Source organism: Pelmatolapia mariae, linkage group LG2 (genome assembly GCF_036321145.2).
Source record: "Pelmatolapia mariae isolate MD_Pm_ZW linkage group LG2, Pm_UMD_F_2, whole genome shotgun sequence".
Taxonomy (NCBI): Eukaryota; Metazoa; Chordata; class Actinopteri; order Cichliformes; family Cichlidae; genus Pelmatolapia; species Pelmatolapia mariae.
In genome coordinates, this window is record NC_086228.1 from 22,397,021 (window position 1) to 22,504,048 (window position 107,028).

The window sequence follows — 107,028 nt, forward strand, 5'->3', positions numbered from 1 at the left end:
CGGCCTTGCACGTCTCCCCTTCTAGAAGATGCATGCGTAAATGAAGATGAATAAAGATGAATAAAGGTTTTGTGAAAATGACTACTGAGTCCGGTGCCGTCTCTGGATGCCTCGAGGAATAAAAAAAGAACCGGGGTGAAACTGATTTCACAACACCATCTATTCTCTTTTTTTGTGTTAACTTTTCTCTTCCATGATACAGCGGTTTGTGATTACCCTGCATATCAAACAAGTCTCCCGCTGAATGCTTTTTAAATAAGAACAACTGAGCAGCCTCCCACTGACAGAAGAAAACTTTAACAAAGTTATAATAAGACAACATGTTTTTTTATTTACCAGACACAATGATCATGTAAAAAGAAGTGGATAAATTGAATGAAATACATATATCACAGTGTTGATACCAAACAAAGTGGACATAAATAAGTGTTCCATCAATGGTATAGTACTGTATCTGTATACATAATGCAATGTAATAATCAGATCAGAGCATTCACGTCTGATCCCGCTTTGAAAACAGGAATAAATACAAGAGCTCGGCTTGGTCTCTCTGTGGTCTGCAGACTTTCAGCTAAACCTTAAACTTCATCCTCCCTTTGAACATCACGAGCTTCCCTTTTTTTCCCCTTCTCAAAAATCGAACATCATACATTCTTGCTTCTCGGTGACAATTAAATACACCAAACTATCTTTAAATACTTTCCACAAGAAAGCCCACTAAGTTCAGCTTTAATTGAGAAAAAAAAAAAAAAAAAAGGTCTCGGTTTACTGTAAATTTTAGCTTTTCTCTGAGTTTTCCAAACAAATACTCAGTAATTACACTTCTTTACACTACTACACACTTCACAGCATCCTCCAACAGAGACATGTCAGGGATTACCTGAGAGCAGGTAGAAAGAATTCCTCGAGAGCTGAAACGATTAGAGAATGAACGAGTTAATGAACCGACAAAATATTGGTTGAAAAGTTTTAATGCTTTTACCCCATCAAGTTTTTAAAGCTGCAAAGTCTGACAGTTAAATAAAAATGATGGCATGCCTGTCCTCAATTCACCCTAAACTTTATTCTCTACCCTTGATTTTAGAGTCTGATACGGTGCTAAAACTTCTACACAAGTATATTTCACAAACACAAACTCTGTCTTGCATACGGCACAATCACTAACTCTCACTATCAGCTAACATCAATTAATACAAAGGACCTGCTTGACTCCTTCTCTGATTGGTCTTTGCACAGATGCTGTACCCTCAGGCGATCATTGTGACCAAAGCAAAATAAAAGACACGTAGGGGGGTGAGGAAAAAAGTTTGAACGTGGGTTTTTTTTTAAAAAAAATTCTCTGCGATAATGAGCCTGACACAGTTGGTTGCAGCGAAAGCTGCACCGGCCGTGGGCGTACTGTACAAAAAAACTGTGCAAGTAAAAGGAGGAGAGGAGTAAGATATGAGACTTTTCTACAGAGGCAGAACACGGCAGGAAGAGAGAGGACTGGGAGGAAGATCAGGAGGAGCTCAAAGGCTGAATAATTAACTCTGGCTACACACTTCGTTCTTTCATCCTCACCCAGCAGCTGAGTTTTCAGCACATCTATCCCTGCTGAAGCAACCTGCAGTTAAAAGATGGCTTTGCTTAGTTGTTTATTTCTCACAAGCTCTTTTTCAGTGACCTAGGATATTTTTAAACGCAGCAACATAAACTCACCACAGGTCGCTGTGATCCTTTCAGTCAAATAGTGATTATTCCTTCTCAGATTTGGAAAATTCACAGTTTGTCAACAACATAAAGATTGTAGTGTTAAGTAGAAGATTCATGCTTTTTCCTTTATATCACCTCCACAGGATAGCACTGGATTAATGATTTGAAGGGCTCCTCTGTTGGTGAACCTCAGCTGCTACAGATGGATGCAACCGTTACATTAAGGCACTGGTACTACGAGTGTCTCTACGCTCAACAGGCCTTTTCTCTCATATGAGACTTTAAATGTGCGTGACTCAGTGTCATTTGTTTCAGAGCGCCGATGGCACACTACATCCTTGATTATATAAAAAAGAAAATAACTTAAAAAATGAAAGGACAGGCGTTGGTCTGGATGAGATCACTTTGTTAAGAAAAGATGCACATCAGTGACACCAGTACTTGAATGCAGCAGTATCAGAGTACAAGGTAGACTTTGCCTGGAAGGAGCCTTAAATGAATTTCTCAGCTAAGGATTCACACGTTCTCCTGCTGCCTGGACATCAGGAGCTCTGACTGAAATGTGAAACCCTTTATCACCACACTCTTCTCAAAGCTGCTTCTCCAGCCTTCTTGTGGTTTGCATAGGGCGTGTAATGTATGCACAACATAAACTGACTGTATGTATGAAGTTGTACACATGTCCAGAAGTGATAGCTTCTGTTTTTGCCAGAGACTTGCAAGGATATTTGAACTGGCCTCTTATAATAAATGTCATTACGCAGTTTTAAATATAAACATACTTGAGTACTGACAGTCAGAGGAAGCCCACGGGCGAACTGTGGGGCTGTCGAGAACTTAGGGAGTGTCTTTTCTGCGGCACCCCAGCAGCTTTTTTCCCCCTACGCGTTTTTTTTTTTCCATGCAGTGTTCAGGAGACGGGAAGCTGCTGACTTTCCATTTAATCACTTCTCCTGCAGGAGTGAATGTCAATCAAACTCCTCTGCAGCTACCAGTCAGAAAAAGCAGGGAAGAGGAGGAGCTGCAGCAAAATCTCCGCTCTTCTGAGGGATTGATGGGCAGGAGTCGGAGAATAACTGAGTCCTCCTCACAGTAGTCAGACATTGATTATTAATGCTTCAGTTCCTGACCAGGCAGGATGCTGGAGGAGCAGCCCCGATGAGAGCCGCCCTCTAATGCAACTAATGGGCCCTTTCCTTGGCGATGGATGTCTCTGCATCAGTCTCGGGTGAAGCCAGGGGTGGGACTTTCGTAGCTGCAGGGTGCTCCTCTTTCGGGGAGGCGCTCTTCTCTGCTGAGGCAGCAATGCTCGGCTTGGCATCATCAGGTGTGTGCTCGTTGGGGATGAGTGGAGCTGTGGTTTTCTGTAGGTAGAGGACAGTGGACATGGTCACTGAAAATGTGGGGTTTATAGCAGTGCCAATATTGCTGCAATCAGTGGTATATTCATACTTATTATGTCAATACTGTAATATTATTTTGAGTTAGAATAAAGTGAGACTTGCACTTGACTTGGTTGTGCAAAAGCCTCACTGCCACTGGTTTGACAGCCCAAAAAAAACAAAAAAAACACACCACTGCAAATAAAAGGAGCTGTTAGACTTGGGCGGCATACCGTTTTGATAGATTGAGCAATTTTGTACCAGCTATTAACTGGAATTGATGTGCAATTCTCTTCCCTAGAGGACAGCATGCTGAAAAGATGCAGTGACGACAAACTGATCTGAATCAGATGATTAACATAAAACAGGCGAAACTTTCTTTTGTTCCAGACTGGGTGGAGACAACGCAGTCGCTCCTTGTATATTAGAAATTCATATACTATTATCACATTTACATTTTCTATATTAGGAAGAGATGCAAAATTTAAAAAAAAAAAAAAAAAAGATAAAACACTCGGTGTGCTCTGAACTCATGGTTTGGACCCCACCCAACTCTGAATGCCGCTTCATTTTGATCTGAGCTGCACACCTGCAGGTTTTGTGCCTGCATCTTGCTCAACTGTGATGCTGTGACATAAAAAACACCCGCTAAAGCACTCAGAAGCCTTTGTGGTAAGACCGTGTACAATAGAGGTCGTTACTGCCATCACAACAGATTGTAATGAAGCAATAGCAGCAATACACTGAGTCATTCCATCAAAACATTGTCGGCTGACGCTCATTTCCAGTGGAAAAACGCCTAAAATCACCTCTCAAAGTTCAGCTCAGTGACGACAGAGTACTAAAAGGTCACGCGTTACTGATATTGTACTGACGTCCTTTGGCTCAGCTTTTATTTTTTTAAGACTGAAGTCAAATTCAAAGTTGAAAGTTGTGTTGTTTTATTTTATTGGTACTTCAGTAACAGCTTATTCTGGGCTGTGTGAGTACGTTTGAATCAACTTTGACTGACGGTGTCCAAACAACGATGGTCAGCAGATTCTGATTCACATGCTGATGGATCTTACTTGATGAACAAATGTGTCTCATCACATTTTTTGAACCCAGTTAAAACCAGTCTGATAATAAAATAAATGTAGAAATATCAGTGTAAAACAATAAAACCTGAAAAAGCTCACAGAGAAGATACCTACCCAATGCCATGAAGTAAACTCTTGGGTACTGCTGGATCATTTATTGGTTTACTTCAAGTGCAAGCTGTGGATTTCCTCTTTAGTACCATTTTTAAAACTATATAATTTATAAAAATCTCTTTGTGATTCTTCTTCTCCTTTGCTGGAACTAATTCCTTTATCAAAAACAATAACTTCAACAATCTTAACTTTGATTTTTGGTGTAATTTTGAATCCATCCCTCAAAGGGCTTGGTGATTTGGGTTTCCACTGACTGCTGTTACATTATTTTGCTCTCAACACAATGTATGCCAGTAAAGATTTTTCAACTTGAGTACTTCATCTAGATCTTTTTGAACACTGTGTATTTGTTTCGATGTCCATTTTGAGATCTCAGAACACATTTATTATATAGTATACATGATTTCATATGCAGCAAAACACACTAATCATCCAAGTGCATATTCAATTCAGGGTCACGGGGAGGCTGGAGCCCATCTCATCTGTCACAGAAAGGGTGACAGGACAACCTGGACAGGCTGCCAATCCACCACAGGGCTAGCACGGTGATGCAGACAACCAAATCATGTGTTTGGACTGTGCAAGAAAGCAGGAAAGCTTGGAGAGAACCCATATAGGCACAGGAAAGCTCCCAGCCAGCCGGTAGATGTTGTGAAGTGATAGCGTTAACCACTGTATCACCATGCCACTCTCAAAACACACCATTTAAAAGTAAGTCCACTTCCAAAAATGCAATTATTGTTTGTAGTACAACTAGAAAGTATTAAACCACCATGGATGGACACAGCGACAGTTACAGGATTTTTCACTTGGGCAACTTTAACATTTCCAAGACTTAAATACCTGCTCTGTATAGTGTTAGTTTAAGCAGGTGTACAGGACACCGGTTTAGCCAAATGGATAGAGCAGGCGACCCATACGCCATAATAGTGCTGGGCGATATGACGATATATATCGTGTGGACGATAGAAAAGTGTCTATCGTGCCATTTGTCTTCTATCGTTTCTATCGTTTCTAGCCCGAATTTTACAAATTATTACATAAAATATATCATTAACCCTTTACAACCGGTCGGAGCAGGCACACTCCGTTTTGCCTAACTACTTTTAAATCCCTGTAGAACTGTAACCACGTAAGGTAGCGCAATAATGGGTTTTTTTGCATATGAAACCGTAACAGTTGTACTTACATCTTATTCCATTAGCTTGCCCTAGGTCACGGTTTTCTTCCACATATAGCTTTGCAAAAATTGCATAAAAAGCACTTCCAGCAACAAAAACATAATATTCCAGACTTGCAGCAACAAAAACATAATATTCCAGACTTGCAGCAACAAAAACATAATATTCCAGAAACAGGCTTTGCCGATCCAATAAGCTGTTCATAACACTTCCTAGTTTGTATATAAGTCAGCGCGAACTCTCGCATGTCCGCCATTACCTGCCCGAAACCGGAAGTGACGTCATTTTCGCGGAAAATGTAGTTTTTTAAGCTTCAAAGCCTATGTTGGTGTTTTTAAAAGTCATGTTTGACTTTATGTTCTTCTGTATCGTTTCTGGGATGCTTAGAAGTCAAATTACACTGTTGTAAATAGTTTATTTTGATGCACATGCTGTGTTTTTGCAAATTTGCATTTATTTATTTTTATTTTTCCTGTAGTATATAAAAAATTGTGTGTCTCAAAAATAAAACTAAGAAGACACTCAAAATAAATAAATGTAAAGATAAGCTCTGGCGGACTTGGTTCTATGGTAGGTCTTAAAGGGTTAAATAGCCTGTGCAAATATATTAGTGTTGTCTTCTCACTATACATACTCTTAACAAGAGAAAATAAAGTATTAAAAAATGATATTTTTCGCAAAGAAACTCTGTCTTGTGGTTTTGCAACATGGTGCTGCTTTACGTGCACCCGGATTTGCGACATGCTTTACAGTAATTCAAAACAAAGACTGCACCCTCTCCACTCGCTGTTTAAAGACTGCATACTTTCCAGATGACCACAGGTCAGGTGGTATATCGTGATATATATCGTTATCGTGATATAAAATAATGCATATCGTGATAAATATTTTTTCCATATCGCCCAGCACTACGCCATAAGGTGAAAGCACCTCGAGGCCATTTGTTGTGCACCTTTCCCTGGTCTTTCTCATCCTCTCTCCACTGTCCGACATTATCAACAAAGCCTAAAAAGCCCACAAAATATATCTAAAAGTAAAAAGCAGATCTTGAAGTCAAGCTCAGCCTCAATCCCAGCTGATCACGTGATCTCAGTGAAAGCACATGTTAGCTAATAGTTCAGCTGATACCCGTCCACACATACAAACAACAAATCTTACACAGGCTACGCTGTTTAAGTGGCTTTCACCGGTCCTCAGCTGCTGTGCATGTGCAAGCCACTTTGTGACCCACTTGCACTTCATCTCCCCCTTCCATGCTGTATTTGGCTTAACCAGAGCCTTGTTTATTTTCACTAATACCTGTTCTATTCTGTGCAGGTCTTGCTGCTCCATTTTTGTACATAAAAGGGTGAGGAGGTCCCAGAACAGAGCTATAATACCCAATATAAATTACTGCAGATGGAAATAATCCTGGCTATAGTGGTCCTGTTCGCATTTAAAGTGGTGGAACAAACACAAGTGAATGCAAAGCGCCAGCATCTGTATGCTAAGAAGAGGCACAAAATGGCCCTTCTCTGACACTGACACACACACACACCTCCTTTCTTCTCTCAATTCTAAGTGGTTTCAACTCTGTTTTATATCTGCTCTATATTCATTATTCTGTGCTTTGCAGCCTCCATCCACTCATGAATCAGTGTGTCTGAATGAGGAGACTACAATGAGAAAGAGTGCATGTGTGTGTGTGTGTTTGTGGGCACTCACCGTAGTTTGTGGCACTGGGTTGCTGGAGGAAATGAGTGTATCCTCCTGCAGTAGTCCTCTTCTGTCCAAGACGCTGTAGGGTGAGACGAAGCAATCATTCACTTACTGCTCATTAGTCACCAAAACAAGGCAATGGCACCAAGCTCAGACAACAGTGCGGGAAACAGTCTTGCACTGACAAAATGACAAAAAATAAATAAAATGTGAGACTAAGATACAATAAGCAGTTACCTCGGGTATGTCGGGCCACACAGCACCTCACAGCAGTTTTTGAAGATGTTCTTGTGGCTGTAAGGGTTCTGGCCTCTGTTCTTTCCCGACCAGGATCCTTTAATCTATGCAAAACAAAATTCACCACAACATAAATCAGTGAAGAAGCAAACCCTCCCAAGCTATCAATCATTCGCGGTAGCACTCACTTTTCTTTCATGAAGATTTTCCCTGTGCTTATACCTTATTCAAAAGCATACTTCCATTTTTAGAAGTTATCCCCGCAGTGTTGGGTTTGACCTACTAAAATCTAGCTTGTCAGGAGTTAATGAATACTGATTTACTGGGAAATCTTGTGCTGATGGGTACAAACAGGCAGGGCAATGGAAGATTAGAACCACTTTATTCATTCATTAAAAAAAAAAAAAATCTGAGTTCATACTAAAGTTTTCTTCTGCAATAAAACCACTACAAAGCAGCTTTATTGTGGGTTAAGGGGTTAAAAACATTATTTTACATATGCATATATGCTATGCTATGCATATATAGCTTTTTTTAATACAAATACAAATCTGTGCATCATTTTATTGACACCGCCTATAATTTTTAGGATCTTTAGGAATATTTCCTGCAAAGACAGATTTTAAAACAAATTTCTTTTAAATACCTAAAAGTAGAAATCAAGGATAATGCTTTCATATATAGGAGAAACCTATATACCGAGTTTATAGTCTATTTATCTCCAAAATTAACATAATTTTCCATTAAATAAGACCTGAAACAAGCTATTGGAATTATAAAGTGTTTCCTGACATATTAAATCACCTTTTAATACATTAATACAGCTCATTTTTGGAACCATAGGAATCACCCCCTGCTGGCTGGTAAAAGACAGCAGGCTTAAGACACTTCTGCACTAGCTTCACTTTTCAGATATCTTTTTTCTTTAAACAGTAAATAATTCCATGTTTCTTTAAAATAAATTATTTTGGGGTTAAATAGTGTTAAAATCTCTGCAGTGATCAAGCGTGTCACTGCATTTAATAACAAAAAGTGCAAGGAGTGCAGATTAAAAGAAAATAAATTCTCGTGTGAATAAATCTGGCACAGTTACACAACGTCATAAAATAATAGAAAACAAATATCTCCATTGTAATGCATTGTCCTTCAACGTGGACAACAATTATTTGCAGCTTTTGCATTAGAGCCACATTAGATTAGATTTTTTTAAAAACAGGAAACGTAGATAAAGCAGGCTGAATACATCTGTGAGTGCATCTGTAATCGTTTTAAAGGCTCGTCTCTTTGTTCGCAGCATAGCATGCACTCCCTGACCCTCCAGCAGGACGGACAAAAAAGCTTTATTTTAGGTGTCATAGATGTAGGTCAGGAGCCTGCACACAAGGCGCCTCAGTTCTGCATGCCTCCGTGGGTCTGCATGTGTGACACACTTCATCGAGCATGTGTCGTCCTACAGGGAGACCGGAGCAACTATAACACTCAAGGTGCCTTCCTTCCCCTGTTCGCCTTCTCCTCCCTCTCTCCCTTCACTCCCCCTCCTCGTCTCTGCCACAGCAGTGTTTCTGGCGCCGTGCCCGGCCCCTGCAGGTATCGATGCATCTATTATTAGCCCAATCACAGATATTGAAACAGCTGGGCTGACAGCTATTGTTTCAACTCCTGAAGTAACGTTACACGTTTTAGGTGCACATTCCACTGCTTCATTACAGATTAAATGGGGAAAAAATGAGGCCAGCCATCCCACAGGAAAGAAGAAGGGGAATTATAAATTAATCATTACAACAAAGTATGAGTGCACTCTCTTGCTTTCAGCCATCTAGAACCTCCCACCATTATCGATGCTGCTGCTACTGCTGCTTCTCGTCAGAGCCTCTGCAGTTAGATCTGGGCTAACAAAGCCTCCATTAAAGAATACGTGCTGTTTAATGTCAGTATATTTACACAGACACAACGCAAATTACTCCCTTTGTGAATTCATCCACCTGCATGTCCACCGCTCATCATCTGCTTCGCATCAGCCTGACTCTGTGTTTCTGTGTGCGGTGACTAAATAACGACTCAGTGCTAATGTGGCCAACCAATCAATACTTTTTTCCTCCTCATTCAGCCGGAGAAGCTTTTTCTAAATGTAGTTGGCAAGCTGGGAGAAAGAGACCGGCGCGTCTGTTTTCGACTTATTTCAGCTTCATTTTGTCAGTGCTTTTATTAAGTACAGAAGCTTTTCGTGCATATTTTTAGATCATTACGCTCCATCAGCCTGCTGGTTGGCTGAGAGGAGTCCAACTGCAGACAATTTGTCGCATGGCTGAGAGTCTGAGCAGAATAAGCTGCTCCTGCTGGTGGTTTTCTGTCTCAGTGTTCCTGATTTAGATAAAAAAATAAAGTACTAACCTTTACAGAAAAATAACAAACAAGCTGGTGAATTCTGTGTGTACAATCTCTTAAATGAGAGTGAGTTAATATCTCATTTTTTTATGTCTCTGTTTTCTTTCTGTTGGTTGTCAAACACTTTATTTGCTTTTCTTTTGTTTACAATATACCAACCTTGTTTTAACGAGCTACAGTTTATCAGCCCTCTGTCCTTCAGCGCTGAACGAGGAGGAGCTGTTGTCAAGGTAACAGCTCTCTGGTCTTAGAAATTGTAGTGTTGGACCACGGTGATGCATGTTTATCTTTACAGCCACAGGAAGCCAATCTGCCCGATCACAATGTTGCTAAAACTGTGATTTATCCTAATTATGTATCCACCTGACCATTACCCTCAAGATATAAACCAAGACCTCAATAGAAAAACACATCTAACCCATCACTCTTAAAAATCCGAGCATTACTGTAATATGTGCGTTTATAAGGAGGGTTTTCTTCATCTCTATTATTGGTCAGTGGGGTTGGACTTTGTTCAACCCAGAAGCATTTCAGTGCTCCTAATGGGGCATTAAAGAACTGAGAATAAACGCCTCTCCATATTCCACTCGAGGGTTTCTGGCAGGTAACAAACAGCTTTAGCTGTATTATCACCTCCCTCTGAGCTGAAATAGTCGTACACGTTCCTCCAAAAATGAGAAGGCTGCAAAGAAACACACAGAGACGAGTAAATGTGTCTCTGTGTTAATCCAGATGCAGCTTGACCAGATGTGTTAAGCCACATGTGGATTTAATGAAATGTAAACGTAAACTGGTCTAAGCAGCGGTTCACTTGGACTAATGTAAGTCTATGAAACCCACTCGAACACTAAAACTGATGCTTAAAACACTGTGTAGGATCATCTTGGCAAATGCAGCCTACAGAGTAGGCAGCTGACTGAATTCTGCCAAATATCAATTTCTGTTGTTATGTGACAAAAAAAAAAGTTTGAAGAATCAGAGTATAGTTGCAGAAAACTTGGAAAAATAAAATAAATGAGGTAATTGTCTGTCAAAGTGTAACCAGAATAGACTGTACATAAAAGATGGACAAAGCTCAATCTGTATTCTTGTAATGACTTGCAGTGTGCTACTTCTTTGGTTCCAAAATAACTCAGCTGCAAAGATGTCTGCAGGATCGCCTCAGTAAACACTTTCCTAATGACTGTATGGCCTCAATAACCAACTTCAAGTGTGAATGGAGTTAGTGGTCCAGTAGAGGTAATGAGTGACAGGAGAATGGTGGCTAAACTGTCATCACACGTTAAACAACACCTCCCACCCCATTCAGGTCACTCTGACAGCAATGAGCAGCTCCTTCAGTGACAGTGTGAAGGTGAGATTTGGGAGGTATTTCCACCCAGGTGCTGTCAGACTCACTAAAGGTACACATGTGTCATACTCAGTATTTGCTGCTATTAACATGCAGCCCTGCACTATGAAACATTCAATTTTTGCTGCTACGAGGCATCTAAAATGTCAGTTGTATTATTGTATTATTATTAATGCATATATTTCTTCTGCTTTTTAGAGCGTACATTTTTCTTCTAGTTGTTTGTATATAGTATTTCTGTTGTTAGATTATGCTACACCTATTTATTCCTGCTCTGTCCACTCTACTGCTGTGAATTTCCCAGACTATCTCGTCTCATCTTACATGATGTTTACTTTGCAAATTATGGTCTCCATTTGAGTAAAAAAAGATGACAGAGCAAGAGATGCTTTAGCTGGGACCTGCCTTGTAATTGAAATGTCGAACCATATGAGCATGGAGAGTTCCCAATTTTCTCACTCTCAGTTGTTTTAGTCTTTTATGGATACAGGGGAACCAATGTTGTATGTGCGCTCATAAAGCAATTGCTGCCTAATTATTTCAGGAGTTCATCTGTCATTTTCCATCTTTATTTTTTATGAAAACAATAAATAATAATAAAGAATAAAGAATAGACTGAGATTGAGTTACAGAAGCCATGATACAGCACCTGTGCCTCACAGCTCGACTCAAACCAAAATGAACTGTAGACCTGAGCAGTTATTCAACAAAAAACAACAAGAAAAAAAAAAAGTACTTACATCCTCATTGGTGGTCTGGTTGAGAGAGATCAGGTAGGTATGGAAGCCAGTCAGTCCCACCACTGACCACAGGGTGAAGAAACACACCAGCACCTCCAGCACAGTGAGCTCCAGTTAAGAAAACAGTAACAGATGTTTCTGGCTGACTCGAGGTTACTGATTAAACCGCAGACAGCAGGTGATGGAAGAGTAGCAAAAAATTATGTAACATGATTAAAGGCAGTGAATGTCAGTGGAAGAACAAAGAGCAATGAAAGAAGCGTTTTACCTTCTAACTGTGCAAAAAGGAGAAAAAATAAGACTATTTAGAAATAACTTAATTAAAATTTAAATCCATGAACTGTGCAACGACTTTAAAGATTTTTTTTCCATTAAAATTTCTAATATTTCTGTAACATGGGTTCTTGACCACATAGAAAAGGCAGATAAACAGACATTTATCATTTCTTGCCTCTCATCAATGAATCTGCAGGTTTTAATGAGCTGTAGCTAGGTAACTAACAAGCCTAAGATTATCTCCGTGTGTGGCCTGATGCCACTGTCTCAGGATGATTTTAGAGTGTTTCCAGGTGAATTATTTTATAATGAGAATCTTGCAGAAGGGTCTGTGCAAAATATGAGCAAGTTGTAATTTTTTTCTTTTTATTTGTCACAGTTTAGCGGCTTATCTTCAATTGCAGGATGAGTTTTTGTCATTCAAGTAATGAGAGTTCTGTTAACTTTGTCCCTTAGCTATGCTAAGGTTGGGCAAAGATGTAGAGTTTTTAGTGTTCATGAAAATCCAGCAAACATATCACCCACACACTCAGTTTTAAAGGATATGTTCCAGGTGTTTCCTTCAAAGTGTTCAAAAAGCCACCATTCATTGAGCCTGTGGACAGGGAAACAGAAATTACAAGGTCATTATTGTTATTAAGGTAATAAACCCAGAGCTTATCATCCATATGAGGAAATACTCTTTCAGTTTGTCTGTCTCATCCTATGTTCAGTAAAAGAAGGAAGCAGGACGATGTGGTGTGGCTCCAGATTAGGCTCATGTGTTCTCTCTGATTGGCCAGTTGAATGACAGGATACTTACGCATGACCACGTGGACGATGTCAAAGGTGAAGATATAAATGGTGAGCAGGGAGAGTGACAGGGTGAACAGGTAGAAGTATCTGTAGTTTCTCTTGCCCACGCAGTTGCCCACCCATGGACAGTGGTGATCAAAACGGTCTAAAGGAAAGAAAGAAAAAAAAAAAGAACAAAAGGGGAACTATAAATATGTAAAATGTTCCAGAACCTGAAAAACAAGCTTTCTTGGAGAGTAGACAATTTTGGGAATCAAAAGAATGTTAAAAATACACAAATTTCAATAACAGTCTTTCAGTCAAAGGCTGCTTTATGCATCAGCTTCTGAATCTAAATATAGTGATCGCTTCCTCTTTGCTGCTGCCCCTCTGTCAGCTGGAGGAGAGCCATATGAAAGCAGGGCAGGGTCAAATGGACAATGAAAGTAAACATCTTACTTTACACTTTCCTCCGCAGCCGACACCGCTGCAATCCCCAGATGAAGTTTCACAACAATATCAAGTAAACACGGAGGCAAACAGACAGGATGTGAACCGGTTTGTAGATTCAAGTGGACCCGTGGATGATTGTTATATTTATGGAACACAATGCAAATGTTGACCCAAGATGACTATATTTGTATTCCAGCAGTTTTGGAAAAAAGTAGCCACTAAAGAGGTAGTACTTCAAGTTTAAAATTTATGTTCACATGTATATTAAATGTAAAGCAACGAGCTGGAAAGGAATGATAGGAGTGTATAAAACGCATATGAGTAGCATGACTCTCACTGAAATATCTTAACTCGTAATGGAGGGATAATCATGAAATTTAGTACAAACGCACAGAGGATGAAAGCTAATGTTTGCGGTGATCTCAAAACTTTCACTCTAGCACTTGGTCAGATTTTTTACCCACTAAAACCAAAAACCTCAGCTAATCTAAGATGGTAAATAGTCTATCTGTTACATTAGCACAAATCCTAAATCTCCCATTCCACCATATTCCAAAGGTGCTCTATTGGATTGATCTCAGGTGGCTGTGGAGGCCGTCTGAGTACAGTGAACCAAACTGTTTGATACGACATGAGCTTTGTGACAGGGTGAGTTAATTTGCTGGAAGCAGCCATCATAAGACAGATATGTTGTGGTCATAAAGGTAATCCAAAATTTGTTAGGTTATGGTGTTTAGGCCCAATGCGTGCCAAGAAAATATCCCCACACCATTACTCCATCACCAGCCTGAACTATTGATTGGCAGGATGGATCCATGCTTTCATGTTATTTAACCAAACTCTGACCATATCATCTAAATATCAAAGCAGAAAATGTGCCAATGGTTTTCCAGTCTTCTACTGCCCAGTTTTGGTTTGCCTGTGCAAATTGTTGCCTCAGTATCCTGTTCTTAGCTGACAGGAGTAGCACCCAGTGTGGTATCTGCTGCTGTAGCCCATCTGCTTCAAGGTTCAATGAGTTGTGTTTTCAGAGTTGTTCTTCTGCATACTTTGATTGTAATTATTAGTTATTTGAGTTACTGAGTTATTTGAGTTACTGCTGCCTTCGTCACTTATCCATAAGTCATTTATGCAAAGAGAACTGCTATATTTTCTAATTTTCTGACCTTAAATCGCCTTTATTCTTTGTTCTCATCTCAGTTTGAACCTCCGCAGCTCATTTTGACCATTTCCTCATGCATAAAAGCATTGTGGTGCTGCCACATGACAGGCTTATTTGATATTTATGTTAACAAGCAGTTGAACAGGTGTACCTAACAAACTAAACAAAGTGATATATAGATGCATCCCTACTGAAACCCAAAGACAATATAAGCAGACAGAAAAGTAGCTCAGGTAAAAGATAGATTTTAGCAGTTATTGGGATGCAAACAAAACAGCAAACAAGTGTAAAAAGACCATTTCATAAGGACAAACATCAGCTTCCATTTGTGCATATTGTGTTTACTTTGATTGCTCCAGATTTGTAGGTTGCATATGGAGTGCAGCAGCATAACAATCATCCACACTGTTCACTCCATAATAAATCTATAAGCACTTAAACTTGATTAAAAGTCTCACATATTCTTTTTCTTTTTGCAGCGCGAGTCACTGAATAAAATATGTGCAATTATTCAGAGGTCGGAAACCAGACCAACACCTTTACCCCAGACTTTATGTGCAGGACTACAAAACTGTGCATTTGCATCTTATAATAGTGGAGTGGCTGTTTTCTCTCTGAGACTTTCATCAGTATGAGCAAAGTTAAGGTGAGGAGGGAACAAAAACCTCTGCAGTAAAAGAGGGTCACAGGAATGCAGTTGTGTAATGCTAGCACTGGGAGTGTGTGTGTTTCTACAGCAGGTGGACACAGATGAACCAGTGTTCACAATGACTGAGCACTTATTTCCTCACTGAGCCTCCACTGTCTCCTCTCTCGTCGCCTGTGAGTCTACGCTCCCTTCAAACACATTCTTCATTCATCAGCTACCAAATCACTGCTAATCTGCAGGGCTGTGAGGTGACACAGCTACACACACACGCCACATCACAATGCACCACAAATTCACGGCCTTCAAAACTTAAAGGACATTCTAAAAAAAATAAAAATAAATCCCCTCACGAATGTTTTCGTTTTCTAAAACTTTTACACCCTGTCTGCTTCTGCATATATTTATAAAGCTAACATTTCTTTTTTCACCGTGACAAATGAATGCAGGAGGTAATTAAGGATGAGGCATCAGTAATCGCCATCATGTCAGCGAGCTATTTTTCTCCTTGCTCACCTTTCTATTTCTGCACGCCTGAAATAAACCCATCTCATCTTTCTCCTTTGTGAAGCCTTTCTGAGCAGCGTAACAAACGACGGCAGATCAGATGAGACTTCTTACCAACGCAGTTGTCGCAGATGCTGCAGTGGGACGCTCGAGGTGGTCGGAAGATCTTGCACGTGTAGCAGTACTTGAGCTTGACGATCTGATTATTGATCTGAACGTTGCGGATTCGGGGCGGGGGTCGCTGCCCTGCGGGGACGTTCCCATTGGCAGCCTCTGTGGAAGCGAACAGAAAAACATTAAATCAATCTGGATGGCATAATATAAACTACTCTAAGAGATGTTATTTAATCACAGTCAGCACAACACAGCAACAAATGAAATCCTCAGCCAGTGTTAAAGATATTAAACATGATTTCTGCATTGGATTGCATTGGACAGGAGCGCTAATGTGAGAATTAGTGACATAAATCACGACAGTTGAACCTTGAGGATGTCATTTACCAAGAACTGTCACTCAGTACAGTATAGGTGGGCTGTTTAACTGTCAATATTATTTATTTGCAACTATAAAGCACCATATCTTTCTCCATTTGGACAGCTTCCTATCACTGGAATGGCCATATTTCACAGTAATCTTATGTCTGCACAGCGGCTATCAATCAAATAAATGAATTCTGACATACTGTTTGTTTGTGACACTTTGGGTGTTTCTGATTATCTTTCACTCGGGGATCTGGAGATTATACGTGCAAGCCGATGATCACACAGTTGAATCACCCTGCAGAGTAACTGCGAGGAAGAAATCTACCATTAACATGCCGCAGTGGACAGGCGTGAATGTGGAGTTAATGGAAAAGAGAAAGCGTACTCATTTGACTTCCTGGGGATTCATTAAGATTTTTTTTTAAAAAGTGCTTTCTGTGGAAATGAAATTATCTGGGTTTGAGAAAGTGTTCAGAGATGCTAAGGGGAAAAAGCCTAAAATGCATACTTATCATTTGTATAGAGCCCTAAATGAAGATCTCTTAAGTAAAACAAAGCCGTTTATGCACAAATAAATCAGTGAAACGAGCACATTTTCAGGCTTCTATTAAAAACATCCCTGGGACATAAATTCATAGATTCTGACAGCAACAAATACTTGGCATTATGCATCCACAGAATGTGGGATTTAGTGGCTTTCAGGATAAAGTAGTGAAGAATAAATTTATGAGTCACCACTCACAGGGAATGATGCCACTCCCTTGGGTAGCAAAGCTCAATCTGCTCGTGGCATTATATATTCCGAGAAGATGCCTCTCCTCGTATTAGCTTTCCCCCTGGGGACTGCTGCTAACAGGCAGAAGGGACAGAGCATCGGGGCTGCAGAGGCTTCTTTAACATCCCTGCTTGCTTGCTCAACTGGCTTTTAGCACTCCCACACTTACAACAGCTATCCTAACACATAAAAACATACTGTTTAATATCTGAAGGTGTGGGCTAATGAAGTTGGTACCAAACTGTGTAATTTAAGCTGGCATAATGCGGTCATGTGACCTGCTTAAATAGTGTTTATGTCAATAATAGCTTCATATTTGAAGAAGGTTGCCGAGATGTCTTATGTGGAAAGGTACAAGGCTTTGGGAATGCTGTGAGAGGATACATACAAGGTCAAAGAAAACATAAAGCAAGTCTGCAGCAAAAGAGAGGATGTCCAGTGAGGTTATTTAAAGGTATAGATTTACCTTTTCGGAAGTACAGAAATTATTATTTTTTACCTCAGGTTAAAGAAAACTGATACTGCTGGCAGCATATTTGAAATGAAACTACCACAAACAGATGCTTAGTTTGTGGTACTATAAAAGAATGAAACACAGGGTAGCAACTATCAACAACTCGAACGCCACATTCCTGCACCTCGAAAGCTCACTAATGAACATTTTATAACTTGTCTATTCAATCTGAAATGTAAAAATCACAATTCTTCACTGAGAGAGAAAAAAGCTAATAAAAACCGAATATGAACCACCCAGTAAATCAGTTTGGTGTTTGTCACTCAAGACAAATTAAAGCAACGAAACATCACGAGAGGATCGATGTGGTATTGTTGCGTAAAGAAATGACTCAAATGAGTAATAGATCACTAAAATAGGCAGTGAATTTTCCATCCTTTGACTAATTGTTTCAGAGCTAACAGCACAAACATGCATGCGTTTCAGGTTCTCCATCAGCATCATCGAACGAGCAAGATGAGTCACGGTCATAATGACAGCAGCACTTGATGCCAGCTAACCCAATCCCAGTGAGCCGAGTGCCCTAGCCTTTTTTATAAGCCTCATCTGTCCTCAAAAGAGACCGGTCCACGCCCAAGCTTCGTACACAGCGCGAGGGAACACGCATGCTGGCTGAAGGATGCTGTGAATCTTTAACAGAGACAAAGAACATTGAGCAGCCACACGGGGAGGGAGGGAGGCAAAGAGAGAGCACTGGATACTAAACAAATATTGCAGCATGAAAATACAAAAAAAAAATTCATAAAGAACAAAGGGCAATTTCTCTTTTCTAAGAGTGTTGTATGTTTTGGATACTGTGAAAAACTGTATTTTAAACTAAGCTCTACATTTGTGGATGAGCACACCCAACTTTTAGCAATCTAAAGTATAACAAGAATAAATAAACCAGCAGATTGAGGCTTACTGCTTAGCTAACATATATAGTGAAATATATAAATACTTTTACTTTAACTACTTCCACCTAGTTTGCAATCCACACCTCTGGGTGTCCTTTAACACACATACACGCGCCGCTGTGTGCAACAACGATGTAAAAGCACCTGAGCTGCAATAACCACTAGACACGTCGCTGACTAAACATTTAAATGTATCTAGATAAGAGACTTGTGACTATGGCATTATCAGCACTGATACTGAATAGCTCTGCTTACAAGGGCAGGCGCTGGACAGCCACATGTGGCAAGGTGAGGTCACATGCTACTTTTTACTATTTATTACTTTGTTTTTTTTTTTAAATGATAAAAGCTTTACAATCACGTAGCCACTGCATTTTTTAATTTGTGTCAAAAGCCAAAGGTTTGAAAAGATACCAAAATACAGCTGTTCAATTGCTCACTAATGCAAAAATCTAATCGGTCAATCACACAGCAGGAATTCCAGTGCAGGTAGGTAGACCTGGTTACAAGGTCTAGGTTCAAACCAAGCACCAGAATGGGTAATTAAGATTTTTTTAAGTGACTTTGAAAGTGGCATGGTCGTTGATACCAGAGTGGGCGCTCTGAGTATTTCAGAAACTGCTGATGTTCCTGTACAAACATCTGTACAACAAAGAATGACCCCCTGAAAAAGAGAGCAGCAGTTTTTCGGGCATAAATACCACATTTATGTCAGAGGACAATGGCCAGACTCCTTCAAGGTGATAGTAAGGCAACAGTAACTCAAATAACCATAAACACGCAGAAGACCATTTGTCAACATGTTGATCCTTAAAGGCCCCAATCTGGTGCTAGCAACATATAACTAGCAAAGTGACTAGTGAGTGTATTTCATGCAAATAAGGCCTCTTCAAACATTCCCAAAAATATAATTAAATCTGCAACTACACCTACACTGGAACTAGCAACAAACATCCTTGTTAGTTTCTTAATTAGCAACAATACTGTTCACATGGAGTCGTGTTTGTGTTTACCTGCCAAATGTAGGTCAGGTACTTGCTCCTCTTTAGGCTCAGGCTTTAGTTTTCAGCTGTGCCTGAGGCTCTTTATTAGCTGCCATTGTTTGCTAGTGACAGGTATTGCTCAAGATAACTTACTTGTAATAGTACAAATAAACCCAATTACATAGCATGTGGTCTTGTCAGGCTGTTAAAGATTTGACAAAGCTGCAATTTAAACTGGTATTTAAAAGACATAAACGCTGCTCTATCTTCTTGATCTAGAGTGTTGACATTCTTCTGTAGATGTAAACACTGTTTCCTTTAACAGTTTCCTGTGTTTGTGTTTTTTCCCCTGAGCTCTTCTCAATTGTTAGAAGTGGGCAAAGCCATGTTGCAAACAATTTAGTCCAGATTGAGAAACATGTGGATGAGATAATGGTAATAATGGTGATATCGCTTTCAATCAAATGTGATCAAACAAAACTTTGACCGGGCTATTGCAACACCTTGATTTTTATTTCTTCTTCAGCCATTCACTTGTAGATTTGCCGCTCTGCTTGGGATCTTTGTCCTGATGAAGGCCCCACTTTCAGCCCAGCTTTAGCTGTCAGGCATCACATTTGACTCCAGAACAATAATAATAATAATAAATGTATACTTTATTAATCCTGTAGGAAATTGTTTAGTCCTCTGCATTTAACCCATTCACTCAGTGAAGGAGTACCAATCCAGCTTACCTCAGGGTAGCCGTTCGGTGGATTTCAACCCCCACCTTCCAATCATGGGGCAAACACTCTACCTAATGAGCTATCCCTGTCCCCATTAATGGCAGCGGTGGGATTTGAACCCACGCCTCCAGAGAGACTGGAGGCGTGGGTTCACGCCTGCCTAAATCCAGCGCCTTAGACCGCTCAGCCACGCTACCCACAAGTGCCCAGCCCACAAATAGTATGAGGTGCTGGTTTTGGTCTTTGGCAAACTTTGCACTGTGCATTATGGCCAAACATCTCTATATCGGTCTCCTTAAAGGACATATTTCTAGAGGTCTTGAGGTTTATGCAGATGCAAGCTAAAGTTGTGCTGCTGTGGTTTTAGTCAGAAGAAGCTAACTTTTGGCATCACTTCCAAACAAGCCATACTTCTTCAGTCTTTTTCTGATTGGGCTGTTATGAACTTTAATATCTAACTAAGGTGACTAAGGCCGGAGATGTAGCTCTTGGACTTTGTTTTGGATTTTTTTGTAGTTTCTCTTAGCATTGCACAGTCTGACCTTGGAGCGAATTTGCTGCAAAGTCCACTACTGGGAACATCGGCATTGTGTTAAAACACACACCTGAATTTTCCAGATCAGCAGACTTACAAATCTTGTGCTTTTACAGAGATACCCACACTTGCTGATGATCATTTAATCACCTGCAGTAAGGGTGTACTTAATTTTTCATAGGACAGCATAGAGTCCTGTGAAAACTTTTTTCACATGAAGTTATAAGGGAAGTAGTGGAGAGTGTCTGTCCGCAAATCCTGTAACTTACCAATTTCCATCTCAATGAATGTAGCCTCTTCCGGAAGGGCCCTCGGTAGCACCCCGGGGTCACTGAAGCTGGTCCTCAACAGCATGGCCATAACGAAAAGGAAGAGCAGGACAGCAAAAACTGGGATGGCGGGACAAAGATGAACAGCCAGGTACGGACATCTGCACAAGAAAAAAGAAATATCATCAACAAAAGCGTTTTTAAAATAATAAGCACACAACAGCTGCTTTCTTTTCTAAGTATTCGCATCTGCAAACTTGACATCATACAGGATTGGGGAAAAACATGTTTTTCTCACATTCTGTAAACAGAGATTAATTAATTAATTAAAGAAATCCTGTTTTACATTTCTCCATCATAGTAATACGTGATAACTACGGATAATCTTAAGAGAAATGGCAGAGCGCTCTCAGGAAAGCCATGAGCACAGAGGACACAACAAAACAACACCACACATATTTTTAACTGATGTTCAGAGCATAAGGTCACGAACCACAAGACCGAAGTCGTGGCCTTGAATAAATAACACCATGCCGCACTCCCTACACCTTCTGTACTAGTGGAGAAGCGTGGATCCATTTGCCAGGCCATTGAGATGAGAGCCAGCCGGGCTCCTCCAAAAGGGCCGGCTGCACAGTCTGATAACAGATGTGAGCTGCAATGCAAAGTGCTGCAACAGAAGAACGCAGCAGCAGCAAAAAGGCTTCCACATCCAGTTATTAATAGTTTAACTCTATGGCCTCATCGCTCTCCCTTGAGGCTGAAATCATATATTCATAATATAACTCTAATGTTGCACTACAGGATTTTAAGGGACTGAGCCACATCCTGAGGGACACTAACTTTAGTTCAGCATGCCACGCATAAAACTGCCCACACACAAAATCATCAGGCTACTTTTTATTTACACAGTATTCTCTTTTGTTCCATTAAACAGCATCTGCATACAGTGCATCTGGAAAATATCGCCACATTTTGTCATGTTACAGCCTCGCCTCAAAACTCTACATGCGATTCCCCATAAAGATAAAATGAACAAACAGTTTGCTTGAATTTAACGCAGATTTATTAAAAATAAAAAACAAAACTATAACATGTACATAAGTGTTCACAGCCTTTGCTGCTAATTTGGCAAAAATTATCACTTAGAGAGAACATCAGAAGCACCAAGTGAACTCGCTTTATGTTACAATAACATAAGAAATATATTTATCTCAAAAGTTAGGAAATTATTATTTTACAGCAGCCAAACCATAAAAAAAAAAAATCTTAAAACAATACACCATAATAAAAATATAAAACAAGCCAAACATTACACTAAATTAAACAGAAAATGTAAAAAAAGCCCACGATAAAGAAAAAAGTGGGGCTTAAAAATAAAATAAATTGTTGTGGTGTGAGGTGGTAAAGATTTTCCGTATCTGTCATTATGTCTCCTTATTTTTCTTGCTAAACCATTAAAAAAAAAAAAGTGCGAGGACTTTTCTATTGGTTACGACAGAACAGCAAGCTACTGTCTTTTGGTTTACTGCCCAGTCTTTTTCATCTAATATAAAATCCAGTGAATGGTTATGCAAAGTGGCTGAATCTAGCAACAAATTTGCTAAGGTAGCAACAAAGAAATGAGGTGCAGGATGATTGCAGTGACAACAGCGAGGAGGACAAACTAAAAACAAATATCAGAATCTACAAACTGAAACCCAAATACATATCAAGTACAACACAGAATATCCAAACAGTTGACATTTGGTTATAGCCATAAAAAAAAAAAATCTGCTCTCCTTTGCCTTTTTTTCATATCAACAACCATTTATTTGCATCATAAACTTGCCAAAACTCTATATATTGTAACAAAAACAAGTAGTCTATAACACATAAAAAATATGGAGGGTAAAACTCGTATTTTTTCATACTGTGGACGGTTGTTGACTTAGTTCAAGTTTTGCTGATTGGAGTTGCTCTTCTATAACGATCCAATGCGCTCTAAGCCAATAACAAAAATCTGTACATAGGGGCACCATTGCACATCTGTGATCTCATAATTAAACCTGAAGTAAGTGCAGTTATATAACAAAAAGGGGAAAAGAGAGAGAAATCAGCAGCCATTAAAAAATAAATTGCTTTTGTCTGTTTTATTTAATTTGTTTAACACAGATAACCTCATACAGGTGGCCGGGATGTCAGCTACTCATCTACTACAGTGTCACCCACAGTTTTGCTTCATCATCATGGTCGGTTTTCTCTTCTCACTATGCAGACATACAGCTAAAAGTGAACAAAGCGGACTTGTTTAATATCACCATGTACATGAACCCTGTCAGCATACCTGAGCTCTGACAAGACAAAAAAGCAAACACACACACAGACACACACACACCTGCTTGACTTGTCTGAGCAGTTTTCCGGCAGCGCATTTCAAACATTAATGGAAACAAGGAGCGGAGATCAAATCAATAGAAATTTCCACTGGCGCAGGCCTGCGAGGTGTGCTTCCCACAGCCGTTTGTGCAGAGGCCGCACAGAGCGGGATTCAGGCTGAGGGAATGCAATTCCCGTAACCGTAAACTGGAACATATTCAAGGAAGGCATTCTCTATCATTGCTTCCCATCAAGCCCCCCTATCTTTCCTGAATGTGACAATTTCCTGTGCTGTGCAGGGTGGAGCTGTCACGGCACCACTCTGGTGACTCCGTGTTCACCGATCACGACAGAAGCAGCAGGAAAAACTGGATCGTCTACGAGGGGATATCCGTCAACTGACACGCACATGTTGCTAACACACCTTCTTCCTTAACCAACTTACTTCATATTTATGAAATATCTGTTTACTATTTTAACAACATGTCTTTGTGAAGGTGTGAAAACAACCTGTGCGGAAGTTATTTTATGAACTTGAGAGGTGCTAGAAGGCAGATTTCCTTACCTTTGTACAGAGACAGGTGTGCCACAATATCTAAATTTTATGCAAAGCTAACCTTACCTACTGCTTTATATTTAGCTAAATAAACAGTAGTATAATTCATCTCATGTAATGCTCATCGAGAATAGATTACAATACCTTCTATTATACTGAAATGCTACAAATACATGAACTACCTTTAGAGATAATACATTTGTAATAGAGTGCCTTTTTTTTGTTTTGTTTTTTAACCAACCAGGAAGTTAGAAAACACCTCGGCCTTGATACACAATAGAATTTGTCTGTAAGCTTTTAGATTATTACAGAAAATAAGAAAATAATAATGAAAAAAAGGTCCTCAGCCAAGCTGGTCACCCCACTGTCTCGACTGAGAACCCAGGGTGATCACTCTTTTTCTGTCAGGTAACCCATTTTTCGTGATAATCATCCCGAGGAGATCAGATCACCAAGCTCACTTTTGTCTTTTAAATTCTTCTTAAAGACATATTTTTTCAAAGTAGGCTTTTTCTGTGCCTCCATCTGAAGTTTATTTCGATGTTGTCCACCTTAATTGTTTAATCGCCTTCTCCTAGTTATAATTTCAATCTATGTTCTATAAGCTTTTAATTACCTGTTGTTTTATTTTTAATTTTCTTTATTCCTCACTTTTTATCTCCTTGTGCTGCTAGTATTCTAAGCCAAATGTTGACTGACCTTTGCCTTCTCTTAAATGTTTTATTTGCTGTTTCTTATCTTATCTTGTGAAGCACTTTGTAACTTGTTTTTGAAAAAGTACTACATAAATAAAATGCATTGCCATTACAATCCAAACAGACTGTGTTCTCATAGTTCTTGGCAAAACTGTCTTCTAATTAATGAGTTGCACACTTATCTGTGTATTCTATGCTGCATAACAAAGGCAAAATGTGTAACCTGATTACATTTGTTAACCTCATCCCTTATATGCGTATTAACTCATTCCTGCATTCTTCCAATTTATTAAAAATAATAATAATAACAAAGGATTTTAAATTGTGCCACTGCCAATTATATGAAGGTATGAGATGCTAAAACCTCTTGTTTCTACAGCTTTTATTTTTTTCCACAAGTTGCAGCAGGTCATATTGGTTACTGATTGACCCAGAGGAGGCCTACATCACATTCAAAGGCTATTTTCACTGTAATCTTATTAACCATGGCACAAAAATATTATCACACTTGAGTTTACCCCTTGACTTAATAGGCAAATAAAGCCTTGCCGTATGGTCTTTGGATTATTTATTGGCCCCTACTTAAATCTTAAACAAATATCACAGAGTAGGCATTAGACCCCGAGTTTTACCGAAGTTACACCGAATAAACTTTGTTTAATAAAAGGGAACTCGTTTAGGGAAAAACCTGGTGGTCATAAAAGACAATAAAGGCATTAAAATAAAACAATTAAATCTCATTACACAGGAGACAGATAAACTACCTACTGCTGCTCCTACTGTCATGTCTGTGCCTGGTGCGGGTGGGCATTAGATGCTTTAAGGTGAGTCTTCTGCAGACATTTATTTCCTTTTTAACTCAGAATGACACAAGCTCAGAGATGAAAAGCTCCTAAAGTAGTTATATCACCAAATTAGAATCACTTCAGCGTCTCAGCCACACCGCCCCTGAACCCGGGATTACGACGCCACACATAGTGACTCATGACATTTTACCTTTGTCGAACATTTCAAACCCTTCCGTTATTAATACTTAACAGCTGTAAGCTGTTGCAGGCCTGCTTGAATCATACTCCAAATGAATTATGCACTTGCTGTGCAGGCAGCTCAACAGTGGGCCTCAGTAACAGCCTTCTGTCATACAAACATCTGTAGACTGTGCCTGGCTGTTTCTAGGGCACTGCTGAGGAAAAAAAACAATAGCTCTCAAACTCTGCTTGCCCTCTCTCCTTTTTAAGATACAAGCAGAAAACAAGTCGATATCAGAAAAGCTTTCGTGGATCCTTGTGCTTTTCCCACAACAATAAAACTGCTCATGTTATTCTCATAAATGCTCATAAATATTTAAAAAACCGAAAGCCTGACAAAATCCAAAAGCTCACTTAACATTTACTTCTTATCTAAGAATATTTCAAGAGTCATCCAAACTATGCAGATATCAGTACCTCATACATTAGTATGCAGTATCAAGCCGTGACTGAATTTCTTGCTTCAGGTAGACAAAAATGATACATGTCCTTGCTCTGATGTCATGGGAGCTTGTACCCCCTGAACCTGAAGCTCCAGACTACACTCACTACACTCTGATGCCAGGCTTAAATCAGTCGTCCTTGTTATGCAACATTTAAATACCAAACGAGAGAGATGAAACATTAGAGCCTGGGTCACGGAACGTTTAGTGGGATTAAAGTTAGGATCACAGATGTTGCGTCATATAATATTTAGCAAGTGAACTTGAGACTAAGGAGAAATTAGTTTATTCAGCAGTATCTCTGTCACATTTTTTGAAAGCAGTGCATCTATTTCAACCCCACCCCAAAATATATGCAAATATAATGTGGACTTTCCTTCCTTGCATGAAGCAGGCTCACAGGCTGTGAGCTATATATTTATAAAATCCACCCTCCACAGAGGAGCGGCTCTCCCCTTCTGACAGAGAAGCTTCCAGAGAACAAAGCCTTTAGATCATGGTTACTGTAAATGGAGCGCGTACTCTGAGTAGGGTATAAATCATGTTATTGCTCATTTGGCCTTGGCCGGATGCCGCTTTCTGATTGGTTAACAGGGAGACAGGGTGGAGTTAGATGCTGAGAGAGGCTCGGGGGGTTGACTACAAGGGCTCTTCTGACTGCAGCCACTCGCTCTGCAGGCTCATCCCTGTACACCTACTTCTCCTGCATTGCTCCCATTACCGCACACATACAGCACCAATACCCAGAAAAGAAGATCGTCATGCACATATGGTTTTCTGGCCTAGTGGCTAAGTGTCCTGTGGTGGACAGACAGATGACACACTGTCCTTATGTTCCAGTTTCTTGTTCCTTCCTCCAAAATCCATAGGTGGCAATCCGCATGCACATATGCACACACGTTGACAAAGAGCAGCAAATAGAAACCAAACCTGCAAACATCTATCTGCAAGTAAGCCTTCTGCAGATATGTACATGCTAAAGCCCTCTGTACACACACTGAATGCAATACCCAGTTTAATACATATGCAAAAAGGATCAGCACAAATCCAATAAGGTAAGGATGTAAAGACTTAAAATTCTGCCCAGCAAGGGAAAAGAAAACTAAAAAGGCTGGTCCCATTTCTTCAGTGACTAATTTGTTTACTTGTTCCTAATGCATCTTTCCATTTGTGTACTCAGCCACTGGTTTCCGCAATTTAGCACAAATTAAAACACGTTGGGGTCTCCCTGCACATGGTGCCGGTGGCTGATGATAAAAGTGAGATGTCTGCTCCTCTGGTCTTGGATATTAGCCAGCTCACGCCATGACACTGCCCTCCCTTGTTCTGCCATCAACGTCACGGTGCAGCACACTGCCCAACCTTAAGCTCACATGTGAGGAAGGAATTCTCCAAGATAAAGAAACAGCAAGACGTTGCCCTGACAGACAGCTTAGCTGATTATACTGACGCAGCGTCACACAATCGACTGCAATACAGTCTTTAATGTGTTGCAAGCCTTTATACAAAAATTACATTTTTGATCACTGGTTTGTTTTTAGTGTTTTAGAGCAGTGAAATTCAACAAATATTAGTTTTACAGATTAACTGATAATTTATTGGCTTCTGTTTTATACCTTTTTTTCCATTTTTAGCACAAAATGAGCCAGATAATCCTAACATCAGCATACTGATTTATACTCACAATGACAAACCTAACAGATATTTATCCACTAGCGTGCCTTAGTTTAGCAGCTTAACATGATGACATTTCAAAAGAGAGCAGCAGCTGTTACAAATGTGATCAGTTTTGCAATGATTTAGTCATAAATCAAATCACAGTGGTGGCTAGAACATCATCACGACATCATCCAGTGGGGAAACTTAACAGGCGTTTTCTGTGGGAGTGCTCAACGGTTCATGCCATTTGGTCTCCAACTATGAATGCAGATTATCTTAAAGCAGCTAGAAGAAAGTTGAGTCATCTTCAAAACATATCTTGAGACCTTGAAAGTGCAATTGAATGCACTTTTCTTTTCCTCTCCACATGGTCTCTCTGCATGTCTTACACATGACTCCTCAATACCTGCCACACCAGGAAACCTCCATCACCAAAACTCTTGTCTTTGCCAACAGATTCTAGATATTCATATGCAAATATCTGTTTATAGAGATTCAAGATTTGGGGATGGGGGATTACGATTGGTTTCTTTTGGGGAGCCTGAATGTCTGTGCTAAGTTTCATGATTATGCAATAGTTGTTATTTATTTATGGGTGACAAGCGATGGGAAGGGTTTTCAGTCGGGTTTTAAGATAAAATAAGTACTCTGAACAAGCAGTCTCAGACTCTTGAAAATGCAGAAAATGAACATAATCAACAGCAGATGCATTAATTATGAAAACAGCTGTTACTTACAGCTCTCGCACTAGCTGACAAATAATTCTACAATAGCAAAGAGCTCAGACTTGGTGTTTTAATGCTTCTATCACTAGTTAAATTGGCATTTTGTGAATGCATTATACCTCAGAGCCTTTCTGCTGATGGCTTTCACCCTGTCATAGCTTCAAATGTATCAAGTTGCCATGTAACTGAATTTAGCAATTACCCCCATGTTGCTTGGGCCCAACTTCAGTAGCTGTCCCACCCAGAAAGATAATTATATTGTGCTGTAATATGAACATAGCAAGTTAACGACCCTCTAGCTATCAGTTATCATAATGCCTCCTCCCAGCTCTGGATGCTCAGCGTGAGCAGTATCATCCTTTTCCCTCTGTGCTCTGAGCCGGACAACAGCTCCTTCTGTGCAGACTCAGAGGAAAGCAAGAGGCCATTAATGTGCAGGCAGACAGAGACGGGAAGGGCCTGGCACTATGCAAGAGCAGCTACTTCTCTTCTCCACTATGCTCCAAATCCATTTGGCCTGGTAGCCGCATACACACCCACAGTCAACGGAGGTTACTGTGTTACACAGCAGGATTTTGTGCCAAATCATTGTGTTCTGTGTGTCATTTAAAAACTACCAAGAAAGAAAAGAGGAAATAACAAGGACGTGGACAGAAAGTGTAAGCAGCACTGCTTTATGAGCCACATCCATGTTCTTCATTTTAAAGGCACTCCTCAGTACAGCATGAACTGATGAGATCTGGGTTCACGAGCAGCATCCGAGCAGGTCGACAGTGCTTGCCGGGATAATGAGTCCAATGGGTTGTGCAAGTAGTGGATTGGGACAGAACTGCTGAGACCAAAAAAAAAAAAAAAAAAAAAAAAAAAAAAAGGGGGGGGGGGGGGGGGGACGACAGCATTTCTGTCTTAAACCAGCCGCAAAGCTGAACGACTTGTGTCATTAAATATTGAACAACTCAGTATGTGGTCAGTCATAACCATCTTCTCTGTCAGGAAGAGAATTTAGATCAACAAGACACGAATATGAGGTTATCAAAGTGAAATTGTTGCCTGTTACAAAAGAAGACCATAAAAGGAGGTTACAGTTACTGCCCACCACTGAGCCCAGGATCACATTACCATTAAGTAGGTTTAAAAAGGTAACAAAAATCCAATACTCCCTTAAAGAAATCATTTTCAGATCAGCTACACACAACAGAGATCAGGATAAGAGTAAAAGCTTGATTTGCTGATTTAACCTAATCAAAGGTGAGGACTTTACGTTACTCTTTGTGATGCATTAGGATATTGAGCTAGTCAAGGATATGCCTTGAGTTCTGAGAAGGTGGATACTGCTTTCCAGATCAATCAATCTAAATAAATTGTTAATTGTTAATGCATTTCATGATCAAATAACCTATATTCTCAGAGCGGACACCGGATCTCTAACACGTAAATAAGCAGTGATGGATGTTTTTTTGATTGAAGCTAAAATATTTATTATATGAGTTTATACTGATTTTATGCACCTCTAAAGTTGACAAATGTTGGATAAGGCTATAAGACTCGATAATTTGGGAACTGGAAAAGGCATAAGAGGCCTAAAGGGAGTTAAAAACACTTTTTGGAGCAGCTGATAACTTTGCCACGGGGTATGACTTACTCGAAAGCGAAGAAGAGGGCGCAGGTCCCGGTGATGAGGAAGAGGGTCAGGTAGAAGACGCCCTTCTGCCGGGCCATCATCACCCGTCCGTCGCAGCAGAAAGTGTTTTTCCCCGGGAGCTTCTCCCATTTTCGCACCTTTCGTGTTATCATCACCGCCGACATGGTGTCCTCTTCTCAGATCAGCAGTGTGCGCTTCTTTGGGTCAATACAAGTATTTATACTGCAAAGGGATTCAGACAATACGCCGATGGCTCGGACGGGGATCTGCGCACATGTAGCCCTTTCCCAAAATACTATTTAGTCAAAAACAGTCCAGTTAATGAGTGATATTAAAGACTTGTGCGCTAAGTGGCGGCTGGGAAGCATTTTCTGACCATTCAAAGTGTCGCAGTCACATCATCGGCGTTTTCTAATCCATATTATTTCCCGTCTTTACTGCAGCATGTCATTCCCACAGTGAGCCTCCCTCTCCGCTCAAACAACCTCAATCCCTTCACGGTCCGGGCACCTCTGGAAATCAGGAGAAATTCATCCAAATGCGTGCAGCAGATGATTCCCACCAGAAACCTGAAAATCCAGCTTTTGAATCGGAAGAGCGGACCTTGACCGACTGACATTCATATCATCTCGATAAATCATAAACGGTTTTACGGGCGAGCAGCTGCTGGGTCTTCACAAATAGGCTGTTAGACTGTGACTGCACTGCTGGTTAAACAGCCTTCATTTAAAGAAAAAAAAATAAGAAAGAATCGCCAGTGTCCAGGAATATGTAAAGCTCTTGGATATGCCTTTCCCCCCTACAGCCTGCCAGCTCTCGGTTTTAGTCAATGGTAGCAGGAAACACGCCTAGATTGAAATGTCTAATCTTAAAGGGGCAGGACAGGTGAAAGAAAAAGGGAACAAAGGACACAGGAACAGGTCCTGTCTTGATCACATTAATATGCTAAATTGCTCGCCTATCGTATTGCCCAAGGGAGCAGAGCGTGAAGTGTTTTATTGGAGTTAATTGGTAATGGAAACCAGAGGGATTAATCCCCCACGAGAGCAGAGATAAACAATGCAGAGGTCTTTTTTTAATCTTCTTTATTCTGCATCATACATGACAGTTTGACAGGCTAAAACAAACCAATACATTTTGAAGATTTGACCACATGAATTGTTGCACTGTGTATGTCAGCTATATTATTAATACACTTGCATTTCTAACACCATGTGTGCACAATGGTGTGAAAAACTCTTTGTCCCCGCCCTCGTTTATTATTTTTGGCATATTTTTCACACTTACATGTTTCAAACTAATTGCAAAGCTTAAAATCGATGCGATATAGATATATATAAACCCTATATATATATAAACCGATATAGATATATATAAAAAGCATCTGATTTAAGGTCAGACCTTAACTAGGCCACTCCATAACCTTCATTTTTACTTATTTGTTTATTTATTTTAGTCATTCAGAGGTGGACTAGCTGTGTTTCAGATCATTTTTCTGATGCATAACCCAAGTGCGCTAAGCTTCAGGGCACAAACTGACGGCTTGACATTCTCCTTCATGATTTTCTGGTAGAGAGCAGAATTCACAGTTCCATCAAGTAAAACAAGTCGAACAGGTCCTGAAGCAGAAAAGCAGCCTCAGACGATAGACTGGCACTACCTCCACCATGTCTGACTTTTGTTATGATGCTCTTTTTATGAAATTCTGTGCTACCTTTATGTCAGATGTAACAGGATGTAAACCTTCAAGAAAGTTAAACTTTTGTCTTAATAGACCACCGTTTATTTTCCCAATAGTCTTGGGGATCGTCAAGATGTTTTTTGGCATATGTGAGGTGAGCCTATATGTTCTTTTTGGTAAGTAGTGTTTTTTTTTCCTTGGAGCTCTCCCATGGATGCAATTTTTTTGCTCCGTCTCTTCCTGATTGTTAAATCATTAACAGTTACAAGTTGTATCCATTTGTGGATTAAGGCTCTCGCTGTTGTTTGCTGGAGTCCGAAGCCTTATAAGAGGCTTTGTAACCCTTTCCAGACTGATTAATGTCAATGACCTCTCTTCCTTGATTCAAGATTCAAGTAGTTTATTTTCGTGTACACTGCAAAACACAAAAGGTTACGCAAAGTAATGAAATTCTTACTTTGCAGGTTCCCTTCACACAACTAAAAAGACTAAAAAGAAAGTAGTAACAAGTAAAACAGTGCTTTGTAGATCTTGCAGCTTATGTGTGGGTGTAATCAGAATTTAAAGTGCAAGTAGTTGCAACACTGTCACAGTGATAATATATACAGAGTATGCAACACTAAGGCATATATGTAGAGATACGCACAAAAATTGCAAATTTACAGGTTAATATAAATGTGCAAAATTGCAAATTTACAGTTATGGATAATTATAGTTTGATAGAGATTTGAAGTTTTGAATAGATGTTGTCGATTGTGCTCATAGTCAGTCAGGAGAAGGACAGCATTTTCATTAGGTGTGTATTTCTTCATAAGAATTAATAGTGTTTTATTTATATAACAAATTAATATTTATATAACAAATATATAACAATTTTAATATATATATATATATATATATATATATATATATATATATATATATATATATATATATATATATATACATATACATATATATACATATATTATAACGAATCATGAATGATAATTTAAGAGCAACTCCTATACATAAATCACATGTATTTCTTACTTCTTATTGGATCTTGATCATAATCGTATGGTTACATTAATAATAAACATTTCTTAATTGGGAAAAGTATTTAACTGAGTTATCACCATTGAGTTTGGTTATTGTTTTATTTGAAAGCTACACAGTTCATAACGATTTTGACGGATACGTAAGTCAGTTTTGTTTTATGTCTGACACTTTTACACTGGCCACACAAGGTACAGGTGGGGAACAAATAAACCTGTGCCACTACATCAAGCGGATTTGGTGGGTGTGTTACATTGTGGAAGGCATTTTCCTGCCACTCTATGTGACCTTTAGAGTGAAGAGTCAGTGCAAATGAATAGCTTGATTATTACTGAAAACGATGTGAATCATATGCTACAAACTTTGCAGTCCCCAAATCTCTGAGCCAACATGTGAGACAATGTCCACCAATGTTTTAAAATAATGGCTGATCAAGAATGGTCCATATCTCCAGTTGTCCAGGACAGTTGTGAATTTAATACCAGGATATGCATTCAAGCTGGCAAGCTGTTGATTTCCTTTAATTTGTTATATACAGCTGCATATCTCTATCTATCTATCTATCTATCTATCTATCTATCTATCTATCTATCTATCTATCTATCTATCTATATAGATATCTCTCTCTCTCTCTCTCTCTCTCTCTCTCTATATATATATATATATATATATATATATAATATTATATATCATATATTATATAGTATATATATTATATATTACAATGCTACAATATTGCCTCAGTTCACTCATGCTGCTATGATAACATCTCCAACACCTCATCAAACACAGAGATGATGGATGACGTGTCAGATGTAGCATTGACCCACCCGCCCTCTCAAGTTCAAATGCAGCCCCAGCTGCAGACAGCTTAAAGTCTGAATTTAAATTCAGATGATACTTTTCATTAGATCTGTCAAACAGGGCCGATCTTATTTTAAGGGGAACGCTCAGTGGTGGCATGACTGATCTAATGTCACACACACTAATAGACAGATAACGTAAGCTCGGAAGAAAAGGAAAATTGTCTGAGATAGGCATGCCAATAGTGCCTCCATCTTTTGGGCACTAACAAACACATACTCCAAAAGGCTATTAATACAACTCATATCAAATTGCAGTTGTTTTTGGGACTGCAGCCCTGCTAATAGAAGAAATTTGGAATTCCTGGCTATTAGACATCTCACAGGTGCATACTATAATATTCCTAAATTTGCAGTCAAATTTGTCCTTAAATTTGTTTAGCAAAAACTTAACTGCATTTAGGCGTGTAGACATGGTCCAGAAGACCTGCTGAAGTTCAAACCAAACATAAGAATGAGGAAGAAAGGTGGTTTAAGTGACTTTGAAGGTGGCATGGTTGTTGGTGCCAGATGGGTGATTTGAGTATTTCAGAAATTGAATTTTGCTGCAGAGCCGTCTCTAGGGTTTACAGAGAATGGTCCGAAAAAGAAAAAAATATCCTGTCAGTGGCAGTTCACTGGTTTATGCCAGAGGTCAGAGGAAAATGGCCAGACTGCTTCAAGCTAACAGAAAGGCAAGATTAACTCAAATAACCATTCAAATAAACACTTGTTACAATGAAGCTTTGCATAAGAGGATCTCCAAACACAAGATGTTGAACAGCGAAGCAGATGGTTACAGCAGCAGAAGACCAAACTGGGTACCACTCTGATCAGCTAGAATAGAAAAGTCAGGTGACATTTTGCAGGGACTTGCTAAAACTGGACAACAGAGCAATGGTAAAACGGTGCCTGGTCCTTCAAATGGCAGGATGAGGATTTGGCTTGAACAGCATGGAAACATAGATCCATCCTGCCTTGTATCAATCATTCAGTCTGGTAATGGTGGTGTGGGGGGACATTTTCTTGGCACACTTTGGACCCCTTAGTACCAAGTGAGCGTCATTTAAATGCTACGGCCTATCATGAATGTGCAGCCAACAAATCAACAGCAACTGTGTGACGCTATCATGTCAACATGAACTAAAATATCTGACAAATATTGCACCTTGGTGAATCTATGCCATGAAGGTTTGCAAAGGTCTGCAGGTACTAGTAAAGTGTACCTAATAAAGTGGCCTTTGATTACACGTGTCTACTGACGCTTCTGCTACAAAATAACTTGACTATATTACACAAATACAATATGAATAAAGGCACACTAAGAATAAACCCAAACAGTTGAATTTTTATATCTTATTATAGATATTATTTTTAGTTTGATTCTGGAGGATTTTTAGTCTGCTTTACTTTAAAGTTGCTTTACCTGCCGTAACCTACCCTCTGATTTCTCTTCCTTTTGTCTCCATCTATTGGGCTCAGTGAGCAACTTCTCCAAAACTGGCTATCACTTAATGGTTTTTGGCCTCGTTTAATTGAGCAAGAGTTGTAGTTTTCTAGCAGTAAAATAAATAGAGACAAAAACATTAAAAATGTGTTCGCCGGGTGCCGTTTTTGTTAATATATGTTTGGTTTATCAACCGCTTGTTTTCGGAGTTGTCCGTCCGGCATAACATTCCGACTGGAAACACGGGTTGTGTGTAGTAGGGAAGCTGCTACCCGGTTGTTGACGTGCATCTGGTCTTTGTTTGCATCGTAATCTGAACGTAAATAGAGCTGATTTGTTTGTTTACAGATGGACGGTGTGCCATGCCTTCGTGTGCCTCAGTGTCAGGCTCAGAAGCTGAGGTAATCCACGATTTGGTCATTGCTATTGACGGCAGCTAGCAATTAGCATTAGATCAAAAGGAGCTGATTGATTTGAACAAACAGCCTGTTTGAAATAACTTTGACATTATATTTCACATGCATTTTATTTCACAGGAGGTCACTACAGTCCAAAGGGGCTCTGGACCTGAGTTTGAGTTTAGTGAAAGACTCAGATGGGACAGTCCTCCTGCCCATTTTAGCATCCTGTTTGTCCCAGCTCGATCTTCAGTCTCTCAGGACCACTGTGGCTTCAGATGATGATTTTGAAGTAGTTTGGAGTAAGGTAATTATAGCTGAACGAATTATTATTAACAGCAAGCTTTACTGACACTGCACCTTAAAATGTAATAGGTGATTTTTTTTTTCAGTGAATATTTTCTTGTCTGTCCTGCTTTCACCACAGTCTGCTCTGCAGTCAAAAAAAGAGAAAGGAAGGGCGAGTGGTAGTAAACTGGAGAAAGTCCTCCAGGATCTGTTGGAGTCTCATGGTGAAAGATGGACAGAAGAGCTGAAGAGAGACCTCCCTCGCAGTTTCCAGCGACATGGAGACCTAGTCCTGCTGGGAGACACTTGTTTTGTTCTGCCATTATGGGAAAACATGGGTAGCTACTGATCTCAAACTGCGCCACGTTTTACTTTACCACTAAATGTACAGAATAATTCACGAGGAGGCTCACTGGCTACTTTTTTAACTCATTTAGATCAACAGCTTTGGAGCACAGTGGCCAGAGGACTGGGAGCAAAGCGCCTAGCAAAGATCAGGAGAATTTCAAGAGATGGATTTAGATCTCCTGAGGTGACGATGCTGCTAGGAGAGCACAGCTGGGTCAAACATGTAGACAATGGCATTAGGTAATAATCAGTCATAGATTTCAGCACTTGGGGACATGCTTATTAGACTAAAATGTGTGTGAAAATGTATGCTTCACGTTTGTTTCAGTTATGAGTTTGATGTTACAAAGTGCATGTTCTCGGCTGGAAACATAACAGAGAAGCTCCGGGTGGCTGGATTTGACTGCAGAGGGGAGACTGTAGTGGATTTATATGCAGGTAATAAAACTGGAAAATATATTATATGATTGCAATAAAAGGAATCTGTGGTAAATGTAACTTTTTGAAGGTTAAAAAGACCCATTTTAGTAGATATGAAATAAAGTTACTGACTGATGGCGTTTCCTTGAATTCTGAATCAAATCGAGGTGCAGCTGAGTTCACTGCTCATGTACTATTGCTCTTACAGCTGTGTGCTACCTAAAAACAACCGAGTTATGATGTATATTGTGGTTTAATTTTCACATTTGTGCCTTACTTCAGGTATTGGATACTTCACTCTCCCATATCTGGTGCATGCAAAGGCCAGTCACGTTCATGCTTGTGAGTGGAACCCCAACGCTGTCGAAGCTCTAAAGAAAAACCTCGAGGCAAACGGAGTGTCTGACCGCTGCACGATTCACCAAGGAGATAATCGCCAAGTAAAGTTCATCAATTCGTTATATCTTATGCCGCATGTGGTGTTTATATACAGTTTTAGATTGGTCCCTTGGGAAATGATTACTTCATCAGAGAAAGTCCACCTCTAATAAAAACTATATCTATTTTAACTATGAGATAGATTTCTCAGGACTGTGTGCCGCACGTACACCCTTACTTACCCTTAATTAAGAAGGCAAGTATCAGCCAGGCACTGCTAATTAAATCCTCTTGATTAAATGATCATCAGCAAGTGTGACCAGCAAGTTTCTTTTTCTTTTGAGTTTTTACCATTATTATAAAAATGTAATTGCCTTTTATTCCACTTTAAGAAAAAAAGATACGCTATACAGGTTTTTGTAATCACCTCTTTTTGTCTAACTTTTGTTTTTCCAGCTCCAGTTGTGTGGCGTCGCTGACCGAGTGAACCTGGGTCTCATACCGAGCTCTGAGGACGGCTGGTCTGTCGCCTGTCGACTGCTCAGGAGAGCAACAGGAGGCATTTTACACATACACCAGAACGTTACCTCGCCAGTACAGCACAGTACAGCCGGCGATGCCCCCCAGAAGGTTTCTGGGAAAAAAGCAGACAGAGAGGTGTGGCAGGCCTGGGCCGAAGACACAGCAAAGCACATTGCTTCTCTTTTAAAGGACTTCACTGGTACACAGTGGACAACAAACATCCAGCACATCGAGCACGTTAAGTCATATGCACCTCATGTTCACCATGTCGTGCTGGACTTGGAGTGCAGGCCTTCCTGAGAAAGTAACCATCACAAATACTAAACAGACACTGTGGTGTTAAACAAACAGAAGTTTCTAACCAAACCCTACACAAGCTGGTTTAATCATTTGTCAGGCTGTGACAAACCAACCGCAACCATTATTTATCCAGAGGCCTGCACTACAAAGCAGGATTAGTGGCTTAGCAACGTAACTTTGGGGTTAACCCTGGGTCTCCAGTCTTGCAAAGGTGGTTCAGTTCTTACTCTGGGTGCGTTGCCAGGGTAACTTATGCTGCTGACCTGACCTTGTGGAAAAGCCCATGGACTCATGGACGTGCACAGGTAGAAGGAAGGTCTAGTTTTTGTCTTTCCTCAGTGAGCACGATTAAGAAATGTAGATGCTCAGGACGAACTAGTCATGCTTTTTTTTTGTTTCTGTTAGCTGAAAGCAGTTCTAAAGCATTTTTTCTCATCCTTAATATTGTAATATAATCCTAGAACAGAGCACCAAAACCTTGTACTTGATAAGCTCACATAAGTTACAGGTTTAAATTGAATATGTTTGTGTAAGTTCTCAGTCATCCAGGACATGGTAGTCTTGAGTGCTTAGAAAGAAAACAACTGGGCGTCTTTAGGTTCGTCAATGCCTTTTGTCTTTCATCCAGGAAGCACCTTTATTTCTAAAACAACTGGTATAGAGTCCCAGCTATTTAACCCCTAGTTAGGGCTGTCCCCTAGGAGGTGGTCCTGAGAATCCTTGACCCACTATTAATCATGTGAAAAAAGACATGACTTACTGGGGCCAAAGACGCTGTCCCACTTAACTGTCATGTGAGCTACTGATGTCACCTCAGACAATTTGTGAGTGGGGGTTGAAGCATCTGGGAACGGATCTCAAGACTGCATTTTAGGTGGTTCTAGGTTTGTTGACAGTGGATGTAGATGCCTCCTTTAACACTGCAAACTTTAAAAGACTGTCCTTTTTCCTTTAGGTGCAGATGTGCTGAGTTCTGATGAGGCGGCTCTCATAAGTTGGGCCATGCATTTGTGTAGTGATGAAAATGTCTGGGCCCTAAGAAATCTATCTGCCTTCTTTTTATACACTCAAGACTTTAAATTGAATTTGTTTTTGTTTAAATTGTTCATAAATGTTTTTTTATTTACTTACATTAAGATTGCTATGAAAGAAAGAATAAGGTTAAAATCATCTTGCACACATCAAACAGTAGTTTGTTAATTTAACACAATATGCAGTTGTAGTCATGTGAGACTCGTGAATGTCCTGGAGCTTTAATATTGATTAATGTGTGAACTTACACATCTTGTAATACAGCACAGTCCTAATACAGCTGCTTTGCCTGCAGTGGCTGTATTGCTTTAAGCCTGTATTACAAGACGCATTTAACTTCTTCATATGTTTCTAATATTATACCTTGCTCATCTTAAAATATGCACTCTTCTGGCACGGACATCCAGAGGCATGTTTTTCTTTTCATGTGAACATGCTCGTAGCTGGATTGTGAGAAACACTGGGTCGACATGTTGAGTTTATAACCACCTTCGTAGGTTTGACTCATCTTGTGGCTAATGTATGGAGATGTGAACTTGCTTTGAACGTAGTACAGGCCTCAGGTTGCCTGCCTCACTTTTGTGCAAGGGACTTATGACCGGTGCTGGAAATTCCTCGTTCATGGGAATTAGTTGCAATCCCCAATCCCTTTCACGAGTGCACCAAAGTCACAGTGTTACCAGCGAGCAGCTAGACAGTCAGGCTGTGCCTTGCTCAAGAGCAGCTCATTGTTGTGTTGTACTATTTCTCAGGTGTGTTTGATTACTAGTACCGTTGAGGGTGGCCGCATTGGAAAGCAAATACACTATTATCACTGTTATTCTGCATTAGTCATAAATCTGGCATGATTGAAGATCCACAACCCTCCTTGTTGTTTTTTTTTGTTTGCTTTAAAGGGGGAATGTTTTACTACCGTGACCTATATGAATGACAGATTAAAGGAAAAGCCTGAATAAATGTCTGCAGAATGCAGTTTTGATACATTGAGAAGTTATGTGAATCATATGATTTGGCTTTTTGCAGGCACGTGGTCTGAATCCAGTTAAGTAGATACAAGAGATTTGAACCTTAATAAGGGAATATCTTCTGCATGCATGGATGGGTCCATCCTTCCTGGAGAAATCAATGCCCTGGAGCAATGAAGCTAATCTGGCTTGTGGTGCTCCAATGTGTTATTTATCCTCCTTTATCTGTCTGTTTCATCCTATTTCTCTTTATTTATGTATTTATATGTGTTAATAATATTGAAGCACCTGACACGTATCAAAGTCATGGTCTAGTTAGAATAGCAAGGTAGCATAGCTTGTTTTAAACCTATAGATTTATTAGGTTTGCCTTAGATTGAGGTCACTACCACCGCCCAGTTATCAAACAGACATGAAAACAAACAGAACATTACATGTACTGAAAAATGTATTAACCTAAATAATAGTTTGTGCAGGGATAAGTGGTAATAAATTCAAGTGACTCCTGTTCTTATAATCAAAAATGCGTTTACTAAGTAAACATTTTTTGGGCTTTTACAGTAAAATAAGACATGAAACAACAGGAAGGGGAGGGGTTTTTTCTTCCAAAAATGACTTTGAAAGTTTTTTGTTTTTTTGTTTTTATTTAAACGACATGTGTTTCAGGCTTAAAAGCTGCTGTCATTTTTTAAAACTCAGAAATCATTTGCTTTATGCTCTGCTCTCTTATGGCTGTGCCCTAACAACAAATAACAGCCCGCTATTAAAACTATGTGTAATTATCTGCTGTGCTTCTCTCTCTCTCTCGTTTGCGTATTGAATTTCGCACATTTACGTGCACATTTTTATGCCAAATGCAAGAAAACCGCATATGCATGCACTTTCTTTGTTCCAAGTTTCCAAGGATTAGAAGAAAAAAAAAAAACAGCTTGGGGGGAGAAAGGAAACCAAGATATGGGCGAGATTTTCCACACCCAGCCCTCCTCCGGTAAATAGAGCAAAGGAAAAGCACCTGTCATGGAAAATGTGGAGAGAGAGAGACGCGCTCCTGAGCGTCTCCTGCAAACTTTACTTATCTTCCGCCACAAAGTAAGCAGTTTCGGAGACTCGGGCACGGTTATGGTCTTAGCCACGAAGCACAGTGACTACAGCTGTGTGTACCTACACGGTGGTGTGATTGTGAGCGCGCGGTGAGCTCGCGTGCTGCTGGCCACACTTTTGCCTGTGTTTTCTCTCGGGAGTGACTTGCGAGTCGTATAGTGGCTGGTCTCCGTGGACTTCTACCAACAGGTGTGTTTATTTTTCCTTTAATGAGTCAGGTTCTTTTTTTATTTAGTAAGATTCGAAACAGTTGTAGCGATTTTCCAGACTGGTCTGTACAGCAGGAAAAAGGGAAGTCTCAGGCGGTTTTTTGATGTAACGTTAGCGTTAATTGGACTTTCAGATAAGGAGCAGTTAGTAGCTCATAGTCGAGTTCTTTTTAACTCTTCCAGTCTGTATTTAAATCTGTCAGCGTTGTTTATGGTTTTTAATGATTTTACCTCCTTTATGTTTACTATTGGTAAAGAATTACGTGCCTCACTAACTCAGAGTATTGACCGTTTCCTTGAAGCTTATTCTCTCACTAAGTTGCTCTGCAGGTATTCTTCAACCCCTCCTATCACAATAACAGGCTCCAGGCATTCAAACAATGAGGAAAAAGTTATCACGTTTTTCATGCGTGCTTAGAAACGGGAGCTTTCTCACAGCTTGCCTCACTCAGGGGTACATTTTGCTCCTGCCTAAATCACCCTGCAGGGAGTTTAAATGGAGCATAAAGTTTCAGATGGGGACATGACAGATGACAAGGCTGATGCTGGGTTTAAATTAATGTTTCAGCTCCTGAACTCCACCCTGCTCTCTGTATCCTTAGAGGGTGGGAACCATGCACCGTAGCCAAGTTCATGTTGTCTTTTGCTTTCACCCGGGCAGAGGCTTTCTGTGGGATTTTAAAATCCTCTCACATCCTGGTTCTTCTTTAGGTCATTTGTCATTTCAGCCAGAAACTTCCAGAGTCGTTCTCTTGATATAGAAAGTATTCCTGGTGGTTTTATCAGTATTCCCACCAGGCAAGCTTTGCTTTGCTGTTGATGTTGGCATGAGATTTAAATAATCCAATGAGGAATCTCCAGCTGAGTTATGCAGGATGGCATACTGGCAGCAGCAGCTTCCCTGTATGGAAGCCAACAGGAAGAAGGAAAGGTCACTCAGTCGTCTCCCAGTTATTTGATTAAAACCAAATAAACACAACTGTTTCTGTCTGGCTGTATTGTCGTCACAGGGAATCGAGTCACTAAGTTCATGTTTTCACTCAAGGGCTCTGGTGAGCTTGCATTACAGGAGATCATAGGAAAGCAGGTTGTCCTGTAGTAAAGTCAAGCATTAGTTGGAAGGTTTAATTAAAAAAACACTTTTTGCATAAACGCTCAACTCCTGATGTTCTTGCTTTGTCCTCAGTGACATCTCAATGTAAAACTGATTCGACTGAGCCAGTTCACCTGCACTAAGGGTTCTTGGATACAGACACCATGCCAGAGGCTGCTAACATGGTAAACCTGGGCTTCCTGTCTGAATCCGAGCGGGAGCTGATCCTGGAGGTGCTGCGACGAGATGAGAAGCTGAGACAGGCTGAGGACCAGCGTGTGCGGTGAGAAGAGGCTCCTTATTTTTCCACACCTGTCAGTTAGTCACTTGTTATTTAGTTGTTAGAAGTACCAAAATCAACTCATATCTGCCGCTTATTTTTTTTTTTTTACTGCACTTCTATTCTGTTTCAACTTTTTAGATAGTATTTTATTTATTTAGAAATTTGCCCAGTTGGCATTTGGTACTTGTAGGGACTTGATATTTATTGTCAGGGTTCAACTAAGCGCTGGATGATAGTAGCTTAATCCAGTTAAAGTAATACTGGCATGGTGGCTTTGTGGTTTTCATAGATAAAAGCCAAATTGGAACAAAAATAGGAGAACAAAAGATATAGATATTTTAATCAGATTTTCTTTTTTTTTTAAGAAAAAACAAAACAAAAACACTGTCAGTGTCACTGTTGTTAATGTGTCGGCTCTAGATACTTATTGCTGTCTCTTACAGTATTAGATGCAAAACTAATACAATAAAATAAAAATGGCATTCAAAAACTGTAATGTGTCAGTTGCAACTGGATTAAATTCCACAGATATTGCTTTAGTCACTTTCTGAATGAGCCTTTGTTTTCATCTATTTAATATTGTTTGGAAACCTTGCCCATAAGTCCCCCGTCTTGCATCATTATGAAGAAAATATGTAATGTACTTGCAATGTAGTGCTTTTCCACACTTACTGTCCACTCAGAGTGCTTAAAACTAAAATTATATTTGTAGAGAACTTCGCCAGTTAACCAAATGTGCGTGTCTTTGGACTCTGAAAGGAAGTCAAAGTACCTCGAGTAACCCATGCAGACATGGGGAGAACATACAAACTCCCTCAAAGTAGGGACCCTGTTACCATGAGGCAACAGTGCACTGTGCAGTGCTAGATAACATGGCAACTGTATAAAATTGACAGTCAAAAAAAAGTTAGAAGCTGAATAAGCTAAAGCTCTGGCAATACATACAGTATATGGACCACTTTATTATTATTTAACTGACATGTTTCAAGTAGTAGCCTTCATCTGGCCCATCATAAAACATATTATAGACAACATATTTTAAACAGTATAGGTGTGTGGTAGGGTTTAAAAAAATGCATGCATGTTCGGTTTGATGCAAGTGTTGCTGCAGTTTAAGTTCTTCTGTTAAAGAAAAAGAACTTAAAGCCTCACCTGACTGTGCACTTTGGAAGCAGGCGAAGTCGTGCCAGAAACCTCTGCAAAATTTCAGTGCAGGATTGTTAGACTGAGGACTCGGCTATAGAGAACTGAGGCCAATAATTTGACTGTATTGAGACACATTCAGTATTTTGCTATGATGTTTAATTTCTAGTGTTTATAATGTTCAGTCTTCATTGCTTAAGTTAATTCTGTAATTTAAGATTTTTAGGCATTTGTCCTGCTTTTGTAAATCTTTTCTGTTGTTGTACACTGTAAGTCGTAAACATGTGTGCAGGTGGGTCGGCATGTACAGATTAGAAATTTGTTCAAAACTGACAATTTACCAAATTGTCAGTTTTGCTTAATGCAGACGAATTGAATCCACCTGCCCTCTGAAGTTAACATATTTTGCTGAAGTGAAGGATTGCAGTAGTCTAATCTTGTTATCAGCAACAACTAATGGACTACACCTTGATAATGACCACAAGTTCTGAAATAAAATTAGACTTTAACATTTACAAAAAGTACATGTTTAAAAACTTCATGTACTGTTTGTTTGTTTTTAGGTTTGTTTGTTTGTTTTTTAAGAAATACAGCAAAATGTTTACTTTGCCATATGACTGTTTAAGTGAAAGTGACTATGTGGCATTTGTGTGGTGTGTTTGGCTCAGGAAGTTGAAGACAGAGCTGCAGGATGTTAAGAGGAAAGGGGCCAAACGTGCCAGCGAAAAATACAGTCAGCACAGCTGTGGCCGATGCCTGGAGCCTTTGAGCCGACTGACTGTTTTTTCCAGCCAGTGTAAGATGTGCAATCACATCATATGTCGCAACTGCCGGATGGTCCTGCCCGATGGATCCTGGCTGTGCAACGTGTGTTCCAAAGAATCGTAAGAAATGTTTTAAATTAAACAAATATTGTATCTTCAAAAAAACAGGGTGTGTGGGGTTAGGTTGATGTTTTATATTTGAGAGATTTCCATCAAAGCCCAAGTAAGATTCCCATTCGTGCTTCTGAATATTTAAATACTTAAGCAGCCATTTCTCAAAGCAAACTGCCTTGACAATTTTCAGCTGTAGATTTTCTTCCACATTTTGCACACTAACGAATATTTTTAGGACGATGTATAAGATTGGTTCAGAATAATTTAAGGTGCCCATTGTGGCTGAAAATAAATATTTCAAACCTTGTCCAAAATCCTTACCGACTTTGAGAGCAGTTTGTGTAGTTTTGAATGCAAATACTGACCAGAAAATTATAATAGTAATTTTTTCAATAACATATTAAAGCAATTAAAACTCTATTGTCATTTTTCTCTTCGGTGATTTGAAGGGTAAAAGATTTTTATTGACACTTTTATTTTTCCTGGTTAGGAATTGGCTTAACCAGGAAAAATTGGTTTAGCCAATTCTTAGGATTCAGCTTTAAAGTCTGCATTGCCTCAGAAATATGTGGCCTTTCAATTCATTTCTGCCCATTAATTAGCTCAGTTATGAATACAGGCTCACCATTGATGCAGGTTTGCAGTGGTTTACAAAGATGCTATAGGATTGGTCCTTCAGGTTTCCAGGTGAAACAGTGCCAGTCAGCTGTTTGTCTTCTTGGGTGTTCCTACATGTCAGGCACTTCTATGATACATGAATATTTTTGTGTAACTTGGATGAGTCAGCGGACAGCATCTGGGAGGTTTTGACTAGCCACTGGAAGAGCTGCTTTTGGTATTCATCCAAGTTCAACAGACACATGAATTGCTCTGTCACATGAAGTGACAGCGCATGAATTGCTTTTGAGACTAAATGATGAGTGCCCCCCAGCAGCCTAAACCTGTAACAGAATTACAAAATTATGATTCAGGTTCATCTGATCTGGCTCTAAATATGAGCTTTATCAAAAAGTTGTAAACTGATCTTAAAAGTAGAGAGGGTGTTTCCTGAAGATGAACTGAGATCTGGTTCCAAAGGAGAAGGGATTGGTACCTGAAGTAAGCCTGCAGTCTGAGTTGTTTATAGGGATAATATGATACTAAGAGGTCTTTAAGATGTGACGGGACCTGACAAAGGAGAAATATGATCTCTCCTTCTAGCTCCTGTTAGTGCTTGTTGTGGTGTTTTTGGACCAAAGGCTTTCTATGAGCTTTTAGAATAACCTGATAATAGGTAATTACAATAGTCCAACTCTGGAGTAACAGAGTAATGAGATATTATTATGTCATTTTGGCCGTACTGAACAGATGAAAGAAGGCAGTCCTAAAGCTTTGTTTTATGTCTGCGTTAAAGGACATCCCGACTCCAAACTTTCTCACAATATTATTGGTGCCATCCAGACCGAGTATCTGGTTTAACCCATTTGTTTTAGATTTTTACTTTATTTGTCAATACAGTAGTAATAAATAACCAAATATTTCTATGAAAAATCACTGTTGGTCTTGCAAACCACATCTGTTGATGATCAGCTATGCAGTGTGAAATGTATCTCACCACTCATCTCTTCCTCTCCTCGTTGTCTTGCAACATTTTTTGGCATTAACAGCAACATCAATGAAAACCCAGAACTTTTTGTTTTCAGGATAATCACTGTATACGTTATGTTCTGCACTCCCACATATTGGTCACATACTGCTCACAGCTTGTTGGATAACCATTAACAAATCTGTTAGTTAACTGATGAATATTTATATGGGATTCTAGTGATGTCAAGAAAAGGACGGGTGACTGGTTCTACGATCAGCGGGTCAACCGTTTCTCTACAACACCTGGGCATGACCTAGTGAGAGTATCCCTGAGAAAGAAGCAGCCATGTGAGTACAGTTAACAGGAAGTAGAACTGTTGAGCTAGTTATGTAAACATCAGCCGGCCTGCAGTCAGAGCAGTGACGTTCCAGTTCACTATTTTTTTTTTTTTCTTGTTTGTTTTTTGTTCTGTGTTTATAGCGAAGAAACGAGAGACAGCGGGTGAAGTCCTGTTGAGTAGTCCTGAAATAAATTCAGGTCCTCCTAAGTATCCCTCTCTGACAAAGCAGAAACTTCAGATGGTTGACAACAGGTGTGCTGTCACTCTTAACATCAGTTTTGTTTGGTTTTAAAAATGTTCATTAAACCACTTCTCAAACTCGCATTTTTGTTGACAGTAATTCAAGCAGTTATTCTGGATCCATCACTTCAAGGGCATCATTGGAATCAAAGGAGGAGGAAGAATTAAAGGTCCAATCAAACTCAAATCGCAGTGACACGGAGTCTGTAGAAAGTTCCAGTATAGCCAGCGTTAAAACTGAGACGGAGTCTGGCCATGTGACCCCTGAGCCTGAGCAACCAAGGTAAACCCAGGTGTAGCTGTTCAAACAGGTACCACCAACATTAAAGCAATTTTTGAGACAGGAATGGCAGCATTTAGCTCTCTTCTACATGGTGTTTAGCTCCTAATTGAGTAGAGTATTTAGTCTAACACCGTTAAGATCAAAGTGGGGTCTGATCATAAGAAAAGTTGAAAAACGCAGACTGTATTTTTAAACTAACAGATAATGATATTTATGTGACAGCGTTATGAGAAAGTAGATCAATTACAGCCATTTTAACCTACATTTGATTGTTATTAAGCCTGAAATGTATGTGTGCTAAAGAAAGAACTTATTACAATGTAAACATTCTCAAAAGTTCAGTGATGTTGCAGTATATTAAAGCAGCATATTTAATTTCCTATATTTACCTAGTTGTTAATCATTTCTAAGTTGTGTTGGTACTTAAAAAAATGAGAAACTATTGCAAAGTAAGGCCCTAGTATATCTAAACAAAGTTTCCATCATATCTGACCTTGGACTTCACACTTGTTCGTGTTACTGTCAGTATAATTATGTGTTGATTTGTGCTATATCCTTAGAAATGGGATCATGAACAGCATAATATCCCATCTAAATTAGGAAGCCCAGCTGGGGGCTTGTTTCTAATGCAGTTTCCAGTTTGTATGCTAAGTAGGGTCACAGGCCTCAAATATCCACCAAAGTAATTTTAATTAAAGTGCTCTCCCATTCTCGATTTCAGAACTGAGGTCACACAACTGAAATGAAACACAAATTTGAGGCTAATGGGACTTCTTTACAAAACTAAAAGTTTTTATTTGTATATTAGAACAAAAAAGGTCTATATTGTAGTTGTTAAATGTCTGTTTCTTTTGCCAACCAGAACGGAGAACAGCTTTGTTCGAACCAGCCCAGTAGGATCCAGTAATTCCAGTCTGACTGTCTCCATCAAAGCAGATACTGTCAGCAGTGAAACCACCAACGCAGAGATCAACACTGTAAGATAGTTTTCATTGTTTGAAATATTTTCACCTCCTTCTTCTCTGATCGCATCTTGTTTCTGGTCACTTTAGGCCCCAGAAGTAAAATCCTCCACTGTAAACCCAGAGCTGGATGTTGATAGACTCTTTAAGAAGAGCATCAAGCGAGGCACAAAACCTGCAGGTTTGTATTGTCTGTTAACATGTGCAGTGTTGTTCCCCGTAATCAAAAGAAAAATGTTTGTTTTTCTGTATTTATTATATGTATTTAATTGCTGGTGTGTTCATTAGAGTATGCATCAACACTGGACCTGCGTAATGAACGTGACACATCGGAGGCATCACTGGGCAAAAGGAGCAGATCTGTACCAGGCTTGGATATACAGGTGTGTGTGTGTGTGTGTGTGTGTGTGTGTGTGTGTGTGTGTGTGGCAGCTTAGATTTTATGTCACATTAAAGTTAATTACCAAGGATAGCATTGTTTCCATCAATGTAGCTATGTGAAAGAATCAGCAACCATTTTATTGCCTTTTTTAATCCCCAGTGCTACCTTTCCAGTTTCAGAGGATGTTTAAGTATGTCTAAGGATGATTTTTGACAGCAGAGGTGATGACAAGGGCAGAAGAAGTGACATTCTGGGCTGTTAGATTTGATCAAAAGTAGTTGTTCTCGTGGTGGATATCAACAGCATTCAAGCCAGATTAACTTTCACAAGGTTGAGTGGCAAAGGCAGGCGAGAGGTGGCATTCTGTTATTTTAAAAGAGCAATAACTGTGAACATTTTCAAAGACGGTCCCTCCAGATGAAATCTTGTCTGTCTGTTAAGTGATGGAGGCGGTTGTGTAATAACTTGCATAAAGGTGGTGGTTGGACATGAAACAGGAGGCTAACCCCTGGGCCTCTCACGTCTTCATTGCTAGCCACTCACTTTGTGAAGTGAGTGTAAATTGGAAAGCTAGAGAAACTGTTGGGCACGCCCTTCATCCATCATTGGAGATCTTTTTTGCTGGAAAAGTCTGCATTGTGTTAGCAAAATCCAGGTCAATCCATTTGGTGATGTTCAATAAGTTTTGATACGTTCTGCCCTTTAAATTAAAATGCCATTGGTTTGATCTGTAATTTGGTGGGTATTTGGTCAAATATCTTCACTGACCTTATGAAAGCAAATGAAAGATCCTGCAGCTAAACGGTTATTAAATCAACTTTTATTTTGCTGAAAACCTCAAATACCTTTTTGAAACTAGATGATTCTGCTGGGTCTCAAAGTCTGTGTGTGTATGATAAACTTGCTAAGTGTGTATTGTGGTGCCGCAGGAAGATGAAGAAGAGGAAGAAGATATCGACAGCTTGGTTAGCTTTCATAGAAGAACGATGAACTCAAATTCCTCCAGCCTGCGTGGCTCAAAGGTAAAGTAATGACAGCTCTCAGAACTCACATTAGGTCTCTCAAGTAGTTTTTGAAGTGCAGCTCATTACGTTTCTCATAACAGAGCTGATACTTACTTATCTGAACAAGGATCTTTAACCTCAGGAAATCCTCTAGCGCGTTAGGAAGTGCAAAACTGATAGTGCGAGTCCAGCAAAGTGTTTCTATAGTTACCAGAGCCTGAATAGAAGGCAAAGCGGTCACCAAGACGACTTTAATGCTATTAATATGGATTTACAAAACATCCTGATAATGCTTAACTCAATTTGTCCCTAACAATCTTTCTGTATCTTTGTAGAATTTTTCTCAATCTGTAGCTTCTTTGTTCCCTTGTTATTACTTTTTAAACTGAAGCACTGAGTCTGTTTCTCCACTTATTAACTAAAATTGAATATTTGTCATTAACTTGAAACAAATGCAGGCATTGTTAATGATCGTTTGTTATCATGCAGAGCACACTGGGCAGCATGATGAGCCTTTACAGTGAAGCTGGAGACTTTGACAGTGTGGAGGTGAAGGGAGATGTTGTGTTCTCTGTAAGTTACGACGAGAGCAGCCAGAGCCTCCAGGTCTTCATCAAGGAGTGCCATCAGCTGGCTTATGGCGATGCTGCACGGAGTGTCTGCAACCCGTAAGAACTACATCCAAAACTGCATCGTTTATGGAGCTCTAACAGGCAGAGTTTAAAATTAAAAGCAAAGTTTAGTCAAACTTTAACCTTCAGATTAAGCAGCACTGTTGATTGTGCCTAAAAACGACACATTTTTCTACTGCACACACACCCCTCAGTAATGTAAGCAAAGCTTTGATCAATGTCGATAAGAGGTTGCTGTGTTTACTGAGTGTCAGTAATCACATCCCAGAGCTGATTAGTTGAGCTTCACAGGAAATTGAGTGTCAACAGACATATTTTTTTCTCAGCATTTAGTCAGGAAATGCAACAGATGAGCAGTAATAATGACAGGGAGACTCATGATTTGACCTGCTTCTGTGTTTATGTTACAGCTATGTCAAATGTTATCTGCTCCCTGACAAATCTCGCCAGAGCAAAAAGAAAACCAGCACCAAGAGAAACACTATAAACCCAGTCTACAATGAAACTTTAAAGGTGATGATTTATCATTTTTCTCATGCCTAACTGGACTCCAACTGTTGATCTTACCCTGTTGACTTAAAGACGCTCCCTTATTAGCGACCTTGTGCCATGTCTGCTGCAAATAATGACCGCACCTACGGAGACCTTAAGGTTGATATTGACTTTGGAGATTAGAGTAGCTGTTGTCAAATATTGATTTTAGTCCCAGCCTTCAGTGTAGAGTCAGCTTAAGCAGAGTAGCAAACTGTTGACAGGGAAATTAACCAGAAAGATCCATTTCAACATCTTTTTTTGTTTGTAAAATACTCTCAATTTTTCATGTCATAGTTTGTGTTCCTGTCTACTTTTAAAAGACTGAAATGTCCACATTTGGAGGTTGAAGAAGTAGCAGTGGTGTGAATTATTTCACCACTCACACCTGAGATCATATTATTTAACCAGATTATAAAATATAATTTGAAACTATAAAGCTGTTTTAGAAGCAGATCAGGGTTTGGCTTAAAATGGGCATTTTGGGTCAATCAGTTATGGGTTAATACATATTCAGTATAAAAAATGGTTTGTTTTTTGTAAATATTGCACATTTCACTGAAAATGGGAGCGGCGAGTCACTGTGTGGGTTGTGGCATCCTGGTGAGCTGAGGAGGTTCAACTATGGGCTAAAAAGCTCCTCAAAGGCACACAGTGGAGAATTATCTATCAGGCTTTTGATCATCATGTCTCCTCTCTTCTTCTACCAGTACTCTATCAACCGCTCTCAGTTGTCCACTCGCTCCCTCTCGATATCAGTCTGGCATCATGGTCGCCTCAGCCGCAACGCCTTCCTGGGAGAGGTGGAGATCCCCTTGGACTGCAGAGACCTCGACTCCCCACAGGAGGAGCGCATGGCTCTCCTGGCAAAGGTAGAGTAGAGATTGTGTGCTCTTTGTTTAAGGAGTTTTCTTGTAGCTATGTTGAAACTCAACAAATGGCTTGTTTACCCATGAGGTCTGATGCAGAGTGTACATCTGCGTTGTGCTGAATAGGTGGAGTTTGCACACATTTTAAACTGCGTATTGGGGCATGCAATGATGCCCCACCCAGTTTAAGCACTGAGGGAAGCATAAATGACTACCTCGACCATATGAGTAATACAAACAAAGCTGGACCATTTTAGATGAAACGGTTAACAAATTAAAATATTGATTTTAATTGGTTTATCTGCAAAATGCCCACAGGTGATTGTTGATAGGATTCCTCTCTTAGTGACATTGTTACCTTTAAACCTCAATTACTTTAAAGTGAGGAGACCTCACAAAGGCAATGTCTCCCTTCTATTTGAAACATTTACTCCTTCCTCACCACTCATCATCACTTTTGGAGGTTACTGTTTTTATCCAGAGCCATGTAACATTTTATGAATTAACTAGAATTTGAATGAAGGGTCTCTAAGCAAAGGAGAGATGCACCAGGTAGCCCCTTCCTTTATCAGGCTGAAATAACAGCTTCCTTTTAGCCTCTGTACTAATTTATAATTCTATCAGTCCTGCTGTGAATGATGTCTCTTCCTTTATGAATTGCATCATACGGGTATTTACAACATGGACAATAAACTGCAGTTGTCTGGGTAAAGTCACATGATCTGTGAAAACCAGTAAAATCTAACTGCTGTGTTATCACAAGATCCAGTTTGAGCTGTTTACTGTAGAAATTACCTTTGGTTGCGCTGGAAGTTGCTGTCTGAGGTTTAATTATACAAAGTTCAGTAAAGAAATTTTAATAAAGCTCATGTAACTTTAATTTGATCTCTAAAATATTTATCATACCATGGGAGTCTTTTTGTAAGCAGCACTGTAAAACCAGGTGAGGGCTGATTTTAGATGAAGTGTCTTTTTTGCGCTTGTGCTCTATTGCCCTGCTTTTTGCTGGATTTATTTTTCTTTATTACTTAGAGATAAAGCCACAGTGAACAAGCTTTACACGTTGTCTGCATCCACACTAGCAGTCTTCCTGTGGACTGCTGCTTTTCATTGAGGGCATTTTAATACCTATAGTTTGTTAAATCTGGTCAGAATCCGTTGATGAGTTTGTAGCATTTCTGTGATTTGATTTGTTTTTACACAAAGAAAAAATCCAAGTGCACTCCAAGCAAAACAAAATGCGTCACTACAAACCATGTGAGAATAATCAGTCTGCTTATTGGCCTGATGTGTCTGGGGCAGAAGCATCAACAGTAAATGCAGAAAGGTGTTGTGTTCTGGACTATTAGAGAACATGAAAACTTTCTTTCACAGCTAGTTGCTAGCCCGTACCGACCCTTGCCACAGAATACAAAGCATAAATGGACTAAACGCTGCAGGTGGTAAAACGCCATGAAACTTATTGACCTGTAGATCAGTGCATTTGGATAAAAGCAGTGGCAGACCTGAGAATCTTGGTAACTACATACATGTGTCCTTGTGCAGGAGACCGGACAAAATGATGGCTTAGAGTATTTCTCCACAGAACCAAAGCAGCAAGAACAATAAAAAGCACATTACAGACCAGAGTGAGCAGCCCAAATGTCAATCAATTTAAATCGAAGTGACAGTATTGATTATCTGTGAAGAAAAGAGCCTGGCTGTTACAGATGTTGTCTCATATATTTACAGGTTTGAGTTTCCATGTTAGTACATTGGCATGTGTACAAATTTACTCTTTTTTTTTTTTCTTTCTTTTTTTAAACAGGCAGCCTCTGTTGTGCCACCTTCAGCTTTTGCTCAGTACAAAGGGGAATTGATTATCTCCTTGAAGTTTGTCACACCTAAAAAGAAAACAGCTGAGAAAACCAAAGGTAGAAACAGCCACTTTTTTATTTTTATTTTTATTTTTTTATATCTCTGGCTTTGCTTCAAATTTCTGAGATTGTCTGTTCTCCTGTTCAGACAAAAAAGCCAGGGTGGAGGAAGGAGGAGAGCTGCATGTCCTAATAAAGGAGGCAAAGAATTTGATGGCAATGAAGTCAGGAGGCACATCAGATAGCTTTGTGAAGGGGTTGGTGATCACCAGTCCAATTCTTAAACCAATTAAAAAAAATAAATAAATAAACGCACTCATGGTTTTTAAACAGGAATTTATATTTTTTTAATTAGTTTGGTGTTTGTGGCTTTGCAGCTACCTGTTCCCAACTAAGGCAAAGAACTCAAAGAGGAAGACTCCAGTTATGAAGAAGAACCTGAACCCCCACTACAATGAAACATTTGTGTACAAGGAGCTGACTCTGGAGCAGCTGAAGGAGATGTGTCTGGAGCTGACTGTGTGGGATAAAGAGTCCTTGCACAGCAATGAATTCCTGGGAGGTGTCCGCCTCAGCTCCGGAGAAGGTAAATGATAAAATCTATGAAGTCCTGGTGTCGTCTTTTTCACCTGGCTTTTAAAGCTCATGTGAGATGGACTGTTGGAGGGGGAGGGGGAGGGGGGGGGGGGGGCGAATAAACCAGATTATTATTTCTTTGTTGCTGCTTTGTCTCCAGCAAGTGGACTAAATCATTAAACTACAAAGATTTTTGAGGTCGGCAACCATTGTTACCCCTCACCTGTAAAAGGCTGATGGGGTATTGTCATCACCGCACCAGGCGGGCGCGCAACATGGACGCCCAAGTTTGTTAATGTGATAGTTTGAATCTGTTATTTCAACCTCCAAGTCAGAAGTTTTCTGAAAAATCTTGGAATGTGATAATTCGAGAAGAAAGTCGCCTAGGATTTTCAAATTTGTACCATAGGCACATCCATTGAGAGACTGGGTGGTAGCTATAGCAGCTGCCAGTATTTTTTAATTATTTGTATTTTTATATTTTTAAGCAGTTTCCTCTTCCTTTAGTATTACCTGTATTTGTTAGTTACATTTTGTGGGTGTCTTTTAAAGTTGCATGATTTCTTTGATACAAAAGTCCCTCCTGTGCTCCTGCTTCATTCCCTGCACTTCAACAAGGAAAAGCAAAGAGGAAAAACATCTCTGACTCTGGAATATATTTAAGTTTGAAGAACTTTTGAATGAAAAATGAACACAATGAATGTCATCTCCCATTTCATGCACTGAAAACTGCACATGCACAAAGGGATGTGAGTCAGTATTAAAAAAAAAAAAAAAAACCAATCATCTTACAAAACATGAAAACATAACCTGTTAAATGCAATTCATTTGTCAGATATTATTTATGGGCAATCGGACAGGAGTGACCACATGTTCCTTTATGTGGGCCTGCACAGCATTTTTATCTCTCGTCCCCCTCACCTATCATACTGAGATACAAATTTTGCTTCCAGTTTTCAGAAATCAACAATATAAAACAAATTGTACTAAGGTCTGGCTTTCATTGAAAGGCTACTTCCTCCTGCTGAGTAAAATGTTACCCTCTTTGTTCAAGCTACACCCAGCATTGGGAAATTTGACCACAATCACAAGCTATGCAGAACTTTCTGGAATATAATGGAAAAAAGATGTGCTGTTGATGGATGTATCCCCAGTAAAATCTAATGATTAAAAGACAAAACAACAGAAATAACAGTTTGAAGGTTATTGGGATTAAAAGGAGAATGTACAAAACTGGAAAAACGATCCTTAAGACTAAGCTTTAGCTTCCTTGTGCTATATTTAGTAGCAAGGGATTTGGGAAATTTGCATTCATATAAAATATACTTACCCTTGAAACTCTTTGCTCTACATTTAGTTTGTCAGCATTTGGTCAGCCTAAAAGCAAGCAATATGTCACAGTGGAGTAAAGATGGCATAAATTTCAATTCAAGTCAATACAATGGGTTTTACAATTAAACTAAAATACAAAAATTAAGCATCTTTGAGAAAAAACAGTTGTAGAATTTACCATTATTAATGAGAAAAACACTGATTCTGCAGTGACTGTGCAATCTTAACCCTGCAGGCACAGTAAAGGTGGGCAAAGAGGAGGTGGAGCTGGATTCGGTTGGAGAGGAGATTAGTCTCTGGCAGAAGATGATGCAGTACCCGGACTCATGGGCAGAGGGCACTCTTACACTGCGTTCCACTATGGGGAAGGCGAAGGGCAAATGAGGACAGCACACGCCTGAGATGATGAGAAGCTGTGTCCTGTGAGACTAACATGGGATTGTGGATTAATTTTATTTTCTCAAGCTTGTCACACCAGAGCAGGCTGGTCTCTTGAAGTGAGCGGTCACCCAGTTTGTTGTCCTGACACTTCACAGCTGCTCACACCTGCTCTCTCTGCACGGGGTTCATCTTTAACACGGCCCCCAAACTGCAGATGGGTGTTAACCTTTGGAAGCGTGCCAAAGCATCACCACAACAAATTTATTTTGTTAAAGCAGTCACTTTTTTAAAATTTCAAACTGTATATATATTATAGCCATTCAAAATCATGCACAGCACTTGGCACTCTTAATTTCTCACAGTTTTCTTTATTTGTGTAGAGATGTATACTGGTGTGGGAAAACAATTTGAAACAAACTGGTTATGCAGAATTTCAGCTGACGCTTCTAAGAAATTCTGCTTTATTTAATCCATACCAGTGCATTTACATTACTATTTGTATAACTTGCATGAGTTTTTCAATAAAGAAGATTTTATCTTTGATAACACTGTTTACCTCAATGCTCTCTTCACCAAAAAAACAAAAATAAACTAAACTCAGACATTCTTTTGCTTACTCCACTTTAAACTAAAGATACAAGAGAGCAACACTACACACGCTACACTTTTTTTCCTTTTTTTTTAATGTTGGTAAAAAATATAACTTTTAGGAGATTAAAGCTTTTATAACCTTCAGAGCAAAGTTGGCAGTGATTATATTTATCAGATCTGACTTGTTATGCATGCAAGTTTATATCCTATTGAATTAAAGTTGATTCATATACTGCTTCAGACTAACAGCTCAGAAGCATTTCAGTGTATGGATGTGGTGAAAGATGCTTCTAGAAGGAATTTGGTTACATCTGAGTCCAGCTGGGAATTTTCTTTGATAATAAAGAAGCTCCATACAAATACATATCTACATTTCTATATGTGTATATATACACATATTTGCTGGTGTGTTTTACTTCTAATCTTAAATGCTAGATTTTCTGTAGCAAACGCTTTCTGCCGTCAGCACCCCTTTGGCTGATGATTTAATACAGAGCAAACAGTGCTTGCGCTTCAGTGTTGTATAATCACATTTTAAAACAAGGAACTGCTGTCTTGTCTTTTTTTTTCCCCGCTTCAAATGTTCCTCTGAACCTGGTTTCTGGTTGTTTGTCCTTACTCACTGTGTGTTAGTAATTCTGATGAGTGCATTGCTGTGGCAACGACAGAGGTTTATTAAATTAGTCACAGAAATCGCTGCGGAGCTCCAGTTTCTCCCGTTCCTCTTCGTCCAGCAGGAAACTGTCGATGTAGGAGAACAGCTCATCTGAACCCACGGGGGAAATGAAGCGCTCTCGGTCCAGACCAAGCTCATCCAGGAGCACCATGCTGAAGTAGCTTCTGGATATTCTGAATGCTTGTCTGTGGAGAAACCCAATAAGAGCTATTAACACATCCTCTACAGTGAAAATTACAAATACCAAAGTTTTACAGTCTGCATTTTGTCATTTTACTCTAATTGTAATTATATATATTACAAGGATGATATATAATTCATCCTTGTAATATTCTGGATATCTGGTTATTTATAATTGGCAAATGTTGCTTAACCCTTGTGTTGTCCTTGGGTCATTTTTGTCCTCTAAAGAAATCTTTTGCTATCAAAAATGTGTTTTTTATTCATCAAATGGTCTGAAAATAACAGAAGTTATTACTATACTATGCATGATTGGAATAAGTTTTAAGTAATTTGATTTATTTATGGGGTTTTTATTGGATTTTATAACACCTGTGGTCCTGGTGGACAAAAATGACCCCAAAGTACAAAGTGTTGCAAAGGGCCATATTTTCACAACATACTGCTTTCAAACATCTTTGATCTTGGATCACTGATGTGTGGGGTCAAGCACTGGTCATGACAACCACAACAACAGGCAGGACAATGAGGAGGCAGGTGCTCTATATTCAATGAAATTTTATTTATACTGCGCCAAATCAAAACAACAGTCGCATCAAAGTGATTCGTATTGTAAGGTAGACCCTACAATAATACATACACAGAAAGTATGCTCACAAGCCTCCATTGCACTAGAGATTTGCATACTTTGATGAGCATACTTTTTTTTACCATGTTGTGCAAAGCAATGACCAGTAGGACAAAGCACATATTGTCCTCTAGAGGGAATCAATGTTCAGGAAGATCCAGGGTTAGAAGATATAGAAAATATTGTCAATATTTAGAGCACATGCTACCCTTTCTCTGAAAAAGCACATCACCCACCTGCAGAAGTGGAAGAAGGCTATGAAGTGAAGAAAAGTGATGAAGAATCTGAACTATGTTCAAGTAGGTTCTCAGGCATCCAGGACATGGTTGTCTGAGGAGTTTGGAAAGAAAGTGACTAGGCTTCTGGAAGTTTCTTGAGTTTTCAGAATGTGAAACTGAAATAGAAGATGTGTCAGAGGACTGCACATCATCCATTTCAATTATGATGAAGACAAAGAATCAAGCAGGAAAGAGGAGTCAGCTGAGACAGAGGAATATTTGCAGTAATGTGAGGAAACATTGATCTGGTCTTCTGTCCTTCCCAGTGACAGACGATGCATGACTCTCTCATGCGTCACAGAGAAAGACAATCTACCACGGTCCAAGCACAGATGCCAGGTCCCATACTCCTTCAGTGGCTTTTCTACTCGAGTACTGAAAGCATTACACACAGTGTATTCTGCTTGTATTCTGCTTTTTAACGTTCACATGCCAATGGATGCATCAGAGACCAAGTTGGGGTTCAGTAACTTGCCCAAGGACACCTTGGTAAGAACTCCAGACTAGAGCACACAGAGATTGAACCAACAACCATCCAATTAGCAGATGACCTGCTCTACAGCCAACTCAATGACAAACAAGGAGGGAAAACGAGAGAGGAAGAAAAATGGATCGAATGCAGCTGTAGGCATATGTGGGTATGTTGATTCTTACTGCCGCGCATCCAGTAAAGTCGCTACGGCCAGTTTATGACATCCTGAGTCTGGTAGAGAAGTTTTAAAGGTGACACAAGATTAATCATAGAAGCACAAAACGGATATAATTTCTTGATAAAGACACAATAGATAATCATCGTTCATGACACAAACGTGCTCCCATTTGAGGTGTATGGAACAAGTGGGTGTTTCTCCTGCTGTTGATGTAAGATCCTGGTACTGATGTGACTGTGTATGAGCACCAAGTTCCCTTCAGAGGACTCTGTCTATTCCAACAGAACATCCCAAGTAAACCGGGAACTATGAGATAAAAACATGGGCAGTATGTGATGCAGGTCCAGCTGTACATGGAACATGCTAGTGTACGATGGCAAACCGTCTGGCCTGCAGTCAGGACACGCGAGTTGTCCCTAACATTGCAGGTTTCCAAAAGAAAACAATCACCTGTAACAACTTGTTTACTGTATATGACCCTTGCCTGCAACTGCAGAAAAGAAAGCTGTCCATGATGGGACCAGTACAGAGGAATAAACCTGAGCTTCCTCCTGCACTTGTGTCAAATATGGACACGCCTTTGTCCTCATGAAAGTTTGCCTTCACTCAGACCCATGCCCTGGTGTCCTACCATGCCAAAACATAGAAAACTGTCAGGTAATGAGTTGGAATAAAGTTGAATAAAACCTTGAAACACAGAGATGGATGATATTTTATACTTATGGCTTTATAAACAGTCAAAGCAAACAGGGTCATTTTTGAGCCCAGAGGACAACAGATGTGATTATTTGCTGCCAGTAAAAAACTTGAAGTAGTTTAAAAACAGCTTTCTAAATTAACTTTGACATAAACCCGTCTGTGATCATCTGTTAAAGCAACCGACTCTGGTTGTGAAACGATAATCACAATAACTGATGATTTGATTTATTTTTTACCCGAAAACAAAGAAAAAATTAATTTTTATTAGGATTTATCAGACTTAAATTTGAAATGGAATAAAAAAAAAATGTGTCAAAATGTTTGAATTAAGTTTTAATTAAAAGTGGGGGAAAAATCCACTTCATAGTAATTAAGTATCAATCAAACCAGATGGGGACATTTTTGACCCCTGAGGACCACAGGTGTGATTATGTGCTGCCATTTAAAAATTATAAATGGTTCAAAAAAAACTTTCTCACTAAAGTTCAACATACAGCACTCTGTAGTTAGTCAGATAGTCAAAATTATCGAAACAATTAAATATTTCATTTTCTTGTTTTATTTTCGCTTAAAAAACAGGGTGTATTTTTTGTAAACAAGGTCTGGTGGCCCTAAAATGTATAATGTTGGGTAAATTTTGTGTTAATGTGTTGGTCTTAAGTAAAACTAAGATGTAACACTGAATTGATTGTCAATTTATACTTTATACTTTAAAAAACACTCAAATGAAGTGGGGACATTTTTGACCCCTGAGGACCACAGGTGTATGGAAATCGGGAGGACATTATGAGGGTTAAAAAAAGTCAACTTTTTGCTTCAAGGTTTGCCTTCTCAAAGTAGTCATACATCATTCTTTAGGTGTTCAAAATGATCAGATTAGAGTATAAAAGTTGCATTATCTATTTTAGTTTTGGCCACTTGATTCCTGAATTTAAAAACATCCATCCATTATCTTCCACGTATCAAATTCTGGGTCCTGCAGGGCCTCCCAGCCTCTCACAGAATAACACCATATAAAATTATTACAATAATGTCAGGCATGTTTTTTAGAGACTTGAGAAATTGATTCAAGCTTTACAGCTCTGAATGCCTCAGGGTGCTCATTGCCTGGTAACTTTGTTGTTTGGATACATTTAGCTTTTAGTTTTCGGTTCTAGCTGCCTCCTACGATTGAAAAGGTTATGATAGCGATGAGGGACTGGAACTGTGCTCCCTAGAACTAAAACAAGGATAAGGAAGTCTAAAACACTCTGGAGAACTGAGGGGAAACTTCAGAGTTAGCATCTGAGTGCCCTAACCTACATTCTTTCTAATGATCAGTAGGGGGGTCAGCAAACAGACCCCACTTCTTATTGTGTCTATGGCCTCAATACAGGCCTCTGTCCACAGTCTGTGTTTTTTTGGACTCTCAGCATCTGTTTTCTACACAAATACCAAGAAGATCGGTGCTGTTTATACTTCAAATCCTCAGTACAAAACACTGTACACACAGTATTTTCAACATTGGGCAGAATTTACAATATCAGCACTGTAAATAGTGATGGAGGAGATCATTTTTAGCAACAATAAACTCCTCACAGAAGCGCTCATATAATTAGCGCCAGGTTGCTTCCACCCCAAGAAACACTATATGTGAACACAGATCCTAAAATATTTCTGGTTTGTGGTTTCAATCACTAGTTTCATGTCTTTAGTACAAAAAAACAAGTGAATTATGATCCCATTTAAACTGGAATAACGTGACTGCCTTGTGATCAATATATTCTCAGAATAAGCTGGTGACAGCCAAAATGTTCAAAACAAGTCTTCAAAATAGGATTTAGCGAACCAATGGGTAATAGTAAGGTAGTTACAGCCATCATTTATATACAGTCTATGGAGAGTGCACGGTCACTGTATTAAAAAGAGTATTGTTTAGTGCAGCTTTATACTTGTTGGCTTTCAACTCATTGCTTTCAATTACAATTAGATGTATTTCCTTCCAACTCTAAGCTATGTTCAGATAAAACATGTCCCTTTATTGATGTCTGAATTCCCCTGATGATTGGTGCTCTGCTCACTCAGTTTACCTCAGTACTCTATAGGATTTGTGTGTCTGCAGAGAGACCTTAGGTTAGGAAGAGTTTCCAGTCCGGAAAAACTGAGGAATGCTTCTTACTCAAATTGCACAGTTGTAGGAAAGAATCTTTATCGAGGCACTTCCTAAGATGAATTATTTTTTAATGTTTATTTTTACTGCAAAATGCTCAGCTTCAAAAGCATCGCAGTGCTTCTCAGGGAAACCAAAAGCCAGATGTTTATTACTGATGTTTTGTCGGTTCTGTTGAAATCCCATTGAAGTGATTATTATGCTATATTTAGAAGTGTTAATCTTTGAATGGAGACTCTCTTTTTATTAGGAGACTCCTGACATTTAAAGTTTGTGAAAATGACTGCTGACTGTTAAGTGAAATGGAAATTTTATAAAGTCATTTCAGGATGGATTTTTTAAAGTCACCATAAAAGAACCATAAAACTGTTGAACAAATAAATTATTACCTTAAACCCTCTATGACTTGAGGCTGAAGAAGACTTTCTTTAATGCGGCCAGTCTCACGAGGAGGAGAGCCCAGAAGCTCGATCACGGTTACGTGCCGGAGGGCTAATCCACAATCTGCTTTCTGAAGCAGAAAAAGGGGAAACACATGATTGGGTTCTTGTTACTTATTAAACGGCTTCAGAAGCTTTACTGGGCTGATCAAGTGAAGTCTCACTTGTATCATGATGTTCTGGAGCTGGTAGTCAGGGTCCGACATGTTGGGTGCAGACACGATCAGCAGCCTCCGCTTTTCGTAGAACTGATCCAGGAGAGCTGGCGCTGTCTTTACATCGGCTTTGATCTCAATTGCTACAAACAAAAGGTCATAGTTACATCCTCCACTTATACCTCTCAATATGTACATAAGCACATACATAAGCATTCTGTTATGTATGCAGTGCACTCCATACTGTAATAATGTATAGATTTCAGATGTATTCTCTTCTATCTCATACTTTTTGCTGCCAGCATGGAGACTTTAACCAGATCCCCCACCTCTGGCTAAAATCTCCAAAAATTAAAATGTATTAATTTTTTCGCTGAAGCATAAAATCGCACGAGCTGTTCAAGATTAAACCAGCGCTGTTCAGCCTTTTCAGGTCTGACCTTCTTTAGAAGCAAGTGTGTAATCATCACTCCTCATCAACGCTTTTAGACACCATCAAAACTTTCCTGCTTCTGAATATCTGTCACAACATATATAACAAAAGGACAGAGGAAACTGTAAAGTGGAACTTTTTATTCCTCTAATAATTATCTTTGTGGGGTGCCTTCCCCTTAAGTCGGGAACCACTGGACTTTACTACCTCACTGTATATAAAATATTTGCTGGTTGATGCAAAACAGCCATGATAAACAACTGTTTATTAACTAGAATATACTAGTGCAAAAAATGCAAGTATCCTGAAAAGTTACTTTCATATAGTCATTTGATGTAAAGTGAAATCTTACAAGCTTCATTTCTTTTGTTTGAATTTTGATGATTGTTGGTTACAGCTCACAAAATCAGAAGTGCAGTATCTGAAATGATTTGAAGATTTCATTTTGAGTTTGAATGAATGATTTTTCAAACAGTATAAATACAATATACCTATCAATCTAGTTTAGAACACACTACCACAACACTGCTGACTCGACAGTTGTCCAGATGACGATCATGGGGAGGGTAAGCCACAGAAACTTATGGCTGAAAAGGCTGGCTGTTCACAGAGTGCTGTATCGAAGCATATTAACGGAAAGCTGACTGGATGGGAAAAGTGTGGTAGGAAAAGATGCAAAGGCAACAGGGACGGCCGCAGCCTTGAGCAGACTGTCAAGAAAAGCATCAGGAGCCACCACCCACAGATGTCCTCAGGGAAAGAAGCAGTCTTAATATTAAGCTACGGGGTGGCTGTAGCTCAGGTGGCAGAGCAGGTCAGCCACTAATCAGAAAGTCGGTGGTTCGATCCCAGGCTGCCTCCTGGCTGCATGCCAAATATCCTCAGGCAAGATACTAACCCCATGTCTGCCTACTGGTGGTAGTCAGAGGGCCCGGTGGCGCCAGTGTCTGGCAGCCTCGCCTCTGTCTGTGGCTACAATGTAGCTTGCCAATGTGTGTGTGAATGGGTGAATGACTGAATGTAGTGTAAAGCGCTTTGGGGTCCTTAGGGACTGAGTAAAAGCGCTATACAAATGCAGGCCATTTACCATTTACTCCTGAACCAAAGACAACATCAGAAGCATTTTACCCAGGTTAGGAAGTAAAAGAACTGAACTGTTGTTCAGTGGTCCAAAGGCCTCTCTTCAGATGAAGGTAATTTTTGCATTTCATTGGTAAATCTAAGTCCTGGTGTCTAGAGGAACAATGGACAGATACAGAATCCCTGGTGTGTGAAGTCCAATGTAAAGTTTCTGCAGTCTGCGATTCATCTGCCGGTTGGTGGAGGTTGGTCCACTTCATTTCCTTTTCCAGCAGGACTTAGCACCTTCCCACAGAGCCAAAACCGCTACCCGATGGTTACCATATTATTACTGTTGCTTAGTGGCCAGTCAACTCACCTGTCCTGAATAACATGGAGTATCCATGCAGGATTATCAAGAGGTAGATAAGACTCGACTGAACCAACCATCAAAGCAACATGAGGTTCAAAACACCTCGGCAGTGCCACAAGTTGATGCACTAATTCATGTTATTGGAGCCTCAACTGAGTACTGACTGCAATCTTTGGCTCTTTTCCACAGCATGTCTTTTATCCTGTCTTCCTTCTCTCACCCCAACCGGTCGCGGCAGATGGGCACCCCTCCCTGACCCTGGTTCTGCCGGAGGTTTCGTCCTGTTAAAAGGGAGTTTTCCCACTGTCGCCAAAGTTCCTGCTCATACGGGGTCATATGATTGTTGGGTTTTTCTCTGTATGTAGTATTGTAGGGTCTACCTTACAATATAAAGTGCCTTGAGGCGACTGCTGTTGTGATTTGGCGGAATTGAATTGAATAAATATACTTTTCAGAAGTTAGGCATTGCTGTATGGTAAATTCTTCTAGATTACTTGAATAATCTAATATGCTGCATTTCTGATAGCCTCAAAATTAAAACGAAAAAAGACTTGAAATATTGCACAATATATGAAAGTCTGACATGCTTAAATAAATTACAAAACTATAACTTTCTTTTTAGATCTGCTAGTGTATCATTCATTCTCTGTGAATGCTTTTTTGTTTTTTACTCTATTTATTATATTGTTGTGTCAGTCTGGTACATTTGCCACTGTTATACGGTCATCTTAAAGTCACCTATTTGCAGACTCAGTACTCACAAACACACTCAGCAGGATCTCCGCCCCAGCTTCGGTTGAATTGGCAGACACGACTCGACACCCCCCTCCGTTCGTATCCTCCTTCGCAGTGGTATTCACACGTTGCACCATAGTTGTTCCCATCGGAGGAGCAGCTGAGGTAACCATGCAAGGGTGGAAAGAGTTCTGGACATCTTCTCACTGAATGGAAAACAAAATCATGTAAATAAAATACAACAATGATAACAAAATAGTAACTCAAGAAATCAGGTTTGGCAGCTTACCCTCAACACGCAATATAAACTTGCAGGCAGCTCTGTTCCTGGCCTGATCGTACACTTTATATCGGATAATGTGAAGTCCCTCTTTAAAGTCAGTGCCTGGCTCCTGGCCCACTAATATCACACTGGAGAGAGACACAGTAGCCAACAAAATGTTCAAATCCATTTAAGAATGAACAGGAAAGGGAAATAAAGGAAGTCGGTGACATACTCGAGTGACTTGTGTGCAGTGTCTGTGGCTGTCGGAGGGTCCCAGGTCACCTTGGCGGTGAGCTTTCCAGGCTCAGCGACCTTGAGTCTAGATGGAGGACACTTTATTTTTGGAGGATCAGTATCTGAAATAATGGCAATACAGGCATTAGAGGAAGGAAGCAGGCATGTTGTCAGCATGGCCCAACTGCTACAGCTATAAAGAGCAGAATTTAATTCAGAAAGCAACAAGCCACAGTTTGGATTCAGTCCAGAGAACAGACGAGGAGGAAATATGCTTGTTTTTGTGAGACTGTAAAAGGAGCCAATCCTGTGAAGGAATGAAGGATAACCACACCAGAGCAGATGGCCTGATTTAAAGTCCATGTATGGCAGTAAGTTAAAAAATACAGTTGACAGAATTTCCAAACATTTGGTCGGCTTCACTTGGATCTACACACTGAGACTGTGCTGCGTACCTGAACACACTGGCTGTACTCCGCTCCATGACCCCCTGTGCTGGCAGATGCGTGATGGCTCTCCTTCAATGCGATAGCCAGTGTCACAGGTAAAGTCACACCTGGAGTCCACCATAAAGCCCTGAGTGCAGGTGTACCTGCCATGGTAAATGAGGGGCAGCACTTGGCAGCGCATCTCTGATGGAAACACAGAGAGTATGTTAAATGGCCACAGTGGTGGCTGTTCATACTAAACATGGTCAAAATTTTAACTAATGAGCTCAGTGTATGTTCAAGTAAGAACCAGACTGCTCTAAACATTTAGTTTTAGATTATTTTGTTGTCTTGGGTCTATATAACATCACTGACAGCAGATATCCTTAATATGGACATGTCAGCCTCACACTTTCCACTGTAAGCCCCACCCATCTGCTTTTCAAACCTTCTGTATGGGAGGGGGCAATCAAAAGAAACTTTCCTTAAAGGTTAAAAATTGTTAAGGAGTCTGCTTCAGAGTATTAAAAAAAGAACAATTTATTATTTTGAACTGTGAATCATAAAAAGCCACCCCAGGAAAGTCCAAGAATAAAAAGGTTTGGCTGGTGATTTTCTATTTTTAGTATCAACAACACTAACAGTGTGAGCACGTGTGAAGAAAATATCTAAAAACAGGACCTGATTTAACTCTCTGAGCTGTTAAAAAGGCTCAAACTGGGAACTGCATTTTTAAGCAACTATTACTCTCAAAGAGTAAAAAAAAAAAAGTGTAATTGGGGACTATTTTCAGCAGTGGATTAACACTTACATGTGGTGCCAGTGAATAAAATTAACAACTCCAGTGCTCATGGTAATAAGGGAACATGTGAACTGAACTGATTTTATAATTCCTGGCCAGTAAGAATGATATGTAATGAATATTTTCAAATAACAGACACTCACCATATTTGCTGATCGATTTTCTTGGTCAGAAAAACAAAGAGTGTCACCAAACTGATCACATGTTAAGTTAAAATCTCCACATACTGCGGCAGTAAGCAGTCCCAGACCAGCGGCGATTAGCGAGGCACATAATGGAGCGTCTTCCCAGCAGCTTGTACCCTCGATCGCAGCTCATCTGGCAACGCGTTCCCAATGTGCTCCTGTAGGCTCTGCCTCGAGGGGAGTGGCAGGTCACCTCACCGTTGGTCAGACCCGGAGGATGGCACCAGTAAGGGTCTGTTTTTAAAGAGCAGCCAGAATCAGATTTCTGTGATTTCTTTAGACTCTGAGTGTTGGACTCAGTGTTCACTCATGTGAAAAGTGGGATTTCAGACTGTGCTTGTCTATATCAGTTAATCAGTCTTTGTTACAGAGTTCAAAGATTCAAACTTCAGCAAGAAACCAGATGAAAAGCACCACAAAAAAATGGAGTCATGTGAAAATGCAAATACACCCTATTTCAATTCTACGGTTTTACATATCAGAACATAAGAAAAAATCACATGGTCCTTGGCAGGCTAAATACAACCTGAGACGAACAATAACAAATGAGATATTACACCATCTCATTATTTAACACAGTGTTAGGGAGAGTAAATAGCAGCCAGGTACTACTCATCAGAAAGTGTGAGCATCTCTATTAAAGCACAAGTTTTGGCAGTTTGCTGATCAGGAATGATCTTAAAGAAGCAGTTGCTACCCATCAACCTGTGAAGGTTCATATGGTCATTTCCAAAATGACCATAATTGTACAATGAGAAAGATTATTTATAAATGCAAAACATTCAGGACAACAGCCAAGCCTCCCAGGAGTCGACATCCCAGAAATTTCACCCCAAGGTCAGACTGCTGTTTTCAAAGAACCTGCAACAACCCATGTGCTACATGTCAGACTCTACAGGCCTCAGTCAGCATGTTAAATGCTAAAATTCATGACAGCACAATTAGAAAAAAGATTAAACAAGTATTACTTGTTTGGAAGGGTTGCCAGGAGAAAGCCTGCTCTCTCTAAAAAGAACATGGCAGCATGGCTTATTATTAGAAAGCTGCATCTGAGTAAACCATAAGACTTCTGAAACAGTGACTTTTGGACAGAGGACACAAAAGTGGAAACGTTTGGCTGTAATGCACAGAGTCACATTTGGAGAAAACCAAACACTGCATATCAGCATAAACAACTCATACCAAGTGTCAAACACGGTGATGGAAAGGTGATGGTTTGGGCTTGTTTTGCAGCCACAGGACCAGGACACCTAGCAGTCATTGAGTCGACCATGAGCTCCTATGTATAACAGAGTATTCTAGAGTCAAGTGAAAGGTCATCTGTTTGACAGACCTCAACACAATTAAAATGCTTTGTTGGGAATTTAAGAAAGCTGTGCCTAAACAAATGCCTCCAATCTTCAATGAACTGAAGCAACGTTGTGAAGAGGATTAAGCCAGACATCAAGGCAGCAAAAAATGAATAAATAAATAAATAATTGCACAAGTTTTTTTTTTTAATGGCTTTAACAGCAGTGACTGACACAAAAATCAAAAAACCATTTCATCTGGATTGCATAACCCTGGATCCAAAGAAGTAAGCAGGCTATAAATATCTATATTCTCTTTATCATCTGGTTTCCAAGAAGAGTCTTTGAGCAAAAATCTAAACGTTAACAGAGACTTTCTTACTAAACTGCTTATTCTTGACACCAGATGTGTTAGCTACTGTCATATAAGCGACAGAGGCCAAATCGTTAATAGCACACTGTTTGATGGTATGTTCTGACGTATGGCCCAGCCCCAGTGAGTGTCTGTTGTCCATACGCACTTGTGTAGTCCAGTTGAGGAGTCGTATCTTCCTCTGTAAACTCATTTTCGTATACTGTAGTCCCAGAGCCAGCTGAAAAAACAACCAGACATGTCACATGGTTTTATGGTAGATAGACTGTCACTTAAATAGCACTTTTCTACTCTTTTTGAGCTTTCTTACTACAAGTATCATTCACACATATTTAAAACACCTAAGCACTTTTAACCTAACATTCACACACTCACGTGGAAACATCAGGAGCAACCTAACCCCTGGACATGTATTTAAGCCAACATGTAGAAAAGCCTAGAGCTCGAACCCCAAACCTCCTGAGCATCAGCTGGGGTGAAATAATATGACTGAAGCACATATTATGTAGGTCACACAGAAGCAGGCAGACATACAAATTTTTCTCACCGCACACTCTCATTTCCACAACCTCCTTTCAGCTTCCTTTAGCACAACTCAAATAATATTCCAGTCCATACCTGGATTTTCAATCAGGAAATGGAAACTCCTGGGGCTCTTTGCTTTCTTGAGGTGATGCATGTAAATGGCCTTTGTTATGTTTTGAAACTTTCACTTTAACTCCACCACACATTAGGACAAACAGCATGTTTTCATTACCCACTTGGCGATTGTGTCTCTTACTCACCATTTTCCATGTTATAACAGTTCTTGTACTGTACTTTCTGCACAATAAATCACTGTTACTTTTCTTTCTCTGCAGTTGTGGCTCAGGCACAGTATCCTGAAAATGACTCCGTGTTTAGAGCTGAGTGCCAAACTTTCCAGTCTGTCAATCCCCCACCCCCCATCCCAGCTCTCAGTTCCTGCTCTGCTTCCTTTGCTTCAGCTCAGCATTAAACTTAGTCGCAAGCTAATAAAGTTCACTTTAAAGCATTTTATTAGTAATGATACATTTAATTTCTCTACTCTGCTCCAGATTCTTCCCAAGACAAGCAGATTAAACCCACCGTCAGTGGGTTTTTTGTTTGTTTTGTTTTTCTTATAAAGAGCCCAATGTTCCACCCAATACACTTCCCCAGGCTAATATTTCCCCTCACAGAGAATTAGTCACACAGGAAATAAACAGGCTAATCACTGCAGTGTTCAACTATAGAAATGGACATTACTGCAAGTGGGGTGTACTATCATGCATATGGCAATTAAAATGATATGTGAGATTATACATGGATAAAATTGAAACAGAGGTTTTCTATAGATTTGAGCTGTTTTTCCTAATAGGCAAACATAACCTTCGAGATTAGACTTCTTGTTACTCATTCAGCTTTTGTGATAATATGTATAAAAATAGTCCCCTCATAACTTGTTCTCGGACCCAAAGAGAATCAATTTTTTCTCATGTATGACAAAGAAAGGCTTGCCCGACTGGTGCTTTTACTCAAACGCTGCTTCTGATGACTAAGGGGTGCAGAATACCCAGACACTGACACACATTAGGCAGATTTTACTGCAGAGACATGCACACTGCAGACAGAGTGAGACCATGCAGCAGAAATGAGTCAGACCAAAAAGAAGCTGCTGCTCATCTGACATTTCATCTGTCTCTAATGACAAAGCTGAGAGACCGAGCATCATCATCCTTTCAATCACTCCTCATCATCACTGGAGTTCATATGTGCTGCCGAGGGGAATCTCAGGTCATGTCATTATCTTGCAGGATTAAATGAAGGCTTTAGCACATTTGGCCCGGAGGGGGACTCCTCAGTAATTAACTGGAGCCGAGCTGTAATTAAACTGCTTGGTCAGCAAATGGGGAAGGAACACCTGAAGAGAAATGAAGCTCAGCTCATTTTTAAAGTCATCTTATCCTGGATTTTGGCCAGTTGCATGTTGGGAGATGTTGTAGAGGCACAAATGGAGCATCGATTCACCTCAAAAATTTAGCACATCTGGATCTAATACCAGTGGCTTTACTGCAGAGAAGGAGGTATTTCCCAGCTGCAGGGAAGATGAGTGACTTGATCCTTGGCCAACCATCTAATATATTACATATTCATGCAAATTTGTTTTAGTTGAGACTTGCAACAAAACCAATGCTTGAGAAAGTACTTTAAGTAAGTAAAAATCTAGGAATTTATACTAAACTTAGACTAAATATCTACATTTTAGAGAAGATCACTGTCAGACAGATGTAGTTACTTTAGATTACTTTAGATAGCTAGATAGCTTTAGTCGAACAACTGATTGATTGAGCTAAAACAAAACAATCATTATTTTAAGTTAAAGTTATTCTTTACTTGCCAAAGATTTCATGGTTTCTCTCTCTTAAATATGAGAACTTGCTGCTTCCCATTTTTATCAGAGATGTCACTTATGCTTTGGAAATATGAGTTTTCATGGTTACTATAGCTAAACAGAAACAGCAGATTGCTCGTTAGTTTCAGCCTCTGTTTCAACTTCACCATCTAGTTTCTGCTAACAGAATATGCACTATCCAAAACCTTGGGAGCTAACGATTTTGCATTGGGAGCTTAAGGAGTAGTTTTACTTTGTTGATTCTGTACTTTTCCTTTGATCACAGGAAAGTACATCGTGCACTTTAATCACGTGGTATTTTGACGAAATCTAGCCCCTAACATTTGAATTGTTGTTTATTTTGTTTTCTTGTCTCGTACAGGCTAGTTTTGTCTCATGAACTCACCTGTGAAGAACAAGATGAAGACAGCAACAGAGCGGCTGAGGCGCATGTCAGAAACGCAGAGATGACACTCCTGGATGAGATCAAACTTTTTTGTACAGCTCCAAGAATCTCAGAGTCCAACACAGACCTACGAAGCTATAAAACTGAGGAAAGCTTTAAAAAAAAAGAGTTGTCTGAATAATCCCCACAGTCAACAACAAGCGCTCCTTTCACGCAGCAGCCTCCTCAGCTTTTGTTAAGGAAAGATTCTTCTAGTTCATCACAGAGACAAAAACCACTTGGTGGCACTAACGGGCTTCTAGTGTGTGTGTTTCCACCCATCGCTGCATTAAACATGATTAGAGATCTTTTATAAACTCCACCCTTCAACGCATGCAAGAAGTAGGCCTATACGCTAATTCACTTGCAGCAGCAGATTTTTTAGGCTGCTATCTGTTATATACAATGGCACTGGAGTTATCAACTGTTATGGATCTTTATTTCATAATCTCATAATGTTATTTCAGTGACATCAGGCCTGATGGATTTTTGTTTTTTTCGTTTTGTTTTGTTTTAATGAAATGGGCTACTTTCAAAATAAACTTACAAAATGCTCCAAATATGGCCCCTTACAATACACAACACTTACAAAGAGCTCACGGTCTAGTAGTAATTAATTGTAGCACTATTTAATGCGACGCCTTGTGTTTTTTTTAAAAGGATCATCACATGTAATTTGTTTAGAAAATCGCACGAGGTGAGCACGATGCAAGTAGACATTCAATTTGGAGAACGAAAAAAAAGCATCAGTCTTTGTGTTTATCTTCAACTAAGCGGATATTTACAAGGCTGCTCTGACTGCTGTGACGCGCAACTGTGTGTCACATCCACATCAGCAGAAGGCAGCTAATTATAAGGACTGTAAAGACCGACTGCAAGAGACAGGAAGTAGCGGTGCAACTATCAAAATAAAAGCACGTGGACACACCCTGACAAATGTGAAGCAAGCAGTGGTGTAATACTGTGTAATAGCTTATTAATTAATAATTGAATAGCACTCTTTTCTACAAGCCAGCGAATCTCTTCCAGTCTGCACCAGCCTGTCTGCACCTTTTTAGGCCCTTAACATTAAATGTGCAGTAAAATACTGGCTGCTGTTTGCAAACTGCAGGACCATGTCTTCAGGGGGCTGGTGATGTCACAGATTGATATACAATTTTCAGATTAATTTTTAAATTACTGATTCAAAATAAATGATTTATCGTTTCATACTGAGCTTCTCGTAAAGTGTATATTTGTTTCAATAGTGCCTTAGTTATTCCAGGACAAAAACAATGAGCCATTGTCCTTCTACAACAAGGTCATACTCATTTGAACATACCAAGAAAACCAATCGGGTTTATAGGCCTCAGAAGAAAGCTGTGACTACTGAACTGTAAAATTGTAGCTGATCTCAAACCTTAACTCATAATATACCAAGGACAAAATAATCAACTTCCGGTGGTGTTTGAAATAAGATAAATATGAGCTTTGTTGAAAAGGTTGAGCACTGCAGGTGTCGGGAAAAATAGTTGAAAAACAAACAAATTAACAAAAAACATGCTTGTCTGTAAACTTGTGGAACAGTCAGAACAGGAGAAAAAAATCTATATGCTAGTATTATAGTAAAACTGGAATTTCTTATTTATCAGTGAAAAATGTAAAGCAGCACCATCTCTGTAAAATCTGAACACCTGGTCTGGTCAAGTTATTAGAGGCTGAAAAGCACTCAACAGATTCTTTAAAGACAAAAAAATATTTATTTAGAATTAAGTTTATTAAAAAAAAAAGTCCTAAGTAAATCTCTGGTCCAGCCTTCAATGAGTGATCCACACTTCGCAAATTTGCCTCAGACCCAAACGCTACACAGCAAGTGGATAACTCAGTTTGTCAAAATCACACAATAAACCCCGCATAGCCAAAAAGCCACAACCATGAATACCACAGCAAACTGGGACAGCTGCAATTCTCGGAAGTCAGAACCATTTCTTAGGGGGATGGGATGTAATTAGCCAGGAATTGCTAAATTTATGAGCTTCTGGGCTCATGCTGCAACCTGTTTTACAAAAAAACAAATGACCTTATGAGATAACCAGAGATTAAGAGATTAAACATACAGTCATAAGAATAACTTGATGACAGGTCTGTTGACAGGACTCCCCCACCCCTATGTGTGGGGTCTAAACACAGAAACAAATCCTAAAAAATGGTCTATCCTGGCTAGAGATGGCACGATACCACTTTTTTATGTCCGATACCGATATCATAAATTTGGATATCTGCCGATACCGATATGAATCTGATATAGTGTGTTTTTTAATCAATAAAACTTTTTTTTATATCTTGCTGCATTTTGTATAAGTTCATACTCAGGTTTAAATAAACAACAACACTAAAGCTATTCTGTTATACCTGTATGTAAAAAATACACTGCATCCAAAATATTTCATAGTTCAGCAATACTGATCAATTTAATAAACTTAAACCTGCACCATCCTTCCTATTCTGGTATTTTAAAGAGTACTTAGCAGAAATATTAAGCAACCTAACTAATAGGGTTGCAAACTCCCAGCAAAAAAAAATAGGTAACCACCCCCCACCCCCCACCTCATGATGCTTAATCGACGTAATCAACTTTAATTTGATGCAGTGTGGAAAAAAATGCACAGAAATAAATTATTTTTCAAGAATAATTAAATAGATTCAACATCTTTCTTCAACAGAATTGCAAACTGCACAGATCGTACCTTCCCAAATGAAAAAGTAGTATAGCTTACTAGGGTATATTAGACTTAACAGTTACTATATACAGTAATGGACTTCTATACATTTTACATCAGGTTAAAACTTTGGGTGTAAGATTCAGATAATTATTTATTAAAAGCTAGACATTTTAAATGAGAATAAGAAAGAAAAGTATGTCTTTGTGCCCCCCTTTTCCCTGTTAATGCCCTATCGGCCCCCCTGGTTAAACTTTGCTAGATCCGCCCCTGCACAGTTACCAGCCGTCAGCTACGTAGAAAAGGATCCTGGTCTGGAAAGTAATATTAAATAAATTCTAACAACAGCTTATCAAGGTTAAACGTGCTGCTGTTGTTCAGCCGCTGGTTTCCTCTTTCTGGTGCAAAGTGGGCCAAAAACAAAGAAGAGAGATGGACTCGGGACAGAAAAGCTGATCAGCTGATCATTAATCAGTTTCAGGATTGAAGTAGCAGCAGGAGAGGGAGGGAGAGAGAAGAGGCACTCGCTCCATATATCGGTTGTTAAGCTTAACGTGGGAATGCTTTACAAAGATTCAGAGATGAACTTACACACTTGCTTTACTTCTCTCTGGGATCACTTCCTCTGAGATGAAATGCCGGTTTGGTAGCGAGGCTACAAATACACACAGCCGCTCTATCACGTGAGCACATTGCTCCGACGTGCTACAGTTATGAGCCGAGTTACGCAGTGTCGCAAGTTTTGTGAGGTGCTTTTTTTGTTATTTAATGGATCGGATTACGATCCAGTAATTTACGTCAGTATCGGACCGATACCGATACGTAATATCAAAGCAGTCCATCTCTAATCCTGGCAAGGAAAATGAAAACTACTGCTGCACAGGCAGAATCACACACAGGTAAACAGCTATTCACTAACTCCCAGTCCCTCACTAAGTAAAGGAAGCACCCAGCCTCTCCTCCATGTGCAGGATCAGCTGGTAACACTAAAAGCTGCGAACATTTCCCACTGCTTGCACCTCTTTATGGTTCCATCAGCTGGTATTGGTCTAGAAACACTTTCCATACAGTATCACTCCTGTGCAGGAAGGCTAACATCAGCAGAAAACAAGAAGAAATTAATTATATTGAAAAACTGAAGCAGTAAATGACTTCACATCAAACAGTCCGAGTGGGACCCTGTGGCGGCACAATTCTTGCCCCCGGACCGCATGTTGGACACCGTTTCCCTTAAAAAAAAACCCGTCGCAGCTGGGCTTTTATTTTGACAGCTGTGTGCGCGTGTGGTGTTTTACCGCTGTCGCTGTTGCGGACTTGACGCTAGTCTGTCGAGCTGAGCTGTTTATCCTTCAGGAAAGTGAGTCTGGGTAAGTGACGACACTTCCCCCTCTCTCCTCGGATCCAGAACTTTTTTCCCTTCTTCTCTCTTCGTTTCTGGACGCTGGGAAGTGAAGCTTTTTCCTCTTTCTCTTTTTTCAGTTAAAAAACTTAAACACCAACATGTCGCCACCGTCTCGACGGCTTCAGACGAAGCCAGTGATTACCTGCCTGAAGACTTTCCTCATCTCCTACAGCCTAATTTTCTGGGTGAGTCGCCGGACTTGCAAAAGGGAAGGGGAGGAGGGGGCTACAGGCTAACGAAGGAGCAACAATGGGCTCCGAGCAGTGGCTATGCCAACGAGGCTTACGACACGGTTTCTTGAAATCACTGCAGAAGTTAAATTTTCTGAAAAAAAATGTCCTCGAGTCAGATCAGAGATGGTTTTATGTCGACGGTAATAACCACTTGTGGAAAAAAAATCCACCCAGTGTTCGCCTTTATTACCCCTGGAAGTTGCCGTTAGCCGTTAAAGTACACTAATAAAGTCACTAATGCACTTCTCAAACCTCAGTGTCACTTAGTTTTTATTTTGTTTGTTTGTTTTTTGTTTTTTTAAACGGATATTTTAGCATTACATCTTATGTCAGACTGAAACTTAATTAAACTTAATGTTTAATTAACTACGAGGAAATTAATATGGTGACCCGATCCCAGGTGACTCGTGGAAGGCTTTTAATTTGACTGTATTCCTCCCGTTTCTCCATTAAACTGTTAAAATTGTTGACCTTGTGCCACATTACCGCTAAACATTCGGGATGCATTCATATGTCTGCTTTGAGACCCTTTTTTCTTGTGAGATAACATATCTTGACTTGTGTAAACTAGAGCCAGACAAAGTGTGGGACAAGGCACCTGGTCGCCTAGGAGTAAGTCCTGTATAATCGTCTATAGTGGTTATTTTGCTCATTTACCAGTCCATCAGTAAAACCAGCAAACATTTTGACCAGTAGTCGATGCCATTAGATGTATGTTGTTGGTTTACTTTGTTTTTGTTGCCACACTCTCATCACAGTGTCCTTTGGCCTTTAGCCAGTGTAAAATTGGTGTTACACAGCAGATTGACTGTCATCACAATCTGTGATCAGTTATCTTTTTTACACCCCTTGGCAGATAAATCAGTACACTCCTATTAATGTCTGATAAAAGAGTCTTGCAGTAACTCTGGGGAATAAAAACTCTCAGTTTGTGTTGCTGTTAACCTGTGCTGCCATATAGTGATCATCTCATCCTAGCATTTCATCTCATCTAGTTCTCAGTTTTTTGTTCCTCTTTTCTTTTTTTAATGCACAGCTGTTGTTCAAAACCTCTGCATACTTCTCAGAATAGAGGATTTGATGTAGGGCTTCAACTAGTAATTTTTCTTCCACACAGTTTGCTGAAACTGTTATTTTTTATGAGTAGATGATTAATGGTTTTGTCTGAAAATGTCAGAGATAATTTGATGATTACAGCTCAGTTTCATATCATGATAAGATGACATTTCATTGAAGCTGGGCTAAGGGTTTTCTATACACGTGCAACAAGAATACTAAATGAGATGATTTATGGAATAAAACACAGATTGGAGTGCAGAATAACTCTTCAGATTTCTTGTTTACTCTAACCAGAAGTGCAAAACAAAACTGTTTAAAGCTCCATAGTTAATCATTTAATTTTCGTACATAGATTATTTCATTTGATCTAGTGCTAATTTGCAGCTGTGGTTGGATGGTTTTCCTTAGGGAAGTACAAATGTTTAGAAGAAAAATGCAGTTTTTCATTTTTATTAATGAATTTATTTTTAGCTAGTTTATTTTGGGTCCCCTTTTTGTATCGGTGAAACAAAGATTTCTTCATCAGGTCCAACATAACCTGGGGCTAGTGAAAAAGTACATTGGGCAACTTGTTACCACTTCCTCTTTTTGTACCAGTGACTGTGTTTCCACCAGTCACTTCCCCTTTGAAGCAAACTTTTAAAGATGGTGATGTTTTTAGCTTCTCCAATCCAAGCCAGTTTGTTTTACACCGTGACAGCGAAGCTGAATTAGTAAGTGTTTAATTAAAGATGTGCGTGTGCAAACTGCAAGCTTAGACTCTCAGATATTTGGTAAACTTTGCTGTAGGCTCACAGCAGTCAGCGTGTCTCCAGCAACAATAACAGCAGGGATGAGCCTACAGGGGCTCAAAGCTTACTTGTTTTTTTGTTTGTTTGTTTTTAATTAGTGGTATATAAATTAACTGACTTTTGTGGGCCAATTTAAAAAAATAAAAGGGCACAATAAAAGTCTGATATAGTGGCCTACAGAGGATCAAGTATTCTGTTTACAATGCCTCATTTTAATATAATGACCCAACTTTCAGTTAACACACTGTCTGAAGAGTTAGTCAGCCAAAACAGATCAAATTGATCTTCAGTGTCTTTCCTGCATTAGAAACATGTTGGCAACTCCAAATGACAATGTAATTGGATCATAATTAAAAACATTTAAATAGGGGTTTCATAAACTTGTGCATAAAATATTATTTTACTAATCAGATTGCCAGAAGTTACAGCAAAATGCACTGTTTATCAGCGGGGGGGGGGGGGGGGGGGGGGGGGGGGGTGACGTTGATCAAAAGTGGTTTTACTTTGATTTCCTGAGTCATAGGTTAAAATGTGTTTATCAATTGGTCAGGAATAAGAAAATGCAACGACTTAATGTTCTTGCTTTAACTATACACAGGCTTATTTTGAACTAGGAAAAACCCTGATCTAATTTGCACATATTACATAGCAGAGCAACCTGTTATCATCTTTAGGTAATATATATCAGTGAAACCCTGCTTCCCTTGGTTATTTACAGGAGTAAAAACTGATTATATCTTCAAATTAGAGCTTGTAGGTTTAAATTTCTGCAGTTGGGAAATTATAACATGTTGTTTTACTATTTTCACAGTTTAATAACCAAAAATAAACGCAACAGTAATTTCTTGTTGCCAGACCCATTTACGCTTAAATCATGTTTCTTCACAAAATGAAACAAACAAACACAAGCTTGTCTGTGGAGGAAAACAGATGCTTACAGTTGTTCTCAGTGTTAGTCTTTGCTCTGAGCAAACAGCCCTGTGAGGCTCCTGCTTCTGCTAACACAGAGTTCAGGGCTGTGCTTTTATCTGACAATTTATTGCTGCTGCCTGGCTGAGCCGATGCCTCCCCTCAGGCTAATGACTTGTGTGGGGGAGCGTTAAAGGAAAAGCTGCTGAGATTGAGATTAAATCACAGACTGAGGCTTGAATCCCAGGCGTGTTCTTACTAAAACACGCGAGGCAGGTAGATGAATAATCCACAGCATATTAAGCGTGTATTGTGAACGGAAAGGCTGTATCCTGTTTGCCTCAGATACAATCTACCCCCTGCCTCATCTACATTTGCTCCCCTGAGATCAGTGCAGATTTAATAAAGGAAGTCACTAAGGGAAATTGTGTTTTCTGTGGATGCAGACCGACACGGTTCTCAAGTAGAAGTGTCCTGAGATTCAATGTAGATCACCAGTCCGTCAAAGTACATACTCATGCAGAATAATAGATTTAGAATGTTTTTAAGTGTCTTCTTTATATTTTGGAAGCTGAAGTCAGTAGATATTTTTTCCCCTCCTGGTGATCCACAGATAAAATAATTAGCTTTCTCTTTCTTTAATTAAGCTGCTCATTGTTTATGGTTTTCCCTAGAGCTACATAATAAATTGAAATGAAATGATTGTGTTCCTGAATGCTAACCACACTCTTAAGTAACTGGTTGGTCTTGACCCGTATCAATCACAGGTCCTAAAAGCCTTCCTTGCGTTTGTCTGTTGATCTTTGATGCTTGAGCTGACTCGCCCTTCTGTTGTCTCCAGGTCACAGGCGTGATCCTGCTGGCCGTTGGTGTGTGGGGGAAGGTAAGCTTGGAGGCCTATTTCTCCCTGGCTGCTGAGGAGAGCACCAACGCGCCATATGTCCTCATCGGGACCGGAGCCATCATCGTTATCTTCGGACTGTTCGGCTGCTTCGCCACATGCCGTGGCAGCCCGTGGATGCTCAAACTGGTCGGTGAAAGAGCAGTAGGAAACATTCCCAGTCTCAGAGATGACCTTGCATGACTGTTTTTTGTCTTTTGTGTTTCTCAGTATGCCATGTTTTTGACCTTGGTCTTCCTGGCTGAGCTCGTGGCAGGAGTTTCAGGCTTCATCTTCAGGCATGAGGTGAGGAAATGGAAATATTTTTTGACATGAGGTGGGTTAAACTTACAGTTGGAACGCTTGAATCAAAATGAAACTGTAACATGACACTGAGGGAATGTTTGTCATTTATTTTCACGGGTGAAAGTTTCTTGAAACAGGTTAAAACAAGTTCAACATCACAAACGGTGAAATCGTGCAATCACATGAGCGTGTGCAGCGTCTGCAGCAAAAAGATGAATACCACTATTGTGATACCCGTTATCTCTCAGTCAGGTTTCAGCTAGCACAACTCAAAGTCAACCCCTCTGTTATGTATGTGACTCCTTTATTTTGAACTCATCAGATCAAAGCCACACTGGACAACGTGTACAAAAACGCAGTGAAAAACTACAACAGCACGGACAGCAAGAATCCAGTGGACACCATCCAGAGGAATGTAAGTGGGAGATTTTCCATCACCCTAGTGGCGTTGCATTTATCTGACTTTATGTTTCTCTGTACACACCAGAGGGCTCTTGTTTATATGAGAACATTTTAAAGGTCAACTCAACACTGAACGCACAGGAGCACTCTCCTTGAGCCATGTTGCTCTCATCACTGAAGGTGTCTTCTCAAAGGGTGAATCCACAACATAGCTTTGTTTTCATTTTTTTTTGTTGTGACTCTTTGCTTTTAGTTGCACTGCTGCGGGGTGTATAATTACACAGACTGGAACAATACAAAGTACTTTGAAGAGAAAGGCATCCCGGTCAGCTGCTGTAAAGACAGCGATAACTGCTCACCAGAAACACTGAAGGATCTTGCCAAGGCTGAGAATGTGGTGTACACAACGGTGAGTTTGGAACAAGCAGTTCATCTCAAAAATGGTCAGCTGTATTTGTAAAAGGTTTTGGTTCAATATAACTTTCTGTTTAATTCTGTTTTTTGTTTTTTTGTCTTGTTGTGAAGGGCTGCTTTGCGCTGGTGAGCACCACAATGGAGAACAACCTGGGAATAATTGCTGGGATTTCTTTTGGAATTGCGTTCTTTCAGGTATGTCTAATATTCTGTTAGATGGAAACAGTTTGTGGCTACAAACCGAAGGAAAGCTGAACAATTGAACATCTGAAGCCGGATGTAGGAACCAATTAGTATTGTTTTTCTTGAAGTAATAACCAACCTATGTTAATTCAGTTAAATGTGATTTATGTAGTGCCAATTCACAACGGTCACCCCAAGCCACTTTATATTATAAGGTGAAGACCCTAAAATGTTAGAGAGAGAGCCCAACAACCAAATTATCCTATGAGCAAGGACTTGGTGACTGTGGGAAGAAAGAACTCCCAGCAAAACCACCCTCGGGGAGAGGCAACCACAGAGAGGCGAGGACAGAACACAAACTGTGGGAGAGTAGACAAAAGTTTGTGACGTGCAGTATTGGCATGTAAACACGTCAGGATTGAAAAGAGGAGTGGAGAAAAATCCTCACCGTATTATTGTAACTATGGGAATGTTTCAGGCTCACCTGATCCTGCTTTAACAAAAAGGAATGTTTTAAGCCTAAGGAATCACAGCAGTCTGCCTCAAAGTAACAAATATAAGAAAAGGTTTTTCATTGTCACTTTGAGACAGGATGTTTCTACTCTCTGTTCTGTTAATGAAAAAGCTCAGTTTTCACCACATTAGGATGAAAATAAAAGGACAGGCAGATCAACTGGAGGGTTTGTCTTGATTTTTTATTTATTTATTTATTTTTATTTTTTTTTGCTGTGACCCACCTCTACTAACCAACAAACAGGAACACAGCAGGAAATGATTTTCAACAGTGAAGAAAATCTAGTTGAATTGTGGCAACATAAGCTTGTTTGTGTGATGTGTTCTCCAGCTGTTCTCAAGACTGCACCAAGGGGGACGTAGCATGGAGACCTAGAGCAGAGCCACAGCAGCTGTGCATCTTGGCTCTGATTCAGCAGTTATTCCCCTCATACAGTCTACATTCTGATATCAGACTCAAGTTTATTGAGCCACGTTGCCCAGTGTGCATTGCTAAAATCACTTGTAGGTCATTTTTGCACAAAGCAGCAACATGCCGCTCCAAAAGTGGCCACTTGAGACAAGCCCCAAATCAAGCCAGTCACCATAGTCTCCCGTGAATCAATATTTAAAGCATTTATAAAGCCATAAAATTTGGGAATTACCCCAAATTCTTTTCATACCTCCACTTAATAATCATCTTTCACAGATGCTATATTATCGACTGGTTCTTTGTCATGCTGAAGTTTTTGTATACTTCTTTTCCACCATTGTAGCACGGGTGTGGAGATGGATCTTCCTAGTTCTTTCAGAGTGACTCACAGTGTAGTTAATGTTTACAGTTACTTGTAGCCTGTCTGAGCATTAGTGTGGCTGCTCCATGCAAAGCTCTGACTTAGAGTAAGTGAAGGTTATAAGTGGAAAACTGTGCAACCTGTGGTTCTGCGGTATAGCCACAGTTTTCCAGTCATACGAGAAGTCAAGTCACTTTTATTTATGTAGACTTGACCCAAGTGCTTTCCAGTTAAGACAAATGTAAAATCTTTCCAAGTCTCCAGAAACCAACACAAAACCTGAGTAAACAAACAACATTGCTACAGTAATGATGAAAATCATTTAAATACCCAGTTTAAACAGCCCCTAAATGAAATAGGTCACTATAATCACCCATGTTTTGAATTTATTTCAAACATGAGCCATAAGGAAAGAATAATTATAAAACATGTTTAAATTACCATAACATTGTCTGATTATCCATCTAGTAATTTTTTTTGTCACTGACCTTGGTTGTCGGGGCAGGGGTCTAAGCATAGACACCCAGACATCTGCTCCAGCTCCTCACAGAAGTGTTCTCAAACCAGCTGAGAGACAGTATCTGTCAAACATGTCCTGGGTCTGCCCCATGGCCTCCTCCCAATTGAAAGTGCTTGAAACACCTCACATAGGAGGCGTCCCAGGAGGCATCCTGGTCAGGATGCTCAAATCATCTCCCCAAATGACTGAGCTCCTCCACCTTATCTCTAAGGTTAATTTCTGTCTCTTATATCCACGATGCCCAATGCTCGTGGACATTAGTGAGAGCAGGGACGCAGATCGACGGGCAATTGAACAGCTTTGCTTTTACATTCAGCTCTCTTCTCCTCAGCAGATCAGTACAGCTGCCACGTTATCCAGCATCCATCCACACAAAAATATAAAAACCCAGGAATTATCAAAGTATAAGAAAGAGAATCATTTAAAAGTTGACTTAAAAAAAACTAAAAATGGGACAAAAGAACAGAATAATTTAATGCAGATATCATGCGTCTTGCTAATGAATACAAGATGTAAATAAATCTGTGAAAACACAAAAAAGGAAGTAATTGTTGCTTGGTTTTTTTTGTTTTGTTTTTTAATTAATTTAAGGTTTCAGGAAGCCATAGAAAATTTTCAGATGTCAGTTTGGGCTGCAGATTGAAATTTGTGTACTATGGTTTCAGCTCATTGGGATATTCCTGGCCTGCTGCTTGTCTCGATACATCACCAACAACCAGTATGAGATGGTCTAACAGTCACCCTTCCAAAGGTATGTCTTTTATCAGGGAGTTATCATAACAGCTAAGTCATACAGATTGTTCTGAGGAGGATTTGTAACTGGCTTTCTGCTTCTATTTGCAGGTCACTGATGCGAACGGAGTTGGGATTTTAATATTTTGTGTTTGTGTTTCTTATCATGTAATTTTAGAGATGGAAGACACTTACCGCTTTTTCTTTTATTCAATCTCACCAATGCACAAGGGAATCATGTCTGCGGAGCATCAAAAAGGGAGAATACTCGAAACTTGGTGTGACCAAAAATAAAACATTTCACAGGTCATTTGTTATTCTGGGAGTAAATTAGGGAAATTACATTAAGTGTTTATGTTGTGTATTAGTGTCACTTTTTTATTTGAGTTAATTTGACAGCAACATTTTCATTTCTTGTTTCGCAGTTGCCTTGTTTTATCATTTTTTCGCTAGTAGTCTGTAGCTGAGCAGATGAAATGTAGACGGTAATAAGCTGTTAATGTTAAACTTCTGTGTATCTTTATGTGTGAAGCCTATATAAGCCCTAGAAATGGACAGGTCACCTTCCTGAAATCAAATACAAATGATTTATAGGAGCTGTGTGGGAAAGCGAGCCCTACCAATTATGTGTGCCAACTACACCTGACTTCTTACCACAGTTTTCAGTGTTAGTGTTATTCTTGTGTGGATGCATGTGAAATACTTGAAAATAAAAGATGAAATCCAGTGTCTCTGACAGTGTACGTTCTTAGCAACTCTCTGTACAGCTGTTTGCTCACAAAAAAAAGAAAGAAAGAAGGAAACACAAATATTCTGGCAGCACATGATTTTTGGCAGACAAACATGCCCTGGATATTTGGGGCCTTTAGAAGAATGCTAATAAACTTCAAGATATGAAAGCATCTCAGTTTGTCAGTGGAAGACAACTTTATGGATTTAAATAGCATGTTTGATGTGTGATTAAAGTAACTGCACATAAAAATACAAAATACCAAAAATGCCTGAATGATCAAATAAGAATTTACCATCCACTTTGTCAAGATTCTCATTTTTTCATAATGCACTCTAATTGCATCTGTAATGTAAAGACCTATCACAGTTACACTATTAAACTACACACTAAAAACACAGTGTGGCCTTTAACTTTTATCCAGGGCTGTGGCTGACAGCCAGGAAAACCAGACTCCCCTTCATTACCCAACTTCTATAATTTGCAGGGGTGAAGTTAAAGGGTGAACACCACATTGTTCTTCACTTCTACCACTCAGCATAGTTAGAGATGTAAACAGCTGTAACAAGGCTACACGCTGTCAGCTCGATCACCTCGTTGTTGAATCTAGTGCTTCACTGCAGCTGTTGTGTTTTCACAGGCTAGTCGTTTCTCCTAATGTGTATGAAGGTGGTAGGTCTTTTCGCAATGGTTTGATATTTCATTCGAATAAACCTTTTTTCGTTCTGAAAAAATATGAGCCTGGAAGACTTGGGGAAAAATTATTATTGTGGCCAAATAATAAAAGCACAACCTACTTCTCTTTAATTTCAGGTTTCACTGTTTGCATAGCAAAAGGAACAGTCACTGGGTGTAGCTGACATGATGTGCACGTGCAGGAGTTATAACCACCAGTTATACCTCTGTGCTTTGGTAATATTCCATTGTTGACAAAATAAATATCAACACAGTCTATGCTGATTGAACTCAAAACTTCTACAAAGGCCTGAGAGATGTTGCTCATTTGCAGTTTGTTAAATAAAGTTTCCTGAGAGTTGGTGCGTAGTACTGTTAATCCTACAGCGCCACTGAGTTAGCGCATGAAGATGACCAGTACTGGAATGTAACTTAGTACATTTAAACTGTGTTTCTAAACTCTGATACTTGACACTGCTTGTTTTACGTTTTCTGGTGCTCGCCTGCTACAACATGCTTAATTGCATCATTTAATACTTGCATGAACTCATGTTAACTTACAGGATATGAGCACATAAATATTTTATGGGAGAAAAGAATGTGTTTGGGCAATTGGGCCCATTCCTTCAGTGAGGAGAGTGAACTTGAAGACAGTAAGTGTTTCATGAAGTTCCAGAGAGTAGTTATCAATGATAGACACACTCGGACACACAGAACCATACAATCACACATTGAATGCTTCTAAGAAAATTTAGTTGATGTTCATTAAAATAAAAATACAATTTTGAATAAATCTCCTAAAAACATGAGCATATGCAGAAAACTGTGACATTTTAGTGCCCTTATAGCGCTTTATTGCCCTGGGGTAACCAGTTTCTGGTGGGGTCAAATTTGATTTGCATGATGTTTGACGCAAGGACACAGACCATTTTTGTAGCTTTGCCTCTGTACACCAACACATTAGACTGTAAATAAATAATTGAATTCATGCTGATGAATACAAGCAGGCTTCTATAAATATGTATAAGCTTTGGCTATTGCTCACAGCTTAGACACAGGCAACTTGTGACATGCTTTTCAAAGCACTGACTGCTGGTTTTACTCAGGAAAATTGCAGGTGAAACTAATCCAATAATGCAGGGATGTCAAACTCATTTTACATGACGCACCAAATGCAGCTCCACTTTGATCCTTAGTGTGGCAAATGAATGAAACTCCACCCTTTGTCAGTGTAAAGAAGTTTCAACTTCACATTTAATCCCTTAGATATCTTAATATAAGGAAAATTTGTTTCAACAGTTTTTCTACACGATAAAGAAATGCTGCTGTAGTAAATGAAAGAAGTCTGCCAGCATGACTCTTTGGGCTTAAATTGGAAGAAATAAATGTGTAAATTCACAGTAAATTATCCCATAATTATAAAACAGAAAATTGTTATTTTACAGAAAATGTCCTTTTTTGTTTGGTTCTTTTTTTCTTCTTTTACTGTGGACCTAAACAAAACAGAAATGTCTACTTTTCTGTAATTGTATTGTTTATTTATTTATTAATTAACTGGTGCACTAAGAATGGCATTGAGGGCGATCTTTATCAGTGGAAAAAGCTGTAAAACTGAAAATACAGCTAAAAGCCTGAAATTTATGGCAGACTTTTAGGGACACCCGTGACACAGTGGATGCTCCACCTGGTGACACGTGCTGCTCCTGGGGTCATGTCTCGTTTGGATGAGTGTATTGCATCAGCGAGGACGCTTTAGTTGAACCGACACAACTTAACCGCGAGGCGGCAGTGCTGTGCAAGATATATACAAGCCAATAAAGGACGGTGTGTGGGTGTGGGTGTGTGTGTGTGGGGGGGGGGGGGGGGAGGGGGGAATCAGACTATGCTTAGTTGAATCTTAAACCATCTATGAGTTCAACTCTTGACAAACCCGACATGCAAAGAGCTGCACGGAGACTTACATCAGTGTTGCCTTCAGGGGGCAAACGGCCCGGAAAAGATGCGCAGTAAACAGGGTGCAGCTAATTGCAGGCGAGCCCAGAACAAACAAATTTGAGTGGCTGCTGCCAGATCTCATTTCATTGGTCAATTTTGGATCAGACGCTGCAGAAGCCCCGCCTGCAGTTGTCATGCTGCCCAACTGGCTCTGCAGTAAAACCCAAAGAGGCCGGACTTTTATTCCTTCCTACCGCCCAACCCGGCTGCTGGGTATAAAACGAGCGCTTATCTGTCAGTCAGCTGGAGAAATTTGTATTTTTCTTCCCAGCGGGTGCTGTACGCTGCCTGAGAAGACTTGAGTTAACCAACCGGGACACCAGGAAAGCTTTCCCTCAGGTTTGCAGGTCAGTCTTTTACTCAGTGCCTCTCTAACAGAAGGGATGTTTGAATTTCAGCAACAGGAAATCGAGGTCATAGTGATGTGCTTCGGGCATGATGGTATAGATTTGAAGCACACGGAAGTCTTATTCATCTGTTTTCTATTAGAGATGTCAGCCCGCTGTGTCGTTCTCCTGCAGCTAGGCTTTAGGCCGGCGTGCTGCAGGTGTTTCATTGTCCGTGCTGATTATGTAAAGCCGTCTCAGAGGGATTTGGCCTCGCTGTGCTGCATTTCTGCAGAGTCTGATCAATCTCCCTGCACCTTTCCTGCATCCTAATCATCCCTCCCTTCATCTTGCAGATCACCAAAAAAGAAAGCCAAACAGCTCTGCCTTTAAAGATCCACCTCACCCGTCTGCGCAACACTGTAACCTTACAGCCTTCAAAATGATGCAGATCAGCAGCGACTCCGTCGGCAACAAGCACTCCCTCATTAATGTCATGCACCGCTTCATTGCGGCCGCCAACAACATGGACGAGACCATCATGGTGCCGAGCCTGCTGCGAGACGTGCCGCTGGACGAGCAGCAGGCTAACAACAACAACGAACCGCCGTGCAGCAACAAGCAGAGGGACATGTACGAGCATTACCTGCTGCTCAAGTCCATAAAGAACGACATGGAGTGGGGTCTGCTGAAGAGGGAGGTGAGCAGCGGTGCCAGCTTCCTGGAGATGGCGGTGAAGCAGGAAGAGCAGCAGGCGGTGAAGGGAGACATACACGTGGATGACAACGCTGACCTGCAGCATCAGTTTCATTATCACCTCAGAGGACTGTTTGGCGTGCTGTCCAAGCTGACCATGCAGGCAGACCACCTCACCAACAGGTACAAGAGGGAAATTGGAGGAGGAAACTTCATGAGATAGAAGTAACTGCATCTGTTTTCCTCGCCCTTTTCTCCTCCTCAAACTGACTTGAAATAGTGAGGTGTTTTGTGATGGGCCAGATCTCTTCCAAAACTCTCAGATGGACAGTAAACTGACCAGGGCAACCACTCCTGGCTTCTCCTGCTGCTGAATAACACTCAAACTTCAATCCTGCTCCTCCGCCCCCTCCCATCAAATACATTAAAAAAAAACCAGTGATCCCTGCGCATGTCGTCAGCCTGCCTCTTTTGGAGAGGCTGGCATGTTCGTGCTTGGTGGAGGTTTACTGAATCAAGTCCTGATGAAGCACAGCTCTGATTTTAGGCAGAACGATTTCCCTCGCGTGATCTGCATTTCAAATTTACATGAATTTCAAGTTGAAGTGAATAAAGTTTCTGCCCATAGGAGGTATTGAATGCTGGCTATTCTGTCCCTCCTTGTAAAAATGGTCATTTTATTAAAGCTGAGCTGAAGGGTTCCTGCCTGCAGAGGTTTTAAAGCGTTCCACTCAATGCTACAACAAGGTGTGCCTTGACTTTTTGTACCATACCCTGTTCAATTCCTTCCCACATTGTCACTGTAAGTTGTTCATTATATAGCTTAAATGTTTGTCTATGGAAACTTAATTTGAAAATCCAATTTTATATTGATGCAGTAAAATGGAAATAAACATGAAGCTAATAATGTTTGTCTTGTCTGTCATTAGTAACAGGAAGGATGTTCAGACTCCCTCAAGTAGCCTGCCTATAAATAGATGTTTACCTCCATCTCTACTCGGATGTAATCTAGTCTCCGATGTGACATTCTTGGCGAAAGATGATACTTTAGCTAAACTTCTGAGGGGAAACCCTTAAAACGTATAGATGTTGGTCAGGCCTGTGCAATGTTAATGTTTCGAAATGAGTATGTGGATGTTGCAAGAGTAATTCTAGAAGGGTTTTAGCTGGGGGTGGCAATTTTGGCACTAAATGAGTAAGCAGTGCTGGGATCTCAACACCATTTAATCTTGTATCTGATGCAAATTGCCTGGAGTCTGTTTTAAGCACTTCAGTATATCATCTAAAGTACATGGGCACAAGTTTATATTTTTAAAAGTGTAACTGGACTCTTACCTCAATGCATATTCAGGCCAAGTTGCTTAAATCTTTAAAAACTGGGCAATGAAATCCTTAAACTTGACTTAGCTGAAATCAAAATGCCAAACAATCGGTTTCAGAATGTTAAACCCTAAACTTTCCCATCAGAACTGAATAATCCTGAAACAAAGTTCAAATCTCACACTGTACAAATGGTAGCTGCAAGAGGACAAATGGCAGTAAAGCAAACTGAGCCATCAGTGTTGATAAGACTTTATTTGGGTGAGACAATAAATTTGATAAATAATAAAACAGCAAATGGTGACAGAGAACATGGTCTGTGGAACCTCAAGTAGTTTTGGAAGATTTGCTTCATCACATTTAGTTGATCTGTAAGTTGCTCCAACCAGAAGCCCATCAATCCATCCATCGCTGAGTAAAGCCCTCCCCTTAGCAACAGCTCCACCAAGAGCAGCCAATCCAGTTGCAAAGAGTCCCTCCCCCTCTCTCTTTTCTCTCTCAAAGGCACAGCAGTGATTAAGAGATTGTAATGTGGTGAGGGGCATCCAGGAAGCAATGGGTCCAACACACTGGCGCTCCTCTGGCGAGCAGCAGCGAGGACGCTGGGGTCAGGGAGTTTGCATGGAAAGTGCTGTGGCGAGAGGCTGCAGTTCTCCTCTGTCTCCTCTCACAATGGGCCTCACAGATGGCTGCGAATCAAAATGGCTGTGCTGGTCAGTGTGCCTCAGCCCACTCAGATAAACTGGGTTAACCCAACTGGTGACAGCTGGCTGCATGGGGAATTAAAAAAGAAAGAAATGCAACCTTTACACTGATCTAATTTATAACTAAGAAATAAATCCATGGGCATGTTTGCCTGTCTGTTCATTTATTTTTATTCTATTTCTAACTGTGCTTTAATTTGATGCTTGTAAAAATCCTCTGTACACACCAGCACATCACCAAATGGTTAGAGATTAGCTTTTAAATATAATGGAGTTCTTAGCTAGTACACAGTAAACAGCTGGTGGAGACCAAAAACTGAGCTTTTAGAGTAGATATTGGAATTACAATGTCCAGTTATATACAGTTAGGCCCATAATTTGTTGGACAAAGACACAGTTTTCATAGTTTTACCTTTGTAACCCAAATCTGGAGACCTTCAGCTTAAATTTAAGAAGGTTTTGCAAATGTTTTGAGTTAACTGTTCAGGAGTTATTGCACAGCACTCCATTTTTAGAGGCTTAAAATTAATTGGACAAACTAATATATTAAATATGAGGACTGGTTTTAATTCTTGGATGAAAATCATTTGCAGACAATGACTACCCAATGTTTGAAATCAGTGGACATGACCAATTGCTGTGCTTCCTCCACTGAGGTGCTCCTTTCCTGTGGCTGGCTTCAGTTGTTGCTTGAATTTGGGTCTGTCTGCATTCACTTTTGTATTGAATGACTGAAAAGCTGCTCTACTGGGCTCAGATCAGGTGACTGATTTGACGATTGAATATTATCCCAGTTCTTTAATTGAAGAATTCCTGGTTTGCTCCGTGTGCTACTGTGGTGGTGTACAGTAGCACCAACAAATTGGTGTCTTTTGCCTGCCAACAAATTAGTGATCTAACTGTGCAAACACAGCTGCAATAATGTTGCTCTGTGCTCATGCAGACTTCTGAATGTCTATATAAGCAAATGTTTGCTCAGAAGTTTGCTTGTTTTAACAGCTTTGCATGTGGCTACAAAACGAGTGTTTCAGGTTTATAGTAATGTTTGTTTTTTCTGTTTATATGTGTCTCTCACTCCTGCGGGCAGTTTATCCTTCAAGCTCGGGTCCTTTACCAGAGGCCTAGGAGCTTGAGGATCCTGCGCAGTATCTTAGTTGTTCCCAGGACTGTGCTCTTCTCGACAGAGATCTTCAATGTTGTTCCTGGGATCTGCTGGAGCCACTCGCCTAGCTTGGGATGCACTGCACTGAGTGCTCCAATTACCACTGGGACCACTGCTACCGTCACCCTCCACATGTTCTCCAGCTCTTCTCTGAGCTCTTGGTACTTCTTCAGCTTCTTGTGTTCCTTCTTCCTGATGTTGCTGTCATTCAGAACCGCTACATCTATCACTGTGGCCCTCTTCTTCCGTTTGTCTACCACCACTATATCCGCTTGGTTAGCCACCACCATTTTATCTGTCTGTATCTGGAAGTCCCACAGGAGCTTAGCTCGGTCATCCTCCACCACTCTTGGGTGCGTCTCCCATTTTGATCTCGGGACTTCCAGGCCATACTCGGCACTAGTGGTGCAACGGATCACGGTTGACTTGTAATCCGAACTGATCCCACTCCACGGTTCGGCACGCACGTGATCCGAAGATTCGAAAAAGAAGAAAAAAATGTATGTGTATGGTGCGCGTGGTGGGTCTGTCAAACGATAGTTATGGCCAGCGCTAGCGGTCCAAGTGGAGGAGCAGAGGAGTTTGCGGTATTTAAGCAGCCCTTTGCTGCCCAATCCGACCGGGCTAAAGCTATTACAAAAGCTATTGGGGTGTTTAGCTGCAGACCGGAGGCTGTATTCCATTGTGCAAAACAAGGGGTTTAAACTATGATGAACGTGCTTGAGCCATGCTATGATATCTCGTTCGCGTCCACTTTAGTGACAAGATTGTTCCAAGCATGTATGAGCAGGAGAAGTTTAAAGTTATGGCTGAACTGTCCCAGGCATCTTCTGTTGCCCCAACTACTACAAATGGGTGGACCTCCAGGGCAACGGAAAGCTACGTGACCGTGACAGCTCATTATATCACAGCAGAGTGCGATATAATGAGCGGTATGCATTATTGTAGGGTCTACCTTACAATATAAAGCGCCTTGAGGTGACTGTTGTTGTGTTTTGGTGCTTTATAAATAAAACTGAATTGAATTGAGTGGTAGATACAAAGCCCTGTACTGCCCTATATTGTACCATTTTTTTTTTTAAATAATTGCGTGGAATGAGTCTTGAGTTGAATGTTTTTAACAGGCAAAAAATACTTCAATAAGTAAATGTTAAATTTTTGTCTTTTTTCTTTTTTTGCTGATCCGAAAATTGATCCAATCCGTGACTTAAAACCGTGATCCGATCCGAACCGTGAGATTTTTGATCCGTTGCACCACTACTCGGCACAGATGTTTCTGTATACTATGCTGGCCGCTTAGTTATGGTGTTCCATGTATGCCCTGCCTGCTAGCATCTTGCACCCTGCTGTTATGTGCTGGATTGTCTCAGGGGCATCTTTACACAGCCTGCACCTGGGGTCTTGCATCGTGTGGTAGACCCCAGCCTCTATGGATCTTGTGCTCAGAGCTGTCTTTGAGTCCAGCTCTGTCCAGCCACTGGTACATTGAAGCTATTTATATTTAACCCACCCTCCATCATCCATCCTTTTAACCATTTATCTACTTATCCTGTTGTGGACAAGAGGCAGGGTACATCCTGGACATCACAGATTTCTTAGATTTTAAGGATTTCATTGTGAAATATTTTAATCTCTTAGGTAGGAGCAGGTCTTCGGTAACCTCTGACACCAGGGAAACTATCTTTTAGCACTCAAACTGTCTGAAACATATTCTATTTTAAAAAATCAAGGGTTTAGCGCACTAAATTATTTGTTTAGTCAGACATTTCTTCCTGTAAACTAGTGAAATCCTTGTAATGTTGTTTTCCAGCCAAACAAATCTCCAATGGTCTGAACCATGACACTGATATTCTGTAATACAGCTCTGACTGCAAAAGTCTCCCAGGTCACGTTAATGTCTTGAGAAACCCGAGAGCAAATGGTTGTGACCGCTGAGTACACTGCAGATTTCAAGATGCTCCACAGCAGTGATGAGGAAGTGCTGTTTCACCAGGCGGTGACACTTTATGCTTCACTGGCTGGGTTATATTTAAAATGTTAGATGGCTCTTTGTGTAATATAATCTGTTTTAATTCATCATAGTTGTGTCTATAAAAAGGAACCCCAGTGTAAATGTTCTTCAGATACCTGATATTTTTGGCACAGGTAGGGTGTTCCAACGTGTTTTGGCAATGTGACCGGCAGACCTAGGGACATGGCAGTCATTTGGTGTTGAAAGGACTGCTTGGATGGCAGATCTCTGCCCAGCTCCACTTGCCAGCATGAGGCTGCGTGACTGGAGACATGGCAGCGGCTGCTGTCACTTCTCCCAGGAGCAATTTCTATTGCTCAACAGCTGTAAAACTCCAGTCTGATGCGGATAAAGAGCCAGACAGAGCAGGTCAATTTAACCTCATACAGGCACAGGAGCACCAGTAATCACAAATATAGCCTTATATCTGCTCTTACAGTACCATTATATACAGTATCTCCCTGCCGCACCTACAACACGTTTGCTCTTATCACTTCCTTACCCGCATGTTGACCTTTTTATGGTGACAACATTGCTCCCTGAGCAAACACCTTAGCACATTCACTGTAATGTTTGCTTTAATAGGCCAGCACGTTTCAAAACCTCTGAGTTAGCTTCAGAATCAAACAAAAGGTGCAAACTTCAAACTGTGAATTCTCACCAAGGAAACATTTATTTAAGTCAAGGAAAAGGCCTCACACAGGCTCTTACCTTTCTGTCAATGGTGGAAGAAAGATCGTGATTTGCTCAAAAAGAACCCACGCTGTAGTTTTACTCTTCATAGTTTTCTTTTTTTTGTAATATATGCAGCTTTATTTTTAATTTTGCAATATGACCCACAGCATGCAGCTTCAATTGAACATAAAATAAAATAAAAGGCTGTAAAAATATGAGATGCAGATATGAAAATAAATATGAAGTATCAAAGTATAAATATGAATCACACAAAATATCTTCACAATACAAGTATATTTACAATTATTACAAGCTTCTGAACCCCAGGTTAGTCACACATCATCACTTTGAGTGCTCAGTAAGATTAGAAAAAGCACAATATAAATACCATTTTGTCACAAGGAGAAACTAACTAGAGGTTAAAAGCAGTGTTACCAGAATCTAAAAATACTCTGCCGTTCAAGTTTTAACTCGGGTAGAGGTACAAAAAGTATACAAAGTAAAAGTGCTCATCAGACAGCAGAAGGTGCGAGATTACTGCCGCTGAGACTTCAAGCTGAAATCAGTGTATTTATTGTTTCAGCAGGTTATAGGTTAACCTGCATCACGCCAGCTGTTCTTGCACGTACCCCTGCAATAAAAAGGCAATCTCGGCAGCTATATCTACTGTCAGCATGTGACCCACATCACAAACCTCACTAAGATATCCATGAGAACATATTTTAACTCTGAGTTTAAAACATCAATGATAAATAAATGTGTGAAAAAGTGTTCAAATTAAGATTAAAGTGCATATGCTGCACCTTAACTCAGGTGCTTGATTCTTTGAGACTACATTTGAAGAAGCCCTCCAGCATGTTTGCAGCTGGTCCCAAAGGTAACAGTTGCTTGTTATCCAAACAAGTTAGTGGTTGTTGATGCGATGCGGTTGTATGTTGCCTGCATGCAGCAGAATTAGGGTTGCTAGGCATTGCCCTGACGTAAAATCGTCTCATGTGAAGCCCGCATCGAGACCTACAATGCTCTGCCTTGTGCTGCAGAGATAATGTGAACCGGCACGTTCACTGATGTCATTAACATTTCTGCGGGTGCGACTTCTGCCTGACTGCACAAGAGGAGCGTGGTCGGAGAAAACATCCATGAGGGGGAAAGCAGGCATCTCTAAAAAGTAATATTGTTCATAACTCACGACAGCGCTCTTGATCAAGTTTGCATGATGTTAAACAAAAAGGAAGTTACCACAGTCGCAGTCGGTCAGTCATTCAAGGAGGTTTGCATGAAAGTGCAGCTTTGGAACCAGGCCACAGTCAACACTGAATATAGTAACTACAGAACTGATTAACATGTACAAGGTCATGGAAAAACGTGACTTCTGTTGTTTACCTTTATGTTATCTTTGAACTGTTGTTAATTAGGATATCATTGTTTTAATGTCTGAATATATTCACCTTCAGTTAATGGCTACGGCTTGTAGGCTTAAGACTATTTTCAGTTATATATTTGTATTAAATTAGGCCCTCGTGCATTCAGGGACATTATTACTGGTTACACTGTTTGTTCAGCATCATGAATTTATGTCAAATGGAGACGGCTTCTTGTGTGGCTTTGTAATTAGCAGAGTCATTGGAGTTCCTCTGTAGTTGTTTTTTGTTGTTTGAAGACATTTTGTGTAACTTTGTGATCATTTTTCTGTGTTTTTGTGGATATGTGTGGCTGTTTTGTGTGTCATGGAAATCATTTTGTGTCTAGAGTTATAATACGTATTTTTTATTGTCATTTCACTTCTCTTTGTTGTTGTTTTTTTCATGTATCTTTAAAGTTATGTGTTGCTTTGTGGTTGCTCTATGTCACTTTAAGACATTTTGTGTCCCTATGTGGTTCTGTGTAACTTTGTTGCACATTTGTGTCTTATCTGTAGTCATTTTTGCGTAACCCTGCGGTTGTTTTTTCTCTTTGTGTTCCTTTTTTTTTTAATAAAGTCATCATTTCATGATAATTTTTTTCTTTTTCTGGTCACTTTACATATTTTGTGAAGCTTTTTTCACCTTTTTTGTGGCTGTAAAGTCAAAGTTGAAGTTTGTCGTTGTTTTCTGTAACTTTATGGTAGATTTGTTTGTCTGTTAAAAGGTTTTGTCTAACTTTGAAGTTATTTTGTGTCATGTGAAGTGGTTTTGTGTTTGTGGGTTTTTTGGGGGTCTCTTTGTGGTCATTTTTGGTGTTTTTTATTTCGTAAAGTCATCTTGTTGGTTGTGGTTGTTTTGTGTTTTTTGTGGGGATTTTTGTCTGTATAAAATCATTTTCTGGTCTTTTTTGTGTAACTTTATAGGAGCCTTGTGTGTCCTTGAATAAGTTTTGAGTCACTTTTCTGGTTTTGTTTAATTTTGTGGTCAGTTTCTTTAACTTTGTGGATGCTTTGTGTCTCTTTGAAGCCTTTTTGCTTTACTTTGGAGTCGTTTTGTGTCTTTGAGGTCAGTTTTTGTGTCTGTGAACCTAGTGTGTCTTTTTGTGTCAGACTGTGTGAATAACTTGCAGAAATACTGGTTTTAGCAGTCTGTTCACGCAGACGTTTGGTCCAGAGACCTTTGGCCTAAACCCAAAAGCCCTGTTTAACAATCCATACACAATGCTATCAAGACAGTTCTAGGAGAGGGTCACTGGGGACATGCTTTGATTCCAGTCCACACTAAATGAGATGAATTCAGTAAAATGGTGCTTTCACAGCCATCAGGTAACAAGATGGGTTAGGCAGGTTTACATTAGAAATGTATGGAGCCAAATGTACAAAACATGGACACAGAATGGCAAATTGATGGTGTGGTGCTCAAAAGGAGACGGGATGTGGGAATGCTGGAGCTGAAGCTTGCAGCCAGAGGCCTGAGGTGAAATAAGGACAGATGACTGAGGATGGTGGCAGGCAGAGAATTAGGGGAAGTGTGAATGGTAGACGGAAAGCTCACACTGAGGAAAATGATCCCCTCCGAGTTAAGGATAAATAGAGGTAGAAAGCAAAGGCAGGCAGACAACAAAAGTAGCTGTTCATCTGAGCCTGAGTACTGCAGGTAAAGAGCTGATGAACCACAGAGTATGTTTATGACTCACATACACAAAAACAAAACAAGGCAAAAAGAGGCCCACAAGATTCACAAGGAGGAGATATGAAGTGTGTAAGACGTTACAAACATTAACCACAGCTCTTTGATTTGTCAGCATGGGGAAGCAGCTGTGACGTTGGGAACACTGTGTTCTTTAGGCGGAGGCTTACAGAAGTACCATCCACTTCCTGTTTTTTCTTCAGCTGCATCGAAACCCTTGCGGTTGATCTGGTTAGATGCGTTTGCCAATTTGTAGGGCAAAATATCAACCTGTGTGTTGTTTGGGTTACGAAGGCTGCTGTTGTTGGTGAAACTGACACACGAAGTGAAAATTCCTTAGAGCAGGTTAAGGATTGTTTTAGTTTTACTCGGAATACAGCTCTTATGGTGCTGCACTACTAAACCACATAGTAGACTCCACTCTGCCTTTTATCACTGATTCCCACAACATGATCAGTATGTGCCAGCCCTGCACAGAACACACTGGGAAGGATCGTATGAGGTTACATAAGAGCCAAGTGGGTGGGTGTCGAGTCCAGCTGGAGCAGCTTACAGCCTGACACAGAGTGTCTCTGTGAGTGAACAATCCCCTCCACCCGGCCGTGTCTGCTGCTCATACATGCTTATTACTCTGTCGCTTTATATGCTGCTTATGTAGGTCAATACAGGCTTCTGTCGTGCATATATGCATGTAATATCAGAAGACGTTTGCCGGCTTCCGTGTATCAGGCAGGTTTTAAGATGCTCTGGATGCTGTAGTAAGCTTCCTGTGATAGAATCAGACTGCGATATCAGTCAGATATCACAAACCACAGAAGCATAATCAGCAGAAATGTACTTAAGCATTTAAAAATAAAGCATTCGCTGGGCAAAATGTCCCTGTTTGTCTGTTCTGCATGAGACGTTTTATTCTGTGCAGCTATCAGATAAATGTAGAGAACTAAGTAAAAATCAAAAAGTTCAGTATGTGCTTGTTTCAATGTGGTCAAGTAGAAGTGAAGAGAAGAAATGGAAAAACTACAGTGGGAAGGCTTTTTCCAGCTTTTGTCTGGTGCTCTGTTAAAAAAAGAGTAGCTGAATGGATGGCTTAGCTTTGTACAAAAGGAGTTGAAGGAGTGGGAAAAGAACTCCTCGTTACGCCCTTGAGTGTTTTACTTTGAAAGTCTTTGTATGCTTTCTGTAGATGGTAAAGGTTTAACCATCAAGTGACTAAGCTAGGTCATTCATGATTCACATAAAGAGTCATATACTATTTTCATTTTGTGATTGTAAATATACTGCACTTTACATTTTTTTAAATTAATTAATTTCACAGGAATGAACTCAGTGGTGTGGAAAGGATCATGGAAAGCTGTATGACCCTTGAAATATTAATACCATTTTCCATTACACTGTCATGTTTTATTGTGAAATATGGCTAGAGTACATGTCAGGGTAACATGCTGTTGTAGAAACTTTGAGGGGGACCCAAAATGCCCAAAAACACTTCAGTTGACAGAATCAGGTTAACCTGTTTTCCATAACAATGATTGAAAACCAGAATTATTTCCCATTAGGTATGAAAAAGACAAAGAAGTATTCCTCCGTCATTTTAGTCTCTTTAGTTACTAAATTAAATATATCTTTAGTATCAATATACAGCAAAGGTTTGCACCTTTGCTGTATATTGATACTAAAAGAGACAGTTACAGTAAATACAGCTGAGGAGTACAGTGTAGTCAGTCATAAAGGGCAGCGATAAGATTAAAGCTGCCACTTATCCACCAATCAGAACTGCTCCAAGTCTAATCAGTTAATCAGAACGATCAGTATTTTAATAAATGTGACAGACTCTCATAGTGTGTGAGTCTCTAAACGGACTACCTAATGACTCCTGAGCAAAGCTGCACTAAAGCAGTATTCAACAGTTTAAATGTTTTAGCTTCGACTTTGTGCTGAAATGTCAAAGATGTAGAAAATAGAGCCAGTTAACCTCTTAACCTCCATCAGGACATCACTGACCTGTTTACAAATGCAGGACTTGTGGTACCAGGTCTGTGGTTGTTTTTATATGTATTTAAAAAGAAGGATTCTGGGTAATCAGCCTAATCAGACTGCCACTAAAAAAGCGGTTTAAAACAGTTAAAAAACAGCTAGTCTACGGGCTCCTCTTTCTTGTGCTGTTATAAGAGCAAAGTTCTAACAAAAATCTGAAACCACTGTCTGCATGTATCATGTTGTGTTCTTTGATTTCTGATGTTTCTCCTGCTTGTGATCAACTCCATTGTAGCTCCTATTAGCATTCCTGTCCATTTTTCAACCAATCAGCATTTGTCCTATAGTGTCAGCCACTCTGAGCTATGCGCTGCTGGGTTTTTGGACTACACAGACGCACAGGAGCATGTTTACGTGAGCTGAAAACCCCTTTCCATAGGCTCTGTATGAGCAAATAGCGGTCGTAGTGCTTTATATTAAGCAGTAGTCAAGCGCTAACAGGTTAAAACGTGGGCATAAACAGGAAAAGGAGCGACAGCTGAGTTCACCCATGAGACATCCTTCAGAGCTTTCACATTGTGTATGATTTCACCACATAGAGAGAGATGTGCAAAAAAATAAAAAAAATACAAAAAATCCCAACAAATATTAAAAAGGCAGCATGCAAAACACAGACAGTGATTGTACCTGTTATTGGTGTTAACACTGCCGGCTGTTCCCTATATTTGGGACAATGGCTCCTGATCACAGTAAACAGCTTGGTCTACACACCTTTTATCCTTTATATAGCATTCAGATGCTTTTCATCTTCATGGTTTTCCCAAATTGAAACCACAGCACTCTAAGAGACAGAAGTTCTTTCAGTTTTTCACAAACAACCTCAAGGCTAAATATTACTCTTGTTACTCTTCTGAGAGTTTTTGCTCAAAAGGTGTCAATGTGTCTGCTTAGAGGGTCGCCCTCTGACAAAAGACACATTCTAATGGCTATGGTGGAAAAGGTCATTCATCCAGAGTGAAAACTTACAGAACCTTTTTTAGCTTTTCTCAGAATCTATCCTTGCAAATTCCTCCTCACGGTCAGCACTGAGCATTTAATTTTGAAGATAGTTTCAATGCTCAAACCATTTGTCTGGTTTGGCAAATTTTTTATACCATCTTGATTCAGGCCTTCTTTGAACTGAAGACCTCACATATTAAGAAAATATCAGTATCTATTACCTGTACTCAAAGTAAAGATATATTCTACAGTTATTGAGTCTTTCTCATGTCTCCAGTTTACTCTAATTATAAGGTAGGCAGGTGATAGCAATCCTGCCAGTGAGCTAAAAGAGCTGACTTCTGTGAAGGTTGTGCATCCATCGCTGGTTCGTTTGAATTAAACTGGGGGTGGGACAACAGCATGGCTATTTGTGTGAGTGTATTCACTGACATGAAGGCATCTATTGTCAGTGGAGCCGGTGCAAACCCATACATACCTCAGAAAACCCACGATCAGATTTCAAACATCAGTGTTTGTAACATGTGGCTGTTTTAAGCTAAAAGTTTTCAGAATCTTGGCTGCTTTTGTTTTCTACAGAGAAACGTGACGTCAAATATGATGCAAACAACAGCAGTGCCTTTGTGTATTGAATTAATTTAAACTTGTAGCTATAAATACAGCGTGCAGTCTCTCAGGTTTACTCGGATGGCACTTTAGTTAGTTTTGAGATTAGTAAAATTAAATTAAGGGTTATTATGAGTTAAAATAAGGAATGTCATCCAAGTGCAAGCAATATACAGTGTAACACATTTGAAGTTTTTTCTATTCTATTATAGGCTCTTCTGGTAACCTTTGTCCTCTATTTTTACTTTTGTCTTGCCAATATGTGACTGTATTCTAATTTCTCGTTATAATGACACCTACTGTACTGTTTCTAACAGCCTGTGGATTTATTTCCATGTAAAATCCAGAGGATGTTTGGTTTATACTCACCTCAGAGCCCCTTGTCTCAGTGCTTCTCTTTCACTCCCCCACAGGGCCTCAAGCAATACTAGCATATATGTCACTGATGGACTCCAACCCAAACTTAAGGACAGAGAACAAAAACCTGATCCAGCTTCAAAGAGTATTATGCTTGCTGAACAAAGGAAACTAAGGTCAGCTTCTATATTACGTATGAGGACTGCATTTAAAAGATGGACATCACCCGCTGGTTTGTGAAGTCCTACTTTTGAAACTCAAGCTGAGCATTTGGGCTGTCGCCATGACAGTTTTTTAAAATCAGGTAAACCAAGGCCACGTCACACATGTATGGTTTTCATAAAGAAGCTAACCTGACCGAAATGATACCCTGCTTTGGTGATAGTTTTTACACTACTGTGTACCATAATTTACAAAATGAACATGTTGTATTAAACATGATGACGACCATAAAATAAACAGGTAAGTGTTTACTGTAGCATGGATCAAGGCAACAGTATTTTCATATATTTCTATACAATGCAACTTATGTGTGTAACTGATGTTGCTAATGTTACTGCTAGCAAAATGGAAATGCTAATTGGTTAGCTTGCCAAATAACTTCAAAACTTATAACTCAGCTAGCTTACCAACTTATTTTTTTACTGTATGCCAAACAGTTTGTATTTAGCCAACATTAATTATGTAAAGGTACCAATGAAAGGTATAATCACTGCTGCTCTCTATAGTGCAAGTGGAAAGATCCCATCTAGCTGTATCCTATATAGCATGTTTTTGTCATTGTCATTAGCTTTTCACATTCTAGTCAGCTTTATTGTCATTTTACTAAATACATGTCTGGTGAAAAAAAGAAAGTTCCAACCCTCATTTAATTGAATAAATATAAAATTAAAATCAATATGTTTGGTCTGGCATCAGGTTACTTAATGTTAACTAATACAGCGAGTAGGTTCTCATTTCTTAAACAACCATCTCGCAGGACATATCGAGTGGCTGTTTAAAAGATGGTAATCCATGGGTTGGAAGGATAGTGGTAAATCACCATCTCCGAGGAAAAAATGTGGTTGTAAAAAAAATCTTGATTGATTGTGATTGGAGATTGCTTACTCAACATCTGAACTCTTGACTAATAATAAAAGTTAAAATATTTCCACTTGAACAATGATGCACCCATCATAAATGTGGGGCAGCGTTGTGATCTGGAGTCACTCCAGTTGGTCAGTGTGTTTCAACATCACTTTTACATATGGATTGCCCATCACAGTCCAGACCTTAAACCCATTAGAAATCCTAGGAATGTGCTGTAGAAGACTTTACACTGGTTATCTGACTCTTCGATCGTCACTACACGATCATGCTGTCATCAAATCTGAAGGAAGTCCAATGGCTTTGTTAGGTGAGGCAGTGTACTTGGATATATACAGTCAGGTCCATAAATATTGGGACATCGACACAATTCTAACATTTTTGGCTCTATACACAACCACAATGGATTCCAAATGAAACGAACAAGATGTGCTTTAACTGCAGACTGCCAGCTTTTATTTGAGGGTATTTACATCCAAATCAGGTGAACAGTATAGGAATTATGACAGTTTGTATATGTGCCTCCCACTTCTTAAGGGACCAAAAGTAATGGGACAATTGGCTTCTCAGCTGTTCCATGGCCAGGTGTGTGTTATTTCCTCATTACCCCAATTACAATGAACAAATAAAAGGTCCAGAGTTCATTTCAAGTGTGCTGTTTGCTTTTTGAACCTGTTGCTGTCAACTGCCAGGATGAGATCCAAGGAGCTGTCACTACCAGTGAAGCAAGCCATCATTAGGCTGAAAAAATAAAACAAACCCATCAGAGAGATTGCAAAAACATCAGGCGTGGCCAAAACAACTGTTTAGAACATTCCCAAAAAGAAGGAACGCACTGGTGAGCTCAGCAACACCAAAAGACTAGGAAGACCACAGAACACAACTGTGGTGGATGACCAAAGAATCCTTTCCCTGGTGAAGAAAACACCCTTCACAACAGTTGGCCAGATCAAGAACACTCTCTAGGAGGCAGGTGTATGTGCGTCAGAGTCAACAATCAAGAGAAGACTCCACCAGTGTGAATACAGAGGGTTCACCACAAGATGTAAACCTTTGGTGAGCCCCAAAAACAGGCAGGCCAGATTAGAGTTTGCCAAACGACATCTGAAAAAGCCGTCGCAGTTCTGGAACAACATCCTATGGACAGATGAGACCAACATCAACTTGTACCAGAGTGATGGGAAGAGAAGAGTATGGAGAAGGAAAGGAACTGCTCATGATCCTAAGCATACCACCTCATCAGTGAAGCATTGGGGTGGAAGTGTCATGGCGTGGGCATGTATGGCTGCCAGTGGAACTGGTTCTCTTGTATTTATTGATGATGTGACTGCTGACAAAAGCAGCACAATGAATTCTGAAGTGTTTCGGGCAATATTATCTGCTCATATTCAGACAAATGCTTCAAAACTCATTGGACGGCGCTTCACAGTGCAGGTGGACAACGACCCAAAGCATACTGCAAAAGCAACCAAAGAGTTTTTGAAGGGAAAGAAGTGGACTGTTTTGCAATGGCCAAGTCAATCACCTGACCTGAATCCGATTGAGCATGTATTTCACTTGCTGAAGACAAAACTGAAGGGAAAATGCCCCAAGAACAAGCAGGAACTGAAGACTGTTGCAGTAGAGGCCTGGCAGAGCATCACCAGGGATGAAACCCGGCGTCTGGTGATGTCTATGTGTTCCAGACTTCAGGCTGTGATTGACTGTAAAGGATTTGCAACCAAGTATTAAAAAATGAATGTTTGATTTATGGTTCTTATTCTGTCCCATTACTTTTGGTCCCTCAAGAAGTGGGAGGCACATTTGCAAACTGTCATAATTCCTACACCGTTCACCTGATTTGGATGTAAATACCCTCAAATAAAAGCTGACACTCTGCAGTTAAAGCATGTCTTGTTCGTTTCATTTGGAATCCATTGTGGTGGTGTATGGAGCCAAAAATGTTAGAATTGTGTCGATGTCCCAATATTTATGGACCTGACTGTATATACTACATTGGCCTCAGTCATAGCGCAACATATATGGCATACAGCACAAGTAATACTGCAGCAGTACAGCACAGTATTGCAGATGTCTCAGTGCTTGCTCACGTAATGGTCACAGTGATTGTGATGTGGAGATCATTTGTGGAGATTTGAGACTACCATTATCTACCATAAAACCACTGGACTGGCCAAATGATTGCCAGTACTCAATAAAACGCACATGATAGCTCACTGGGAGTTTGCCAAAAGGTATCTGAACTAATCTGATCTAATGAAATAAAGGATGAACTTTGTCCAACTTTTCAATGCTGTAAGAGACAGGGCAATGAGATGGACTCAGCAATACCATCTACAGTCAAGCGAGGTGGTGGCGGCATCATGCTGTGAACATGTTTTACTCTGAACGGGCCTGAAAGAGTAGTCAGGACTATTAGTCACAAAGCAATTCCAAGTGGAAACCTTTACCACCATGCTCCGGATTTCAGGCTCAGGCTGAGATTAACATTTCAATAAGCTAACGACCTGAAGCATACCACCAAAAAGTACAGGTGTGGTTTTTGAAAAGCTCCTTGTTCATTCCTGATATTAATCTGTGTCTGGGGTGATAAGACTGCTGGTCATCCAAACCAGCACACCTACATAGGTCCTACTACCATCACCAAGTCACTAGGTGCAATAAACTTCATGTTAAATCCACACCTGTGGCCTACAACTCCACAAGAAATTAAATACAAAGAATACCTAGTAAAATACATTACATTCTTCTTACATCCAGTGACTTTGCGCACCTCCAGTATAAAAATATTCAACATTTACGATGCAGGAATAGACAGATCACATTTTATTTCATACTTTAGTCCTCGTTTCACAAGATGGAGAAATCTAGGCAGTGGCAAACTACCCTCTACTAACTAAAACCTTTACAATGACTGTGCACTGACACTATTCTGACATAACTTCCAGAAGAAATGTGTGCCAAACTTGTATTAAGATTCCCAAGAAGACTCAATGCACTGCTGACAAAGGTGCTTTCATTGAGTTCCAAGTGAAGAGTCTGAATACTGATGTAGATTGCATAATTCTAAGGATTTATTCCTAACAAATCTGATGAAGAATTGTCTTATTTTAGTCTGTTGTCTACAGACTGAAAGACAAACACATTTTTTTGTATTTTAAGATGAATCTGAAACATAAACTGGGCAAAATGTGACACAATATTCAGTAAAAGTCACCACACTGTAGTCTCCTGGCTTATTTGACCTTTATGTAGCTAAAAGTCCAAAGTGCATGGTTTCTAAATTGTAACCAGATTTCATTAATACGTCTGGGTGACTGGGTTCCAGACGTGCATGCAGCCTGAAGTGTTGGCTGCATGCAGAAACAGACTCAGATATCTGGACAAGGTCAATCTCTTTGCAACACAGCAAAGGGGCAATGCACGACAGTGCTATTTTCCCCCTTGGATTATATTTAGAACTGCAGGGCTCAAAGCACTGAGTCGGGAATTAAACACCACTGGATGTCTTCACATCAGCGCACAGGACATTTAACACCTATTCTTAGAGAGTCGTTTCAAAATAGGCCTACTACAATTTATCAGTACGCTTCAACATGGCCATATACAGACAACGGAGAAGACTCAGATTGCAGACAGCGAACACATTCAGTTAAATCCTACTGATCATAACAAAAGGCCTGGCTGTGCAGTCTCACGGGATGAAAGCAGGTTTGATCTGTCTTGAACACTAAAACAATCGCCAGATACTCAAAGCACCACTTGGACAGATTAAAACATTTATTCCTGCACCTTTAAGATTCTGGTCAGCAGTTTTGTTTTGTTTTGTTTTTTAAAGCAATCTTTTAAGGAACCTATTTCAATGGGGACTGAGAGAAAAGGAAGTATCAAGACAGAGCCTTACATGCAGACTCATTGAGAAGGACTTCCCTCTTGTGCCTTTTTCAAAGAGGGCTGTTACATAACCTGATGGAGGCACTGTTAACAGAGACAACAGATGTCCTCAGTGAACCCAAAGGGAGGCAAGACGCTTTCATGGGAACTCATTTTCATTACAAATAATACACAGGAGGGCACAAAATAATCACCAACCTGAAAAGGGGCATGCTGGCAGAAGGATCATGCTGTAATTTAAATTAAATAGAAAGACCACCCAGCCCCCTGACATTCACACAGTTAACTCGCAGTCATGTACCTTTTCTGTCATGTCCCTTTGTGTTTCCATGTATAAACCTGGCCTTGCTTCCACTTTCCATGTTTGTTAGTAGGTCTTGTCCAGACTTGCCCTCTTTTTTTATCCAATCAGTTTGCTGCTGCACAACGGGAGCCCAATGAGCATTAGGGGCATGGCAGGGGCTTGGTGAAGAGGGCGGACCTGAAGAGAGGCAGCTCTAGCATGATGCAAGGAGGCCTGATTTACAAGATTCGCCAATACTCCAGAAAGGCTCTGTGAAAGGATCACTTGGAATGCAGTGAGTCATCCAGATAAAGTTTCCACGACGTGACAAGTAAAACGGTTAAAAAGTCTAAATTCAGAAACTTCAATTTCAAACCCACAAAGCATTTTCTTTTCACTCATGTCAGATTTCAGTCTTCATGTTTAAAAAGAACATTACCAGAAAAAAACTTATAAATGCACACAGAACGTGCTGTAAATCTGGCAGCCGCCACATGCTGTCACTGCTGGGAGATAAAGCCCAGTCGCAGCAGTATTTGAACTACAGTAACCCTGTACAGGACTGTACAGGTTACAGTGCAGTTAGGGCCATCTGTACCCAGAGGCCCTGCAAGGGGCTGCAACTGGCACGCTGCGTCTCAGTACAATAAAATATATCTGCACTGAGACTTGAAACGGAGTCCCATATGCTCCAGGCAAACATTCAGCTGCTGTATTATATTAGTTCTGATATTCTAATATTCTTATCAGTGCTGTAGCAAGAATAAATATGGCCCTTATTAACTAACCTTTGATTTCCATTCTTTCATTTTATGCAGATTTCTAAGAGTAAGTAGCTGTAATCTCATAAAGATTAAAGTGATGATGTGGATTAAATTAGATTTAATGGCTCTTTTATGTCAGTTTTAAGCATTTTTGCTGCTGCTTTTCAGTGGTGCAGGGCTGATAATAGAAACACGTGCCCACTCCCTTATGGAAATGGAAGGTGTTGTTAGATCCATTTTATCTGGAGTTTAGTCACCCAGTGCAGGCCTTCACATCATGAACAGCTACCCTACAGGCTAAGCAGAAGTTGTGACACGTCTCGCATGATGCCACCTTCTGGTATTTTGGCTCAGCTGCGTCATAGCACAAGCACCACCATGTCCTCAACAGCAGTGTTAGAACAGATAAGATGTGGTTTAAAGAAGTTGCTGTGTCTGAAATGTACTGTTTTCATATGGTCCTGTGATCATGTTGAATGAGGAGGGAGCACAGATGTCGGCAGGATGGTTGTTTTCACACAGGCTTCTTTTTGCTGTTGTGGTCTGAAGTTTGCATTCACTGATCATTTTTTTAAACAGTTTTTTGCTTTTTTCCGGGTGGAATGATTGTACAACCGATATTGGGAAAACCAAGCTTGAAGGTGTTGATTTTGTAGCAGGAGCATTTTTCTTAGTCAGCACCTTCTCAGTACACAGAGATGTAAAACTTGCTTCACTCTGGACAGTGACGCTGGTGATCCAGCAATTTCCACTTCCAATTTCCTCTAATCCGAGGGTGACAGTTTGGGACTTCTTCCAGATATTGGCAAAGTGATGAAACATCAGAATAAAATGTACTTACATACAATTGCTTGAACTGATGATCTTGGAATCTGCAGTTGTTTAGAAATGGCTCCAAGAGATCTTCAATTCTCCAAGAGAATTAATCAATCAACCAATTCATTCCTAATTCAAAAACTTCTCAGAGCTTCACAGAGTCCCTCGGACTTACACATCGTTCTGAGCATTGGTCAATTCAACAAGTCAAATTCAAAAGTCAAATTCTTTTTATGCTGTCAAAGAGAAACTACCAGTTGTAGTCTATCATGATCAATCATTATCAACTTTAGATTTTGGC

General features: G+C 39.9%; 6 protein-coding genes and 1 non-coding gene across 12 annotated transcripts; 4 read left to right on the forward strand and 3 right to left on the reverse strand.

Moving 5' to 3' along the window:
- Nucleotides 1-320: 320 nt before the first annotated feature.
- Nucleotides 321-30,801, reverse strand: zdhhc9 (zinc finger DHHC-type palmitoyltransferase 9). Of its 3 annotated transcripts, none has more exons than XM_063494583.1 (9): nt 29,967-30,801; nt 20,861-21,021; nt 15,795-15,953; nt 12,941-13,078; nt 12,685-12,733; nt 11,863-11,965; nt 7,387-7,490; nt 7,156-7,228; nt 321-3,059 (listed from the first exon to the last, which is right to left on the reverse strand). In XM_063494583.1, the coding sequence occupies exons 1-9, from the start codon at nt 30,128-30,130 to the stop codon at nt 2,877-2,879; spliced, it is 1,134 nt and encodes a 377-aa protein (XP_063350653.1). In that variant the 5' UTR covers nt 30,131-30,801; the 3' UTR covers nt 321-2,876. The 3 variants fall into 3 exon arrangements, with proteins under 3 accessions (XP_063350653.1, XP_063350660.1, XP_063350668.1); XM_063494590.1 differs by lacking the exon at nt 29,967-30,801 and adding an exon at nt 25,915-26,024; XM_063494598.1 differs by lacking the exon at nt 29,967-30,801 and adding an exon at nt 25,922-26,014.
- On the reverse strand, nt 20,155-20,253 carry trnal-uag (transfer RNA leucine (anticodon UAG)). The gene is given in 2 exon segments: nt 20,155-20,198; nt 20,216-20,253. It is a non-coding gene; the product is annotated as a tRNA-Leu (tRNA).
- Nucleotides 30,802-35,221: 4,420 nt separating the features above from the next.
- On the forward strand, nt 35,222-37,628 carry trmt12 (tRNA methyltransferase 12 homolog). Its single transcript, XM_063494664.1, has 7 exons — nt 35,222-35,375; nt 35,511-35,679; nt 35,800-35,998; nt 36,098-36,248; nt 36,337-36,446; nt 36,711-36,868; nt 37,263-37,628. Exons 1-7 carry the CDS (start codon nt 35,323-35,325, stop codon nt 37,626-37,628), a joined length of 1,206 nt encoding a protein of 401 aa, XP_063350734.1. The 5' UTR covers nt 35,222-35,322.
- A 215-nt stretch (nt 37,629-37,843) lies between these two features.
- On the forward strand, nt 37,844-55,529 carry sytl4 (synaptotagmin-like 4). 3 transcript variants are annotated; one of them, XM_063494622.1, is made up of 17 exons: nt 37,844-37,933; nt 42,122-42,311; nt 44,123-44,338; nt 46,137-46,246; nt 46,380-46,491; nt 46,577-46,762; nt 47,625-47,739; nt 47,815-47,905; nt 48,013-48,107; nt 49,036-49,128; nt 49,600-49,778; nt 50,153-50,255; nt 50,984-51,145; nt 52,950-53,055; nt 53,147-53,255; nt 53,376-53,584; nt 55,142-55,529. In XM_063494622.1, exons 2-17 carry the CDS (start codon nt 42,193-42,195, stop codon nt 55,288-55,290), a joined length of 2,154 nt encoding a protein of 717 aa, XP_063350692.1. In that variant the 5' UTR covers nt 37,844-37,933; nt 42,122-42,192; the 3' UTR covers nt 55,291-55,529. The 3 variants fall into 3 exon arrangements, with proteins under 3 accessions (XP_063350692.1, XP_063350683.1, XP_063350702.1); XM_063494613.1 differs by lacking the exon at nt 37,844-37,933 and adding an exon at nt 39,921-40,915; XM_063494632.1 differs by lacking the exon at nt 37,844-37,933 and adding an exon at nt 39,921-40,714.
- Nucleotides 55,530-55,635: 106 nt separating this feature from the next.
- srpx2 (sushi-repeat containing protein X-linked 2) lies at nt 55,636-71,046 on the reverse strand. Its single transcript, XM_063494657.1, has 10 exons — nt 70,708-71,046; nt 68,058-68,129; nt 66,290-66,481; nt 65,288-65,464; nt 64,831-64,954; nt 64,623-64,744; nt 64,360-64,539; nt 61,743-61,876; nt 61,528-61,649; nt 55,636-56,739 (listed from the first exon to the last, which is right to left on the reverse strand). Exons 1-10 carry the CDS (start codon nt 70,751-70,753, stop codon nt 56,559-56,561), a joined length of 1,350 nt encoding a protein of 449 aa, XP_063350727.1. The 5' UTR covers nt 70,754-71,046; the 3' UTR covers nt 55,636-56,558.
- Nucleotides 71,047-74,738: 3,692 nt separating this feature from the next.
- Nucleotides 74,739-83,288, forward strand: tspan6 (tetraspanin 6). 2 transcript variants are annotated; one of them, XM_063494680.1, is made up of 9 exons: nt 74,739-74,812; nt 74,925-75,032; nt 78,681-78,869; nt 78,951-79,025; nt 79,348-79,440; nt 79,681-79,836; nt 79,953-80,036; nt 82,496-82,581; nt 82,674-83,288. In XM_063494680.1, the coding sequence occupies exons 2-8, from the start codon at nt 74,946-74,948 to the stop codon at nt 82,562-82,564; spliced, it is 753 nt and encodes a 250-aa protein (XP_063350750.1). In that variant the 5' UTR covers nt 74,739-74,812; nt 74,925-74,945; the 3' UTR covers nt 82,565-82,581; nt 82,674-83,288. The 2 variants fall into 2 exon arrangements, with proteins under 2 accessions (XP_063350750.1, XP_063350744.1); XM_063494674.1 differs by lacking the exon at nt 74,739-74,812 and having other exon boundaries at nt 74,819-75,032.
- A 2,891-nt stretch (nt 83,289-86,179) lies between these two features.
- Nucleotides 86,180-87,891, forward strand: mid1ip1l (MID1 interacting protein 1, like). Its single transcript, XM_063486002.1, has 2 exons — nt 86,180-86,309; nt 86,645-87,891. The coding sequence occupies exon 2, from the start codon at nt 86,731-86,733 to the stop codon at nt 87,205-87,207; it is 477 nt and encodes a 158-aa protein (XP_063342072.1). The 5' UTR covers nt 86,180-86,309; nt 86,645-86,730; the 3' UTR covers nt 87,208-87,891.
- The last annotated feature ends 19,137 nt before the right edge of the window (nt 87,892-107,028 follow it).

What these genes read in the sequence shown, in the direction of transcription:
- tspan6 (XM_063494680.1), top strand. Translation starts at nt 74,946, where the DNA reads ATGTCGCCACCGTCTCGACGGCTTCAGACGAAGCCAGTGATTACCTGC. An exon ending in AGAATGTGGTGTACACAACG is followed by an intron (nt 79,837 to 79,952) that starts GTGAGTTTGGAA and finishes CTTGTTGTGAAG; the next exon opens with GGCTGCTTTGCGCTGGTGAG. An exon ending in TTGGAATTGCGTTCTTTCAG is followed by an intron (nt 80,037 to 82,495) that starts GTATGTCTAATA and finishes CTATGGTTTCAG; the next exon opens with CTCATTGGGATATTCCTGGC.
- trmt12 (XM_063494664.1), top strand. Translation starts at nt 35,323, where the DNA reads ATGGACGGTGTGCCATGCCTTCGTGTGCCTCAGTGTCAGGCTCAGAAG. An exon ending in TGTCAGGCTCAGAAGCTGAG is followed by an intron (nt 35,376 to 35,510) that starts GTAATCCACGAT and finishes TTTATTTCACAG; the next exon opens with GAGGTCACTACAGTCCAAAG. An exon ending in TGTAGTGGATTTATATGCAG is followed by an intron (nt 36,447 to 36,710) that starts GTAATAAAACTG and finishes GCCTTACTTCAG; the next exon opens with GTATTGGATACTTCACTCTC.
- mid1ip1l (XM_063486002.1), top strand. Translation starts at nt 86,731, where the DNA reads ATGATGCAGATCAGCAGCGACTCCGTCGGCAACAAGCACTCCCTCATT.
- zdhhc9 (XM_063494583.1), bottom strand. Translation starts at nt 30,130, where the DNA reads ATGTCGGCGGTGATGATAACACGAAAGGTGCGAAAATGGGAGAAGCTC. An exon ending in ATTCATTGAGATGGAAATTG is followed by an intron (nt 15,954 to 20,860) that starts GTAAGTTACAGG and finishes TCGCTTCCACAG; the next exon opens with AGGCTGCCAATGGGAACGTC. An exon ending in ACCCAGTGCCACAAACTACG is followed by an intron (nt 3,060 to 7,155) that starts GTGAGTGCCCAC and finishes CTCTACCTACAG; the next exon opens with AAAACCACAGCTCCACTCAT.
- sytl4 (XM_063494622.1), top strand. Translation starts at nt 42,193, where the DNA reads ATGCCAGAGGCTGCTAACATGGTAAACCTGGGCTTCCTGTCTGAATCC. An exon ending in GCTGAGGACCAGCGTGTGCG is followed by an intron (nt 42,312 to 44,122) that starts GTGAGAAGAGGC and finishes TGTTTGGCTCAG; the next exon opens with GAAGTTGAAGACAGAGCTGC. An exon ending in GCATGGCTCTCCTGGCAAAG is followed by an intron (nt 51,146 to 52,949) that starts GTAGAGTAGAGA and finishes TTTTTTAAACAG; the next exon opens with GCAGCCTCTGTTGTGCCACC.
- srpx2 (XM_063494657.1), bottom strand. Translation starts at nt 70,753, where the DNA reads ATGCGCCTCAGCCGCTCTGTTGCTGTCTTCATCTTGTTCTTCACAG. An exon ending in TCCTCAACTGGACTACACAA is followed by an intron (nt 66,482 to 68,057) that starts GTGCGTATGGAC and finishes CTTTAAAAACAG; the next exon opens with ACCCTTACTGGTGCCATCCT. An exon ending in AGATCCTGCTGAGTGTGTTT is followed by an intron (nt 61,877 to 64,359) that starts GTGAGTACTGAG and finishes TTTTGTTTGTAG; the next exon opens with CAATTGAGATCAAAGCCGAT.